Consider the following 141,908-nt stretch of genomic DNA (forward strand, 5'->3'; position numbering starts at 1 on the left):
CCTTTAACCTTGCTGGGTGTGGTGTGATGTGTTCACCCGGTGTGGCCCAGCACCCACAGCGTTGTAGAAACGTGACCTCCTGGCCCTGGACCTACTGGTCAGAGCTGTTTTGTAGGGCAATCCCACCTGGGGAAGCTTCCGGGGACTAGCCTGTGTCTTTGCAGCTCGGGGGAGGCTGGGACGGGCAGGGCCAGCCTCCTGAGCACTGGGGTCCCAGACACGGACTCCCACTTACATCCTCGAGCTGCCCTCTGCCTCCCTCCTAGGTAAGTGTGCCCCTGGTGGAGGGCACAGGGGGCAGGGGACATGTGGGCCATGGACCATGTCCTCCAAAGACACTGCAGGCTCTGCACTTGTTTGGGGATGAAGGTTTTTCAATGCTGTGGTGGGAGAAACAAAGCCAGGGCAGCGGGTGGGACCTGAGCCTAACAGACCCTACAAGTCAGATGATGAGCCAGCACAAGGGGCCCATGCCTGATTTAGACACAACCCCCAGGACCGGGATGCAGCCATCCCTGCTCTTCCCAATCCCTTCTGTCCCTGGCCCTCTGGACAACAGCACCCGGAGACCGAGGGAGGGCCTGACCCACCCTGAGGGCCTGCTGGACCCCTGATGCCCCCACTGCAAACCCTGAGCAGGGATGCCCTGGCTGAATTTTGCTGCCATTCGGCCTGTGGGTTTGAGTGGGAGGGGGTGGAGGGTGCACTTCACCCCTCATGAACTCTGCAGACATGTGGGGCTCACTGCTCCAGCTAGACTCTCCCGGGGACTTTGAAAACAAGGGCTCAGCCTGCACTCTGACACTCAGGAGTTGGCGCCCCTCCTCTGGGTGAGGGCCTCAAGCTGGGGTCCCCTCTGCAGCCCATGGAGCCCCTCATTGGACACCAGTCCACGTGTGGCCCCAGATGGCAAGGCATCAGGAGGCCTGCCGTCCTGGGGCCCTGCAGCGAGGTGCAGGTGGGACTCAGGTCAGATGGCCCTCCTTGGCTGCTGGCTAAGTGCACATGAGGCTGTCTTGGGGCCCTGCAGCAAGGTGCAGGTGGGACTTAGGTCAGAAATCATTCCTGGGCTACAGGCTGTGCAGCAGTGGCTTGGACTTGGTCCTGAGTCTGGCTCTGGCCCCAGGCTGAGGAAACAGAGGAGGGAGGCACACAGGCTCTGACTGAGGGCTTGATGGGGCAGCCCATGGCCTCCCTAGTCTCCCTGTGTCTGCCCTGCTCCCTCCACACAGCCTCCCTGGGCACTTGAGTGACGTCAGGGCCGGTTTGGAGGATACCCACAGCCCTTCTCTGGGTGTATAAAAACCAAACCTTTCCAGTAGTGTGAGTCCTTCAATCTCATCTCCCCTAACCCTGTGACAACCCCCCCCCAGCCCTCCTGCCTCAAGCTGACCCTACTGGTGCTGGACAAGCCCATCCAGTCTCAGGATATTTGCAACAGCTGTTCCTGCCCCTGGATGCTGCCCCACACCCCAGCTGGCCGAGCCCTCCTCCCCCTCCCCCCCGTGCTCTCCTTGCCACCCCACCCCCTGCTGGGCAGACCCTGGTGGCGCCCCCTCCACCCCCCACCCCCGTCCATTGCTGCTCCAGGATGAGGAGAGTGTGGTGTGTGGGTAGCTGATTCCTGGGGGTGGGGGTGGGGGGAACTAGTTGCTGCAAACCCTCTCACCCCATTGTCAAGATAGAGCCTGGTATCTGCAGGGCCACTGCTGTCCTCTAGGTCAGAAGGGAGCTGGCATCTGCAGGGGCTCCACAGAGGGGGTAGGGAGAGGTGTCAGGCCAGGGACCACGTGGGGCTGTGAGTGGTCTGTTGGCAGGCTGAGGGCTGTGCTCATGGTGGGCTGGCATTGGGAGTCGCAGGCACCTGAGCAGAGGTGGTGTTCAGACCTGCTCTGTGGGGACTCATGCATCTGGAGCCAAGTGAGAAAGAGAAGGGGCCCAAGGTGGGTCCTACAAGCACCAGGTGTGTGCGAATGGGGGTGTATGCCGCAGCTCCTACTGTCCCTGCCCTGCCCAACCTGTCCTAGCCCTACTCCACAGAGGGGCCCCAGGAGGAGACTGGTGAGTGCCAATGCCCCTCAGGCCCACAGCCACCACTCCTCCCAGAGCCTTTAGAGGGGGTCTTCCACCTGGATGCTTCTGCCCTCGGCTGGGACACCAGGGCCAGCCATACCCTTTCTGGCCTCAGTTTCCCCACTTGGAAAGGGTCAGGCTGTCACCCTCCAGCTTGGTCCCTCTTGGCCTCAAGCCTTACCAGTTCAGAGTTCCCTGTGAGTCCAGAGCTGTCCAACTGTCCCTGTCCTGACCAACTCTGCCCAGGTTCAGCTGGGGCACCCCCTCTCCTCCAGACCCTGAGGCTACAGGGATGCCAGTGCTCAGCTCCACCCTACCCACCCCTGGGTGGTCCTGAAGTGACAGCGACTATCTGGTGAACTCCCCTAAAGGAGGCCACACTGCTGGGTGACTGAGATCACCCCCACATCATGTCCTCATTATGTAAGTCCTGGACATAGAACTAGCTTTAAATTGTAGTGAAAAGATCTGTTGACATAAACGTGGCCACTTGAACCTTTTAAAGTGTCCATTAAGTGACATAAGTTCCATCCACCATGAGATGCCCTTGTCTCTATCCACCTCCAACCCCAGTCCTCACCCCACACCCCCTGTAGCTGAAATGCCTGCCCCTTCCCCGGCCCCTCCCCTGGACTGCCCTCAGGACAGATTTACCGAACCAGGCCAGGAAGTATGTGTCCTTCGGTGGGGGGGAGGCCTTGGGGCTGGTGAGGCACAGGGCTGATGGTTCAAACTCATTGGTTGCCCTGAGATGTGTCCAGGTCCCACTGGCAGATCAGTGGGAATAACCACCTACTCTAGTGACCTCTAGTGGACACTCCCTGAATCCACTGGCCCAGATCCCACTGACAACACAAAAGCCCATCCTGTGACACTCCATGGCCACATCTGATCCCTGGGTTTTTGCTGGCTGATGCTCATAATCAGGTCACCAGGCCTTTCTTCCTAGTCTTAGTGAAGAAAGTGCTCCCCTGGAGTGGCTGCACTCACAGGGGCTCTCCCTACTTTAGGGGTCCCCAAGGAGTACAAACTGCAGGGCCAAGTCCAGCCCAGTGCTGTGGCCAATTCCACACCTTGTCCATGGGTAAGCCCAGTGCTATGGGGCCTCTGCACCCTCCACACAAGGGCACAACCAACCCCCTGTGGCTAAGCTGCTGCCAGGCTCCAGAGCGCCAGGCCTAGCACCCCCTCCCCCCACACTGACTCCTGGGCCAGAGGATTCACCCTGGTTTCAGGGGAGCCCCGAGCTTGGGAGGGAGGCAAATCCTTACCCTCAGAATCCCCTGTGAGCCCCCAAACCAAAAGGGTCACATGGGTGGGATGGGGTGGGGCTGAGCTCCTCCACTGCTGCAGCTGATGGGAGCCATGGGGCTCAGAGGAGGCAAATCATAGAAGACCCCTTCTGAGTGGATACTGGGATACCCAGCCCCTGCCTCCCTTCAGTGACCCGAGCTTGAACCTGGGTGCTGGCCCATGGCCTCTGGATGTCCAGAGCACAGCTGGGAGGAGCTGGGGCTGCCAGACCCACACTCAGACTTGCACCCAGACCTGGACCCAGATTCACACTCAGACCCAGACCTGGACCAAGACCCACACTCAGACCTGCATCCAGACCTGGATCCTGATTCACACTCAGACCCAGACCTGGGCCAAGACCTACACTCAGACCTGCATCCAGACCTGGATCCTGATTCACACTCAGACCCGCACCCAGACCTGGATCCTGATTCACACTCAGATCCAGACCTGGACCAAGACCCACACTCAGACCTAGACCTGAGACCCACACCCAGACCTGGACCCAGATTCACACTCAGACCTGCACCCAGTCTTGGACCCACATTCACACTCAGACCAAGACCCAGACTTGGGCTCCAGACCCACAGTCAGACCCACACCCAGACCTGTATACAGATTCACACTCAGACCCGCACCCAGTCCTGGACCCCAGACCCAGACCCAGAGGTCTACAGCCAGGTTATGATTCTAAACACTTACCATGACTCTCCCTCTCACCCCATCATGGAGGCTTCCTCTCTGGCCTGGACCCAGTCCTCTCCTTTACTGAAGCAGAAACAAGGGAGGCTTGGGCTGGCCAACAGTGACTCAGCATGTCTGAACCAAGGGGTGCACAAGGAGAGCCCTGTGCAGTACCCTTCCCAAGCAGGTGGGGTTGAGAGAAGCCCATGTCTCTGGGGCACAGATGAGGTATGGAATGACCTTATGAGTCCTCCCCACCCACAAACATGGGAGACTCCTGACTGGCACAACCAGACAAGGACATAAGGGGGAGGAAGGGCTCTCTGTTAATGTGTCAACACAATGGTCCAGTTACCTTGAATGGGGGTTGGAGCTCTGTGCAGAGCCAGGGCCACCCAGGAGAAGGGGCTGTGCAGTGCTAGGACTTGGCAGCTCCAAGCCCTGTCAGTGGGGCCAGAGAAAATGACTCACACACGGGTCTGGTTCACTTACTTGCTGTGCCTCAGTCTCCCCACTTGTAAAATGAGGATATAATCATCTCTAGTGAAAAAAAGGAAGACCCTCAGCACAGGTGGTCCCAGTGCTGCACCAACACCTCAACAGAACAAGGGTCACCAGGGCAGTGCAGGACAGGGCAGGGCTTCCTTCTGTGAGTTGTACTGACTCAATACAACAGTTGTCTTCACCACGTGGGCTGCTAAACCCAACCCAACCCAAACTCAAGTCAATGCAACCCAAACCCAAACCTAACCAAACCCCAAAGAACCCAACCCAAATCAAACTTCAACCCAGCCCAAACCCAACCCCAAACAAACCCAATTTAAAACAAAACAAACCCAAACACAACCTAAATCCAACCAAACCCAAACCCAAACCTACATACAACCCAACCCAACACAACCCAAAACAAACCCAACTTAAATCAAAACCAACACAAACTCAACCCAAACCTAAACACAACCCAACCCAACCCAACCCATCCTAAACCCAGCCCAAACACAACCCAATTTAAACCCAAAACAACACAAACTCAACCCAAACCCACACATGACCCAACACAATACAACACAACACAAACCCAACACAACCCCCCCAAAACCCAACACAACCCAAACCCTGCCAAACCCAACTTAAACCAAAACCAACCCAAACTCAACCCAAACCCACACACAACATAACTGAACACAAAACCCAACTGAGGTAGTTTACTGTGCCAATTTGGCTGATAAACACATGTGGGGCTAATTGAAGGGTGGAGGGATAAATGACTCAGTGAGCCTGGCCTTTGTAGTTCTTGGGTCTCTTGCTTTCTGGTGGTTGGGCCAGGGTGCAGCTGCCTTAGCCAGTTCCCTGTTTTAGCTGGCAAGATTCACTTCCGGCAAGATTCACTTCCAGCAAGACATCCCTGAAGAAAAGCCACATGGACCTACCCCAATGCAGCCCTGGGCGCTGGAGCAGCTGCGTGGAAACATGCCAGCGCTGAGATGTTTACACATTCACTGACTCGGCTTTCCTTCTGCAGTCAGCATCATTGCGTCTGTTTTGTGAGATGGGGGAGGACTTTGTGGATTGGTGTTGGCCATATGGATTAATGTTGGACTTGCAGGTTTGGGAAGCACTGGGTTGGGATGTTTTCTTGATGCTCACTTAACCTTTATATAAAACTCTCTCTTATACAGATGAGTTTCTGTGGATTTGTTTCTTTAAAGTACCCAGACTAACATGCCAACCAAACACAAACCCAACCCAACCCAACCCAACCCAAAACAAACCCAAAGAAATCCAAACCCAGTCCAAACCCAACCCAAGCTCAAACCCAACCAAAATCAAGCCAACCCAACCCAACCCAACCCAAACCCAAACCCAAGCTCAGCCCAAGGCCAAGCCCAAACCCAAACCCAAACCCAAACCCAAATCCCTGCCCTCTAGTCGATGCAGACTCAGTGACCCTATAGGAGAGGGTAGAACCATCCCTGTGGGTTTCTGAGACTAACTCTTTACAGGAGTAGAAAGCCCATCTTTCTCTCACAGAGCAGCTGATGGTTTCAAACTGCTGACCTTGCAGTTAGCAGCCCGACTCATAACCACTCGGCCACCAAGGCTGCAGTGTGGGTTACAAATGCTCCCTGTGGTCTGTGGAGCCCAGACAGGCACCTGACAAGTCCTGAGTCAGCAGCAGGTGCACCAGTGTGGTGGCTCATGGTTTTAGACTTCTCCTCTGCACCAGCATGAATTTTTAGTAATGTTGTTACTACTTTTAATTATAGAATATGCAATACATATAGTTGTCAAATGCTTAAGTGTAATATTTCGTAGATCATATAAACACTAACAGTAAACCAGTTCTGTATACTCTTTCCATGTTGAATTATGACACTGATAGCTTACCCTCTGCTAGAAATTAAAGCAGTTTTATTGAAGGATCTGAAAACAAAAGACTTCAGGAAGTGGGAGACACACTGCCGGGCAGGGGCTGCTGAGTACATTCCAAACAGTGGGGCCTGAGAGCTTTGATCAAGTGACACAATAGATCTGTGTTTCCTATGGCAGGAGGGAGCAGGACAAAGTTACAGGGGCCTGTTAAAACACAGGCTGACACCTGTGACCAGCTGTTGCCACCTGGAGGTTTGTGTGTCAAGGGGATTCAGCCTGTGTTCCCCGCATGCCTCTCTCCTGCAGAGGCCACAGCATCAGAGCAGGACCCCAGGGGGGAGTCACTAGGGGATTCACGAAATTAGACTGAGTAGGTTAATTGGCGTTTGCTTCACCCTGTTGTAGCGCTATGGGACAGCTCTGGCTCCATCCTCACCTGATCCTTTACCTAGGCTGTCTGGACATTGTGAGCAAGCTGTTCTTTTTAGATCAAACTTCACCGACATCTTGAATGCACACACCCACAACAGCCCCTCAGTCAAGGCAGAGTGCTGACACTCTCTCTTCCTGAGTTCTCAGCCAACCACACTCACAGTGACCCCACAGGACAGGGTCCACCTGCCCTGGGGATTTCTGAGACTTGGCACGCTTTGGAGCAGAAAGCCTCTTCTGTCTCCCAAGGAGTGGCTGGTGGATTCGAGCAGCTGACTTTGCAGTTAGCAGCCCAACATGTAACCACTGTGCCACCAGGGCTCCTTCTGAAGTTATGAGTAATTGGAGCTGAAGATTTGTAGAAACACAATTTCTGTTTAACTCAGAGGGGAGTCGCCCCACTTCAGCTCAGTGGGTGCCCCGTTTCAAGGTCCATACATGCGGTCACAGCATTATCAGTAGCTGGGCTTAAAATTCTCCTTGTGTTATTATTGTTATTTTGTTATTGTTACTTCTCTGGTTCCTTCCATTCCCGCGTCATTGACATAGATTCGCAATTGCCCTGGTAGCGTGTGGCCACACGTTGGGCTGCTAACCCAAGCAGTGCGAAACCACCGACCGCTCCAAGGAGAAAGACAGGACCTTCTACTCCAGTAATGACTTACAGGCTCAGAAACTCACAGGGGCAGTTCTACCCTGTGCAACAGGTTGCTCTGGAGTCCACGTCGACTTGATGACAGTGAACAGAGACCACACTGTAGCTAAAGTACCAGGATGTTTGACTGACTCAGTGAGGATAAAAGCCCGCATCAGCTAAAACAGCGGCACAGCTGGATGCTCAGAAGTGTGGGCATGGTTGGGTAATGCCCACAGCTCTACTGGGAGCATTGAGCTCGACGGCATTGCAGCCCGCAGGTGCATCCGTACAGACCAGCTGGGCTGATGAAAAATATTGTAGTCAGTATAACTGACTGCAGGCACAGTTTAATCAAACAATCACAGATTTCAATTTTTATATGCAGTCATTTTGGCGCCACCGCTTCTGGCAGGCAGCATCACCTGGTATGCCAACACCCTGGCACCGCCCATGCAGGTCCTGTGAGGGTGATCTTCCTGCGCCTTCCCCCACTAAGTCTTTTTCCTGGAGGGAAGTTGAGGCCATGGGCTCCAATCTCACCACTCAGGCCTGGCCCAGGAGCACTGACCAGGCCCCTAGGCTAGGCTTGGAGCTGGGCCGGCCCAGTGAGACCTGGATCCCTCCCCTTGGAGCTGTGCCTATGGATGAAGCACAGGAAAGTGGTCACTGGAGTATCGGCTGCTGCTTGGACACGGGCGTCAGGTCGGGTTCCCTGAAAGTCTGCACACTCAGAATGGATGGTGGGGGAAATGGAAATGCAGCTTCTTCACTCTGCTTAGGCATTTCTAGGCCTCTCAGTACACTCAGGGGCCTTGCCAGCCTCCCAGGGTGAGGTGAGTGTGAGTGTGGGTAGGGATGAGTGTGAGTGTGGGTGGGGATGAGTATGAGGTGGGGGTGAGTATGTTATTGTGTGAGGGGTGGGGGTGCGTTTGAGTGTCTGGGTGAGTGTGATTGTGAGGGTGAATGTGAGTGAGTGTGTGTGGGGTGAATGTGAAGGTGGGTGTGGGGTGTGAGGGTGGGTGTGGGTGAGTGAGGGTGGTGGTGAATGTGAGGTTCTGGGTGAGTGTTTCTGAGTGTGGGTGTGGGGTGAGTGTGAGTGTGTGAGGGTGGGGGTGAGGGTGAGGGTGTGGGCCGGGGCAGCGGAGGGCAAGGCTCACTGACTGAGCATACCAGCTGGTGTGCCTCAAGACCCAGGTGGGCAGGTGACAAGAGGTCATGGTGGAGCTGGTACTAGGGCTTCTAAGGCTGGACAGAGAGCTCGGCCGACAGGGTGGTGTGAGCTCTGGCACCCCAGCAGGTACCCCAACCGCGGTTTCACCCTGCTGCTCAGACGACCATAATGCCAAGAACTCAGCTCTCTGGGGTGTACCAGGCTGCGGCCTTTAGAAGTAGATTGCCAGATTTCTCTTTTGCGGCTCTTCTGGGTCGACTTCCAACCTTTTGGTCAGCAGCCAAGGGCTTAGATGGGGCTGCCCAGGCTGGTGAGGACTCTGAGAGCAGAGGGAGGCCTGTCAGGACCACGGAGAGCGCCCGGAGTCCGTACACTTCACCCTGCCCCTAAGAGCAGTCTCCACCGTTGGAGAGATCTTGCTCTACGTTTAGCAGAGCAAGAATGCCTGCCGCCCAGAAGCTGTTCAGAGTGAGGTCAAGTGCAGAAGGGCCAGCTCCCCAGCCCCGCAGGCCTCAGCCAGGGAGTTCTTTCGTTTTTCAGTTGGGGAATGCTTAATTTATTTTGGTCATATTCTAGTCTAAAATCAAATGCAAGCCCGCAGCCACCCAGTCACAGGAGATGTCTGAGGCTGTGAACCTTCAGGGAGCCTCCTGCTTGGAGCGGAAGCCGGAGTGGCTGGGCTGGGGGGGGGGGGGTGTTTAACCGCTGACTGTGCAGTTAGCAACCCAGCGTTTGCCCCTACTTACAGTATGAATCACAATGAGACAGGCACTCACTCACTCGAGCTGGAAGCCTCTTCCAGAAGGAAAGCCCCCCCCCACATGCTCCTGCTCCCCAGAACCCCTGCGGCTGCTACCAGGGCACTGACCTCTGAGCTGCTTGTTCTGCAGACATTTGTGAGCGGGAGCGACGTCCATTAACTCTGCCCTGGGCACAGCTCACCCATGTGGAGCCCCGACAGAGCAGGGGTGCTACTGTAGGTACTCCTATAGAGTCTCCGTCTGGACAGGGCGCTACTGGGGGAACCCCTACACAGAGCCCCCATCAGAGCAGGGGTATTATTGCCCAAAATGATCAATTCAAGAGGAATGGGGTAACATTCATCATAAAAAAAGGACATTTCAACATCTATCTTGAAGTACAATGCTGTCCGCAACAGTAAAATGTCTATCCTCATATAAAGAAATCCAGTCAGTACAACTGTGATTCAATTTATGTACTGACCACTAAAGCTAGTGATGCAGAATGCTGACCCAGGACTCACCAGGTGCCTGTCCAGGCTCCACAGACCACAGGGAGCATTTGTGATTCACAGTGCATCCCTGGTGCTAACTGCAAGGACAACAGTTTGAAATCACCAGCTGCTCTCTGAGAGAATGATGGCCTTTCTACCCCTGTAAAGAGTTAGTCTCAGAAGCCCATAGGGATGATTCTACCCTGTCCTAGAGGGTCGCCGAGTCTGCATCAACTAGAGGGCAGGGATTTGGGTTTGGGTTGGGTTTGCTTTGGATTTAAGTTGGGTTTGGATTTATTTAGGGTTGGGTTTGGCTGGATTTGGGTTTAGGTTAACATACTCAATAGCACTTAATAGCAACAATATGAATTACAAAATAACAACAACAACAAAAATAATCTGTCTTGTAGGAGGTGCAGTTTTAATGCCCCTTAGAGGAGAGGAGAGGGAGGTTTTTTCACCTACTTTGCGTGTGTAACCAGGGTGGTCAGTCTCTGAGGAAGGGCGTCATGCTTGATCCAGTAGAAAGGTAGGGAAAGAAGAAGTCTCACAGCGAGGTGGATGAACACAGTGGCTGCAGCAGTGGGCTCAGCATGGGAACCATTGTGAGGATAGCGCAGCACCGGGCAGTGTATCTTCTGCTGTACAAAGGGTGACTATGAGCAGGAAATGACTCAAAGGCACAGCAGCAACAGCAAGACCAAGGAGGGGATCTAAACTAATGCCATCACCTCTGTGAGCAGCCAGCACCTGTGCTGGAGTGCAGCCCCTTGATCAGGTCAGTGCCTTGATGTAATTTGAAGAAAGATTCTGTGGGAGTGTGGCTTGCTCTTTTCGAAGCCAACTTTGTGGGAAAGCTTGTCCCTACTGTTGGGTTCTCAGATCTCCTGCCATATTGCCTGCCAATCCCAGCAGCTGTCAGTGGACTACCCACCTGGGATTCATCTGACTTTGCATCCACCAGCCTTGGGCATCTTGCTTCATCTGCCTGCTCCCTTGCTTTCATGTTCAACAACTTCCGATTTCCCTTGATTTACGTAAACAGACAGCTGAGTGTGGCTGAGACTCCAGGAGTGGTGACCCCTACACAAGTGTCCCCATACACAGGAGTGGTGTCCCCCTAGGCAGGAGATGAGACAGGGAGGCAAGGGGATAGAGAGACGGTACCACATACTGCTACAGCTCAGCCAAGGAAAGCCTGAAACCCTTAGCAGGCCAGGGTCTCCATTGGAGTCTCAGGAGGAATCCTTGGGTCTTCCTTGGAGGCCCCGCCTCCAGACTGATATGCAAAATCTCACTTGGGGGAACTTGGTTGTGCTCCTCCCCCTCTCCCCTGGGAGACCAAGGCAGCCAAGCTTCTGTTTCCAGATGCTCCTCGCCTCCTCACCCCAGCCTCCCTTCCTTGGTGGCTTGTCACTCACTTTGCACCGGAGTCACAAACCTGTGCCTCCTCCTAGGCTACCCTCATCCAGGCCATCCCAGGTCCTGCTGACCCCATCACCCAGGTCATCCTAGGTCCTGGGATCCACTTTGAGCTGAACATCACTGTGCCTCCGCAGTCCCGCCTCCTCCTCAACCCTACCCCATCCCCCAAGCTGCCTTCATCCTCTCTGTGTTCCAGTCCCTTGTTCTTGGGATATCGCCCACCTGTGTGAAGTCCAGCGTGGCTGCGAGCCTATCTAACATGTGACACGCATCTTCTGCAGGAGGGGGTTGCTGCGTAGGTGTGTCACTCGCGCGCTGCACTGTTAGCGCGCGGGGGAAGTGGAGGCTCAGAGATCGTGGATTCTGCGGGCAAGGGTGCGTGGGGTGTTCCTGCGCATCTCAGCTGACACTCCTTTGAGTTGTGGCTATGACAGGGTTCTACCAACCTCTTCCTTGGGGCGATGAGCCTGGGCGTCTCTAGATCTGGCTCCGAGGCTACAGCCAGGCTCTGCCCACGCCTCCTCCTCACCTGTCACTCCCACCTGCGCTCTGCACTTGAGACCCGCCCTGCAGCCCTGCTTTGCAACGCTTTCCTTACCTGCGGGCTGTGGCCCACACCTGAGCGCCATCTGCGCTACCCATGGCCACGGTCACGTGGGGCGCAGGGCTTGCGGTGGAACTGAGGCCCTGCAGCAGGCTTTGACCCCCGCCCCTCCTTCCCTGTCCCTCTCGCCGCGGCTGACGTCACATAGTCACCCAGTCTCGGGATGTGGCCAGTGCCCTTAGCTTGAGGGCCTCCTGGTTCGAATCTCGGTTCTGCCTACCAGTGCCGCACCTGAACCTCTGACCTCCGACCTCCGATTCGCTCCAGCAATCGGGAGTCGACAGCAGCCAGGGACCTGTCTCTTCTGACCACAATGGACTCAGATGGCCTGCCTCTCCACACTACCCCCATGGGACGCGAGTCCCCAGAGGGCAAGGATAGGCATCTCGGGCTCATCCAGGGGGGTGGTTCGGACCCTGAGCAGCGCGGGGGCGCGCGGCCGCCAGAATCCCCACCCCGAACCCTACCCCCCACGGGAACACTGCGCATGCCCAGCCTCCCTCCGGTCCGCTCCCGGCTCGGCCTTGGGCGGGGCGGAGGCGGGGCGAGTTACGGGCCCGCCCCTGATTGGCGGGAAATCGGACCCATCGGAAGGCACTCGGGAGGCGGGGGTGGGCGCGCCGGCCGGTCGCGGGAGCTGTACCAGCATCCTGCACCCGGTCAGCCCGCTCCCGGTTCCCCTCGCTCCCATGCCGGCGACCGCTCCTCCAGCTTGCCCCTTCTAAGGCGGCGGCGACTTGGGCGGGAGGGGTTGGCCGGAGGATGCGGCGCGGGGCTGCGCCCCCTACGCCTGCTGCTGCCGCCTGGCTTGGGCCTGAGCGCCGCGCAGGTGGGTACAGGTGCGCCGGGCGTGTGGGAGCGGGCCCGGGGCGAGGGCGCGACAGTTGGGCCACTCGCCCACCTCCTGCCCCCGCGATCCCCCAGCATCCCACCCTTTCCATCCCCAGCCCCCCATCAACGTCACCCAACCTCGAACTGCGCCGCCTCTCTCAACGCCCCCTCTTCATCCTCCTAGCCGCCCTCCTACCTCACGCCACCCCCAATGCTACGCCTCCCCCATTCGCTCAAAGCCAGAGGGGGAGGGGATCCACCCAGGGTCTCCGAAGATTGGCTCGGGGGGCGTGGCCGGCTGTCCTCAGGCGCGCTCCTAACGGGTGGGTCCTTGAATGCCTGCTGAGGATGGGTTGGGAGCACAGCCCACCCTGTCCCACCCCAGCTCTTACACGCTCGCGGCCCCTGCCACGCACGCCCCCGCTCGAGGACGCCCACGTGGGGGCCGGGAAGAGGCAGGGAACGTGGGGTGACAGAGTGGCACTCACTCTTGGCTATCGCCGCGCCCTGGGCACACTGGGCCCACCCAGGGCTCCTCTCCCTCCTGTGTCAGGACGCGCAAGCCTCGCCCTAGCTCCATCCCTCCAGCTTCCCTCTCCATTGGAAGAGATGCTGGCCTGGCCCTGCCCAGCCCCGCGGGCGCAGGGAGCTCCATCCCACTGCCTCTGCATCCTCCCTGTGACCCTGCCAGCTCTCCCATCCTGGCCCTCCCCAGCCCTCGCCTCGACCTCTTCCGCACACCCACACCCGTACCCACCGCCCTTGGCCTGTGTGCGTGCTGTTCCCATTCTGGGAAAAGCCTCCTCATCTAGCCAGCTGCCCCTCCTTCCACGCCAAGGTCAGGAGAAGCTTCTGGTCCCTCCTGAGCTGCGCAGAGCCCTCCCATTAGGCTGACACCCTCTGCTTGCCTCTGTCTCCTGCGGCGCGGCACCGGGTTGGGCGGGCTGGGTGGGCAAGACCACTTTTGCTTTAACTCGGCCCTCCAGGGCCAGGCTGTAGGGAGAGCTGGCGCTGGGCAGGTGGTAGTGGCCGGTTGGCCTCTTTGGGGAAGGAGGAAACAGTCCTGGCTCCTGCTCCGCCCTCCTGGGCATATCCCCAGCAGAGCGCCTGAGTCCAGACCTTTTCTGCCCTGTCAGCAAGAAGCCTGGTCAGTAGGGTCACAGTGGAGCCCAGACTAGGTTTCCACCAGCCGCCCCTTCAAGAGCCATCTATGACTCCCAATGCCCCTCCTCGCTGCCACCGCCCTTCCCCTCCTCCCACCTGGCACCTCAGTGTCTCCAACCTGTCTTCATGTGAAGTCCTTTTCCTGAGTGCTGCTGCCAGGGCGACTCCTGTTCACACTGCAAGCCCGCACTTAAGCCTCCTCCCTGGCCGCTCTTTCTGGCTCCACCAGAAAGTGCCCTCAAATGTCCTCAGCCCCTCCCATAACTTCTAGGGTAGTCTTTGTTCATGTGGCCAGTGCAGACCTGGACCAGGTGAGGTTTGTGAGCAGGCTGCCCTGAGGAGGGCTGCCCCCCTGGGGGAAGGTGTATGATGCAGAGTGACACCCACCAGAACGTAGAACCCACTCGCCACCCTTGTGGGAGGGGTGAGGGCGGGCTAGGGGTTCAGTGCATGGTGACTGAACCCCTGGGGGACAGCCCACAGGGAGCTTGGATGATCTCATGTTGAGCTGCAACCTGCTTTAACATTTCCGGTCTGACCTTTGGGGACAACTGTGGGGGTGGGGGTGGGTGTTCCTTGGCGAGATGGAGCACGTGATGTGTGCACGGTGCAGCTGACCTGTGGGCAGCCAAAGTGAAGCACACAGTGTCCAGTTTCTTATCATTGTGTGACCTTGCTCAGGAAAGGCTCTCCTTGAGCCCTGCTGCAAAGGGAGGGCAGGGGTCTCTATGGTTAGGGTGGGAGAGGTTGGCGGAGGACCTGGCTGTGGGGTCATTGGGGGACCTGGCTATGGGGCAGTGGTCCCTGTGAGGTTTGGTGGAGGACTGGGTTCTGGGGGTGTCACAAAGCAGAGGCCACAATGGTCTTTCCTTGCCTTGGTGGAAGTGGGAATTGTAATAGGTGATCCGGATAGTTGAGTGAGAGTGTGGACCAGGCTGGCCTTCCCAGACCCTCCCGGCTGTCTAGGGAGGGGCCTCCACAGACATTCTTACCCACTCCTGATAGAAAGTGTGGTTGTTCACCGTGTGTGAATGCGCGCCAGGGCTTCCTGGGAGTTGCTCAGAGCCCTGCTTCATGGCTGGGGCCAGTCCCTCAGCCTCTCTGTGCCTTAGTCTCACTCATCACAAGTGGTGGGGTTAAGGGACAGGGATCTACTTTCTCAAAGTCAGGGCCTCAGTCGTGCAAGTTCTTCCAGAATCTCTCTGGGAGTGAGGTCCTGGTGGTGGCTGGCGACTCTTGTGGTTCCTTGGTTCCCAGACCTTTCGTGTGTGTGTGTGTGTGTGTGTGTGTGTGTGTGTTCTGGTATTTTCACAGCACATAAGTGATGAGGTTTGGGGCTCATACCCCTCCCGAGTGGTATAGAAAGGAACTGATTTCTGTACTGGGTCACGTGCTCAGTAAGTGTTTCTGCAGATCTTGGATCTCGCACAGTTCAATCCAGGGCACCCCTCTTCTCCTTTCTGGGGTGTGGATATTATTCTCCTGAGGATCAGAGTCTGGCTGTTGTTGGTGAGCTCACACAGGATGGTGGGGATCAGAGAGGGTGGGGTGGGGGGTCCTTCCGGCCCAGGTAGCATGCCTACCCCTGAGCCAGAAAGACTTTCTTATGGGGCCTCAGACCTGAACCTCAGGGCTTCTGTGTCCCAGGGAATGCCTCCTTCTACAAGAGCCAATGGCACTGAAGGAAGAAGTCCCAGCTGCACTGAAGACATTATCCAAAAACAAGACTCCAGGAATGGATGGAGCACCCACTGAGATGTTCCAGCCAGCTGATGAAGCACTGAAAGCACTCACTCGTCTCTCCCAGGAAATGTGGAAGACAGCTACGCAGCCAACTGACTGGCAGAGATCCATATTTGTAGCCATTCCAAAGAAAGGTGACTCAACAGAAGGCTCAAACTAGAGGAGGTTATCATTGAAATCAGGAGCCTGGTGGCATAGTGGACTATGAATTGAGCTGCTAAATGCAAGGCCAGCAGTTTGAAACCACCAGCCTCTCCATGGCAGAAAGACTGGGCTTTCTACTCCCATAAAGAGTGACGGTCTTGTAAGCTTACAGGGACAACTATGCCTAGTCCTAGAGGGTGACTCTGAGCCAACATTAACTAGATAGCAGTGAGTTTGCTTGTTGTTGATATCGCCATTAATATCAAACTTTGTTGAAGATCATCTAACAACAGCTGTCGCAGTCCATAGACTGGGAGCTGCCAGAGGTTCATACTGGATTCAGAAGAGGAAGTGGACCAAGGAATATCATTACTGACATCAGATGGATCTTGGCTGAAAGCAGAGAACACCAGAAGGATGTTTATTTGTGATTCATTGACGATGCAAAGGCATTCGACTGTGTGGACCATAATAAACTGTGGATCACCTTGAGAAGAATGGGAATTTCAGAACACGTCCTTATGCTCATTCGGAACTCGTCTATGGGTCAAGAGTCATTGTACAAATAGAATAAGGGCATACTGCATGGTTTAAAAATCAGGAAAAGTGTGTGACAGCGTCATATCCTCTCTCTACTTATTTGTTCTGTATGCCGAGCAAATCATTATGCTTGGTCAAGTGGAGGGGCAGCAAAAAAGAGGAAGGCCCTCAATGACTTGGAAGGACACGGTGGCTGCAACAATGGGCTCAGGCATAAGAAAAATTGTGCGGGGGGGGAGGGGGGGTGCGGGAGCAGCCATGTCTCCTTGGTTTGTATGTCAGGTCACTGTGAATGAGCCCTGACTCATGGGGCCCAACCACAAGGGCAGCAGAAGCATGGGTTCTGCTACAAACGTTTTCAGTTGCCAGAGGGGTGCTGAGTAATTGGTTTCTGAAAAGGCGGTGAAAGGTCAACTAAGTTTGGGAGCCTGGCGTGGATGGTGCATAGATAGGTGGATGGATGGAGAGATGAGTGATTATATGGGAGGATGGGTATGTGGGTGGCCTCATGGGTAGATGGCAGATAGATGGATAGCTATATGGGTGGATGGTGGAATGGGTAGATGGATAGTTGTATGGGTGGATGAATGGTGCATAGATGAGTGTGTGAGTCTATTGGGTAGATGGATGAGGGGATAGACATGAATGAATGGGTATAAGTGGTGGATAGATTGATGGTTGTAGGGGTGACAGGTGATGATAGGTGGTGGATAGTGGATAGATGGGTGGATGGATGAGAGTATGGATAGATGGTGGATAGGTAGGTCATTATTGGGTGCATGGATGGATAGAGGATGATTGGATGGATGGGTGGATAGTGGATAGATGGGTGATTATCTGGGTGGGTGGATGAGAGGATAGTGTGGGTGGATATATAGGTGGTGGAGATGGTGGGAGGTGAGTGATTTTTGGGTGCATGGATGGATAGAGGGTGTTTGGATGCTTAGATAGACGGATGGTTGGGTGGATGGATGGATGCATAGATGGATGGATGGATGCATGCATGCATGGATGGATGGTTATGTGGAACTTCTGGTCTTCTCCTATCTCAGTCCTGTCCAGCTCTCCTCTGACCCCTACTTCTTTACCTGCATGTCTATATTCACGACCATGAGGCTCATTCTACCCTGCAGGACTCTCACAGTCCTGGTCTCCCTGATCTCACCCAGGCTTGTCACACATACCCCCACTCAGCTCGAGCTCCTCAAGGATGGGGTGGGCCACTGGGACATCCAGGCTAGTGCTTGAGGGACTCGGCAGACATCTGATTCCAACACCTGCTCACTTCTCCACTTTGGGTGGTGACCTGGTGGAGAGGAGGTGGGAACCTGCTGATGACTTGGTAAGAACTGGATAGTTATCTAATACTGGCTGGTAGTAACCTGACTTTGAGAAGCCTAGACGTTACCTGGGAGTAGTCACCTGGTGGTAAATTGGTGATTAACCTGCCTGCTGTAATCTGATGGGGAGCCGATCTTAGTCTGAGTCCCCCAGCCCTGTTAGTCTGGCCACTCTCAGAGCCACTGGCCTGTCCACCTTTTTCCTCTCTCACCTCTTGCCTCCTGCCCCCAGTTTGGAGCCCTCCTCCCCTACACCCCTCCCACTTCCCCATCTCTGAGTCTGATGAGGTCCCTGGGCCACTGAGACATTCTGTGCAGGTGCAGGTGTGGTTCAGGGAAAGGGTGGAAACCACCGGCAGGCAGGTGACTCACTTTAGTAAGGTGGGACAGACAGCAGAGGCTGGGTCCCCTGCAGCTTTCAAGCACCCTCACAGGTAGGTCCAGGTGGCAGGTTAGCTGAGCACAGTGGCTTTACCTTATGATGGGGACAGGTCGCTGTGGCTCCCTGTAAACTGAGGGCTGGGGGAATGACTCGAGGCCTGTGGGCTCTAGGGCTCTGCCAGACAATATCGGACACAGCCCAGGCTCACCTGGCCCCCTCTTGGTGGGCAGTATATGGCCGATTCACAGCTGTCCCGGCTCCAGGGCTGTCCTGTCCCTGGAAGCTCTGAGGCAGAGCGGGTAGGAGGTAGGGCTGCTGAGCCCACACCTGCACTGGGAGCGGGGGCCACCTTGGACAAGAGTCTCACCTCTGCCTACTTCTGCCCCTCCTCTCTGTAGCAGGGAGATGGGGAAGGTCTCCTGCATGGCGACATTGTGGGTGTGAGACCTCTGTGACCCCATTCAACTGGAGGGGCCCCTAGCTAGTGGGTGTGGGCGCTGGCTGGGGCCCTGCAGCAGAGGCACTGCCCCTTTTCCCCCAGCTCAGAGGGCCTGCCACACAGAGCTGCCGGAGAAGGCCACTAGCACAGGATGTTCCCAGGGTGCACGCTCAACACCCCGCCCCACCCGCCCCATCGGTGGGCGGAGCCGTGGGTGGGCGGGGACGGAAGAAGGCAGCCTCAGGTGCTGATGGATACTTTGTAGGACAGACACGTGGGCTCCCTGCTGGCAGCGTGCTCTTTTTTTCAGGGCACGGTGGACATGGGTCAGCAGGGGCCTTCTGGGTGGGCCTTCAGGGAACCTGGTGTGGGGCTGAGCCCAGACAGAGTGGATCTCCTGGACAGCAGGGAGGCCCTGAGCTCCGATGCTGCCTCCCACGCACACCGCACACCGTGTCTTCCTGTGCGGTTGTGGCTTTGCGATGTCATTGTTGCACTGTGGGGCCCGGAGGAGGAGGGTGGGGCCAGCCAGGTCTGCCCTCGAACTCCCCTTCCTGCCCTGGCTCCGCTGTGTGGGTGCTGCATCCGCAGGGACCAAGGCCTGGGAGCTTAGAGGACCCTCAGCACCGGGTAGGGGGTTGTCTCGCTGACCCTGAGTGCCTGGCTTTCGCCCTGTGTGCAGGTGGGTTTGGGGCTCGAGCCCACCTGGGACCTGGGGTTTTGGCTGTGGGGCTCCGCAAGTTCTGCTGCATGGGCCTGAAAAGCAGCCAGTAGATGTGTTTGAAAGGCCCCTGGGAGGCGCTTGTTCTGAGCAGTCATCTCTCCTGGGACTAGGCTCCTGTGTCTGTAGTGGACAGGGGGTGAGGGGGGATGGGTGGGTGGTGAGGTGGGAGGGGCGGCGAGTCAGCATTGGAGGTGACTCCATCCTGGTGCCCCATGGTAGACAGCGCTGTCCTGAGTGGGCAGCCTTGGGCCAGCTGCTTGGCCAGCATGGAGACAGCCATTTATACTCAGCAGCTCCTGGAGAGGCCTGGCTGGGGTGATGGTCACCTGGGTGTCAGCAGCCCTGGGTGACCACTTCAGAGGCGTTCTCTGGGAAGGGAGAGGACTGTATACCCTCCGTGGCCCTGTGGGTGGGCGTGGAGAGAGTGACCATGCTGTGCGGGGCGTGTGCTCAAGACCAGGGCAAGAGTTTGCATGGTGACCAGGGCCAGTTGGAAGCGTCACAGGACCAGACGCTTCCCCAGCCCTGGAACAAGCCATTCCCACCCGTGGAGCTAGCATCCAAGCCAGGCCTGTCTGCTGGTCCTTTGCCGGATCGAGTGCCCGTCAGCCCTGTGAGGGAGCTGTGTCACAGGGGGCGGCCCAGTCTGCCCTCAGGATGCACCTTGGCTAGATGTCCTGAGGTTCGACAGCCAGCACCCAGGACTTGTAACGATGCTCCCATTCTCCCACCCCATCTCAGGGGACCTCGACACTCAGTCCTGAGCCCATGCTGAAGCCCCCCAAGATGGTTTACTTTGGAAAGGACACAGTAGCCTTCCCTCTGTCAGCCCCCCAATAGCCCAGTGCCCTTAGATGGGGGACTTCTCTAAGACGTAAAAGCCAAGATGTCATTCTGAGGACTAACAAGCTTGAGTTTTTCCAATGTCATATCCATGTGAAATTGGAGATGGAAAGATAAAATGCAGAAGCAGAAATGATGGGTTCGAATGGTGCTGGTGAAGAATTCTGAATCTATCACGGATGACCCGAAGACTGACAATAGCATTCTTAGAATAAGTGCGCACCCAAATGCCCTTAGAAGAATGATGGCAAGGCTTTGCCTCACTGACTTTGGACCAGTCACTAGAACAAGTAGAGGATCAGACAACAATGGAGGCCCCTGATGCATCACTGAGATGAATCGACAATATCAACAACCATATCAAAGATCACCATGATGGTGCAGGACCAGGCCACGGGTCAGTCTGTTCTACGTCAGTGCACGGATCAGAGCTGGGTCAGGCAACTCGGAAGACAGTGCAAAGGACCCATGGTAAGTGGTGGTGATGGTAGTGGTGGTGGTGGTGGTGGTGATGATGGCAGTGTTAATGAGGGCGGTGGTAGTGGTGGTGATGGTGGTGGTAGTGCTAGTGGTGATGTGATGTGATGGTGGTGGTGGTGGTGGGGATGTTACTGATGATGGTGAGGTGGTGGTGGTGGCAGTAATGATTGTACCAATGGTGCTAGTAGTAGTGATGGTGTGGTGGTGATAGGAGTGGTAGTGGTGAGAATGATGGCCGTGATGGTGATATGGTTGTTGTTGTTGGTGATAGTGATAGTTATGGTGGTGGTGGGAGTTACGGTGGGATGATAAAGGTGACTGTGGTGGTAGTGGTGAGGGTGATGGTGGGCGATGGCAGTGATAGTGCCATAGGCGTGGTGCTGATGGTAATGGTTTTCAGCTGGTGGTGGTAGTAAGGATGGTATTGCTGGTAGCAGTGGTAGTGGTAGTCATGGTTGTAGTGGCAGTGGTGTAGTATAATAGTGGCGAGGGTGGTGATAGTGACAGTGGTGGTGGTGGTGCGTTGGTCTTGGTCATGGTGGGGATGTGAGTGGAGGTTGTGGTGATGGTGATAAGGGTGGTGGTGATGATAGCAGTGATGGTGACATGGCAGTGGCAGTGGTAGTGGTGGTGGTGATGGTGATGGCTGTTGAGTGACAGTCGTGATGGTGATAAGGGTTGTAGTGGTGGTAATAGGGGAGGAGGTCGGTGACTGTGGGTGGTAGACTGGGGTGGAGTCATGGACAGGCTTGGGTGTGGTAGAGGTGGTGGACAGTGGGTGAGGATACTGGGTGATTGATGGAGGTGATGGATGGGGTGGAGGTGGACAGGGGGTGAGGTGGTGGACAGAGGATAGGGTAGTGAACATGGGGTGGAGGTGGCGGACAGGGGGTGAGGTAGTGGACAGAGAATAGGGTAGTGAACAGGGGGTGGATATGGTGGCTAGGGGATGGGGTGGTGGACAGAGAATAGGGTGGCTGACAGGGGGTGGAGGTGAGTCAGGAGACTGTCCCCTCAGTGATGGCTGCAGAGACCTGCCTGTCAAGGTGCCCTGGGAAGACTGTGGACTCAGTCAGATCAGTGTCCGGTCTGGAGAGTATGCTTGGTGGATGCTGACCCTGGAGAGGCGGCTCACTCTCTGTGGGGAGGTTGGGTGGGTGGGGGGAGCTCAGCACAGACAGAGGGCCATGTGTCTATTCCTGGCTGCAGAAAACCCAGCTCAGCGAGCAAGCCACCTGTCTGCTGTCAGGCCCACTGGGGGTTATGACTGTGGGTGGGTGCTGGGACTGGGTGCTTCAGGCTGGGGGTAGGTGTTGGGGCTGGCGGTGGGTGCTGTGGGCAGGGGGTGCATTCTAGGGCTGGGGGAAATGCTGAGGATGGGACTGGGTGCTGGGGCTGGCATGCACAGTGGATCCCTCCTTGACCCTTTGTCTCTCTGAGTCTTTTTCCTGATCTCTGAAATGAGGCAAAGGTGGGGGGCTGCAGTCACACCTATCACTGAGTTCTGAAGGGGGTCACACAGCGTGCAGTGGGTGCCTACCACTGGGAGTAGTTCAAGGCGCCCCCTCCTAAGGATCTAGAACATTCTGTGCTGTAGTGCAGCAGGGGCAGTGCCTGGCACGCTCCTCTCACCCACGGCTGAGCACGCAGTAGTGAACCGTACTACAGCAACTTAAGGAGGGAGGACTTGGCCTAGAAGTTCTCCACTGGGAGACTCCAGGCTGGAGGCAGATGACTCCAGTCTGGCAGTTCATGGCCAGACTAGAGAGTCACCTTTCGAACCCCAAGGCCACCTCAGAGAGAAGGCCAGCCTGTCCCTCTGGAAACACAGCTGAACACATCTTGGGCCACAGTCCTGCACTGACTGAAGTGTGCTGCTCTGACCGTAAGGGTTGGTGGCTTGGTCTCCTGGCCTGGGATCCAGCCTGCCCCTGGCCCCCGGCCCCTCTCGGCAAGCCCAGATGAGAGACATGGGCATAGTTAGGACTTTGTGAGCAGCCAGGACCAGAGCCCCCAGCCTTGTTGGCACTGCGATGGTGAGCTGTGGCCCCCTCTCCAGAGCCCGAGGGGCTCCTGCTGTGGGGCAAATCACAGACCGCGGACTTGGACCTGGAGCCCCAGAGGTTGCCCCCTGCACCTCTCACCCCTGCCCTCTGCACACACTCAGGGCTCAAGGTCTTACAGCCATGGCTAGGTGGGCGGGGTGATGACAGAGCCCCAGCTGGAGCCCTGTACCCCAGAAGGCAGAAGACAGTGGCCTGGAAGGAAACCCAGTTCCATGGGCTTCGTTTTACTGGAGAGTTTTTCCTGCCAGTGAGTTTCCCAAACAAGGCGCCTGCACAGCTGCCCTGTAGAACGGGAGTGGGGACCTCCCCTCTCCACCCCATGTAGGTGGCCTGTGAGTGCCTTGTTCCTCCGTGGGAATGGCCTTTGTAAACACAATGTCTTCTGGTCACCACACCACTCAGCTTTCTGGGATGGAGAGTGAGCCACAGCAGCTCCTCTGGGGCTGGGATCAGGAGCAACTCCAGATACAGGGAGCCTGCCCCGGCCTCCCCCTGTGTGCTTGGTGACAGTGAGCCTTGGGGGACAAGGTGAGTGAGGGTCCAGGAGAGTACCCAGCGGAGCAGCCCCATGGGCATGAATGGACAAGACTCAGGAAACCATGGGGATTGCCGGGCCATCCAGTCAGTCCCATATCACGGTGACCTAACGCACAGTAGAAGGAGACACCGCCTGAGCCCATGGCTGCAGCCCCGGTATCCGTCCATGTCCATCTCGTTGAGGGCCTTCCTCTTCTTGCTCCCTCCTCTCTACTGAGTGTGATGTCCTTCTCCAGGGCCTGGTCTTTCCAGACAACATGTCCAAAAGTGCGCGAGACAAGGTCTTGTCAGCCCGGCTTCTTCCAGGACAGATGAGTTTCTTCTTTAGCACCTGCTGAATCAGGACGGAACACATCGGCAAGTGGCATCTTCCCTTTAAGGGAGATGATCGTTGGCCAAGCACTCACCACTGCGCTAAGTTCTAGGATCGGACCCTGCCCAAAGCACACTGCACACATTTTAACTCAGTTCATTCTGACAGGAACTCAGTTGAATGGTCAGTTCATTCTGACAGGGAGGGGTCTGCAGCCACCTTCTCTTTTGCTGAGAAAACAGAGAGGTGGGTGCCTGTCTGGGGCCACACAGCTAGTGCAGGCTGATCCTGGATTCCACTAGACCAACGTTCCTGCCGGGCCCCATGCACTTACCCACCCACCCCATACGGAGGCGCTCTGGCCCCATTTCTCAGTGAAGGAAGCTGAGATGCAGAGACCTTCAAAAGGGGTCACCTGCAGTCCCATTCCTGTGGCGCTTGAGCTCAGGGCCAGCTGCTCTGCCTGAACCCTGTGTCTCTGTGATTTTGTGCTGTTTCTTACGGCTTCTGACATCCTGGACTCCTGAATGAGCTGCTAAAACACACAAGAAATGCTCTCCCCCACGCTACCTACATAGCACAATGACTTTGTAGAGCCTCCCAGAATCCATCCTGCACTGCGTGAGCAAGCCCCCAGGTCCCTCCCAGACGGCACTGACAGTGGACTGAACAAGCAGGAGTGGAGGCTGGCCCTCAGTCAGCCTGTCTCTCACTTGGCACTCACAAAGTTGGCAAGTTGGTGGCTATAGGTCCAATCTGATCATACACAAGAGCTCGCTTTCAGAGGCAGTATGCATATATAATTTTCACTTGATTTCTAACATATTAAGTATAAAGATGGGGACATATCACAGAAAAGCCAGCTTCTGGCTTCTGTGTAAAAGTTAGGTCTTGACCTTGGGGGGGGGGTGCTCTTGACTGTCAGCTGGCCAAGTTCAAGTCACAGCCTGGACAGCCTCTGCCTGTTGTTACACTGTGTGTGTGTGATGGTAATAACAGGTGTGTGTGTGTGTGTGTGTGTGTGTGATAGTAACAGAGATGTGGGTGTATGATGGGAGTAACATGTGTATGTGTCTGTGTGTATGATAGAAATAGCTGTGTGTGTGTCTATGTGCAATGGTAGTAACAGGTGTATGTGTGTGATAGTAACAGAGGGATGTGGGTGTGTGATGGGAGTTACGTGTGTGTATTTGTGTGTATGATAGTGTTAACAGCTGTGTGTGTGATGGCAGTAACAGGTGTGTGTGTGTGTGTGTGTGATACAGAGGGATGTGGCTGTGTGATGAGAGTATCGTGTGTGTATGTGTCTGTGTGTATGATAGTAGTAACAGCTGTGTGTGTGTCTGTGTGCAGTGGTAGTAAAGGGAGTGTGTGTGTGTGTGTGTGTGTGTGTGTGTGTCCAGACCCTGGCCTAGTGAAGGAGCTACTATGGGTGCTGGCAGTGGGCAGCTTCTCCAATTCCTTGCTTCTTTGGCACAATTCTTGAGAATACGTGGGGTGTGGATAAGGAGCGAGAACTGACCCCAAACATCCATGTTCTCCTCAGCCTGTTTCTCCTTCCTCTTACTCAGCCAGCTTTTGATAGCCACCGGAGCACTTTCGGGTCAAACTGTCAGCATTTTGAGCAAACATTATGCCCAATGTGTTGAGTGGTGATGAGGGTGGTGATAATGGTGGGGTGATGATGATAATGATGGTGATAACCACAGTAGTGTTGGTGGTAATGAGGGTGGTTGGGGATGATGTTGACAATGACAGATACTTAGATCCTGGTAGTGGTGGTGATGACAATGATGGTAGGGATGCAGGTGATGTTGACATTGATGTTGGTGAGCATAGTGCTGATAGCAGTGATGATGGTGATGATGCTGGTGGTGGTGATAGGGGTGATGATGATGATGATGGTGGTGAGGATGATGATGGTGGTGAAAATGAAGGTGGCAGGATTGATGATGGTGACGATGGTGATGATGAAGCTGGTATTTGTCAAGTACTCCAGGAGCTAGACTGAACTTTCCAAACATTAAGTCACCTCTCCAGCAACTCTACAGAGTGTGTCAGGCTCATCCTCATCATCCCCACCATCGTGTTGGCCCTGGCCGTGTCCCAGCCAGCTCCCTAGGACTGAGGAAGGAGGAAATTGAACCACGAGGAGCAAGTGCATGGAAGCCCCTGTGGGCAGTGGGATGAAGTCGCCCTGGGACCTCACTGTGCTTCCTGGTGGCATGAATAGTGCACTGCAGTCCTGCTGCTGTGCTCTGAGTGCCCTTCCCCCAACATATGTGGACAATTCTGTCCCCATTCCTGGAGAGGGACCTGTCTGGGAAGAGGGCATTTCCTTATTATGCCAGTGAGACCATACCAGAGTTGGATGTGCCCTAAACCAAATCCCGTCTGAGTGCGAACAGGAGCAGGTGGACAGGTGTGTACATGATAGGCAGATGCCAAAGAATGTCCAGTATTTCTGACAAGGGAAGACCGCTCCCCTGCTCTCCGTCCCCATCCCACCGCACCCCCTCATCACTGGGCCTTTTGTTCAGCCCCCTGGCCCACAGAGCTGGGAGAAAATAAATTTCGGCTCTGAAGAGCTGCCCAGGTGTGGCAGGTCTGTTCACGGCACCAGGTAACCAGCCAGGTAGGACTCAAACAAAACTCTGACTGGGGGAGCGTGGCATTTCTCACAGGAAGGCGGCTCCCACCCTGCCCCACTGCTCAGAACTGCTCAGCCTGACCTCTTTGTTTCTTGACCCTTTGACACCCCCTTGCAAATTTCCAGGAGTTCTGGTGCAGTAGACGGCCCCAAGCTGGGAGACTAATTGCAAGGTTGTTGGTTCAAACCGACCTGCTGTTCTGCAGGCGGAAGATGAGGCTGTCTGCTCTGGTTTCCAGCCTCTGAAACCCACAGGGATGATTACTGTGTCCCGCAGAGTGGCTGAGTCAGAACTGGTCCCATGGAGTGGGTGCTTTGAGTTTTAGGTGGTGTCCAGGTTTCCATTGCCAGCAGTTATGGGGTCAGCATCTTTAAGTACAGCGTTCCCATGGACCTGTTTCCCTAGGATAAAGTTCCCAGGAGTGCTGTATGCACCAGGACTTGGAGGCCTCCCCAGCTTTGAAGTCAGCACGGTCTATTTGGAGTCAGAGTTTGACCAAAGGTGTGCACTTACTCAGAGGCCTACTTATGCAGCTGACACACAGCCAGTTGCCGTCAGGCCCCGCCCACTAGGCAGGTGGACTCGGAAGCTGGGCGGGGCCACGGGCGTGGGACACCCTGACTATGCTCCCTGCCGGGGTGGGGCTCTGCTGGCCTCTAGGAGCCGCGGTCCCCAGAACCCCTCAGGGTGATGGGAAATTCCCTGGTACATCACAGGCCCCTCTCGCTCTGCATGGGACCCAGGCTGACAGATGCCTGCATACCAGGAGGGTGGTGTGGGCTCCCCCTCTCAGTGCCGCCCCGCTGGAGCTCCAGGTGCTGCGGGTGCAGAGGTCCACAGCACACCGTGCTTCGTGACCCAGGCGGGTCACGTGGCCTGCCTTGCCAATGGCTCGCTTCCTTCCCAGGGTCCCAAGTGATGGGGGTCGAAATGGGGGCAGCAGCACCAGCGGAGGCCTGCGTCACTGGTTAGCAGCGGAGCTGTCCCCACACCAGCGCAGGACGTGGCCCCTCCCTGAGAGGAAGCATGTCGAAGAAAGGCCGGAGCAAGGGCGAGAGACCCGAGATGGAGCTGGACGTCACGCAGGCGTCCAGCGAGGAGCTGCGTGCCCGGCTGGCCAGCCTCCAGATGGAGTTCCAGCAGGAGAAGAGCAAGGTGCGGCCAGTGGGCTGGGCACCCTGGGCGCGGGGCTCGACCCACAAGCGGGGCTGGCTCTGAGGTTGGACCTGGTCAGCATGGCTGGGCCTCTGCTGACCCCTCCTTGAGATGAGCTGTCCTCACGGTTACAAAGACTGGCCAGTGTGGGTCTGCCGCATGTGTCCCCACACTCAGGACAGGTATACCAGGGTTTAGAGCAGGGGTTCTGCGGCCACCCTTCAGGCAGTGGACTCGGGTGGTCAATGCCACAGTGTCCAATTAGAGACAGCCCTACTCAGTGAGGCTGTCAGCACACCGTTGGTGTCCTAGTTGGTGCATGTCCCCTGGGGGTCTGTGGCAAGGCTGGGGACAGGGCTGGGGACCCAGCTGGGCTGGACAGGAGAGGGTGTGGGGCTTGGGTGTGCTTCTGGCAGTCCACACCGTTGGGGTCTGGCTGGTGTTGGGTTAGACTCCCAGAGGTGCCCCTGCAGGTGGTGCCCCCATCCCATTGGGAGCTGAGCCTCAGAACTTCCTCCCGCCCCCACCTTCACCCCCAGGGACAGTCAGGCATCTTTGTTGTGTGTTGAATCTGTTTCTTCATGTTTGTTCTGTTAGTGATGAACAAACCACATTACTTTCACTCAGTTAAGATAGCTGATGGATTTCTAGGAAACCTTAAGAATATAGTGGAGATTCTGGGTGTATACCGCCTGAGGGGCCCGGTCAGGGACAGGTCACCTCTGACCCCACCTTACCCTGACCCCAATAATGACCCCACCCCTAACCCCAGCCTTGCAAAGGACCTTGACGACCGGCCCCTCTCCCTCAGTCCCTACTTCACCTTTTCAGCTGACCAGGCCCCTAACCCTGTCCCCCCTCCCCCATGCTGCCCTGCCCCATGGTCCTGACTCAATGTGACTCTTGACCTCATCCAAGCCCCTAGCTCTGCCCTTGTGCCAGCCCCGAGATGCTGCCCTGCTCAGCCCTTATCCTCTGATCCACTCGGCCCCTCGACCTGGCACCCTGCTCTCACACCCGCCCCCTGAAGACCCCCCTGGTTCCCCACCTTCAGGTGGGGAAGCTGCGGGAGCGGCTGCAGGAGGCGCGGCTGGAGCGCGAGCAGGAGCAGCGGCGCCACACGGCCTTCCTGTCGGAACTGCGCGCCAAGCTGCACGAGGAGAAGACGCGGGAGCTGCAGGCGCTGCGCGAGGCGCTCATCAGGCAGCGCGAGCAGGAGACGGCGCGCGCCGCCAAGCTGCGCGAGGGCGAGCTGCAGCGGCTGCAGTCCACGCTAAGCCTGCTGCGGGACGGCGCGGCCGACAAGGTCAAGGCGGCGCTGCTGGCTGAGGCGCGCGAGGAGGCGCGCAGGGCCTTCGATGGTGAGCGCGTGCGGCTGCAGCAGGAGATCCTGGAGCTCAAGGCGGCGCGCCGCCAGGCCGAAGGCGCGCTCAGCACCTGCGTGCAGGCCGACAAGGCCAAGGCCGCCGACTTGCGCGCCGCCTACCAGGCTCACCAGGACGAGGTGCAGCGCACCAAGAGAGAGAGCGAGCGGGACATCCGCCGGCTGGTATGTGCGCCCTCAGTCTATTGGGATGTTGTCTACTAGGGTTTTATGATCACGACAGTGGCACGGACGTTGTCGGGGCCACTTTGTTTCGGAAGAAAGGCAAAAGGCTGAGGTCGGGGGGGGGGGGGTGGCTGTTTGGGGATTCCCAGTCCCTTCTCCGCTGACTGGTTGCTCACCTGGAAGCACAACTCTGAAAAAACGCGTAGTTGGCGCCTTCAGTCTGTGCATGTAATCCCCCCTTGTGGACCCACGTGGTGGCGCCGATGGCTTGCTGTGCTTCTCCACCCCTTCATCTCCCTGTGGTGCCTCAACCTTCCCTGGGAGCCATCGGTCCAGCGAAGGATGGTGAGCTGTGATCCACGCTGAAAGCGGGCTCTTTGCTCTTCACGGGAAATGCTTCCATTCCGTTTGGCTTTCAGCAAGCAAGGTTGTGTCACCTGCATGTTGCAGGTAATGATTGGGGTCTTCCTCCAGTCCTGATGCCCTGATGCCGTCGCCTTCTTCCTATAGTCCAGCTTCTGTGACTACTCTACAGTCAGATTGAATAAGTTTTGCAAAAGAACACAACCGTGGTTCACATTTTGCTGATTTTATTTTAGTTTTTTCCCTCAATTGATCGTATGCTGAATTGACAACTTTCCCCTCCTCCCTCCCTTTCCCGTCCCACAGCCTGATTGTGAACCCATGCAATGTCCTCTTGTTCTGCTCAACTGACTGCTCCTTGGTCTGTGGACAGGTCCCCTGGGAACACAATGACGTGTCTGAGTTCCCACTCTTCCTGATATTAACCATAGTTTGTTATGAACCACACAGCCAAATGCTTTTGCATAGACAATAAAGCATGAAGCCAAAAACCAAACTACTGTCCTTGAGTCCAACTGTAACTGTTCACGGGAGTAGAAAACCCAGTCTTTCTTCCTCAGAGCTGCTGGTGGTTTCAAACTGCCAATCATGCAGACCACAGCTCAGCTCATAAGCACCACACCCCCAGGCTCCTCAAGGTCTGGGTGTTCTCTGCTTTGTGCCAAGACTCATCTGCTGTCAGCAGGGATGCTTCTCCTGCCCCATGCTCTTCTGAATCGGCTCAGATTTTTGGCTGCTCCCTGTTGATGCCCTCTGGAAATGATTTTGAATTATCTTCAGCAAGGTTTTGCTTGTGCCTGATACTAATGATGTTGTTCAATAATTTCTACATTCTCCTGGGTCTCCTTTCTTGGGAATGGGCACAAATATGGATCTCTGCCAGCCAGTTTGCCACGTAACCGTCTTCCAAATTTGTTGGCACTGGCGAGTGAGTGCTTCTTGTGGTTCATCAGCTTGTTGACTATTTCAGTAGATATTACATCCATTCCTGGTGCCATCTTTTTGATTTTGCCAATACCTTCCGCGTAATCTCTCAGCTCATGCAGTTTGAACTTCTGCCTTCAGTACCATCAGTTCTTGCTTATATTCTGTCTCCTGAAATGGTTGCATGTCGACTCATTCCTTTTGGTGCAGTGTCTCTGTGTGTTTTTCCATCTTATTTTGATGCTTACTGCACCATTTAACATTTTCCCCATAGAACTTTTCATATTTCAATGAGAAATTTGAATTTTCTGCACTTCTTTCAACTTGAGATTTGCTGAGCATGTTCTAACTTTTTGTTTTTCTAACTGTGGGTCTTTGCAAATGTCATTACAATCCTTTGTCTTCTTGAGCTGCCCTTGGGCATCTTCAGCTCTTTCCATCAGTTCTCAAGAGCAAGTGTCAGCGTCTCTTCTGACATCTACTTTGACCGGTGCCTTCGTTCCTATCTCTTAATGGCCCTTTGATGCCCTCCCACAGCTAGTCTTCTGTTGTTAGTGGTCAATGCATCAAATCTATTTTTGAGAAGTTCTCAACATTCGGGTGGAACAGACCCAAGGTTGTGTTTTGGTTTTCATGGTTTTCTCCAGCTTCGACTTGAACTTGATATGGCAATTGGTGGTGTGTGCCCGTCAGCCTGGCCTTGTTTGGGCTTCTGGTATTGAGCTTCATCTCTTCCACAGATGGAGTTAGTTTGATGCTCATGTATTCATCTGGCAAGGTCCATGTGTCTAGTCACTGTTTATGTTATTTGAAAAAAGATATTTGCAATGAAGTCATTGGTCTTTCAAAACTTCTACCACACAATCTCCAGTTTTGTGTCCGTCACTGAGGAGGTATATTCCAACTACTGATCCTTCCTCTTTGTTTCCAACTGTTGCATTCCAATTGTTAATAATCATCAATGCATCTTGATTGCATGTTTGATCCATTTCAGAGTGAAGAAGCTGGCAGAATTCTCCCATTTCTTCATCACCAGCTTTAGTGGTTGGGGTGTAAATATGAACAAGTTGTACTGACTGGGTTTTCTTGTATGCAGATAGATATTATCGCATCACAGAGAGCACTGCACTCCAAGATAGGTGTCCCGCCAACACCATCAAACATGAACCACCTAATCAAAACGGCCAACACTAACCTGTGCAGCTCACTAATGCCTAGCATATCGATCTCCATGTGAGCCGTTTCATTTTTGGACAAGTTCCAATTTTCCTCAATTCAAACGTGGTCCATTCCCCGTTCTGATTATTGATGGATGTTGTGGCTGTGCCTTCTCATTTTGAGTGGTGACTCGTCAGCACAGGAAGATCCTAGAAGCTTCACTCCATCCATCGTCCCTGTGGCCCACTCTGCTTCCAGAAGGCAACTCTCCCTCTGTCCTATTTTGAGTGGCTTGTTTCTGGCATGCTGTCTTGGTGTTTCAGGGCTGTTTGTGAGGTTGGCTGTGGCCAATCCCTCAGACCTGGGCAACTGAGTCCATCTTCATAGTTGGTTCTTTGTTGGGGAGCTCCGCTGGAACCTGTTCACCTTGGGTGATCATTTCAATTACGGGCAGCATTGCTCCCACAGCATGACAAACTGACAGGCAAGTGGTGGGCTTACATGTTGGCCACGTGTCAACTCCTTCATAGGACTGTCCAGCCAAGCATTGGAGACGTGACTGGGCAAGGCAGTTGGATGGAGCTGTCAGTGAAAGTAGCCATCACACTGACATTGACATGGGTCAAAATACATGCAGGCGCCCCAGGCGTCCCTCCGAGGTACCTGAGCGTGCTGACGCCACAGCAGTGGCAGTGAGGCACACTCACATGGGTAACGTCCAGCTGTGGCTGGGAGGTACGGGAATGTGATGATGCCGCAGACATGGTGTGGGGGGAGCGAGGTATGAGAACAGGGGTGATTCTGTGGGCATGGTGGGCAGTGCCTGAGTGGGAATGGCGCTGCTAGGGTGGCAGAGCAGCACACTCATGTGGACGATGTCCCAGATGTGACTGGGAAGTACGTGTGTGAGGTGATGCCACACTCAATGTAGGTGCATCCACGGGGTCATCCATCTCAGTGAGGGTCTTCCTCTTTTACTCTGCCCCTCCACCATACCACACACGATAACCTCCTCCAGGAAGTGATCATTCCTGACAGCATGTTCAGAGTATGTGAGGCCAAGTGCCTCCTCCTCGTCTCTAAGGAGCACTCAGACTGTACTTATTCCAGTACAGATCTGTCTGTCCTTTTAGCAGTCCATGGTACTTCCAATATTCTTCTCCAGCACCACCATTCAAATGCACCAATTCTTCTACGGTCTTCCACATTCAATGTCCAACTGTCACTTGCATGCGAGGCAGCAGAGAGTCCTCAGAGGAACATCCTTGCTCTTCAGTGCGCTAAAGAGGTTGAGTGCAGCAGATTTAATGCAACGCATCTTGGGATCACTTGGCTGTGGCTTCCGTGAGCATTGATTGTGGGGCCAAGCAAGACGAAATCCTTGACAACTTCAATGTTTTCCCAGTGACCGTGATGTTCACCCATTGATCAAGTTGTGAGGATTTGGGTCTTTACATTGAGTTGTAATCCATGCTGAAGGCCTTGACTTTCATCCACAAGTACTTCACGGCCCCTCACTTTCAACAAGCAAGGTTCCATTCTGCAGGTGGTTCATAAATTCTCTTCCGATCTTGATGCCACACTCTTCTTTGTATTATTATCCACCCTCTCTGATGATTTGCTCAGCATACAGATTGGATAAATAATGGTGAGAGAATACAACCCTGACTCACATTTCCTGATTTTAAACCAGGCATTATTCCCTGTTCTGCTCACATGCTGACTCTTGATCCGTGTACAAGTTCTGCATGAACACAATGGAGTGTTCTGGAATTCCCATTCTTCTCAAGGTTGTCCACAGTCTGTTATGCCCCACACAGTCAAAGTCTTGGCAGTCAATAAAACACAAGTCAACATCTTTCTGGAATTCTCTGCTGTCAGCCAAGATCAGTCTGACGTCAGCAATGAGATCCTTGGTTCCACGTCCTCTTCTCACTTCGGCCTGAACCTCGGTCAATGTACTGCAACTACCACTGTTGGATGATCTTCAGCAACATTTTACTTGTGTGTGATATTAGTAATATTGCTCTATAATTTGAGCATTCCATTGGGTCACCTTTCTTTGGAATGGGCACAAATATGGATCTCTTCCAGTCAATTGGTCAAGTCGCTGTCTTCCACATTCCCTGGCAGTGATGAGGGAGTGCGTCCAGTGCTCCATCAGCTTGCTGGGTCATTTCCAGTAGTTCCTGGAGCCTTGTTTTGGCTGATGCTTTCAGTGCAGCTTAGACCTCTTCCTCCAACACTTCAGGTCTTGCTCATGTGCTCCCTCCTGAAATAGGGGACTGCTGGCCAGCTCTTTATCATACAGTGACTCTGTGTCTTCTTTCCAACTTTTTTTTTACATTAATGTAGCCACTTTCAGGGACCTTAATGATCTCAATTATCCTTAAGGCTCGTAACATGGCTTTATTGCTATTGCCAGCTTTTTCTAAATTTCTGCAGAAACACATACAAGTTAACAGAATCAATGGCTGGCTTCTTTCCAACTTTTTTTGGATGCTTCTTGCATCATTCAAGTTAGGGTTGGGGGTCATCAATTTGTCCGAGAAAGTGGAGGAGCCAGCCTGGGCGAGGAGTGGGGAATGGGAGACTGATGGAGCACAAGGAAGAGGTACAGAACAGGGGTGAGGGAAACAGAGCATGGGGCAGAGACAACATCTGCTGAAGGAAAGGACAGGGTCAGGATGGGAGGGGAGAGATGGAACAGGGGCAAGGCTGGGCATGGTCGAGAGAACCTTAGGAAGGCATTGAGGAAGAAGGGCAAACACGGACGAAGCCGTAGGCGGCACCTGGGAAGGGCAGCATGAGCCAAGGCTGGGCTTGGCCTTCCATAGAAGCCAGTGCAGGTGAGGCTCTCAGGAAGGGAGAGACAGAAGTCCTTGAGGTGACAGAGATCTCTGACATGAGTGGCTGGGATCCAGGGCAACAGGGACATGTGAGGTGAGCTTTGCCAGTGCTACTTGGTGTGGCTGGGGGCTGTGTCTGGGGGGTTGAGAGAGGGGAGCCAGAGAACCAACCGTGTGAGGGATTGGGGTCCGGCAGTCCCAGTTCCAGGGCTAGGTGCTGACGTTCTTTCTTGGAGGTGAGGTGATGGACAATGGTAGCCAGGTGTGAGGGACCTGAGGGGCACATTAGAAGGAAAAGACCTGGGGGGACCCAGAGTGCTCAGCTCGGTCCCAAGACCTTGTGCCGGTTGGGTGTGAGGGGGTTGTGCAGAGGTCAGTGGACCCAACCCTGGGGCGGCCTTCCTCTCTGCGGGCCATAAGCCCAGGTGACCTGCTCGTTCTCCCCCCCACCCCCCGCAGATGGAAGAGATCAAAGGGAAGGACCGCGTGATCCTGGCCCTGGAGAAGGAGCTGGGGGTGCAGACGGGCCAGGCTCAGAAGCTGCTGCTCCAGAAGGAGGCGCTGGGCGAGCAGCTGGTCCAGGTCAAGGAGGCTGAGCGGCATCACAGCAGCCCCAAGAAGGAGCTCCCACCAGGCATCGGGGACACAGCGGAGCTCATGGGGGGCCAGGTGGGGGCGGGGCCCCACCTCTGCCGCATCCTGCCCACCACCCTCCTGCTTCCTCCCCATCCCCGCTCCCTCCACCCTGTAGGCCTCGCTCCTCCCCTCCTCACCTGTCAGTCCTTCCCTCCCTTCCTCCATCACCCCACCCCGTCTGTCCATCCACCCACCAGTCCTCTTCCCCAGTTGACTGGCACTCACTCTGTCAGGCCTGAGCTAGGCTCTGACAATAGAGATGAGACATTGACTTGCTTTCGGGCGTCTCAGGACTAGGTTGGGAAGAAGGCGGTGAAGACACAGAATGGGAATCAGAGCCCAGGAAGAATGCAGTCACCAGTTCAGTGGCTTCAAGTCAGGGCTCACAGGACGAGCTGACCAGACAAAGGCAGGGCCATGGGGGCAAAGGTCAGAGGGACTGGGGCACCCTCCACTCAGTGTCCATTGTGGAGTCAGTAGACGCTCACGTGAGTGACTGCTCTGTGCAGACCATGTTGTGCACCAGCCTTTGTGTCGTGGGCCAGGTGGACATGGCCATGGCCCTCACGGAATATTCCAGCATGCCTTGGGTTTACAGGCGATGGGGCTGGGCAGGGCTCGACCACAGAGCTCCCATGGGCTGATGTGAGATGTTAGGGAGTCTGATGGGTGTGGCGTGCCAGCCACCAGAGCTCGGGGTGCCGGGGTGTGGGGTCCCTCCAGGAAGACCATGAGCCGTCACACGGCGTCCCTAAGGACCCCTGCGTGTTACGGATCCTCTGGGCGTCTGGTGGGCGGTACGCACCGGCTCCTCAAGTGTGGTGTCTGGCCTGCAGGACCAGCACACGGAGGAGCGGGACATGAGGAGGTTCCAGCTGAAGATCTCGGAGCTGAACGCGGTGATCCGGAAACTGGAAGACAGAAATGCCCTCCTGGCCGACGAGAGGGCCGAGCTGGTAAACCTGCCTGGGGAGGAGGGGGCCCACGTGGGAGGCAGTTCCAGGCTGCAGTCTTCTGCGCTGTCTTCCTGATGGCTTCCCCATTTAAAACTGGCCACAGCCCCTTCTGCCTGCGGGACCTTACCCCGCAGGAGCATGACCGGCTCAGTGGGGAGTGGAGAGGAGGCGGCCGGCAGGCCCCTGGGGAGAGTTGGCCAAGGACACCGGGCTGCTCTCCAGCTGAGGCTGACGGTGGAGGCCTGTGGACAACACCGATGGCCATGACTTGCAAGAAGACAGGCAAACGCTCTTCATCTGGATGCTGGGTGGCGTGCTTTTGGGGGTTCAGGCATGGGGGGTTCTTGGCTTCCGCTCATTTCCCCTTTCAGAGAACATGACCGCTGTTTACCTCTAAAGACCATGGGCCTGGGATTCTGTTAGAACAGAACTGTGGACAAAACTGCGGCCCTGGAATCTGATTCGGGACACAGGGCTGGCTCTCTGTGCACCGGGGCGTGCTGTGGCCCACAGCCTCTGCTTGTGCTGCAGCTGAAGCGGAACCGGGAGACGGAGGTCCAGGTGAAGCCCCTCGTGGAGAAGAACAAGCGGCTGAGCAAGAAGAATGAGGACCTGCAGCATAGCGTCCAGCGCCTGGAGGAGAGGATCCAGACCCTTACTCGGGAGAACGTGGAGATGGTGAGGACCGGGACCCCGTGGGATGGCCACAGCACCCCACTGGACACCTATTGCACCCCCTCATGGGGCCCCACAGGAGCCTGCAGGATGCCTGCTGAACCTCACAGCATGCCACAGACACCCAGGGGACCCCTTGGTACCCCTCAGAACCATTGCCGGACCTCACCACACACCACAGAACCCCACAGGAAGCCCGTGGGATGCCCACAGGGCCCCACAGGGTGACCACAGCGGGGGTGCATGTAGCTAGTTACTGCCTTAAGGGTCCTTCTGTCTCTCCAGTCTCGTCTCGGCTGTTCTGTCATCTTGTCTCCCAAATGCCCATCCATCCCCCGGCCTTGGGTTCAGGGTCTGCTTGAAGCCTCCATCCTCCCCTACCTTCACTCTTCCCACCCTGTCCCTGAGTCTACACCCAGGGTCCTGATCCCGAGCAGGCTGGCTGGACCCACAGGCAGTACTCCTGACACCCCTCCCCCACTACAGAAGGAGAAGCTGTCAGCCCAAGCCTCGCTGAAGCGCCACACATCCCTGAATGACCTCAGTCTGACTCGGGATGAGCAGGAGATTGAGTTTCTGCGGCTGCAGGTGCTGGAGCAGCAGCACGTCATCGATGACCTGTGTCTGGTGCGTGTGTGCTGATGGGCGAGGGGACCATGGTCTGAGCAAGGAGCTGGGACGGGCCATCAGAGGTCCCGCCCTCCAGGATTCCTTCCCCCATGCCAGCCACCCCCAGCCCTGCTTAGATGAGTTTTCATGTCCAGGCAAATGTCCTTTCATCTCCTACTCAGGGCCACGAAGAGGAGGTATCAGTGTTCACATGGGACTTGTGGCCTCCCCAGAGTGGCCATGGTTTGTACCTGAGACACCACGGTCTGGTAACTTAGTTGGTGTGGAGACAGCAAGCTTGAGCCTGACACCCTGAGTCTTGGGTTCCTAGGGCTTGTTAAGAAAGAGTGTGCACATCTGTGTGCGCATGTGTGCATCCATGTGTGTGCATGTTGTGTGTGCATCCGTGTGTGTATGGGCACGGACACTGGCACGGGCAGTGGATGTGGTTCTGCGGAGTGAGCACGCCTCATGAAGACCAGTCACCGCTCTCCATGGAGACCAGTCAGGGCCCCTGCCATGAGCTCTGAATTTGAATCTTCAAAGAAGAGTGTGTCTGCTCGTTCACGAAAGCACCATCCTTCTGTCTGTTCATCTGTCCACCACCCACCTACTCAGCCATCATCCATCCATCTACTCTCTCTTCAACATACATCATCCACCCACCCATCCATTTATGGACCCATCATCTGTTCATCCACCCACCCACCCAGTCACCCATGCTTCCATTCACATCACTATTCTCCATTCATCTGCAACCATCCATCCGCTCCATCATCATCCATCCCTCCCTCCCTCCCTCCCTCCCTCCCTCCCTCCCTCCATCCCTTCCTCCTCTCATCTGTTTCCATCTCTCTTCCCATTTATGCATCCGTTATCCAGCCATTCAACTCTCTATCCATCTGTCACACACCTATCAGCTACCCACCATCCATCCATTACCACACACTCATCCCCCCGTCATCATCTCTTCCTCCATTCATACATCCGTCTGTTTCCAACCACTGTCTCTCCAGCTAACACCCAGCTTCTCACTCTTCCTCCCTCCATCCCATCTTTATTTTTCCCTCTCTTTATCTGTTGCCCGTCGACCTGTCCATCCTTCATTCAGTCCATTCATCCACCCATCCACCTCTCTGTCTGTTTCTTCCTTCTTTCCTACCTGCCCCCCCACCCCACTCCCTCCCTGTCCACCCCATTTTTTTCTCAGTCGATCCACTGACGCCTCCTTGTACAAAAGACTTCATGCAGCTTAGGGTGAAAATTCCCCAACAAGATGGTGACACAGTAGAGGAGACAACAGTCTGGACCAGGAGGAATAAATGGGACCATGCAACTCTGGCCGGGCACAGAATCAGCTCTGTGGTTCCGGCTGCCAAGGGGAACAGGGAACCATGGTTGGGGAAGAGAACGTGGGCTGGTCTTACCCGGGTAGAGTGGACCTGCACCACAGGCCCCTGCTGATGGCTCACAGCAGCGCTGCAGGGCTGTTCCCCCTTCAGCACAGGGAGGAGCTGAGGGTCCAAGCGAGGCGTCTGTGCAGAGTGCACTGGTGGGGAGGGCTGTGCCACAGACTTCTTTGACCCAGGGCCCCTCCACCCCGCCTCCTGGCAGAGAGCAGCCTCCACCCGCTCAGTGGTTTGACGTCCTGGCCCCGGAGCACAGTCTTCTGGGGCTGCAGGCAGCAGAGCAGCCCCAAGAAGGAGCTGGCCTCCCCTACTGGGACCTCTAGGGTTAGGGTGGTGGAGGTCTGGGCGTCTGAGGGTGGGGTCTGGGTGTCTGAGGGTGGGGGTCCAGCATCTGAGTTAGGGGGTCCTGGGGGTCTGGAGGTGTTGGGGTTTGAGGTACTGGGAGTCTGGTGTTCTGGGGATCTGGGGCCTTGAGGGTGGGATCTGTGTATCTGGAGTTATGGGAATCTGAGGTGGGTGGTTTGGGGCCTGGGAATCTGAGGGTGGGGGTTTCTGAGGATGAGGGTCTGAGACCTGGGGGCCTGAGATGCTGGGGTTAGGGCATCTATAGGTGGTGGGTCTGGTGTGTTGAAAAGCGTGGATAGGGGAATGAGAGGCTTAAGGTTCTGGAGATATCGATGCCCAGAGGATTGGGGTCCTGCAGCCTGGGGGTTTACATCTGGGTGTTTGGGTCTGGGGGTGTGAGAACTGCGGGCTAGGTGCCTGGGCTCGGGACTGGAGCTCCAGGGGATGAAGAACAGGGTCTGGGTGTCTGGGGAGCAGGGACTGGAGGGGCTGGGGGCCTCTGGAGGGGTTGGGTCTGACAGGCTGCTGACCTGTGGGCAGCTGTGTTTCTTCCTAGGAACGAGAGCGGCTGCTTCGGTCCCGGCGACAGCGTGGGAGGAGCCTGAAGCCACCCAAGGTGAGGCTGTGGGGGTCAGTCAGGAGAGAGGGTCCCTGTGTGGCACACAGGGGTGCAGCTGGGGACACTCACAGGGTCTCAGCATCTGTCACCAAAGCTGAAATCACAGCTCAGATGTCAGGATACATCCACAGGGCTCTTGGGCAGGGCCCCGTTGTGCAGAACCAGAGTGGTAGAGTCAGGCCAGGGTGGGCGCCTGGCTGTCTGCTGGGAGTGGAGAGCAGAGGGATACAGCTGGAAATGCCACATGCAGGTTGGGGCAGGTGTGAGTATACAGGCTCTGTGTGCAGCCAGCAGGTAGTCATCATGGTCACGTAGAACCTTCTGTTCCTCAGACCCTGGTGACAGTGAGGTGGCTCTCCTTAGCAAGGGGGCCCAGCAGTGAAGGGTTTGGGCTGCTAACTGCAAGGTCAGCAGTTCAAACCCACCCGCTTGGACGGAGGCAGGCTACCTTGTGAGGGTCTTTTGCTGTGAGGTGCCGTCGGGCTGGTTCTGACCCATAGTGACCCCGTGCATGGCAGGATGAAACACTTTCCGAACTGTTCACACATTTGAGCCTGGGGCTGCAGCCACCGGGTCTATCCATCTCACTGAGGGTCATCCTTGTTTCTGCTGCCCCTGTACCTTATCAAGCGTGATGTCCTTTTCTAGGGACTGCTCTCTCCTGACACTTGTCCCAGTGTGTGAGATGAAACCTCAGTATCTTTGCCTCTAAGGAAAGGAGCGTGTTGGCTGTACTTCTTCCAAGACAGGTCCTTGGAGCAGTCCCGGGGGCTTTCAATACTCGCTGCCAGCACCACAGTTCAAAGGCATCCCGGCTTCTCTCAGGTCTCCTGTAGTCAATGTCCAACTTTCACATGCATACACCAGGGCTTGGACCAGGCGCCCCTTAGTCCTCAAAGCACCCTCCTTGCTTTCTGACACGTGTGTGTGGCTGGGATGCTCTGTGTCACTGGCATTTTTTAAACACCAGCAGGGTCCCCCAAAGTGAACAGGTTTCTGAAGATCTTCCAGCCTCAGAACAGATGAGGAAGAAGGAGTCAGCTGCCCACTTCAGAAGAGGATCCACTGAAAATCTTAGGCCCGGCTTGGGAACATTGTTAGGTACCAAAGGCCTAAGGAATGGGAGCGGAGCATTGCTGAGAGAGTGCAGAGGGCGGAACACACTCGGCACGCAGCTGCTGGTTTCTCAGAGTGGAGTTGACCGTGGTGACGTGGACGGAGTAGAGCCTGTGGGAGTGGTGCCGGCCAGATCTTTGTTTGAGATCAAACAGCGGCCGACACCTGGGAACTTGGAAGGTGAAAAGTATGAATCCAGGAAAACTGAAAGTCGTCAGAATGAAGTGGAATGCACAAAGACCAATATTCTAGACATCAGTGTGCTGCACTGGACTGGGACTGGCCATTTTGAATCAGAAAGCTGCATGGCTTTCAATGCCAGGAACAGCACAATCGAAGGAAAGGAGTTGCAGTCGTTGTCAACAAAGGTGTTTCAAGATCTCCCCTGGAGGACAATGCTGTCAGGGAAAGGGTTATCTGTACCCCCCTTCAGGGGGTACACAGATGTTACTCCCATGTATGCCCCCAAATACCAAAGCTAGTGATAAACTGAATAATTCTACCAACATCTTCAGTTGGAAATTGGTCGGACACACAAACGAGGCGCAGCGATGATTATGGGCAGTAGGAGCACAGAAGCTGGAAACAACGAGGGAGGCACGGTAGCTGGAGAAGAGGGTCTTGGCGACAGAGACGAGGGTGGAGATCACACGACAGAACTTTGCAAATGTATTTGTAGCAAACACCTTTTTTTCAACAACACAAACAGCAACTACACCTGTGGACTTCTCCTGAGGGAACACACAGAAATCCAATGACACCTGTGGGAAGCCACAACAGAGAAGCTCAATATCAGCAGAGAAAACCGGACCGGGGGCTGACTGTGGAACAGACCATCAATTGCTCATGTGAAAGTTCAGGTTGAAATAGAAGAAAATGGAAATAAGTCCATTAGAGCCAAAAGACAGCCTCGAGCCTCTCCCACCTGAATTTTAAGAACATCTCAAGAACAGACATGCGCCATTGAACACTCAGTAACATGAGCTGTGGAATGACGTCAGGAACATCATCATGAAGAAGGCAGTCATCAAAAAAACAGACAGAAAGATAAGATCAAATGGATGTCAGAAGAGACTAAACTTGTTCTTAATCATAGAGTAGCTAAGGAAAATGGAAGAAAGGATGAAGTAAAAGAATTGAATAGAGGGGGAGCGCACGATGTGCGCGCACCCTCTCCCTCCTCCACCACTGCCGCCTCCTTCTTCTGCTCCTGGAGCTGCCTGTGTGCTCGTTTGGTGCGGACCTGGTACCTCTTTTGTGAAGCGGCAGCTGAGGAGACTTCGGCGCTCGCCATGGCCGACAAGAAAACCAAGGAAGGAGTCAAGACTGAGAACAACGATCATATTAATTTGAAGGTGGCGGGGCAGGATGGTTCTGTGGGGCAGTTTAAGATTAAGAGGCATACGCCACTTAGCAAACTAATGAAAGCCTATTGTGAACGACAGGGTTTGTCAATGAGGCAGATCAGATTCCGATTTGATGGACAGCCAATCAATGAAACAGACACACCTGCACAGTTGGAAATGGAGGATGAAGATACAATTGATGTGTTCTAGCAGCAGACAGGAGGCATCTTCTAAAAGGGAGCCTGCTCCTTTCCTCCAGAACTCTCTTCCACAATTTGGTTGCACCACCTCCTGACGACTACAGTATAGTTTTCTCTTTTATTTCCCCTTCCCCGTTCCTTTATTGTACATAAAGTAACTGGTGCATGTGCACACGCATATTGCATTTTCCCCTTTGTTTATTTTGTTTTTTTACTAAATGGCCAATGGTATGTTTTGATCGACACCAAGTGGAGATGGGATGGGGAAACACTAGCTCTGTGAAAACCCCCCCTTCGCCATCAGCGGCATGCTCACTCAGCTCCTCTCTCTATATTCCAGTAAGTTATTTTGCTCTCACTGTTTAACAAAAACAAAAAACAACAACATAAAAAAATCCTTACATACCTTGTTGGATTGGAGAATTTTAATGTTTTTCATTTATCATTGTAAAACCAAGGACAATTTTATAACTTTTTTGTACGTAGCTGTTACATGTAGGGCAATCTGTCTTTAAGTAGGGGCAAATTACTCTCAAAGAAATGAAGCCTGGATAGTTTTCCCTTCAACTCAAGCGTCTTGTTGTTTAAGTAAACTTCTTGTTTAAAATTTAAAAAAAAAAAAGAAAAAAGAATTGAATAGAAAATTTCAAAGGGCAGCCAGGAAGACAAGATAAGATATGACTATGAAATATGCAAAGATCTAGAAATAGAAAACCCACAGGGAGGAACTCGCTCAGCAATGCCTGCTCCGCCTCCTCCTAGCAGAGCTGAAACAGAAAGAATGAGAGAAGAAACGCAAGTCCTGAGTTACAGTCTGAAAAGACTCTGGGCAAAACACTGAAAGGCACAGAGAGACTGGAAAGCATACGCAGAGTCCCTGGACTGAAAGATCTCGGCAGCCTCCCACCATTGCAGGAGGGAGCAGATGAGCAAGGACCGGTGGCTCCGAAGGAAGAAGTTCAAGCTGCACTGAAAGCATTAGCCAAAAATAGGGCTCCTGGAATCACTGGAACACCAATGGCAATGTTCAAAAGCTGATGGAGCCCTGGAAGCACTCACTCGGCTGTGGCAGGAAGTTTGGACGACAGTCCTCGGACAGCTGGCTGGAGGAGATCCATATCAGTGCCCATTCCCGATAGAACGCTGGGAGTAGCGAACAACAAACATCACCGATGTCAGATGCACGCAAACTGCTGCTGATCATCCAACAACGGCCATCGCAGGACATTGACAGGAGCTGCCAGAGGTTCAGGCTGGATTCAGAAGAGGATGGTGGAACCAGGGATAAGGTATTCGGCTGTGTGGGTCATAACACATTATGGATAGCCTTGGGAAGAATGGGAATTCCGCAACCCTTCATGTGCTCCTGTTGACATAATCCCTAACAAGGAAACTAGCTGTCAGGGTTGGTGCATAGATTTGAATAATAGTGATTTGATTGGATTTCCTTGGAGGCGGACAGACAAAATACGAATACAGACAGACCTCCAAGATCCTGAGATGTCTGTTTTGACGATTGTCGCAACTCCATTCCTCTCGACTGGATTGTTACTGGCAGATGCAGTAAATGAGATGTGGCTTTCTGGTACAGTCGGGCCAGTACCAGCCCATTTTCGCTCACGAATGCTTAGAACGTTGATAGTTATGTGTTCCATTTTTATATTTGATGGCTTTCAGTTTTCCAAGATCCATGCTTTGGACATTCCAGCTTCCAACTCTCAGTTGATGTTTGCAGCTGTTTCTTCCCATTTTGCCCACCGGCAAACCAGGATCCCGGAGGCTTTTCTCTTGAGGACTTTACCCCATTTGCAGCACTCCTGCTGGGCCAGCTCTTCCTCAGTCGAAGTTTGAGTGTGCCTGACCCGCGGGCTCGTCTCCTGGCACTGTCTCTAACAGTGCTCTGCCCCTGTCCACTGTGCTCGCAGTAACTGACAGTGTGCTGATGCGGTCATTGGGTGGTTCCTGGCTGACTCCTCTGAAGTGGACAGACAGTCCCTTCTTGGGGGGTCTGTCTGCTCTGAGTCTGGACGCCTCACTGAAACCTGTTCACTGTGGTGACCCTGCTGGCGTGTGAAATACTGGTGATATAGCTTCCAACATCACAGCGACACACCGTGTGACAGATGGCTGTTGGTGACAAGATACGCAGCCTGGGAAGCCCCAGGGAGTGGTTCTCCTTGGCCCTACATGGTCTCGTCCATAGCAGTGTTTGTGGTTGGACGCTGTGCGGGTGCCACACAGTCGCAGTCAGGGGCAGGAGGAGTGGCAGGTGCGGCCACTGGACTCAGATCCCTGATGTGAGGAGGGCAGCAGGGCCGTGGAGAGCCTGGTCATCATGCTCCGCCATGCCCAGCTATTGACGTGTTGGCTCCAAGGCTCATCCTACACCTTCTGGCCCAGTCCAGGCCCTGCCTTAGAGCTGGGAGGCTGCCCTGCATGAGGAAGTACTCACTGGAGGGCGTGGAAGGCAAGGGCTTTGCGCTGCACTTGCTCCACTGCCGCAGTGGAGGGCACCCCTGTGGAGCATGTGGGTAGGCCAACGTGTGGGAGGATTCAGACGCTTCGTGGGAAAATGGGGTTAACAGGCGATCCCATCCTCTTTCTGAAGGCCCTCGCGTGCCTATCGGTGTTGGGCTGCCAACCCGGTCCCTGCTGGAGGAGAGGAGGCTCTGGCGAGACTGGTGTCTGAGGATCTCTACCTCAGGCTGCCATGAGTTAGACCTCACGGCGCTGGACTTGGTTTTCGCTCCTCTGGTGGCACAGTGGTTACTCGTTGGGCTGTTCACTGCAAGGTTAGCAGTTTGAAACCACCAGCTGCTCCTTGGGAGAGAGCCAGGACTGTCCTGTGGGGTGGCTGTGAGCCAGCATTGACCCAGTGGGAGTGGGTTTGGTCTGGGTGGGTGGTTCCTTGGGGCGTGCTGGTGCGCAGCAGGTGGCATGTTGGCCTGCCCACTGCAGGGTCAGCAGTTCAACTTCACCGTGACTTTCTGGGAGGAGGAGGAGGCTGTCCTCCCTGTGCCTGGGCAGCTCTCAGGGGCAGTGCCGCCCCGTCCCATAGGCTGCCATGCATCCACTGGATGGGGCATAGGGTTGACTCTGTGGTTCCAGGAAGCACTTTCCCTGCATCCTCTGGTCCAGCAGTGAGGCGGGGGCCATGGCTGAGTCCCAGGGACCACCGACAGCCTGGGAAACCCACAGGGGCAGCCCCACTCTGCTCTGTGAGTGAGGACCGACTGACTACCTGGCAAGGAGTCTGCCTACAAAGTTATGTACGCCCTCCAGTTACAAGGACCACGTACATAAATCACAGCTGTCATTTCAGGGTCACTTGCTCCAGGCCAGGCAGCTGGGGACCCATACACAGGGCTCCAGTCACTTGTCTTGGTCTCTGCACGCTGGGGCATGGTGTCATTGCTGTCCGCCGGCACGGAGTCGGCAGGAGCCACAGTGACTGTGCACTACCCAGGCCTGCAGCCATCCCACGGTCAGCCACGGACCCCGTGCCAGACCCGAGGGAGCTGATTTCCAGGCTTATCTTCCTGGTCTCAGTCGGGAAGCTCTGCTGAAGCTGGTATAGTACCCCTGCCCCTCGCAGCCCCTGACTGACAGGTGGGTGGCCGGGAGTCCAACCCCGGCCTCCTGTGTTCGAGGTGGGGACTCCACCCCGACCCACATGGCTGGTGTGTCTGAGGCTTGGAGGTGCCTGGGTAGAGCATGACTATGTTTAAGTGCGCGTGCTGTATGAACACACCACCCGTCCATGTGTGTTGCTGCAAAGACTATGGGAAGATCCACGGACTGCTCAAAGAACAAGGGCGTCCATCTTGGGAGAAGTGTGACCAGAAGCCCCTTTAGGCCATGGATGGTGAGATTTGGTCTCATGTACCTTGGACACATGATCTGGAGAGGGACATCACGCTGGCAAAGTGGAGGGACAATGAGAGAGAGAAGACCCTTGGGGAGATGGGCGGACACTGGTGGCTGCAACAATGGGCTCAGACGCCAGAATCATTGTGAGGACGGCACAGGACCGGCGATACTTTGTTCTGTGGTCCACCAGGTGGCTGTGGGCCGGAACCCACTGGGCAGCACCCGACAGCACAGCAGCGGCAGACTACGCAAGGTCTGGTCTTGCTGCAGGGTGCTCAGTGCCCCACCTCGTGGTGGCACCTCTGCCCCTCACTGCGTCCCGCGGCTGTGCTGCCCCGTTGTGTGTGGCCGGCCTCAGTGTGGGGTCCCACAGTGAGCGTCATCTTCGCCCTGGTGCTGCCACACTGCTGTCAGTAGAGCCCACCTGCCAGGCATGGGAGGGCTGTGCCCTTGCCTCAGGGCAGTTCCCACCCTTCCTCTCCCGCTCAACTCCCTGTCTCAGGGGCCGGTGTCCATTGTTGGGGCTCCTCACGTACTGGCCAGGGTTCTGAGTACAGAGGTGCTGATCGGGGAGCAAGGACCCTGTGTTTTCTGGAGGTGTGTAGCTGCTGGGGGCATGGGGCAGCCTTCACCATGGGACCTGCATTAGGAAGCCAGAGGACCTGCGTTTGCCCATGGCCTCTTTACTGAGCCCTGACTGTGTGCGAGATGGAGACCCTCCTGGTCTCAGATGGCAGCACCTTCTGGGTAAACCGCTAGTTTTTCGGGTGGCCAGGGCTGTTCCACTGGCGGCGTGTGGTCCTGCTCCCACCCCCACCCCACCCCCGCCCTCCTGGAATCGGCTCATAAAGCTCTGTCACCCAGACACCAGCTATGCTGGTGGGGCCCCAGAGTAGGAAGCATCGCCTGAGGAGGGCAGCAGGAGGGGGCTCCCTCCATATGGCCCTCATGGGCACCCTATGTGGTGATCCAGGTCCTCACATTTGTGTGCCCATGGCCCCCAAGGAAGCCGGGGACTCTTGTGCTCACCTGCAGGTCTGGGAAGGACTGCGTTAGGGAATTGGCTTCTGTGGACAGCAGCCTCACTGGGCACTCCTTCCAGCCCCCGGCTACTCTCTGTGACTTTCCTCCTTCAAGTGGTTCTTTAAGGCTGCTGCCTCCCCCAGGGGTGCCAGGTCCAGGGCCTCCAGGTGTAACGAGGGGGCTGTGCTGTGGGCCCCCTCAGCAGTGGCCTGTGCAGGTTGGTGTACAGACACAGGCCCCTGATCTGGTGGCAGACATCGGTGTGTTTGGGGAGTGGGCTGCAGGCGCTGGGGGTTTGGGGAGTGGCAGAGACCCCCGCCCACCCCCAGCCACCTGGAGATGGCTCCTGACCCCTGTGCCGGGCCTGGAGGCAGCGGATCCCTCACAGTCACCATCACCGTTGCTACTCTTGCTCCTGGGGACTGAGGCTCAGGGGACGGTGTCGTTGACAACAGGTGCTTGGCTCCCGCAGACCTGGGACTGGAGGAGGTCCCTGAGCCCCTGGCTCACAAGCTGCCTTCGGTGAGCACTCAGCAGCCCCTCTCTGTGGCTGGTGTCACAGTGCCCAGCACCTGCCTGGAGCCAGCACCCTGAGCTCAGATCAGGGACTTCTCCAGGAGGTCGGGAACTGGGAGCCACAGTGACCGGTTGTGGGTGCTCGGGAGCCTGAGACACTGCCGGGCCCCCGAGGCCTGCATGCTGTGAGTGTGCCTGGGCGGCGGCGATGGAGTACCTGCTCTTTGTGCTGTACTTCTCCTTCTTCCTGTGCCTGTGCACCCTCGTCTGCCTCTACTTCTCCGGCTGCCAGGAGATGACATACAAGCACGAAGGTCAGCAGCTCCGGCCAGCCCAGGCCGCCAGGGGTCCCCTGGCCTGCTCTGCTGGGGCGGGGCATGGTTAAGGAGAGTGCCCACCAGGGCCAGCACAGGGGCCTATAGATCCTCTGCCCCATCCCTGTGTGGTCAGGGGCAGGGTTGAGGACACAGGGCAACGTGGGTCCGGAGGTCCTCTGTCCTGCTTGCTGGTGGTGGAGGACAGGGTCCAGAGGGCAGTGGGGCATGGTGGAGGACAGGACCGAGGAGGGGGGAGGGCAGCAGCTTGTGGTGGAGGACAGGGCTCGGGGCAGTGGGGCATGGTGGAGAATGGGGGGCAGCGGACGCGGTGGAGGACAAGGCTGGAGGATAGCAGGGCATGGTGGAGGACAGGGTCTGGAGGGCATCGGGTTGTGGTGGAAGATGGGGGTGGGGGGCACGGGGAGTGAGCGTGGTAGAGGACAGGGCCAGGGAGCAGTGGGCTGTGGTGGACAGGGCCAGGGTGGGGGGTAGTGGGTTGTGGTGGGGGACAGGCCCAGGAGCAGCAGGGCTCTGTGATGGATCCCGGCGTGGGGCTGAGGTCTGAGATGCAAGTGTGGAGGAGAAATGGTACCTGTAGCCATGAGGCCAAAGCTGTGCTTGCGGAACACGGAGCATTTATCATTTAGACTGCAGACCAGACCCTGCTTTACAGAATCGGCACGGGTGGGGATGTGTCCAGGTGCTCATCAATGCCCCCTGGGGGGAGGGGTTAGAAGCTGTGAGGCTCCGGCAGTGTGAGGGTCCTGTCATCTGGCTGTGTTGGAAGCCCCCCACTTTACGTCCTTCCCCCGCCCCCCCCCCCCCGGTGTTCTCATGCCCTGGTCGGCAGGCAGTGAGCTGTATCCTGAAGATACTGTGGCCATTTTCCACGGGTCCGCTTTCATCATGAGAACCTGGTCTTTAAAAGCAGTCCCAGGACCTGTGAGCCACCCCCTGCACTCCCCACCCCCTGCCCACCTCCTTGCCACCTTCTGCCAGGCTCCCTGATCTTGTATGTGCTGCAGTAGATGGGCGATGCGGGTCCGTTGTTACCAGCCATGCCGGCATTGACATCAGGCCTCTCTGCATTGTGCAGACCTTTGTGAAGTGTCTCTTCTGTCTTGTTCTATCAATAAGAGCATCAATAACTGTCGTACTTATGGGCTTCAAAGACACCAGCTGCTCTGAGGAGAGAGATAAGACTCTCCAAGAACACACAATGACAGGGACCCGGCTCCCCACTTCTGAGGCAGGAGCCGCTGAAGACCTTGGGCACAGCCTGCAAGGTTGTCAGACACAAAGAAAGGAGAACACGGAAGGGTCCTGCAGGTCCCAGGCCCTGACATTGACTGCAGAGGCGCTGTCTCTGGGAGGGGAGTGGCCACGAGGAAGGGAAGTGGGTCCAGCCTGTGGGAGGGGAGCCTTCCGGGCCTTCAGTTGCTGACAGGGCACTACTCAAGCGGGCGAGAAACAGCTGCAAAAATCCCCGAATGACTGGAACTTGTAATATGCGGAGGAAGAATTCAGGAACGTTGTAAATGGTCAGAAATGAAACGGAGCACATGAAGACCAGGCCCCGTGGTGTCAGTGACCTGAATGGACTGGTGTTGGCCATTTGAATCAGGCGGCCACATGGTATACTGTTGGGGGGAATGATGTGGCGTGCATTGTCAGAGAGGATCGGATTATATATACCCTCCAAGGGAATCCAATCAATACAACTGTTATGTAAATTTATGTTTAAATTCAAAAGCTAGCAATGAAGAAATTAAAGAATTCTACCAAAGACTTCAGTCTGAAACTGATTAAGCATGCAATCAAGATGCATTGATAGTTATTGGTGACTGGAGCACAAAAGTTATAAACAAAGAGGAAGGAACAGTAGATGGAAAATATGGTCTTGGTGACAGATGAAGCTGGAGGATCGCATGATGGAATTTTGCAAGACCAACAATTTGTTCATAGCAAATACCTTTTCAACAACACAAAAGGTGACTACACATGGACGTCTCCAGAGGGAATCCACAGACATCAAATGGACGACATCTGGGGAGAGGGAGGATGGGGACGCTCACTATCAGCAGCTGAAACCAGGCAGGGGCCGCCTGTGGGACAGAGCACAGTTGCTCATATGTAAGTCCAGGGTGCAGCTGAAGAAAATGGAGACCAGTCCACAGGAGCCAAAATACAACCTCGAGCCTCTGCCACCTGGATTTTGAGAACAGATTTGCTGCACTGAACACGCACGGCGGAGGCCTGAGGAGCTGTGGGAAGATGTCAGGAGCATCATTCACAAAGAAGGCAAAAGGTCACTAAAATGACAGGAAAAGAGCAATGTGGATGTCCGAAGAGACTCTGAAACTTGCTCTTAATCGTAGAGTATCTAAAGCAAATGGGAGAGAGGATGAAGTCAAGGAGCTGAGTAGACTATTCCAAAGGGCAGCTTGAGAAGACAAAGCCAAATATAATACTGAAATGTGCAAGGACCTCGAATTTAAGGAAAAATTGAGTAGGAGGACATGCTCAGCATATCTGAACTGGAAAGAGCTCAAGAAAAAAATTCAAACCTAAAATTTCAATTTTGAAAGATTCTATAGGCAAAATATTGAATGATTCAGGAAGCATCCAGAGAGGATGGAAGGAAGACACAGAGTTGGTGCACCGTAAAGAACTGGCGGAAGGAAGAAGTCCGAGCCGCTCTGAACAAGCTAGCCAGAAACAAGGCTCCCGGCACTGACGGAACACCCACTGAAATGTTTCAGCAGCTGAAGACGCGCCGGAAGCACTCACTCTGTGAAGACATCTACCTGGCCAACTGACAGGAAGAGATCTATATTTGTGCCCATTCCAAATAAAAGTGACTTAACAGTTCAAACTATAGAACATCATTGATATCGTGCCTAAGTAAAATTTTTCTTAAGATCATTCAACAATGGTTACAACAGCATATTGGCAAGGAACTGTCAGAAGATCCAGAAGAGGACGTGGAACAAGGGACAGCATTACCTATGTCAAATGGATCTTCGCTGAAGCAGAGAATTCCAGAGAGACGTTGACTTGTGTCTCCTTGGCTGTGTGAAGGCATCCGACTGTGTGGACCGGAATAAACTGTGGATCGCCTTGAGAAGAAGGGGCATTCCGGAACCCCGCACTGTGCTGGTGCAGAACGTACGTGTGCCTGGGGCAAGAGGCGGCGTGAGAACAGAACGAGGGCGCCCTGCAGGGTTGAAGACCAGGGAAGAGGTGGGCCAGGGTTGTGTCCTCCCCCATATTGTCCACTCTGTGGGCTGAGCACATCATCAGCGGAGCTGGGTTATAGGAACCAGAGTGGGCATCAGGATCGGAGGAAGGCTCATGAACAACCTGCGCTGTGCAGATGACAGAACCCTGCCTGCTGACGGTGAGGAGGACTTGGAGCCTGTGCTGATGAAGCTCAAGGACTGCGGCCCCCAGTGTGGAGGACGGCTCAGTGGGAGGAAGAGCCCGATCCTCACCAATGGACCAACAGGTCACAGCATGATCAGTGGACCAAAGGTTGAAGTTGTCAAGGATTTTGTCTTACTTGGATCCACAAACAATGCTCATGGTACCAGCAGGTAAGAGGTCAAACGATGTGTTGCATTAGGTCAATCTGCTGCACAAGACCTCTTCAGAGTATTGAGGAGCAACGATGCTCCTTTGAGGACTAAGGTGCGCCTGACCAAAGCCATAGTGTTCTCCACCGCCTCATGTGCACTTGATGATTAGACACTGAATAAGGAAGGCCATAGAAGATGGATGCATTTGAATTGTGATGCTGGAGAGGAATGTTGAAAGTACTGTAGACTGCTAAAAGGACAAACAGACTATATTGGAAGAGGTAAGGCCAGAGTGCTCCTTAGAGGCAAGGATGGCAAGACTTGGTCTTTAACACGTGGCACATGTGGTCAGGAGAGACCAGTCCCTGGAGAAGGACATGTGCTTGGTCAAGTGGAGGGTGGTGCAGAAGAAGAAGGCCTTCGACGAGATGGATGGACACTGGGACTGCATCAGTGGGCTCAGGCATAGTAACCGTTGTGAGCACAGTGCAGGACCGGGCTGTGTTTCGTTCTGTTGTGCACGGGTCGCTGTGGGTTGGAGCTGATTTGATGGCATCTCACAAAAGCACCAACATCAGCTTCTCACTTGACAAAGACACAACAACAACAGATTGGCCAGCCAGGGCGGATGTCCTGAGAGGGGTGGTGTCCGGGAAGTTGGGTGGATGGTGCTGCTGGGTTGGGCTGACGTCAGCATCTGAGGCCTCTGGTTTGCTTCCTTCCCCCCCATGGCCTGCTTCTCAGGAGCTGGGTCCCTGGGGCAGCGGCAGTGTTACCATCTGGGGCTCCCCTGGTTCCCAGGCACTTGTTTACAATGCTAACAGCTTGACTTTAAGCATGCGGGCATCAGGCTGTAAGGAGGACCTGGCAGGCAGTCCCAGAGGTTACAGAGGACTGTCACTGGCCAGATCGTCAGCACAGGTGGTCTGTGCTGAAGGGGCAGCAAGTCTGTGAAGGGCAGTTAGCTCTATGAGGTTCAGGGGAGCAGCAAGGTTGGGAGTGTGCAGAGGACAGGCACAACAGGTGTGTGTGCATGTGTGTGTGTGTGTGTAGTGAGGGGGTATGGGGTCTAGGGTTGTGCGTACGTATGTATGTGTGTGGAATGTGAAATGTAGGGGGTGTCAGTGTAGGGGTGTGTGGAATGTGTGCATGGGGGTGGAGTACAGGGGTGTATGGTCTATGGGTGCCTGCAGAGTCCAGGAACACGTGCTGTCTGTGGGTGGGTGGGGTGCAGAGTCCAGGAACACGTGCTGTTTGTGGGTGGGTGGGGTACAGTTGTCAAGGATTCCATCTTGCTTGGACCCCCCAATCAATGGTCGTGGAGGCAGCAGAGAGGTGAAATGACGCACTGCACACAACCTCTTTAAAGCATTGACAGGCCAGGAGGTTACTTTGGGAACCAAGTCACCAGTGCATGTGAAAGCTGGACCTCAAGTGAGGAAGCCCGAGGAAGAATGGATACATCTGAATCACCCACGGGGCTGGAGAAGAACATTGAAAGAACAAATAGACCTGTTCTGGAAGAAGTGCGGCCAGAGTGCTCCTGAAAAGCAAAGATGACAAGACTTGGCCTCACGGACTTTGGACACATTGTTAGGAGGGAGCAGCCCCTGGGGAAGGACATCGTACTTGGTCAAGTAGAGGGCCCTCAAGGAGATGGACGGACACAACAGCGGGAGCAATGGGCTCAGGCATGAGCACGATCGTAGGAGGACAAAGACCAGGCAGTGTCTCATGTACACTGTTGTGTACAGTGGCTGTGAGTCAGAACCAGCCTGGTGGCACCCGACAACAGCCATAACCACCACAGCGAGCGCGTCAAGAGATCAACAGGACACTGCGCACCCCTGAGCAACAAGATGAAGCCACAAGACACCTGGCATACCCGGAGAATGTTATGTCGCGTGAAATTAGTCACCCACAGAAGGATGAATATGGGGGTTTAATAAGCAGTTTAAATTGTGGAATACAAAATTGGTGACCTGAAATGCAAACCCCCATCTAATACACAATTTATAAACGTTTTTCTTTTTTTAATTGGTTGGTGTTCGGCCATATCAAGAGGTAGAAGCAGCATGTGGTCAGGAACCAATCAGATTGAAAGAAGTCCACGCTGCACGGGAGGCATGAGGACAAGCAAAGCCCTGAAGTGCTCCCAATACTGCTGATCCAAGCCGAGATATCCAGAGATGGCCGTCCCACGGGAGGAGACCCAGATCTGTGCCCATCCCAAAGGAAGGCGGCCAAGGAAATGATGGGACAATATCTGTAGTAGCACAACACAGCGTTCACGGGAGGACGTGAGACAGAAGGTGTCATTGCTGGTGTCAGATGGTCCTTGGCTGAAGGCAGAGAGCACCAGAAAGAGGTTTGTTGTGTGTCTGACTGCGTGGCCCAAGAATGGGCATCCCAGGACACCTGACTGTGCTCGTGCAGAACCTATACCCAAAGTAAGAGGCAGTTATTGGAACCGATCAAGGGCCGTGTGGTTTGAAACCCAGAAGGTGGGCCTCCGGGTTGTGCCCTTCACCACTCTTAGGCGACCTGTGTACTGAGCAAGTACTCTGAGAAGAACTCAACTTCAGCAGAGCAGCCTACCCTGTGCAGACAGCACAACCTGCTTGCTGAAAGGGAGGAGCTCTTGAAGCACTTATGGACAACGATCATCAGAGAACAAAAGTCCTCACGACTGCACCAACAGACAGCGAACGTCATGATAAATGGAGAAAGTACTTGTTTCCGACGATTCCATTTCACTTGGGTCCACAGTCAATGCCATCGAAGTAGGAGTGAAGAAGTTAAATGGTGCAATGTATCAGGCAAGCCAGTTGCAAAAGACTTCTTGCAAGTTTCAAAAACAAAGATTTTACCTGGAGGGTTTAGGTGCACCTGATGAGGGTATTTCCAGCCACCTTACAGGTATGCGAAGGACCCTCGAGCTGGCCTCTCCCGGCACGGTCAGCAGTCTCCCCTCCCTCCCCCCTCTGCTGGCCTGAGGAGAGAGACGAGGGTCTCTCCTCCGGAAAGAGCCTCGGAACCCACAGGGCGGTCCTGCCCTGCCCCGTTGCGTTGCTCTGAGCCAGCATCGACAGGACGGCGGTGAGTGTGGCTTGACCCACACGTGAAAGCTGGGCAAACAGCAGGGAAGACCAAAGAAGAACCGAGGTCTTTGCCTTATGGTGACGACAAAGAACGTGGAATATACCGGGCACGGCCAAAAGGACGCACAAGTCTGCTTGGAAGCAGGGCAGCCAGGATGCTCCTGAGAAGTGAGGACACAAGACTGTTTCATGTTCTTTGGGCACGCTGTCAGGGGCCAGTCCCTGGAGTCCAGGATCCTGCCTGGACAGTTATGCGTCCTGGAATCTCATCCCGATGTGTCCTGGCATTCTTTTCTGATATGTCCTGGAATCCCCACTCTTCCCAGTGCTTGTAATAGCAGACAGGCAGCACAGAGGAGGCTGCTCGGTCACATGGCTTGGCCCCGAGGTGGCTCGCGGGCTGGACCCAGGAGGGAGCTGCAGGACCAGGAAGTCTCTGATGCTCCGGTGGATGCACAACTGACTTGAGGGTGTCTAACAGCAGCTGCAGGGGCTGCAGCTGCGGCTCAGATGTCACAGGGATTAGGAGGATGGTGCAGGGCTGTGCGGGGTTGGGTCGGAACAGACTCGATGGCACTGAACAACAACAAAACTATTCATGTTATCTTCTTTCCTCAGCTGGCAGCCCTCTCTCAGCCCCCCCAGGATCCAGCTTCTGGCAGGTTGTAGGCTTGGGGCCCAGTGGTATAGGCAGGCTGCAAGTTCGGGGCCCAGTGGTGCAGGCAGGCTGCAGGCTCAGAGCCCGTGGTGCAGGCAGGTGCAGGCTGAGTCCAGTGGTGCAGGCAGGTGCAGGCTCAGAGCCCAGTGGTGCAGGCAGGTGCAGGCAGACTGCAGGCTCAGAGCCCAGTGGTGCAGGCAAGTGCAGGCTCAGAACCCAGTGGTGCAGGCAGACTTCAGGCTCAGAGCCCAGTGATACAGGCAGACTGCAGGCTCAGAGCCCAGTGGTGCAGGCAGGCTGCAGACTCAGAGCCCATGATGCAGGCAGACTGCAGGCTCAGAGCCCAGTGATGCATGCAGGCTCAGAGCCCGTGGTGCAGGCAGGTGCAGGCTCAGAGCCCAGTGGTGCAGGCAGACTGCAGGCTCAGAGCCCAGTGGTGCAGGCACACTGCAGGCTCAGAGCCCAGTGGTGCAGGCACACTGCAGGCTCAGAGCCCAGTGGTGCAGGCACACTGCAGGCTCAGAGCCCAGTGGTGCAGGCACACTGCAGGCTCAGAGCCCAGTGATGCAGGCACGTGCAGGCTCAGAGCCGATGATGCAGGCAGGTGCAGGCTCAGAGCCCAGTGGTGCAGGCAGGTGCAGGCAGACTGCAGGCTCAGAGCCCAGTGGTGCAGGCAGGCTGCAGACTCAGAGCCCATGATGCAGGCAGACTGCAGGCTCAGAGCCCAGTAATGCATGCAGGCTCAGAGCCCGTGGTGCAGGCAGGTGCAGGCTCAGAGCCCAGTGGTGCAGGCAGGCTGCAGGCTCAGAGCCCAGTGATGCAGGCAGGTGCAGGCTCAGAGCCCAGTGGTGCAGGCAGGTGCAGGCTCAGAGCCCAGTGGTGCAGGCACACTGCAGGCTCAGAGCCCAGTGGTGCAGGCAGGTGCAGGCTCAGAGCCCAGTGGTGCAGGCAGGTGCAGGCTCAGAGCCCAGTGGTGCAGGCACACTGCAGGCTCAGAGCCCAGTGATGCAGGCACGTGCAGGCTCAGAGCCGATGATGCAGGCAGGCTCAGAGCCCAGTAGTGCAGGCAGGTGCAGTCTCACAACCCAGTGGTGCAGGCAGACTGCAGGCTCAGAGCCTGTGGTGTAGGCAGGTGCAGGCTCAGAGCTCATGGTGTAGGCAGGTGCAGGCAGTCCTGTGTTGGGTGTAGAGGTGCTGTGACTTGAGGGCCAGGTGATGATGAGCTCACAGACAGCCACCTTCTACCTTGACCCTCTATACCACCTCTGCACTGCGCTCATAGCCCCCCAGGGACTCATGGGGCTGCCCTCTGACCATGTACCCGGCGGGTGGGGCTGGGGTCCTGTCAGCCGGGAGACTCCCGGCTGTCTGCCTGGTGGGGGAAGAGGCCTGGGACGCTGTCAGCCCGGCCCCCGACGTGTGCACTTGTTTCTCACAGAAGCATGTTGTGGAGACATTTTTTGGATTTGACGAGGAGTCTGTGGACTCAGAAACGCTGTCCGAGACGTCCTACAACACGGACAGGACAGACCGGACGCCGGCCACTCCTGAGGAGGACATGGAGGAGGTGGGCTGCCCTGCTGTAGCCCCCGTGCCCCCGAGGGGGTTCTCATTCCAGGCCCCCACTGTTCTGCCCTCTGGGTGCTCTTTCAGACGGTCTCCCCTCAGCCCTCTGCTGTCCCTCCTGAGTGGTCTCTCAGGGTGCCTCCCCCTCAGGTTTTTGCCCTCCCCCCCACCGAATCCCAAATGGTCTTTCCAGGGGCCTCTCCCTCAGACCCTGGCTGTCAACCCTTGAAGGGGTCTTTCAGGGGTCTCCTAGGCTGGCCACCCCCCAGGGTCCAGGTGGCCACTGGAAAATGCAGCCTCAGTGTGGCTTGTCATCTTTGCTACCCTATGGGGACCCCAGGGACACATGTCAGGTTCTCATAGGGGCTTAAGGATCCCTTTCACACAAGGTCGTAAGGGAGGGGCTCCAGTCCCACTCTCAGCCAGGCCCAGCCCCACTTGGTCGGGCTGTGGTTCTAGGGACGCCTTAGGGTGGTGACTGAGTCCCCTGGGGCAACCAGATGACCACAGGGCACCTTGTTATAGCATTATGTCACATGATACTTCATCATGCCACTTCACACGTGTCACCTCACTCCACATACATCGCATGTCACCTCACTTCATCACACCTGTCACACATCACATCACATCTTCTGTCACAGCACCCTGTGTCACACCCCATCACTCAGGTCACACCATACCATGTCACCCTGCACATCACACAGGTGGGGCCATCGTGCCGCATCACACCTGTCATCACACGTGTCGGGCCCTGCCACACGTGACGTCACACTGCATCACACACCACGTCGCGTCACAGGCCCCTGTCGTCCCTCACGCCCAGACCACAACACGGGAGGAGTCGGACCTGCGGTTCTGCCAGCTGACCAGAGAGTACCAGGCGCTGCAGCGGGCCTATGCCCTGCTCCAGGAGCAGGTTGGCGGGACGCTGGATGCTGAGAGAGAGGCCCGGGTGAGCAGGGGGACTGGGTCCAGTAGTTGGGGTCTTTGTAGTCCTGGGGGTGGGCAAGGGCAGGAACTCACATCCGAAGGGGCCCCACCTCCTGCTGGTGGGACGGCTCCCCAGACAGACGGATGGCTGGCTGATGACAGCACAGGCTGAGCCTGACTCGGACACTCCCCCTTGTCTTGAGACCCATCAGGCCCCTCAGGGATTCAGCTCCCAGTCCCTCTGCTCCTCTCCCTTTGTCCCCCCTCAATGTCTCCAGGCAGTATCTGTGCCCCACTCCAAGGCTGGAGAAGCTTTCAAAAAAGCCAGTCCCAGGACCAGCTTGCTGCTGGCCCTGCACTGAGGCTGCTTTTATTTAAATTCCACCTTAATGGCCAAGACTTACAGCTGAGAGGTTTCACCTAAATTCCAGAATCCTGGCACTCTGAGAAGTCCGGGGCTGTCAGCATAGCCTCCCCATTATGCTGAATGGACACAGGCTTGGCCTCCAGTTGTCATATCCCTGGCCTATCCTGTCACCCCCCCTCATCACCCCCTCTGCTCCCTGTGACCCCCTCATGACCCCTCTGCTCCCTGAGACCCCCTCATCACCCCTTCTGCTCCCTGAAACCCCCTCATCACTCCCTCTGCTCCCTGAGACCCCCTGATCACCCCCTCTGCTCCCTGTCACCCCCCTCATCACCCCTTCTGCTCCCAATCACCCATACCCAGTGGCCCTGCCCATGGTTCTGTTTCCTCATTTGTGAAACCGAGGTCCAACAAATTGCCTCCCTCCGAGGCCTTTTCAGCCTAGAACTTCCTATCTGTGCCCGAGGGGGAGGGGTGACCTTTCACAGCAGGTGGCTCTGCCAGGCCTGCCTCCCTGGGCCTCTGCACTGTCCTGCTGACCCTGCCTCGCCCTCGCACTGCCCCGCCCAGACTCGGGAGCAGCTTCAAGCAGACCTGCTGCGGTGCCAGGCCAAAATCGAGGACCTGGAGAAGCTCCTGGGGGAGAAGGGCCAGGTGAGTCGCAGCCTCTCACAAGGGTGACCTTGATGCCGCGGGGGTGGGGGGGGATGGGGGGTGGAGGGGTGGGGGGTGGTGGAGGGGAGGGGGGGGTGGGGGGGAGGTGAGGGGTGGCCTTGATGCTGGGGGGCTGGAGGTGGCTTGGGGCGTGCTGGGAGCATGGGGGGCTTTGGGGGAAGAACTGGCAGAGCCGACAAAATCCCCTCTGCTGCCCTGCCTGTCTGTCCCGCGATCTGGTCAGCCTCACACAGAGCTGAATTCTAATGTGGCCTTTTCTCCGACCGCGGCCAAGGAAGCCTCATGGGTTCTTCCGGAAGCCCTTGGCCCCAAATGTCTTTCAGACTCGCTGGCTCCCATGGGGGTTGGGCTGCAGGGACCTCACTCAGGAGGCTCCACCCATGGACAGGCACTCAGAGGAGGGGTGCCTGGTCCCGATGCTCTTTCCTGAGGCTGTGTCTGCTGACTGTGCGAGTCAGATTGGGATAGATGCCACGCCCCCCCCCCCCCCCCCCCCGACATCAGGGCCCTAGACTGTGTGGGAGTGCCACACAGAGCAGGGTGGGGGCCGAGGCACCGGCTCTAATAGCCACACACTAGTATCATCTCGGCCTGCCCCAGGGCTTGGGAGGTCTCACCCTTTGCCGTGTCTCCTTTAGGACTCCAGGTGGGTGGAAGAGAAACAGCTGCTGATCAGAACGAACCAGGACCTGTTGGAGAAGGTGCCAGCAGCCCCGCCCCCAGGAGCCCCGCCCCTGGAGCCCCGCCCCCGGGAGCCCCGCCCTGTTCAGAGCCCTACCGTCATGGCCAGCACCCTGGCCCTCACCAAGGATGCATACCCCATGGCCCTGACATCCAGTCCTCAGTGGGCACCATAGGGTGGGCAGGGTCAGAGGCAGAGCCAGGGTCGTCAGCCCGGCTCCTAGCATGCCCTGTGCCCTGTGGGTTTCCTGGGTAGGTGGCTGTCCCCATCACCACGTTTTCCCCTAGAACACCCCCACCCCACGAAGACCCTCTGTTCTCACCCTGGTTGTCCACGCAGGAGGGCCTGACAGGCCTTCAGGGGTCAGCACCAGCACAGTTGCTTACCTCAGGGGTCCTACCCATCAGCTCTGAGGCCTGGGGGTGTGGGGGGTATCCTGCCTGCTGGGTGTGAGGCCTGGGGGGTTGTTGGGCTGTCAGCTCAGGCCTGAGGTGGTGGGGTCCCACCCTTCACCTCTGAGGCCTGGCGCAGGCAGGGGGAGGTTCTGCCAGTGGTAGGAGGCCGACAGTGCTGTGGCCTGTCAGTGCGGAGGCCGGGGTGGGAGGGTCTTGCCCCGTGGCTCTGAGGCCTATTGGAGCTGAGGGCCACCTCCATTGGGCCACTGTCTGCTGGCTCTCTCCTTTCCTGAGCTTTCCTGGGGGTAGGAAGGTCACTGCACTGCTGAGGGGGCATCTGTGCTCCCGTCCCTTTGGTGTGTTTCCCCACCCCACCCCCAGTGCCAGTGACAAGCAGAAGACGGTCCCCACGGCCCTGATGGCACCACCTGAGACCCCCTGCCCTCCCTCGGAAGTCGGGGTTACAGGGCCTGCAGTCTCTGTGCTGACATGGGCCCTCGCTCACCCCCTCTGCCCCAGATCTGCAGGCTGGAGGTGGAGGAGAGCCAGCTGAAGGATGAGATGCAGGAGGCCAAGGACCAGAATGAGCTGCTGGAGTTCCGGGTGCTGGAGCTGGAGGTCCGAGACCCCCCCTGCTGTAAGCTCCCCAACGGGGGGGCGGACATGCTCTTTGAGCCCAAACTGAAGTTCATGTGAGGCCCAGGGGTGTCCGAGTGTGTGCAGGGACAGTTTCTCTGAGCGACCTCACTGCCTTACCCTGGAGAAGCGCCGGGTGCACGGCCGCGGAGCTGCATCCCCCACTGGCCCACTGCCCACCGCCCGTTTTGCACTTAATAAAGGGGTTTGTTTTTGCAACGTGTCGCGATGTCTCTCCTGTGTCACCTGGGGTTTCTGTGAGTAACCTTGTGACCATGCACAGCCTGCTCATCCTCTGAAGTGGTAGGAGGCCGAAGCTAGCTGTCACCTGACCCAGCCTGTGGTCAGCACTCTGGCCAGTCCCTGCACCGGGACATTCTTTCTTGGCCAAGACCTGTGAGAGAGGCCAGGAGGCAGGTGGGCAGAGGCTGGCCTCTGGCCAATACTGCCACCTCGTGGCCACTTCATAGCAGCAAAATTAAACGGAAAACTCAGCCCTCCAGTGGACGCCAGTTCAGTGACCCCATAGGACAGGGTAGAACTGCCCCTGTAGGTCTCTGAGACTGTCACTCTTGATGGGAGTAGACAGCCTCATCTTTCTCCCTCTGAGTAGCTAGTGGTTCTGAACTGCTGACCTTGCGGTGTGTAATCAGTACACCTCCAGGGGTAAATCAGCTTATCACCCAGATCCTTCCTGGGTCCTGACCCCCTGAGTCTCCTCTGCTCCTCCCCAGTGCCTGCTCACTGCTGGGCACAGAGCACCTGCCTATTAGCCTTGTGGCTGTTGGGCACTGGCCCCTTGGGTCTGACTCTGACCCTCAGGTCAGGGTAGAGCTGCCCAGGTAATGTTATGGGAGCAGGTGGCCAGATCTGGCTCCTGCAGAGTGCCCCATGAGTGAGAACCACCGCTGAGGGTGGCTGAGGATGCTTCTTGGTGCTGTGACACTGGGCGGTGCTGGTGCAGCTGTCTTTGTGGGAAGATGAACAGCTTGTCCGTTGGAGTCTGGATTTGAACTCAGGCCGTCTTGCCCATGCCCACTGTCTGCACCTGAGGCCAGTTCCTGCACATCTCCCCAACACTCACCCTAGGGGCTTGATGCTGAAGTCCTGCCCGGCCTCCTCCCTGCCCAGCCCCTAATCTGGGTCCTGAACCTACCGTCCATGTGTCCCAGGTCTGCCACCCATGATGGTCTCTTTCCCTTCTCTGTCCTGGCTCTGCCAGGGGCTGTGATCCTTTAGACCCTGCCCCCATGAACCCCCGGATCCCCTCTCCCTGCTGTAACTCCTCTGTCCCCTAGACCTCTCAGCTTGGAGCCCCCACCTCTAGGTCCCCCAGGGTGGACTTTCTCTTGTCCCAGCACCTGCTCCAGCACCTGCCAGGGGGCCCCTCAGGCTGGCCTGTTCCAGTCTTGGGGACCGGGTGTGGCTGGGGCTGGGGCCACTTGCCTGGGGCCTTCGCCCCTGTGCCTGGCTGAGGGGTGGCCTTGGGCCAGGTGGACCCCCTCCCTACAGGGTGAAATGTACATTTGCCTGTAAGGTGGCCCCCGTGGAAACCTTGCTCCACCTGGGAGATCACCAGGCTTCTGGACTGCCGGCAGAGGAGAAACTGGAGCCCTCATCCATACTGCATGGGCTGAAACCCAAGCACCTCTTAGGACAAACCCCGATCACATCTCGGCCACGTGGGCACCAGCTGGAAGCCTCCGGGCCACCACCTGGGACCAGAACTCCAGGCTGAATCCACCAGCCGTCCCCCTGCTACGCCTGGCTTGGGAGCCGCCTGCACGATGGACACGCAAGGTCCCACTGAGAAGAGCTTCCGCTATGTGGTTCAAGTGCCCAGCAGTGAGGGGCTGGACATGGTGCACGTGGACCTGAAGGTCAACACGGCCTGGCTGTTTCAGGATTCGGACGGTGGGGGCGCGGAGCACGGGCTCCTTCTGGAAAGAGTGGCCAGTGGTCCCAGCATGGACACAGGGGTGTTCAGGGAACAATTGGTCTCCTCTGAGCAGGAGCTGCTGGCAGCCATGGACAAGCGCGTGGTGTCCGAGTCTGGACTGAGGAGCAGGTGAGCTTGGCTCCAACTTTCCTTGCACATCCCTGACCAGCCGATGCCTTCTATCTGACAACCCCCACCACCCCACAACCCTCTACCCAGCAATGAGGACCTTCCAGGCATCTGCCATCTGGCTCCCCACCCAGCACATGATATCTTATTCTCTGGGCACCCTGGTATCTGACCCCCAGCACATGGTCTCCCCTCTACCTGGGTATACTACTATCCCACCTCCCACCCACCACATAATGGTCCTCCCTCCCCAAGCATCTAAGAAACCTCTGTCCCAGGACCTGACCATCCCCCTTCCTGGGCATCCCCCACATCTTTCCCCAGCACCTGAAGGCCTCCTCCCCAGGCATCCCAGCATCCCGCCATGCCTGATGGGCTCCCTGGTTGTGAGAGGGCATGGTCACGTGATGCTGGCCTGAGTTGAGGTTGGCACTGGCTGTGCCTTCTCACCTTCCCTAGTGTCTTGGGCCTGTAGTCTCAGGTCACAGCCTAGGAGGCAGCAGAGGCTCCCAGGCCCAGAAGCCAAGGGCTTGCTCCCCCTGCCCTGCTGCCCACCTGGACTTTGGCTGTGTATATCCTGGCCCAGCTTCTGCGTGGCCTGCCTCTGTCCATCACCTCTGGTGCCCACATGTGTGTCCCTCCAGTCCTGGGCCCCAGGCTGCCCTCCTCCTTGCCAGCCTCGGGCTGCTTTTTCTTTGGTGTCATGGGGGACCTGGGCTTGGTTTGCCCAGCAGGCTGACTTGGCCCCACAGGCACCCTTAACCCTGGCCTTTCCTGATGACACCTCACACCCAGGTAGGCAGGGGGGCTGCTCCTGCTGCCGCTGCCGGGACAGGTCCAATGGATCAGTAGGGGTTCTCATGCCCACAGGCCAGCACTTGGTTCTGAGGGTCGGTTGGAGATTCTGAGAGGCAGCATCTGGCTCTGATAGGTTAGCAGGGCAGTTCTGATAATTAACATGGGACACAGGTCCAGGTGGACCTGGTAAGCTGCTGGGCTGGTTCTGACACATCCCTAGGGGAGTCCTGATGGGGCACAGGGTGGTTCTGATGGGGTTCTAGGCTGGTTCTGTTGTGATTAGAGAACAAAACACTGCTCAGGTGGGCGTCCTCTCACAACTATTCTGTTTGAGCCCGTTGTTGCGGCCGCGGTGTCCGCCCTTCTCTTCTTTTCTGCCGCTCCTCCACTTCTCCGAGTGTGGTGGCCTTCTCTGGAGACCAGTCTCTCCTGACAGCATGTCCACAGTACGTGAGACACAGTCGCTGTGTACTAGCTCCTCTTACATGAAGGCAGCGTCTGCCCTCCCAGCACTGGCTTGTTTTGCTCAGCGGGCTGTTTCCGTGGTCCACATGTGAGCTGGCAGTGTGGAGCCCAGCTCTACTTCTCGCTGCGGCACAGGACCGGCTGATGCTTGTCTTGAACACGCACACTCACGTGCTAAATCCTGGTGAGGCTGCTGCCCATTAGGCAGCCTTAAGGCCTCCTGTTGCTGGGCCATTCCCTCACAGCGGCCAGGCTGGTGGCTGGGATGGAGCCAGAAGCCCAGCCAGACCCCCCATAGCTCCCGGCAAGCAACTCCAGACGGAGCTGCAGCGCGTGGGTCAGCGGCTTCCACAGAGCATCACTAGGACTCCTCTGCAGTTTATTCAGCGACCAAGGCGCCTGCTGCCCCACTTCCAGTGTGAGGGCGTGTCCGTTTCTGGTGCTGTCACAGCTTGGCAGGCCCTTCCCCCCTCGCTCAGTCGGGAAGCCAGGGCCAGGGTGCAGCCACCTCCTCCCTTTCTTTCCCCTTTGGAGGAGTCTCTAGGACAGGTGCCTGGTCTTCCAGCTTGTGGCGCTGTGTCCTCAGCGCGTGCCCCTCCCTCACCCTGCGTGGGTCTTCACATGGGCATCTCCTGTGGTCATGAGCGCTCTAGTGGCACTGAGGGCTGGGATGGTGAACCTTGGACACCCCGAGGTACTGCCATCTGAAAGGAGTGACTTCAGTCCTGAACTGAAGCTCGTTTAAATTAAACTCAGGTTTTTCTTTCTAATATTCTTTTAAAAAGCAGTCAGCCATTTGTGGAAATTGTACTGTTTGGAAAACAAAGAAGGCAAACAGTGGGCTCTCTAACCTGGATGAAGAGCTGTTTGGGGCCTGGGAAGAATGTTTGTGCCGGTGACCCCAGAAAAGGGGCCTTGGTCTGCAGGGGCTCAGCAATAGGACTGTCGCTGTGAATGCAGAGTTCGAAACCCACTGCCGCGCAATGCCTTCCGGCTCCTGGGGACACCGGCTGACAGAGCGGCGGGCCCACGGGTTTCCAAGGCTGACAGACAGCCTGCCTCAACTGTGCCCCGCCCTGCCCCTGCGGAGAGGCTGTTGGGCCTCACCCAGCGAACCACCAGGCCCCCCTTCAACAAGCTTGGAGCCAAGAATGCCTTGGCAGCTGAGACAGGTTGGTGTCATAAAGTCTTGGTTCATATCCTGACTCCCAACAGGAACTTCTCCAGGGATTCCTGCAGCTTCCATTCTCAAACCAAACCACACCAAAGCCACTGCTTTGGGCTGGAAATCAGAGTGACCCCGGTAGGTCCCCACGCTGCACAACCGTAGGAGGAGCAGCCTCGCCTTCTTCCCGAAGGGTAGCTTGGGGTTTGAACTGCCTACCTTGTGGAGAGCAGCCCAGCATACCCGGGACCGCACTGCCAGGGCTCCTTGGATTTCTACTTGCCCTCTGCCAATCATTTGTGACGAAGGTAGAGAGGTAGAGAGACGGGACAGAGAATGTGACAGTAAAGTAGCTGCCATTAGGGGTCCTCTCCCCGGGCTCAGGATACAGCAACCTCCCAGGGCAGCACTGCTTGCTGACAGTGCTTCAGCTTGCAGTTCCACAGCCCTTTGCAACATTGGCCTGCCTCTTCCCACCCCTGCCCACCAGTGAGGCTGAGCCTGGGTGTCCTCTCCCCCTTCCCAAGCTGGCTCTTCCCTGCCATTGGGAGCAGTGTCTGTGCCCACTTTGAGATGGTTCTACGGCCTCCATCACGTGTTGGCTTGGTGTCATTCCAGAGCGTCTGTTTGAAGATTGCTTTCCCCAGACCATTTCCTACTGGGTGACCCTGCATCCTCCCAGCCTCCCCCAGAGTCACACCCTGGGGATGCCGGGCCCAGAGCCTGGCCGTCCTGCCTTCAGTGTAAGCACAGGGGCAACATCAGGGGGCTGGATCCTGACTCACAGTTAATTTAATTGGCAGGCTGGTGCCACCGGGCTTCACGGGCAGTGCTCTGGCTCACTTTGGGAGTAGTTGATGACTGCCCCCACAGGGCACCTCCCGCTGCACTTTTGAGAGAGGAGGACATGTTGGGCCTTGGTCTCGACAAGAATATGCCACTGTGCTTGTGCCTCAGCAGGACCCACTGTCTCTGTGGCTGCCCCCCCCCCAGACGCCCACCCAGAGGGGCTGTACAGGACAGAGGGGTTTTCTCACGGCTTGGAAGACTGAGGGCAGACTGACTGGGGTCACAGGCCCTGCTCCTCTGTGGTCCTGGGGGACGTTCCTTCCACTTGTCTTTCAGTCTCTAGTCCAAGCATTCCTGGGTGTTCCTGGATGCTCATTACTAGGTGCTTGTTCCTGGGCTCTCCTGGGTCCCCACTCCTTGCTTATAGATGGCACCTCACATGCTGCTTCCCTGTGTGCGATTGTTCCCGTGTCTGCTGTGCTCTTTTGTACAATATCACCCTGGAGGGATGAGGGTTTGAACCCCTGCTCCAGGGTGGTCTCTGTGTTCGTCTGGGTAGACAAGAGAAACAAAGTCATAGACACTCATATGTGTATAATAAAGAGCTTTATCTATAAGAGCAGTTGAATATTGAGAAGACATCCCAGCCCAGTCCACATCAAGTCCATAAGTCTGATATTAGCCCATGTGTTCAATACCAGTCTATAAATTTCTCTTTCAGATTCATGCAACACATGCAATGACACCAAGTGCAGGAAGATCACAGGCCAGTGGGTGGAAAGTCTTGTGGATCCAATGGCAGTGGAAGCAACTCAGCACTGGCAGGGGTCTCCATGTGGCTCCTCCAGCTCAGGGCACTAGCGCAGCTCCATGTGTCTTGTCAGCTACAATGTCACCCAGGGAGTGAGCATGTGTCCCACCTCCAATGAGTTATTTATCTCCTTTGCACCTCCAAATGAGGTCATCAAGCTGTGACCTGATTGTCAGGGTAAACTCCACCCCTGCACTCTAATACTCTCAAATTGACAACAGATTATGTAACTACCACAGCCTCGCTAGTGTAAAAGACACCATCTGCAGAGAAACCCAATTTCCTAAAGGAGCCCTCCCAGCCTCAGCGCAGAAGCCAAGATGCCTGTGTGCCTGCTGAGGGCACTGGCTCTGTAACTCTCTGACTGGGAGTAATGACCCCACTGTCCATTGAGGAAACAGAGGGTCATGGTGGGCCCCAGCCCGTCCTGGGACAGGCTGCCTGGGACACAGCTTCCACCTCTCCCCAGGTGGGTCAGGCACCCTGGTTGTCAGAAAATCAGCTCAGGAACCAGCTCTCTCTGGAGGAGGTCCCCCCTCCACAACGGCCCAAGGCCGACTGCCCGAGGCAGAGCTCAGACAGGCCTCCATGCTCTCCCCTCCTCCTGGGCACAGGGATGCTATGGGTCAGAACCGACCCAATAGCAGCTGACCGCAACAACACCAGGAAGTCAGTGGCGGGCTTGTGAATGCAGCAGAGCTTGAGTACACTGTGCTGCTGGTATCCCGTGCCCTTGACTCAGGTCAGACTCACAGCAGCCTGCATGACAGCAGGACACACTGTCTGATCCCGTGCCACCCTCACAATTGTTATCATGGTCGAGCCCACTGATGCAGCCACTGTGTCCATCCGTCTTGTCGAGGGACGTCCTCTCTTTTGTTGCCCTTCCCCTTTACCAACATGATGGCCTTCTCCAGGGACTGGTCAATGTGTGCCAAGTAGGTGAGGCCGAGTCTCGCCATCTGGGCTTTTGAGGAGCCCTCTGGCTGACCTTCCTCCAGGGCAGGTCGGTTTGTCCTTTTTGGAGGAATTGTGCAGTTTCTGATACGCATTAGGGTGGGGCTGTGATTCTTGATGAAGAAATGGCTGGCAGGCTCCCTCAATTTCAGCTGACTCAGATGTCAGCCTGGTAACGTTTCTGGTGATTTTTGGCTCCTTGGCCAGTGTGTGTTTTCTCTGGGGTGACCTGGAGTTTGTGACTGTCTTTTCTGTGCATGATCAACAGGCTGATGCCAGGTCACATGCCAGAACCCTGCAATTGCATCCTCAGCGCAGGCCACAGGGCAAGTTGTGCAGTTCACAGCAGGACCAGGCACAGCTGCTGGCGCAAGCTCTCATCTACAGACTGAGGAGGGGTTTCCGTCACCTCCTTGGAAGGCCTCCTGAGAGCGAGGTGGCACTGGGTGACAGGACACAGGTTGAGGGCAGGAGCCACCAGCTCTGGCCGCTTGCCCAACCATCTGACCCTGCTTCCTGGTATGTGAGGCTGCCACACTGATGGAATCCACAGGACAAATGTTTCACTGGCCTCTGGGCTGGGCATGGGCATTCTGCTGTCTCTGGAATGTGGAGCTCCTGGCTTTGGTCAAAAGAAGCCTGTGACCTAGCTTAGCCCACGCTGAAATAAAGGCACACATAGTGTACAAAGTGTTACTTTGAATGCTGGGTGAGGAAATGTTGTCTGCAGTGCTCTGGCCCCTCGGGCACCTCTCACACCTGAGTGACAGCCTTCCTGCCCTGCCTGCCACAGGATTCGGGAGCTGGAGCTGTCCGAGCAGAGACTGCTACGGAAGGTGGACCGGCTGAGCACCTGGGCAGCCCAGGAGAGGAGCGCCTCCTTGCAGGCTCAGAGGCAGCTGGAGGTGCTGCAGGATGAGCTTGCCAACCAGGTACCCTTCCCCAGTGTGTCCCCCTCCCATGTGAGTCTGCTCTCCCCAGGAAAGCCACCAGATGCAGCAACCATACACTAATGATGGGCCAGCCTGGGAGCAATGGCAAGGTGGTGAGGTGGTGGGGTGGGCCCCATCTTGCTGGTCTGCAAAAGGGCCCACTAGGCCACCCTGCCTACCCCATGGATCTCCTGTGGGGCCCTGGAGGTTCTGGGGTGGTTTGAGTCTGTCCCCTGGTTGGGGAGGGAGCTGAGAGCAGGGAGTGGTCTGTGAGGACCTGACAGTGCCCAGAGCATCTGATAGGCCTGCAGCAGGCTCTGCGCCAGCCAGGGATCAGGTGGGGGTCAGCTGTGGGTGGGGCTACCTAGGGCCAGAGGGTGCTGAAACCAGGTTCTGGAGTCTGGGAGATGGGCAGGCACGTGGGGTGGGAGTTAGGGAGTCGGGGAGTGGACTAAGGTGGCAATGGTGGGCAAGGCCAGGTGGTACTGGGAACAACAGGGGGCAGGGAGGTGCTGGAGGGTCCTGCCTGCTATCCCCAAGGCCTGGGCGGAATGGATGGCAGTGGGAGCCAGTGTAAGGGCAGGCTTGGGACAACTGGCCATTTGCGTATCACTTAATCGTAGTGCTGGTCTCATGGAGGCAGCGATTCTTGGGTCTGAGCCCTGTGCAGGGCAAAGTGACCTCAGGCTAGCACCATGCCAGGCAGTGTGATCTGGGTCTAACCACTATGTTGGACAGAGTGACCTCAGTCTGAGCGCTATGCCAGTGCCGTAGCCCCTGTGGGCCTCAGTTTCCCCTCTGTGAGATGGTAGTGGCATTGGGACAGCTGTCTGTGGCTGTCAGACAGTTGTTCTTGAAGTGGTCCAAGGCAGGTGGCAAGGGCTAGAGAGTGGCAGACAGTGCCTCACGGCTGCGCACTCAGGGCCCTGCGGGCTGCCAGCACTGGGGCTGGTTGAAGGCCCTGCAGGCAAGCACTTGCTGGTCACAGCAGTCTGGGAAGCTAGCCAGGTGGGCAAAAGGAGGTAGGAAGTCGCTTCCGGAGATGTCGACCCCATGTGCATGCATGTGAGTGTGTGCACGTGTGCGTGTTTTGTGGACATAACGCCCTACTTCACAATACTATGAGTTTGTATCCACTTGAGGGCATTGAGTGTGGTTTTGGTTCGGTGGTCTACTGAGTGTACCAAAGTGGGGTGGGAAGGTTTGAAATCCCGCAAGAATGACCAGGTTGTGGGGACACACCCACCTCGGGAGCCCAGGCTGTTGGGGAAAGTGCCCTTCACGCGCTCCGCATCCCCTGCAGGGCAGGCCCACCAGAGCTCACCAAACCGAGGCTGCCTGTAATCCGTCAGTGCACAGTCTACGGGGTCCCTAACCCAGCAATCGAGATAAACAGTCTTAAACGAATGGCAAAACCCACGATGACCCGACTGGGCGTGTGAGCACGGCGGGAGCAGCTGTGCCACGTGTCCCTTGGGGCTCTGACGCCCTGCCGCCTGTTGCAGGTGCAGGAGCAGGAGCGTGTGGCCCGGCGGCTGCGGGCGCGGCTGCGGCGCAGGGAGGAGGCGCTGGGCTGGCAGGCAGCGGCCCTGGAGCGCGGGCGGCGGACGCAGAGGCGCCAGCTGGGCCTGGCGCGCGAGCAGGAGCGCGAGCTGCGTGCTCAGGTGCGGCGGCTGGAGCGCGACGTGCGGCGCCTGTGTCGCGCCGCAGGTCGACTGCTGGCAGAGCTGGACGCGTCGCGTGCGCAGGGCCAGGACGCTGCGGCGGCGGCGCGAGGGCGGCAGGAGGAGCGAGCCACTGAGGGCCGCCTCTGGGCGCAGCTGGAGGAACTTCGCTGCTGTGTATTCGAGCTGCAGCTGTCTGAGATCGGCCTGCAGGGCCAGGTGGAGGACCTCACGCAGCAAAATGAGAGCCTGCGAGAGAAGCTGGGTGCGGAGCCCCCAGGGGAGAAAGCGTGGGGCACAGCCCCTGCTGGTCACTGCGCTCTGGTAAGTGGCCCGAGTCCAGGGCCAGAGTGATGGGCAGTGCCCCTCTTCCGCTATAGCCACTCCCAGGTCAAGTCATGGGCTGCACTCTCCAGCCTTCCGCTCATCACCAGCTTCACCCATCCGTCCTCCATCCACACATTTACCCACCCACCTGCCTACAGGTTCCTGCGCCCACCATTCGCCCACCGCACCACCTCCCACACCCCTCCTGACTAGCTCCACACCCACCCAACTGCCCATCCTTCCACACCCAACCACTCTCTTCCCCACCTTTGCCTGCCAGCTGTCAACATGATCGCACACCTTCCAGCTCCACATCCACTCACCCTCACCCTCATCCACCATCATCTCCCCATCCACTCCCTCCCATCTCCCCCAACCACTCACAGGCATCCAGCCCACTCCCCGTGGTCTCCATCCCCTCCTGACGTCCATTTGTCTTGGCTGTGCCAGGCAAGGCCCCGGGTGTGCTTCTGCGTCCCCCTACATGTGCATGACACTCACAGGCAGACCAGTGTGTATTGGCTCTGTGTGAGCGTCTCCCTCCCCTTTGTAGATGGTGGGCTCCTCCAGGGGCAGGGTAGCTTGGCTGGCCCCTAGCGTCCTCAGGCCGACACCAGCACCCTGCAGTCGGAAGGACGCCTGGGTGTCCCCACCATAGGCCTTGACAGAGAGCAGTGCTACAGGCACGGTTACATTGTTGTGGTTGTCAGATGCCATCCAGTCAGCTCCACCCCATGGCTACACCCTCCCCGCCCCACACAGCAGAAGGCAGCACCGCCCGGTCCACGCAGTCCTCCCAATGGTGCTACCCCTGAGCCCATTGTTGCAGCCACTGTGTCTGTCCATCTCGTGAGGGCCCTCATCTTGTTCTCTGTCCCTCCACAATACAAGGCATGATGACACACCCTGACCCATCCCTCCTCGTGAGCATGGCAGAGACAGCCCATTCCCAAATGGTCATGGGGGGGGATTACATATTGGGAAGGGGCCATCATTCAGCCTATTGTCCTGGGTCCCCTTGAGCTATGCTCAGGAGCATGGTGGGTTAGGGCATGTCCCAGGCCCATCTCTCCTATGGGGGGGTGGTGTCACTAACGACCCAGGAAGCACAGAGGCCAGGCCTCCAGGCCTCGCTTCAGAGCCATACTGAGGGAACGCCTCCCCAGAGCTGCACCCTGAGTGAGGACCACCAGCCTCCTGGATAGTGAGGGAATAGAGTTCTGCTGGCAGCACCGCTACCCCTGCTGCTCGGTCAGCCGCTACCGCCCTGGGAAACGTCGAGGCTGGGTCTTGTCCTGTATGCTCTCCGCTGACCGAAAAGCCCCCTGCCATTGAACCAGTTCCGACTCACAGCCACCCTGTGCAGGGTCTCCAAGGCTTTGCCAATCAACACAGGAGCAGACAGCCTCGTCCCCCCTCCTGTGGCTGATGGGTTTGAACCGACAGTTGGTGCTTGGAGAAGGGAAGCATCCATCAGCTATGCCCCAGCACACGTCTGGAACTCTCAGGTGTTCGGGGACGTCTACTATTGGAAGCTCTTGAACATGCGAGGCTGGTCCTTGGCATCCATCCCTGCTGAACACTCAAGGAAAGGGGGGATCTGAGATGCACCCTGCCCACTTGTTGGCATAACCAGTGGGGGACCAAGTTCACAAGAGCCTGAGCACATTGCTTCACTGGAGCCAGGCTGCCTCCTGGAACACAAAGGGTTAACACAGCTCCCCCACACCCCACCCCCAAGCCACCCAGAGTTTCCTCACTGCCAGTCTGTGCACTGAAGGAAAACCCATCAGTGGGCACCCTTTGTCCAGTGGGGCTGCTCATTACAGATAACGCAGTCGACAGGACAGTGGTTGTAACGGCGACTTTATCTGTGGTCACTTGTGCTGCCGCTCCTGTCTTTCTTCTGCAGGCCCTCTGCCCTCTCCCCAACTGTGTTCGCCGACAGCAAGGAGCAGAGTCAATGGGTAACCCCGTCACCTTGTCCTCTTGCAATATAAAGTGTGTTTAGCTGAAGTTGTAACTTTGAATTCTTGGTCCTTCTCCTGGATGCAAGACTGAAGTCCTCGTCCGCCTGATTTCTTACTGCATGCACATTGCTCTTCGCTGCGTCTCCAGAATGCCGCCCTGGGAGCCGCATGAGCAAAAGCTGTGGGGAGGCATTAGTGCTCCGGGTTCCCTCCCAACAGCCAGGGGCTGAGGGTGTGGCCCTCCGATAGACGTGGAGAAACTGAAGCCCAAGGACCAGTGTCACCAAGATCACGTGTCAGGGCCAGCAGTGGGCACGGCCTGCTTGGCTCAGAGGAGATGTGGCCTGTCCTTCTAACTGCCGGCTCCTGATGCTGGAGATGGGGTGGGTGTGGGACTGAGTCCCGGGCACCATCACTCTGTACACCCCTTGCCATGTGCCTGTGTGACCTGCTCAGCACTCGGGTATCCTGCACACAGGAATCCCACACTTGGGGGTCACACCACACGCAGGGCCCATGCTGCCCAGAGTTTGCTTCCAGCTGCTGTGCTCACAATCTCTTGACGAGTTCCCGATTCCTCCCCCCGCCCCCGGACAGGCACCCAGCACTGGAAGAGGCAGTCTCTCTCATCTGAGCTGCAAAAAAGACACAGAACCATGGAGGGGCGAGTGGGGCAGAGGTGACTGTCTTAGACATCCAGCTGTGCACAGGGTGTGAAAGAGCCATGCCTCAAGGGAAACCAGGAGCCCAGGTGGACAGAGGCCACAGGATCCTAGTGTCACCCTGCTTTTGACCAGTGTGATGCCTTTGCTGAAGCTCTCTGTACCTCCATGTCCCCAAGGGCGAGATGGGAAAAATACTAGGACTGACTCCTGTGCATTGCTATGAAGACTGACTGAGCAAGAGCATGTGCATCTCTTAGGGCGGCGCCCAGTGTAGTGAATGGTCTATAAAACACAGCTTCTATATCCACCTATACCACCATCCTCATTCCCACCAGCATTTCCCAGCATCACGGTGGTCATTACATTATCTGTGTCAATTTGAGACTTATGAGTGAAGTGGTGGGGTTTAGCCTGTTGGTCAGGTTGCAGCTTGATAACCTCATTTGGAGGAACTAAGGAGAAAAAGATCTCACTGGAGGCTGGATACAGGCTCACTCCCTGTGAGACATTCTTGTTGAGAAGCCACATGGAGAGAGGTGGACCCACAGCAGCGCTGAGATGATTCCACCACCACTGGATCCAGAGACTTTCCATCCACTGGCCTGTGATCTTTCTTCCTGCATTCAGTGTCATTGCATGTGTTTTGTGAGTCTGAAGAGGAATTTATAGATTGGTATCAGACATATGGCTAATATCTGACTTTTGAACTTGATCTGGGCTGGACTGGGATGTTTTCTGAATATTCAACTGCTCTTGTATCTAAAGCTTTCTCATACACACATGCGTGTCTATGGATTTGTTTCTCTAGTCCACCTGGACAACACAGTCATTGTACCTTTCTAATCACCGCCTTCATGTCTACATGGCTGTCCTCTTCCCCCTCTCCTCCTCCATCACAACCACCACTGTTCCACCTTGGTCACCTCCTCCTGGTTCTCGCAGCATCATTATTTCATCACGACGCCATTACCGTGGTCGCCACCTTTGTTTCCATTATGACTTCCCCCCTCCATCACCATGGCCATTACCATCACCCTGGCATCTTCCTCCCCACCATCCGTATCATTGTCATCAGCCCCACCCACTGCAGCAGTGCCTCTTCCTGGATTTCCTGGCATGCACCTCAGGTGCCAAGCATCACCATGCTTGCTGCTCTCACCCTGTCTCTGTTCAGTGCTGGCCTGCTTCTCCCAAGGGCTCACCCTTCGGTGGAGGAGGAGGCATGTGCACTCGAGGAGAGTATAATCTGGTGGGAGCCTAGTCCGCTGGGCCCTGAAATTGATGGGTGTGAGGTCTCGGGAACCATTCCCCCAGCATGGCCTTGGGCAGGCCTGGTATGGGGTGAGGACCCCCTTGCTGAGAGCTGACACCCTCTATGTGGCTGGGAAGGTCGCCTGCAAGACTGGGGTAGGAGGGAGGTCCCCCAGCCAGTGGGAGACCTGAGTTGGGAGCTAGGACACAGACAGGGCTAGGCCTCATTATGGTGCCCAGTACTGCTCAGTCACCAGGCACTGGGCAGATCTTGCCTGTCCCAAGAGTGCTTGGCCCAAGGCCACACACCAAATGGAGTCAGAGCTGGAACTCAGCCCCCAATCATCTGCCTTGCCACACCCCATCCTACATCTGAGTCTGCCCTTCCAGGGAGCAGGTACCCCAGTCCCCAGTTGAATGACTGCTGATGCAGTGGGCATGGGGCTGGGGGCAGGGTGAGACAGAGTGGGACACCTGTGACAGTGGGAACAGCCCCAGATGGCCACAGGCCCAGAAGTCAGACTATAGCATACCAGCTGGTGGCTCAGCCAGGCCACTCTAGGTTCACAGGCCTGGGCAGCCAGGCCACTTCAGGCCACAGACTGACCACTGACAGGCCAGGTGGGAGGTAGTATGGTCACCTTCTCCAGGATTCCCTCCCTGCCCTGCCCCCCTGAGCTCCCCACACGGTCCTGCACCCCCTCCTCATCACCTCCCTGTGGTGTTTGCTGGGTGGTCACCAGGCAGAGGCTGTCAAGAGGAGACCATCCTGGCCATCTTAATCACCGATCCTCAGAGCCCTAAGGGTGGGGAAAGACAAAGCACTGAGCAATGAGGGCACCCCAGGCAGGGACACACTGCAAATACAGTGACCCCACCTCTTAGCAGAGTAGTCCCCGTTCCTCAGTGCCCACCCCCCGCACTGGTCACTGCAGATGAAGTCCACCTCACGCAATGCCTGTGCTGCCCACCCACACATACCTGAGCCTCCCAAGTCAGGGCTGTCTGTTCTGTGCATGAGGCTCCCGGGTTCCCACGGGGAACTCCATTGTTTACCCAGAAAGGGGGCGTTGTGGGGGGCGGCCTCCATCTGAGAGGATCCTGCCCTTCAAGGTCATGAGACAACCATTGGGTCCTCAGAAGAAAACGCACTTCCTCATCAAAGAGATGGTCAGTAGCATGGCCACCTGGGGTCAGAAGAATGGGGTTGGGGGCGGGGGGGTTTCTGATCCGGGTTAGAGGAAGGAGCTCGCGCTCACCAGTTTAGTTCTGGATGCTCCAGGCTCCTTCATGATGCGATGTCCGCTGTGCTAAAACGCAGGCCTGGACTCTGCATCTGCAAGGAGACATGCACTGTCCACGGTGCTGGAACGCAGCGTCTGGCTGGGCGAGGTGTGCGCTGTCCGCCGTGCTGAAGCCCGGGCCTGGACCTTGCTGAAACGGTGTGCTCTGTCCATGGTTCTGGGAAACCAGCGGCGACTCTGACTCTCTCTCTCTCTCTCTCTCTCTCTCTCTCTCTCTCTCTCTCTCTCTCTCTCTCTCTCTCTCTCTCTCTCTCTCTCTCTCTCTCTCTCTCTCTCTCTCTCTCTCTCTCTCTCTCTCAATATAAATCATTTTATTGGGGGCTCTTAGAGTTCTTATAAAAATCCACACATCCATTGTATCAAGCATATTTGTACATATGCTGCCATAATTTTCAAAACATTTTCTTTCTACTTGAATCCTTGCTATTAGCTCCTCTTTTCCCCCCTCCTCCCCCACCCTCATGAAACCTTGATAAATTACTATTATTTTCACATCTTACCCTGTCCGCTGTCTCCCTTACCCACATTTCTGTTGTTCGGCCCCCCTGAGGGGGGACGATGTTATACGTTGATCATTGTGATCAGTTCCACCCTCCCTCTTCTCCCCCCACCTTCCCCCTACCCTTCTGTTATGGTTATTCCAATTATTGTTCCTGAGGGGTTTATCCGTCCTGGATTCCAGGAGCTCTTACGTGTACCAGTGTACATGCTCTGGTTTAGCTGGGATTGTAAAGTACAACTGGGGTCATGATAGTCGGGGGGAGGAAGCATTAAAGAACTAGAGGGATGTTGTGTGCTCCGTTGGTGCTGAGCTGCACCCTGGCTGGTCGTCCCTTCCTTGTGATCCTTCTGTGAGGTGATGTCCAATTGTCTACGGATGGACTTTGGGTCTCCACTCCGGCCCCCTCATTTGCATCGATATGATTGTTTGTTTTGGGTCTTCCAATCCTTTCGACGCCTCGTAATTATATAGGCTGGTATGATTCTTCCATGTGGATTTTGTTGTGTCCCTGCTACATGCCGCTTCTTTGACTTTAAGCTGTTAAGATCCCAGATGCTTATAGCTGGGTACCATCAGCTTTCATCACATTTTTTTATACACCCGCTTTGTCTTCAGTGATCATGCTGGGAAGATGAGCATCATGGAATGCCAGGTTAATAGAACAAAGTGCTCTTATTTTGAGAGAGTACTTGTTAGAGACCCAATGTCCATCTGCTACCTTAATATTTAACATATAAATTTATGTCTATAGACATATACCCTTATCATTATATATTAATATATTTACATATGTACATACCTGTATTTGTAGCTCTATAAATGTCATTTGCTTCCTAGTTCTTCCCTCTCTTTCCTTTTACTTTCCTCCTGTCACACTATCAGTTTCGACCTTCATTCAGTTCTCAGTAATTCCTCTCAGCTACATTGTTCTTGATCAAATCTCACCAGACATTCTATGCCATCCTTACCATTGATTTTAGATCACTTGTTTTTCCCTTGTCCTTGGGTTTGTTGTATACTTCTTCCCTTACCCCCACCTCCTCATCCCCTATGCTCCCACCAGAACCATCGGCTCCATTGTTTTCTCCTTGGGATTGTAAACAATCCTGCCTATCTTATATAGATAGATATGAAAGGGAGGAGGGGGAGGAGGAGGAAAAGGAGAAGGAGAAGAAAAGTCTATAAATAGTTCCAGGTCTGTCTGCTGACCTTTAAGAATGCTTACAAATCGGGTCTGATAGGTGCCAAGCCCTGACCCCCAAATCAGAAGTCTGTTTTCTGGATTCCTTGGGAACTTCTTTGCTGTGCTCCCCTGCTGCTCTTGATGCTGAAACCCCAGGACCACGCATGTCTCCCCACCTTGTGTATTTGCCATCCATGGTGCAGAAACCCTGGGACCGCCCTCAGCAATGTGCTGGCCATGTTACTGAAACCCCAGGGCAGCTGGGGCCTATGTGTGGTGTGGTGCGCTCTGTCCCTGGGGCTGGGTCTCCAGAACCTGGACCCTCTTGCCCAATGCAGTGCCTGTCCTTGATGTGGAAACATTGGGGTGCACGCTGTCCTTTGTGCTGAAACTTTAGACACTTCAGGGACAGAGGACAGCCAGTAGTGTCCCCTCTCCCTGAAGGAGAATAAGTCTTGGTTAATGAGAATCTTCCTTCTTCCACTACATCCAGGTTGCCCTGTTCACTGCCTGCCCACCTCCTCCCTGTTTCTCCCTTTCTTGCAATGCCAGGCCTATTAGTCCTGGTTGACTAGAGAAACAAATTCATAGACACTCTTATGTGTGTAAGAGAGAGTTTTATCTCAAAGAGCAACTGCATAGTGAGAAAACATCCCAGCCCAGTCCAGATCAAGTCCAGAAGTTCAATATTTGACCATATGTCCAGTACTAGTCTCCAAATTCCTCTTCAGACTCATGCAGCACATGCAATGAGCTGAATGCAGGAAGATCACGTGGTTCCTCTATCTCTCTGAGTGTCTCAAACGCAGGAAAGTAAAGTAGAGAGAGGTGCAGCCCACCTCCAGGGAGAAAGAGGAAATTCCCAGAATCCTCAGGAAACGAACACGCCCACAAGACGACATCATTCTCAGGCTGTGACCTGATTGACAGGCTAGACTCCACCCCTTCATTCTTTTATCAAGTTGACATGAGATTGTGTGACCACCACAGACCACCCCTGTCAACTTGACACCTCCACACAACTCTTTACCATACATAACTTTTAAACGTAATTTTAAAACAATAATAAAGTCATATCTGTGCCTAAAAGGATAAAACTAAAATTCATACAACTCAAAATGTGTCAGCCTCATTTAAACATAATACTCTATAAGCGACAAAAGTATGCTATGCTTGACAATTGCAGTTATGTGAACACCTATACTATCATCTGTTCATTCCAGAAACATCTTCCAAGTTCTCTAGTCAGCCCTGACTAGCACACCAGTCTTCCTCCCCTGATTCCCCACCTGGTGGCGCTGTGGGTCAGGCGCTGGACTGCTATCCACACGGTTGGCAGTTCAAACCCACCAGCTGCTCTGAGGAAGAAAGATGAGGCTGTCTGTTCTCATACAGAACTGGTCTCCGAAACCCCGTGTAATAGAATTGCTTAGTTAGACTCCAGAGAGTCCTGGTGGTGTCATGGTTACACATTGGACTACGATTCACATAGTCTGCAGTTCAAAACCAGCAGCAGCTCTGCAGGAGAAAGTCTGGGCTTTCTACTCCCATAAACAATTACAGTCTCTGAGTCAGTGTGTTCTCCCTGGAAGTGAGCTTGGCGTGGAGTTGGGAGTCAGTCTTGAGGGGACATGGTGGGGTTGCTCTTGGTTTTCCTTCCTTTCCATGCCTCTTATTTCCTCTCCCTTCTCCTAGCCAGTGTCTCTCTGTCTGTCTGTCTCTTCCAATCTTTCTCTACCTCTCCCCATCTGTTTCTCTGTCTCTCTGTCTCTCTTCCTCTCCTCTGTAACTATCCCATTCTCTTGCTTTCAGCTCCCCCCAGTGGTGGTGTTAAACCCCATCCCACTTACTTAATTGTTGTGGGCTTTCACTGTGGTGCCTATAGAAGCTTCTAGATGCTAGGGTGTGGCTGGGGTGGGCGCAGCCCCCATGCAAATGAGTGGAGGGTCATGACCTGAGTGGGTTGGAGCTGGGCCTGTAGGGATTGCTTAACCTGTGGGCCAAGGAAGAGGCCTCAGGTCGTTACCCAGCTGTAAGGGAGCAGTTAGGTGGGAGGGGGTGGGGAAAGTTTCATGTCCTGAAGGTGCAAAGCCCTTGAGGCAGGATGGGCCAGGGCAGAGATTGGGGCAGGTTAGGGGGCAGCCAGCCTTTCAGGACTGTAACAGGAGCAGCCTGGCCTGTTGCCACTCAGTGAGGTGGCCCCATTGTCTGGTGGGGGTGGGGTGGGGTCAGTGGGTAGAAAGACCACTCCCCAGGAGAGAACCCCAGAGGGGGGCAAGTACAGCCAGGCTGGGGTGAGGGGCCATGGCTAGGTCCCTCAGATGGCAGGAACCAGCCAGATTGTGGCAGGGATCGCAAATGAACTTTAGCCCCCTGTTTCAGTGCCTGAGTAGGTACGTTTCAGTGTGTGTGGGATCTCCCTGGTGCTGCAGGAGAGATAGGGGGAGCAGGAGGACAAGTGTGGAGCTTGAGGAGGGGCTGGAAGGAGGGAGGGGGTCTGGAATGTCTATTCATTTCTGTCCCCTTCCCTAGAACAGTGCCCAGAACATGGTGGGCTAATTTGGGCTAACAGCGCCCGGAACATGGTGGGATTGCTGAGTAGGTGCCTTAATAATGAGTCTGAAACACGTGTCTGTCTGAAAGCCCTGTTGTCTGTCCATACACCCAACCACCCATCCATCCATCTATACATTCATCCATCAATCATCCATCCATCCATCTATGTAGTCCTACCCCTCCATCTATCCATCCATCCATCCCATCATATACCCATGTTTCCATCTACCCATCCACCCATCCATTTGCCTATCCATCCATCCAACCATCCATCCACCCTCCCACCCACCCACTTATCCATCTGGCCATTCATCCATCACCCACCCACTCTGCTACCCATCCACCCATTTATCCACCCATTCACAAACCCAACAACTGCTGGGAGCTACAGGATAAAGTGAGGGCACAAGTAAACATGAAACTAGCTGCCTCCCAAAGGGTCTCACAGTCTGGGAGAGACGGGGGTGTGGTCTCTGGAGGAGACCAGTGCCTGCACTGGGGAGACACCTTTGTGGACATTGTCACAACACTTGAGAGAGTAAGCAGCTTGACCACCTGGCTGGACAGAAGGAGGGGAGGGCAACTTGCACCTTTGTTGAACAAGTGGTCTTTCTGTGAGCGAGGGATGTCCCTGTGGGATGGTGAGTGGACCCAGGGTTGGTGGATACATCTGCCTGGCTGGCAGTGGGGCATCCTGGCCACACACTAGGCCATCCCCTCCTCTCAAACTTTGACTGGTTCTCTGGAGGTCTGGAGGGCTCAGTGGGCCAGCACTCACCTCATCTTGGGTTTGGTTCCTCCCCCCAGAATTCCCTGGGCAGCACTCAGGATGAGTTTCTGCCCCCGATGAAGGAGGACTCCCTAGATTCCAGCCAAGGCCAATGCTGGCCACCACCTCTGTGGCTGGATAAAGCCAGTGGATGCAGAACCTCTGCAGGTGTGTGATGCCAAGGAGCTTAGAGGGCAGGGGGGAGGGAGGGGGTCAGGTCTGTGGGCACAAAGGCCTTGGGGCAGAGGGGAAAATCAGACACCATATGGGGAGGGGTCAGATGGGCATGAGGCCAGGTGGGGCGCCCACTCAGAGGGGTCTACTCAGTGACCGTGCTGATCTGGCAACATGGGGCATCTCCCAAGACTTGCAGAGAAAGTGTCAAAATCTGTGTCACCCAGACACAGAGGACAGAGCTGGGTCAGGGTCAACAGCAGGCTGGATAAGGTCAGTGTGAGTGCACTCATCTCTGCTCACTAGGCCTGGTCCAGGAGCTGAATATGGATTGGGGCTGTGACTGGACTGGGCTGGGCTGGGCTGGACTGGGGCTAGGGCTGGGGCTGGGCTGGACAGGGGCTGGGCTGGACTGGTCTAGGGCTGGGCTGGGATAGACTGGGACTGGACTGGGTTGGGGCTGGGCTGAGCTGGGCTGGGCTGGACTGGGGCTGGGCTGGGCTGGACTTGGCTAGGGCTGGACTGGGCTGGGCTGGGGTTGGGCTAGACTGGACTGGGCTGGACTGGGCTGGGCTGGGGCTAGGCTGGACTGGGCTGGATGCACAGGCCTTGAATTTATTCTCCACAGAGCTCTGTTCCTTGCCAGGACAACACATGGAGCCATGCTGTCCCTGGGGTATCACTGGGGCTGAGGATGAACCATCCACTAGGATGCCAGGCCTGGAGAGCATGGGCATTCTCCTGGGAGACCTCATGGGGGCTGATCATGAGCAGGTGAGACCAGTGCTCCTTCTGGGTAACTGGGTCTGACCCCATCTGTGTGCTGACCATGTGGGGGGTGTGACTGTCCATGTGCTGATTATGTGGGGGATCTGACCCCATCCATGTGCTGATATTGTAGGGGGGGGTTGACTCTGTCCATGTACTGAGCATGTGGGGGGTCACCTTTCTCCTTTTTTTCCATCAACAGCCGGCTTTGACTGTGCACCCCCCGAATGATGAGATCCTCGTCTTGGTCTGCAGACACCCCCATGGGCCATGTGGGCAGTTCCCATTGCTGCCTGTGTCTCTGGTCCAGCACTCAGAGCTGAGCCCAGCGGTCACCTCAGTCCTAGGGTCCCTCCTCTTGGTTCCAACATCCTGCCTGTCTCTCCAGGGACCCAGTGGGGAAGTATCCCCACTGCTACTGCTCCCTCAAATCCAAGAGGAGCTGGGGGCCAGGCCTCCGCTTGCTCCTGATGCCAGGGGACACCCCCGTGGGGATTGCCACCTGGCTCTGGGTCACAGTATCCTCTACCAGAAGTCTCCTTGCATTCCAAGTCCCCCGGTTCCAGGCAAAGAACTGGAGGGTCAAGTGGAGACTTTCGCTGGGTCAGGAGGAGGATCAGGGTGGGCCACAGAGCTGTGGGTGTTGGGAGGGGCTCCGGGCAGCCCTACAGGGCAGGGTCTGGGTTGTCAGGAGGCCCCTGAAATCCCGGCCTCAGTGCATGGTCCTCTGCAGGAGGTGACCTTGGGGCCAGAAGAGAGCCCTATGTTGCCCTGTGAGAGGGGAGGGGGCCGAGGACAGAGCGGGGACCTCCCTGGAGGGCTCTGGCCAGAAGGGGTGGAGGTGGTCCCCCCAGTCACTCTCTCTGTGATTCTTCCAGGTGGTCAGCTCTGGACAGAGGAAGGCAGAGGTGGTGGGGGAGGAGCCGGGCGGCTACAGCAGCAGGAGGAGGCAGAGGAAGGGGGGCTGAGTGGAGCAGCGCCCAGCCCAGGCCCCAGGGCTGCCCTAGCAGCCCATGAGGATGAGGAGAGGCAGGAGCAGCGCTGGTCTCCGTCGTCCACAGGGGAGCCCCAGCCAGCGGAGGGGCATGGGCCTGCCAGTGGTCCCTGGGCACCAGGCACCGCCAGCAGCCTGCACACACTCATGATGGCTGCCTTCCAGGAGGAGGGGGCCGCGGGCCTGCAGCAGCTCCCTGCCCTGTGCCAGGGGAATGCGGGCCCCCTGGGGGAGACGTCCACACTGGCTGGAGAACACAGGACCTTTGACTGCAGGCCGCCCAGCCGGGAGGGTGGGGCTCTCATTGTGGTCAGCCATGCCCCGGATGTCTGGCCAGAGGTGGAAGAGGAGGTGGTGCCGGGGAATCCTGGGGGCCCGGGTCAGAATCAGGGCTGGGCAACCCTGGGCCCAGGAAGCACAGGGGCCTTCCAGCTGGGGGAGGAGAGGACAGAGGCCCTGCAGGACTCGGCCACGCTCCGTGGCGATCAGGAGGGGCTCCACAGGAAGGTAGGAGCTCTCGAGCGGGACCGGGAGAGGCTGGAGCGGAGGGTCTCTGAGCTGCAGCGGGACAACGACAGGCTGTGGGTGGCCACGTCCCACCTGCAGACGGAGGCGGCCCAGTACAGGCAACTCCTCTCTGACCTGGAGGACTGCAACCACCAGAGCTACGAGCGGCTGCTGGTGCTGGACGAGGAGAAGCGGGCCCTCCAGGGTGCGCTGGCTCAGGCTGGGCGCGCCGCCCGGGAGAACATGGAGCTCTGGGTGCTGGTGTCTGAGCTGGGCGCCGGCTACCAGGGCCTGGTCCAGGATGTGGTGCTGGGCATGGATGCCGTCCTTGCCGGCCTCCGGGTGGAGAACGACAGGCTGCTCCGCAGGGTCCAAGAGCTAGAGCAGGGGCTATCCTTGGAGAGCAGGGGGCAGGAGGCTCGGCTGAGAGCTGTGGACAAGGCTGTCCAGGCAGCTCAGCTGTCGGGGCACCAGCTTGCCCGGGCCTCACCACTGTCCTGGGAGGAGGCCAGGGGCCAGGGCAGTGGGCAGAGCCATCCTCTGTTGTGTGCAGAGGAGCCCGGGATCTGTGTGGACTTTCCTGCTCTGTCATCCACCTGGGGCAGCAACCTGACATCCCGAGTCCAGGAGGCCACCAGTGGAGCAGGAGCAGGTCCAACGGGGGTGGATACAGAGGAGAGCAGGCCACGGTGCTCTGGGGACCAAGGTCGAGAGGTAGGTGACTCTGTGCAGCTGCTCTGTGAGCACAGACACCCGTCCAGGCTGGTCCTGTGCATGGCACTTCCTGCAGCTGCTGCTGCCGTCGCAGCCTGTGTTGCTCTAGCTGTTCCCATCCCTCTTATCATCGTCAGGGGCCATCGGGTTGGCCCCCAGCACAACAGAGGGAAACACTGCCCTGTCCTGCCCCGTCCTCACACTGGTTCCTGGGCCGGGACCCATGGCAGCAGCCGCTGTGTCCATCCATCTCGTAGAGGACTGTCCTCTCCTTCACTGCCCTCCCCTTTCTGCCCGTCTCCAGGCACTGGTCTCTCCTGATGGTAGGTCCACAGTATGTGAGGCCACGTCCCTCCGTCCTGGCCTCTAAGGAGCACTGGCTGCACTTCTCCCCAAACAGATCAGTTTGTCCTTCTGGCAGTCCATGGCACTTCCAATATTCTCCCCCAGCACCACGGTTCAGGCAAGCCCATAGCTGTCACTGTGCTTGTAACTGCCACTGCTGGTGGTGGCTGCCGAGCCAGCTCTGCCATGGCTCCCTCCCATTGAGAGGGAAACGCCGGCCGGTCCTGCGCCGTCTTCTCGGCCCTTGGGTTGCAGTCCGCTGTTTCAGTGGGTGCTGATGTACGAGGGTCCAGGAGCACAGGCAAAGGCACACCGCATGTCAGGAGGTGCCCCTCCCCTCCCAGGACACCTCTTCCTCCCACTCCCGTCACCCTGCTCAGCTTTGCCTGCTCCTGCCCCTGCCCCTCCCTCAGGGAGTCACACCCAGTGCACTCTTGGGGGCTGGTTTCTTGTACTCAGCGAGCCCTGTTTGAGGCTGAGTCTCCACAGGGGAGCGGTGGTCTGTGCTTGGTGCAGATTTACAGCCGGTCCCTAACGGGAAGGGCTGCTCTGTCCCATAGGGCCGGGTCTGGTGCCCGCTGTGCTCAGGCCCCGGAGGTGGAGTCGTGGCAGAGGCCCTCAGGCTGCGGGTGGGGCAGCTCCACCACCAGCTGGTGACACTGATGTGCCGGCTCCGAGACCAGGGTACCCTGCACCGGGAACTGCACGCGTCCCAAGAGGAGGCCGCCAGGCTCCGGGAGGGGCTTCAAGACCAGGTAGGTGGTCCCCGCTCTACCGCCTCCAGCATTTACTGGATGTTCAAATGCTCAGCAGCCTTGGACAGCTCAGATGCACCAACGTGCACGCAGCTTCTTAGAAAGTCACGGTTTCACTGTGCCAGTCTGGGGTGGGGGGAGGGGAGAGGGGGGAAAGGCAGCAGGAGGGGTGCGGACTGTGGTGCATGCAAACCTGCATCAGTGGTGACAGCAAATCGGGGCCACCCTCAGTGAGGCCCGGGGGCTGCGTCCGCCAGTGCCTGGCTGCGTGTGACATGAAGGTTTTGCAAATAAAGTGACGGGCAGCCGCTAGGGATGTCTACATTCACACACACACCAGTGTCTCCCGGCCTCGTTGATTTTGCCACCCCACTGCTGCCCCCTGTGTATTGCCCCTTTTCATGAGGGGGAGCATGTGTCCCCCTCCTAGCCAGTGTCCCCACTCCTGTCCCTCCCAGCTCACAGCTGTGTCTTTCCAGGGGCGCCTGTCTCTGGCTTTCCATGTTCGGGTCTCTCACAGTAGCTGTCCTCTGATGGACACCTCTCAGCACGTCCTCGGTGCCGTGAGGCGTTGGCAGCCTCCTTGCCGTTCTTTGATGGCAGCTGTGCTCCGTCGTGTGCACGTATCAAAGGGACGTACCCACTGGGCTGCGTCATGGCTTGTTGCAGTGGACAGCGCTGCGATGCCCTGGGTGTGCGTTAGCCTGTGCCCACCACCTTTCTGCTGTTCCCAGGAGATACCCCTGGAGCCCAGTGCTTATAGCTGAGCTGCACTCCGCCACAAGGTCAGCAGTTTGAAACCACCCCTGCTCTGTAGGAGGGAGGGAGTGTGGTCGGTCGCTGTTAGTTGGCTTTAGCTCCTCACAGTGAGGAGTGCTGGGCCCTGGTCCTGCCATTCCCTGAGTTCTGAGGACACACTGTTTCCCACTGTGGGGGCACCGTCTTGCAGTTTTGCCAGCAGTCTCTGCACACCCTCGCCAACATTTGCTGTTTCTGTGTGTGTGTGTGTGTGTGTGTGTGTGTGTTTCATACTCTTTCCAAAACGACCCGAAGGTCTAGAGTCATCTTAAGAGTGCACTAGTGAACAAATCTCTCCTCTCATTTCCAAGCTCTTCTGACCTGTGGAACTTTCTTCCAGTCCTACTTACCCATGACCAGACTGTGTGCATGTGTGTGTGTGCACAAGCCTGAGATTACACCATACAATGTCTTCTGCATCTTACTTTTGCCCTTTAATAAAAAGCCCTTGTAAGACTTCCATATCAACACATACAGACGAAGACCTCATCCTTTTAAAACCTTATGTATTATTTTGCCACGAGGTCAAAACATATTTTATCTGACCAATGCTTTGTTAAAGGAGAGTTATACCACCTGGGTTCCTGGGTTTGCAAACAAGCTCCAGGGACATCCCTTTACATCCATATAGGCACAAAGCGGACCAAGCACTCACTGCCACTGAGTGTGTTCCAACCTGCAGTGACTCTGTGGGACAGGGCGGACCTGCCCTGCGGTGCTCAAGACCCATCACCCTTCTCCTTCAGCGTGTCTACCAGTTTAAACTGCTAACCTTGGGGTTAGCAGCCTGCCTCGTGACTCATGACCCCTCAGGGCTCCTTACCCTGGCCTGGGTTTCTGGATATATGCAGACGGAAACATCCTAGCAGAGCAATCACAGGATCAAAGGCCACGTTCACCATTCACTTTGATAGATGGTGCTGTCACCCTTCCAGACAGCTGAATCACCTAAACGGCCCCCAAGAGTGTGTGACCCCCCAATCTTATTAAACTGAAAATGGTTGACAAGCTGGTGGATGGACGGTGCACCCCAGCATGTCAACACAGCCCCAGGCAGCCCGGGGATCGTGAAGTCGCACTGTCCAGCGTTGGACAGCTGCGTGGTGTCCATTCTGGATTGCTAGCTCTTTCCACTGATGCGGATGCACTGTTTAGAGTGCACACTGTCGAGAACCAGGACTACTGGGTGGAAGAATATGTTTGATTCTGAGCACCTGTCACTCAGCTGTCTCCTGAGTAGTGGCCAAACCACAAACCAGAGGCCACTTCCAAAGTCCCCAGGGACAAATGAAGATAGTTCTTTTGACGTCCCATCAACCAGGGTCGATGTGTGTCCTTATCGTTGTCAGTACCTACCACCGACCCTCAGAGACACCCCTCCAATTATACGAGTGCTGGGCCTTTTCGTCGTCATATGCCAGGTGCTTTTAAATCTCTTATAAACAACCCCTTTCCTTCTCTTTGCGTCAGTGTGGCTCTGTCCTGGTCATCAATTCCCCAGATAAATAATGCTCAGGCCCCCTCGTTGTCTCGAGACCGGTTGTTTTGGTTCTTGATTCAGTTAGCACAGTTTCTAGCCCTAGAATTTCTGTTCATCAACGTTTGGTTTGGCCGTGATCCAGAGATGTGACAAATGGGGCTGTTTTAGACTGAGCCGCACCCCTTGTGCTCCTTACTGTACCCCGATCCCCATCGCCTGCGCCCAGGTCCGGCGTCGCCCTGCGCAGAAACCCAGCGTCCCCTCAGTAATGGCCCCCCTGCCTCGTAGCCACCCTGGAGAGTGGGCCTGCACACACTTGTCTAGTGTGTATATTGCACGCCAGGGGGATCACCCAGTAACTGCTCTTCCGTCGCTGACTTATTTCACCCAGCACAATGCAGAATTTCCATTAGATTCTTTTATTGTTTTTTACACAGCCTAGCGGTACAATCATGGCCATTTGAATCACCATGCCTTTGAGTCAGCCTCTGAGCACCCCCCGGGGGGGGGGGGGGGCTGGGGACTGGCTTCACTGGTCTTTTGTTTGTCGTCATCTGCCTTTGTTAATGCCTAGTCTCTGTTTTAGACATTGATCCCTTTTGAGCTCTGTGAGAAAACTTGAGGCGCTGTGCGGTGGCAGTGCCTTTCTAAGCAAATGGTCATCACCAGAGGGAAGCTCTGGCGGGCACGAGGGCAACTGACTCAGCTGGGCCCCGAGCTCTGGGAGGATGGGCTTAGCATCTGATTCGCACCCCACTCCACCCCCAACTGCAAGAGCTCCGAGTAGAAAGCCTGGGGCCCGTGTCTGGTAAATGCCACCACGCCTGCCCAGACCCCCAAGGCCACGGAGACATTGCAGAGAAACCCTGCTGGGCAGAGCTCACCTCTCTGAGGTGCCTGCTCCCTGCCATCCCCCACATCCCACTGTCTGAGTGGCACCTGACACCGAGAGAGAGAGAGAGAGAGGGAGAGAAAGAGAGAGAGAGACCCAGCTCATGAAGGTCAAGCTGTATTACTATTACAAGTTGTTTTTTAAATTCTTTCAGGATTTGGGGAGACTGGGGACCCCTGCAGGTGGTAGCTGGCTGCTCTCTCTGGGGAGCCCTCTGCACAGAGGGTTGCTGTCAGCTCCTGGTGCTGGAGAGGAGGACATAGGACAGGACAGGGGCAAGGGCTGGTGCTGAGGGTACACCTGAGCTGGGGTTCATGAAGCATTTGTCGTCAGGTGATCTGAGCCACCCTATGTGACAGGTGCTTGGTTTCTGTAAAGGGAAACGAGATTTACTTGTTTGGGGGTACCCAACCGAGGCCTGCCCGCTCCAAGGGCAGTGCTAGCGGGGAATGGGAGTGTTGGGGGGCTGCCTCGAGCTTCACTTCCCCGGACACAGCGCCCTTTCACCACTTTATCAGGGTGGTTCTGTACCCATCCGCTGAGCCCATCCCTTTAAAGCTCAATACCAACAGTTCACTTATGCGACATGCGCAGGGAACCATGCTGAGCACATGTGTAGAGCTGTGACCTATCACAGAAATTCACCACAGAGCCTCCCCTCCACCCCACATGCGCTGTCCATTAGCAGCCCCGGGAAGCCTCGGGTCCACTTTCCATCTCCACAGCGTGTTCTCTGTGCACGTCTGAGAATGAACTCACACCCGGGGGCCACACGGAAAGTCGAGTGGCTAGGTCTGCTGGGGGGGCAGTTCAAAGCCACCAGCTGCTCCTCGCGGGAAAGATGGGGCCGCCTGCTCCCGTAAAGACCTGTGGCCGCGTACAAAAGGCTGGGGCCAGTTGGGGTCTTTGCCATCTGAGCAAACTGCCTGTGACGTATCACATTCTGGCTTGGTGCTTCTTCCACACCAACACCGTCTTCTCTCTCTTCTACTTTTGTGGAAAGGTTCTGGGCAATAGAGAGACATTACTGCCCAGAAACCCACCACTGGGACTCTCTGAGTCAGAATGGAGTGGCCAGCAGTGAGTGAGTCTGGGTCAGACTGGAGTAGAAAGCGGTGAATGAGTCTGAGACAGAATGGCGTGGACATCAGTGAGTGAGTTCAGGTCAGCATGGAGTGAACAACAGTGAATAAGTCTGAGTTAGCATGGAGTGGCCAGCAGTGAGTGAGTCTGGGTCAGAATGGAGTAGACAGCAGTGAGTGAGTCTGGATCAGAATAGAGCATACAAAGTGAGTGAATCTGAGTCAGAATGGAGTTGACAGCAGTGAGTGGGTCTGGGTCAGAGTGGAGTGGACAGCAGTGTGTGGGTCTGGGTTAGGATGGAGTGGACGGCCATGACCTTTGAGTGGCGGCAGTGGTGTGGTGTGCAGGACGATGAGTCCATCGGGAACCCCTGGGAACCTGCCCACAGCAAAAGCACATCTGAGCCACGAGCAGTGGATGGGGCTCAGTGTCCACCCATCACCAGTCCTATGGCCACCCATGGGGAGTGGCACCTTACTGTGCCTGGGCTGGATCTCCCTGATGACTGATGATGATGAGAGCTTTTCTGTGTGCCTATTGGCCATTCGGGTTTCTTTGTTGTGGGGAACATGTCCCTTTAAATTTTTTTACCCGGTTTGAAAATCGGGCTATTTGAGTGTTTTAACTCCTGAGCTGTATGAGCTCTCTGTGTCTTCTTCACCCAGATCACACACAGTTTCTCCCAGATGTGGGCTGTTTCCCCTCCCACCTCGCCACGTTTTAACGCGAGTATGCTGAGCCTTCTGGTAGAGCTGGTGGGGAGCTCTGCCCCCTGGGAGCCAGCGGTGAGTCTGAGTCAGGTGGCGAGGCCGTTCCTGGGAGCTGGCGCCGGCCTTGAGGACGTCCATCGGTATGTCCAGTCAGATCCAAGGGTGCCCAGGCAGCCAAGTGAAGAGCACAAAGAAGCCATTGAAAAGCCCCCACCCCAAAGCCACCGGGGACACCTCTGGTCTGGCTTCCCGAGGGAGAGCAGGCATAGCTGTGAAGAATGAGGGCAGGTCTTAAATGTGCCACGGGTGCAAAGCACTGAGTGTGCATCATTTCACACGTGTGTGCACACGCACGCACACACGTGCACACACTCACCCTGATTGCAGGATAGAATAAAGGGTTAGAGGTCAGATGAGATTAACCAGTTTCCACGAGTCGACTCTGACACATGGTAACCCCACGCGTGTCAGAGAGGGCTGGACCCACGCGTGTCACCGTGGGTTGGACTCACGTGTGTCATAGATGGCTGGATCCATGCATGTCAGGGTGGGATGGACCCACGCGTGTCTTAGAGGGATGACCTTACATGTGTCAGAGAGGGATTGACTCATGGGTGTCAGAGAGGGCTGGACCCATGAGTGTCAGCGAGGGATGGACTCACACGTCAGAGAGGGATGGACTCACACATGTCAGAGAGGGATGGACTCATACATGTCAGAGCGGGCTATACTCATGTGTGTCAGAGAGGGCTGGACCCACACGTGTCAGAGAGGGATGGACTCGCATGTCAGAGAGGGATGGACACACATGTGTCAGAGCAGGCTGGATCCACGTGTGTCAGAGCAGGCTGAGCTTGCATGTGTCAGAGAGGGCTGGACTCATGTGCCAGAAAGGGATGGACTCACATGTGTCAGAGTGGGGCTGGACTTACAATCTGATGCATGTCAAAGCTGGCTGAGCTCATGTGTGTTAGAGTGGGCTGAGATCACATGTGTGTCAGAGAAGTCTGATCCCACATGTGTCAGAGTGGGCTGAGCTCATGTGTGTGTCAGAGGAGTGGGCTGAGCTCGCGGGCGCTGCAGCTGGAATCCCGTGTTACCAGGCCTTTCTTCCGAGATGCCTTTTGACAAGCCTCGGCTCCAGGAGTGGCCAGAGGAAAGAAAGGATCTCATTGGGGACACTTTTGCTGACTTCAGTGGAGCAGGGCACTGATTTGGCTTTGCGTTCGTTCTCGTGGGCCCAGAGCCCTGGGACCAGTTAGCAGCATGCTCCCTGAGGTCAGAGGGCAGTCTCAGTGCTCAGCCTTTCTGCAAACCCTGCTTCTGTTTCAGCGCCGGGACTCCCAGGAGAAGCTGCGCCAGGCGGGCTTGGTCGTGAGCCCTCTGAAGGTCAGGTGGGGACCCTGCTGCGGCTCTTTCTCAACAAGGACAAGGGCTTGTGGTCCCATGTCACATGCAGATGCCCCGCCCTGCATGCCCCCCACCCTGCGTGCCCCCAGCCCGCATGCCCCTTCTCTGAGGGAGTTCTGTTCAAGCCTGGTGCCCCCTTCCCTGCTCCTCACTCTGCCCCCTCCTGAGCCGCCCCCCCCCCCCGCCTCTTCCTCACTCCCTCAGGCCAAGGTGTCCTCACTGGTGCAAAAGTGCCAGGAGAGGAATGGGCTGATCACCTGCCTGCTGCAGGAACTCCAGCAACTGGGAGCGGCCAGCCAGCTGCTGACCACGAGTGCCCAGCGCATGGTGGACGATGCCGCACTGGCCGAATACACGGCCACCTTCCTGACCACAGGTGCTCCAGAGGTGGGTTCCCCATTCTCCAGCCCCACAATCCACCCGACCACCCACATGGGAGCAGAGAAGGGAAGCTGCACATGGTGTCCTCCCAGTGGTCACAGCGTGGGCAATGCACACACACACACACACACACACACACTGTCGGTCACATAGTCGCACACAGTCACAGTCACACATACAACCATACACACACAGTCATAGTCACACACAGTCACATAGTTGTGCACAGTCACAATCACACACAATCATACACACACATGGTCACACACAGTCACAGTCACACACACAATCATACACACAATCACAGCCACACACACAATTACAGCCACACACATAGACACATGCAGTCTCAGACACACAGTCACATACACACAATCAGTCACTTACATAGTCACATAAACAGACTCATACAGACACACACATGAACATACAGGGTCACACACAGTCACACATTGTCACATACAGCCACACACACAGGTCACACACACATGCATGAGCGCATATACATTCGTGCAGACCACGCCCATTCACACACCATACCCATACAGTCATAAACTTTCACGCTGACACATCAGTCACACATGTACACACACTCATGTGTTCACACTCAGTCACACAGTCACAAGCCTCACACATGCTCACACAATAACACCTATGTTCAAAACTCACTCATTTGCCTGTGCACACTCACACCGCCACACACTGTGATTCACACGCACCAATACACAGTGACACACTCATTCGCACACACCCACACTGCCACACACTGTGACTCACATGCACCAATAACGTAACACATTCACACTGCCAGACACTGTGACTCACACGCACCACCACACAGAGACACCCTTATATGCACACACTCACACTACCACACACTGTGACTCATGAACACACACACTCACACCGTCACACACTGTGACTCACATGCACCAATGCCCAGTGACACACACACACACACACACTCACACTGCCACACACTGACTAACATGCACTAATACCCAGTGACACACTCATACTCACAACACACTGCGGTACACTCACATACACTAATATAGTGACAGACTCACACTCATACACACTTACACTGCCACACACCATGACTCACATGCATGAATACAGTGACACACTCTGACATTCCACACACTCAGATTCCAAAGCACTTGTACATTCACACACTCACTTGTGCACAAACACATACACATGATCACCATGGCCTGGCCATGGGGTGTTGTGTCCATGGGAACACTGCCCTGCTCAGCCTCTAGATGGAAATTGTCCAGCTAGTGGCCCCCACCCTCCTCAAGATCTGTCCAGGTGGCCTCCCCTGGAGTCACAAGCTGTCTGAGGGCGCCGTCTCAGGTTCTGAAGGGCGGAGGGCTGGGTAGGGGCCCAGGTCTCGGGTGGGAGTTCTACGCACACACGCACTATGAGCCTGGGAATTCATCAGCAGCGGCCGGCAGGCTGCCTCGGGCTTTGTGGTGTGGGGCGAGAACAGCCCCTTGTGTCCACCCCGGCTCCCACCTTCCCTCCCTCCCTCCCTCCAGGTGGTCCCGCCATCAGGCCTGGCCTTTGCCCCCCCTCCTCCCCCAGCCCACACGGGTGGCTATCCTGGGCCCAGATCATGCCAGCTCGCTTAGAGCTGCAATTTGACTGCAGACCCCAGGCTCGGTTTGTCCGGGGGCTCCCACCCTCGGAGCGGGGGCTCAGTGAGGAGAGGATCCCAGTCTCACTGAAGGGCCCCAGGGCCAGACTGCCTGGAGGCTGGTGTGTGAGAGAGGCAGGTGGAGAGGCAAGGCTTCAGCAGGCATGGGGGGGGGCGGCAGGATGCTGTGTCCGAGGGCCTGGCTGCCGCACAGCCTCGCCTGCTGAGGGCTCCCCTGTCTGCGGACCAGGTTGATGTACAAACCCAGATTGGTTCGTCTCCCAGGGCAAATGCAACTGCTGTGTGCGTTGTGGGAGGAGGATGGGAGCCGCCAGGGCAAATCTAGCCTGTCCTCTGAGTCAGCATCGTGCAGTCTGAGCGGGAAGGCCTGACTAGCATCAGCATGCTCTTGGCAAAGGGTCTGGGAAAGGGGTTTCCTTCACAGTTCCTTCATCAGCGGTAGCTTCAGGCCCGGCTTATCGTGCAGACCTGGACACAACTGTCCCCGGTCTCTCAGGGGCTTCCAGGGGCTGAGCCCTTGTGCCCTGAGCACCTTCAGCCAGAATGCTGCAGCCCTGGGGCCTGGTCTCCTCTCTGGTCTCTCCTGCTCCCTCCTGCTCAGGCTATTGGGTAGCCTGCCACTGCCCGGGGTAAATACCAACCCAGCTCTGGGGAGGCTGTCACCTTAAACCCCGAGGTGCACTCTGTGTCAGTGACTTTGGGACACAGATGCCGTGTCCTGTCAGAAAGGTTTCCATGGGCCTGGTCGGCTCTCCTGGCTTTCATGCAGAGAAAGGTGCGCTTCACACGGGGACATGCACCACGCTGTGCTGCCATGACCCACACACACGCTGACTTCAGGCAGGTTGGGGATGGGTCGGTGCCATCGGAGATGGCCTGTGCCCTGAATTTGGCCCTCAGAGGACAGCACGGACACACAGTCTGCCCCTTGTCCCGGAAATGCCTGCTGGACCAGGTGTGGGCCTGCCCAGAGGAGGTTGGGCAGGCAGACCAGGCAGGGCAGGAGAGGCTTGCTGGCCAGATGCCTGCCCACTCGATTTTCTCCTCCATGACACAGGAGTAAGAAGCCAACCTGGAGCAACTGACCAGGGTGGGCAGCAGGCAGGGGCACTGGAATCAGAGGTCCAGAGGTCAGGGGAGCCTGGGCATTGGTTCTCACACTGCCTCTGCCTGGCTCTGTGACTTTGTGAAGCTGACTGACCACATCATTCTGTGCGGGGCCCAGTCCTGAGGGCTGTGGGCCAATTAGCATGTGTGGGAGGGTCTGGGGCCACTCCATTTTTCAGACTGGAAAATGGAGGCTCACAGGTGCAGAAGCACAAAGTCGCTTGGCTGGGGGTATGCCCTCCATTGGCCTTTTCTGTCTCCGGTGACCTGACCTGCTGGAGTGAGTAGCCATGTGGTTTGTGGCACAGGATCCGCCCACAACTGCTGCCCTTGCCACTTGGTGGTCACTGCTGCGCAGTGTGAGGCCGTGTACTGACCAGGGAGGCAGCCAGAGCCGGGCAGCTCATGGGAGGCAGTGGGCGGCGTCACTGCCTGGGCTCTCCCATTCTGAGCAGCTGCTAGACTGGGCGCTCAGAGCACCATTGGGTGGGACGAGGGGCTCAGCCAAGCCTGTGGCTGGACCAGACTGAGGGTCCCACTGGGCCAGTGGACAAATGCCCCCCTTTGAGTCCTCACCAAGTGAGTCCTAGGCTCCTGGTAGCACTGTGGGGGCCGGCCTCAGAACTGTTCCAGGGATACAGATGGGACCCCAGATGGCACCTGTGGGTGCTGCTAGGAGCTAGTGGGGAAGGGGACTGCCTGCACGCTGGCGAGGGGCTGCCTGCAAGCCGGAGATGGAGGGGCTGCCTGCAGGGAAAGAGGACTGGGAGCTGGGTGTGAGGGTCCCAGAGCACAGAGACCAGAAGATCCAACCCCGGGAATGTCCCTGCCAGGCCACTGTCCCCAGGAGCTCTGTGGTTTAGGGACTCACACTGACCCAGGTATCTGGATGGACAGTGGGAGGCTCTGGCCACCACACACTTCCATTCACTTGTTCATCCATTCACATGTTTATCTGTTCATTACTTGTTCACTCATGCATCTGACCATCATTCACTCACGTGTTCATTCATTAACCCATTCACATGTTCATCTGTTCATTACTTTATTCACATGTTATTCTGTTCATTATTTGTGCAGTCATTAATTCACCAGATCATCATTCACTCACATGTCCATCATTCACTTACATGTTCATTCACTCATCCATTCACATGTTCATCTGTTCATTACTTGTGTATTCAGTCATTCACCTGTTCATTCATTCTTGCATGCACTCACCATGTGCTCATTCTGTCACTCATCCTCTCAGCCATTTGTCTGTTTGTCCACTCACCAGATCACTCTTCATTCTGACATGTGGTTAGTTGTTCATATGGGTGTTTGTTCCCTGGTTTTCCCATTGGAGTGGCTTGTGGGCCCTTCCCTCGGGGGCACAGTGCCCCTGGTAGCCCACACTTCTGGAAGGAGGACTGGGGCCAGGATGATCTCCTTGGCTCCCCATGAAGGCAGAGGCTCAGATGGGGCAGGGAGGATGCCTGGCAGCCAGGAACCAAGAACTATCAGTGCCTGTCCTGGATTCTTCCTGTGCTCCAGGTCAGCACCCTCCCCCTGCCCCAGCCCACCCTGTCCTCTGTGCTAGTGGCCCCCACCCCCTGCGCTCAGGATAACTGCAGTGTGCTCCTTCAGGCCAGTCACCCCCTGGATGTCAAACCTGAGAGGACAGTGGTCACCAGAGGTCAGTGGCCATCCAGTGGGGAGGGCAACCTTTGGGGCAGTGCATGAGGCCAGGTTTAGACATGATCCTTCTCATTTCTTCTCCCTCAAAGCAAAATGAGAAACACTCGCTGCTGTCAGCAGGTCCTCACTCACAGTGACCCCTCAGAGTGGAGCAGGCCCCCCAGGGTTTCTGAGCCTGAAGACCCTCATGGGACCATGCAGCCTCCCATGTAGGAGCTGGTGGTTTTGAACTGCCGGCCTTGTGCTAAGCAGCCCAGTGCTTAACCCGCTGGTCCACCAGGGCATCTCCTTCCTTCCCTCCAAGCACCTGCTTCCCTGAGGACGGAGACCCCACTGGGTTGACATCCCACAGAAGTGTCTTTTCTCTCCTCCTGGAGGGCCCCTCCTGGGGTTCAAGGGTCTCTTCTCTGTGGGCACAGCCCCCGGCAGGTGCACACAGGATGGTGTGAGGGTGTAGGGAATGTTCACCAACCATCCAGGTAGTGTCACGGGTCTCTGAGTCAGCCTGACAGCTCAGGGGATTTCACTGTCCCCAAGGGTTTCCTAACTACCCCGCCCACTCAGAGGGCTGACAGTGGGGGTGGGGAAAGATGGGGTGTCAGATCCACAACCATCCTCATGGGGAAGCAGCAGCAGGAGACCAACCTATGCTGCATTGCACAAACACCAAGCCACCCTGACTCAGTGACTCCGGTGCTAGTGTGAGACCCAAGGTGCGCCTGACCCTCAGTCTCCTCGTCTGGTGATTACAGAACCGAAAGGGCTTCCATGCCTTTGAAGGCAGGCCTGGAGAAGGACATCGCATTCGGGAAAGTTGAGGGGCAGCAAAACAGAGGAAGCCCCTTGAAGAGATGGACTGACACAGTGGCCGCCTCGGTGGGCTTGGACATAAGAAGCATGGTGAGGCTGGCACAGGGGCACCATGGTCTGACAGAAATGCTGACTGCAGCAGGTCTCTGGCGTCCAGACAGAGAGAGCAGCATTATGAAGACCTGGTGGGGGGAGGGGGGTGCCCCTGTGTGCAGCTGCTGTGCTGAATATCGCTCAGCACATAGAGTCAGGAGATGGCGATGAGATGGATGGACGAACACAGGGGCTACCACCATGGACAGGTTGTGATGATGGCCCAGGGCAGCCTCTGTGCATCAGAATGGGCTGATGGCACCTCGAGGGCACAGGCCAGGGTCAAAGTAAGCAGTGGGCTGCATTGCGATCCATGCGGTGACCACCGTGCATGGGCGGAGATGCCGAATGTGCTGCAGGACTCGCGGAGAAGCTGGAGCCCGAGCCCTACCAGAGGGGGCTGGAGGAGAGGCCTAGTGGTCTGTTGCTACAAAAGCTGCCCCCGACCCTCGGGGTCAGGAGAAGCAGCACAGTGAGCGTGGACACCTGGGAGCTAGTCCCAAGAGGTGGCTCTGTCGGTTCAGGGGGATGAGCTGTGGCCTGTCAACTGCAAGAATAGCTCAAATCCACCTGCGGCTTTAATGGGAGATAAGACGCTTCCATGTCCGGGTCAACTGCTAGACCTTGATAAGGAGCAGTGCTCCGTGCCCCAAGCTCCTTGGGAAGGAAACAGATGCACCCCTGGGGGAGAGGGATTCAGTGCAGGTAACTCTCAGTGTGGGGGCAGCATGGGGGAGGCAGCAGGGGAGGCTTAAGTGCAGGTAACTCTCAGTGTGGGCCAGTGGGGGGACAGCAGAGGTCTGCGTAGTCACCTTAGACTGTCCTCACTGCTCACTAGTTGTGCTAGTTGTTCTGTTCTGAGGGCCAAAGGGATGGGTCTCAGCCTGTCCCTCTGCTACCCTGCTGCTCTCTGCCACCCCAAACCCTACCCCCGGCTCCTTGCTGCCTCTAGGAGTGTCCTTGCCTCTCCAGGGCGGAAGAGGCTGGGCCGAGGGGCCATCCACCTCCAGCCTGTGCGGCACCATGCCCAGCTGGTGCTGGGAGAGCAGGGGCCCCTGTGTCCATGGCTGTGCGTGGTAAGCAGCGTGAAGACACCCTGAGACCACAGCAGGACATTGGGGCTTGGGGCGGTGAGGGAGGGAAAGCCATCCCAGGATCCGAGCTGAGCATGTCTGAGATGCTGCTGCACTGAGCAGGACGGGCCATGTTCTCCTTGAGTTTAGGGGGGCTGTCAGAACCCCGAGGAGGGACACCTCCTGACAAGCCCACAAGCTCAGGGTTCTGGCCGGTCCCGAGGCTGATGGCCCCCATGGTCAGCTCCAGTGAAGGGGAGAGGCTGGTGGCGGTGCTGCCCAGTTGTTTAAACCAATGCTTGACCCAGAGTGGAAGCAAGGAAGAAAATGCAGGGCACAGAGGGGTGGCTCCACACGCCAGCCCCCACCCCCAGGCCACCATCAGTCCCACAAGCAGTGGGAGCTGTGCCCAACCCAAGCACTGCCCTTGTCCCAGTTATGGGTGTCCTCCGATTTCTAACACCCTGTGGTGGTCATAGGTACCACCGAGACTGCGCCAGCTCACAGGCCTTACACGGAACCGAAGGGCACACTGCCTGGTGCTGCGTTGGCCTCGCATCACCGTGGCCACGTGCCCACCCATCTCTGGGGTGCCCTTGCTGTCGATCAACCCCCGCTAACCAAGCACGGGGCTTGCTTCCCATAGTGGGTCCTTCTGGTTTTGTGTCTGAAGACAAAGTCTCGCCTTGCTGTCTGTGCTTCGAAGGAACGTTATGGTTTCATTTATAATGGTGGGTAATCATGTTCAGCCATGAAACATGGCCCAGCAGTGACTAACAAGCACCCACACAGACTGGGGTGGATGGGGAAAGAGCCACAGGGAGCACCACATGCCCTTCTGCCCATCTCTGGCCTCCTGGGAGCTCTGTGGCTCAGCCCTGGGCTCTGAGGACCGCCGGTCAGGTCTGAGGGGCAGTGGTTCTGTCATGGCTGTGACTAGGACTGAGGCATGAGGTGTCCCAAATGCTGCTGCTAGGGACCATGTGCTTCTTGCTCCATTTGGTGACTGCCCGCCTGCGTCTGTGGCCCTTGCGTTCCACGTCCTCTGAGACACCTGCCCTGGTGCAGCGAGGTGTGTCTGCAGGAGTACCACGTCTGGGTCCTCGAAGAGCAAGGGTCACCTATAAGGGACAGGTATCAGCAGAGCTTTCCGATGAAGAACACACTAGAGAAAAGGAATTGGCTGACTAACTTTGAGGCATTAGCCTCTGAAAACCTTATGAAAAGATGTGGGGCCTGGTGGGACGTCGTGCCAGAAGATGAGAGTCTGAGCTTGGAAAGCACTTAAGATACAACTGGGGAAGAGCTGCCTCCTCAAGTGGAGTTGAGCTCAATGGTGTACGTGGAACAAGGATTCAAGGACTGCCATTTGCTGACGGGGCACAATAGGAAATGAAGAAAAACAACTGAAAATATCCATTAACATCAGAATGTGCAATGCAGAACATGCCGACCTGGAAAAAATAATTGAAAAATGAAATGGAGTAAAGCATAAAGATCAAGATGAGCTGAAGGGTCTGCTATTGGCCATTTGAGCAGAACCATCTATAGCTCATGATGCCCAGATGAGCAGGGCCTGAAAAATGGCCGCACATTCCGTGTCAAGAAGCATGATGCTGTCCCTGGTAGGAAAATGTCTATCTGCCCACAAGGAAGTCCAGTTAATACCATTGCTATTCATATTCATGCACCAGCCACTGACGTGCTGGAACTCAGCCTCTCTGCCATGCAGCTGACCAACGCACAGTGACCTGCACTCTGCCTCTGGGGGCTTCTGAGACTATGGCTGGTTATGGGGGTAGAAAGCCACCTCTTTGTCCTGCGGAGCGGCTGGTGGACTCAAACTGATGGTCTTGTGGTTGGCAGCCCAATGCATAACCCATGCACTAGCAGGACTCCTACCACCCCTAAAGCTCATCGTGAAGAAATTGAGTAGTTCTCCCAAATTCTTAGGTTTTAAATGGATCATCCATGCAATCAGGAACCATTGATAATTATCAGCGATAGGAATGTGAAGGTGCCATGGGAAGGTAAAGAAGAAGGATCAGTCATTGGAAAACATGACCTTGGTGATAGAAATGAAGCTGAAAATCACATGATGGGGTTTAACAAGACCCATGACTTCTTCTTTGCAAATGCCTCTTTTCTTTTTTTTTTTTGGGGGGGGGGATGCCTCTTTTCAACAGCATAAATACAGCACAAACAGTGGCTACTCACGTGGACCTCACCAGAGGGAAGATACAGAAATCAAGCTGATTATCTGTGTTTGGGAATCGTCAACAGAGAAGCTCAATAACAGCAGCCCAGGGGCCAACTGTGGAATAGACCATCAATTGCTCATATGTAATTTCAGGTTGAAGCTAAAAAAAATGACACCAATTCCATGAAAGTCAAGACGCAACCACAAGTCCACCCCACCTGAACCTCGACAAGGTCTCAAACAGATTTGACTGGTTGAACCCAAATGACCTAAAACACATGAGCTGTGTGTGTGTGTGGGGGGGTGTATCTGGAACACACATCAAGGAAGCAAGGGGTCATGAGAAAGACAAGGAAGACAGAAAGGACCAAGCAGACACCACAAGAGACTCTGAAACTTGCTCAAACCCAAACCAAACTCACTGCCATCGAGTCAATGCTGACTCATAGACATCTCTCCCTGCTGCCCCCAGCCCCGTGGGTCTCCAAGACTGTACCTGTTCCCTGGAGTCCCTCAGCGCTGTGTGGATTTGAATTGCTGACCATGCCAATGACAGGCCAACTGCTATCCACACCACTAGGGCCCCTTGAAGGCAGGCAGCTAAAGCATATGGAAGAGACGATGAAGCAAGAGCGGGACAGAAACTCTCACAGGGCAGCTTGAGAAGACAAAGCATCGGATTGACAAAGCCAAGAGGAGGCGTTCAGTGGGCTCAGCTCAGGGCTTGAGAACCCGCGAATCGCCGTCGTGGAACGGCTCTGCCACAATTTCAGGTAGCATATGAACAAGGACCAATGGTGTTGAAGGAAGAAGCCCAAACTGCACTGAAGGCATCAGCCCAGACCAGGCGCCGGGGATTGAAAGAGCACCAGCTGAGAGGTTTCCACAGCTGATGCACACGGGAAGCACACACTCAACGAGGCCAGGACACTTGGGAGACCTGGCCACCTGACTGGAAGAGGTCCATGCTTGGGCTCCTTCGAAAGGAAGGCGACCCAACAGAATGCATAAATTACCAACCAGCATCATTAATATTACGTGGAAGTAAACTTTTGTTGAAGATAATTAAAGCACAGTCGCAGCATACCAGAAATGTGTGCGTGGGTCTCATTGACTACACTGCACCATTGGTCCACGTGGAGCAGAACAAACCACGGATAGCACTGAAACGGAGGGTTCCGGACACAGTGCTGATGTACATGCTGCCTGTGCATAACCCGGGGCTTAGTCAGTCAGAGGAACCAGGGAGCGCTGCAAGGTCCAACATCAGAGAAGGCGCCGCCGGAGTGGTCTCCACTCTCCATGTTTATTTGTCTGCGCGCTGAGCAAGCAATCTGAGCGTCACAGCCCTGTGAAGAACTGGGCGTCAGGACGGAAGGAGAGCTCATTCACAGCCTAAAATGCAGTGGACACCACTGACCTTATCGAAAGTGGGGAGGCATTTGCCGATGAAGTCCAAAGATGCGGTCTTCAGCGTGGATTGAAATTGAATGTAGAGCAAACAAAAATCCTCAAAACCGGACCGATAAATAACATGATAAACAGAAAAGAGGCTGAAGTTGTCAAATGTTTCATTTCAATCGAATCCACCACAATCAGTGTGGAGGAAGCAGCAGTCAGGTGATCAAAAGACGTGTGGTCCTGGGCCCATCAGCCGCACAGGCCTCTTTCGAGAGCTGAAGAGCAGGGACGTCACTTTGAGGACGGAGGAGCGCTTGGCCCATGCCGCGGTGTTCTCCGTGTGGCAGTGAGAAGGGAGACCTCAGAAAACGGATGCATTTAGATGACAGTGCAGGCAGCAAACTCCCAGAGGAGCAGACCAGCCAGAGTCTCAGCTCCTCACAAGCAGGGACGGCGAGGCTTCACCTCATGTGCTTGGACATGCCATGGGGTGGGGGGGTGGGGGACGAGTTGTGAGAGAGGAAGGCCCTGGGGGAGACGGATGACACTGTGGCTGCAGCCATGGGCTTAGCCAGGACCGCTGTGAGGGCGTGCAGACAAGGAAGGGCTTCCCTGTTGTTGGTAATGTGAGTCAGAGCCGACCCTGTAGCACCCAGCACCCACCAGGATCTGCAACCATGTCTCCTTTCTCAAGCCTGATTTTGGTTATTGGTACTTTTCTTTTGCCTTCAATTTTGGTGTGGTTCTTGGCAATTGTTAAAGGGATTTAAATGATTAAACACTATCTTTCATCTGTTTCATTATAGCCCTACTTCACAGATCTCTGTTCTTATCTTATTGATCCTTTTCTTTTATTGTCCTGCTCTTTCTAACCCAGGTAATTAGCCTGCGGGCTTCCTTTCTTTTGTGCTTCTAATGTTGCCTTTAAGGCTATATGTTACTTTTTCTCTCATAAAGGTTTTAACGGGGTCAATGCATTCTGACAAGTCATATTTTCATCGCCTTTCAGATCAAAATACTTTCTGGTTTCCACTGGGATTTCTGTTCTGACCACTGGCTCCTGAGATATGAGTCTGGGAAATCTTCTCATTACTGTTTTATCATCCCTTTCAGCTCAATTCAGCTGCAGCCAGAACCCCTCCGCTATCTGGTCTCATTCCTGGGATGTGCTCTCTGCTCCGCCCCTGACGCTGTTTGCGCAGCGTCCCACACGCTGTGTGAGTGCACATTGGAGGCAGGGTGCTGTACCTAAGTCAATTAGGTCAAGGTGGTTCGTCAGGCCAGGCAATCCCGGAGCTCCTCACTGATGAGGCTGACTCATTCTGTCTCATTGTACCCATTCTAGTAACTTGTCCCCCATCAGCTCCTGAGAGGCACATCATAGAGCCTCCACTGTGGTCGTATGCACTTTGGGTGCTGTTCATTTGTGGTTCTGATTTGACTCGTGTAAGAGGACAAACATCTGTCTTGGAAGAAGTACAGCCAGAGTGGCTTAGAGGCAAGCACGGCGAGACTGCACCTCACAGCATGCTGGTAAAGTGGAAGGGTGGCACGAGAGAGGAAGGCCCTTAGGGATGGGCTCAAACATAGGAACAGTTGTGAGCCCGGTGCGGGGCCGGGCCGTGATCCATGCTGGTGTGCGTGGGTCCCTGTGAACCGACTCAGAGACCTATAGTAACAGCAATGGTTCCAATGTAGTATTCTGCAGAATCGTCACCACCAATACGGCAGAGATGGTTTCTAACCCTCCTGTGTGGCAACAGTCCGAGTCCGAGGGGCATGTTTGTTGCTGGTCTGTGTTGGTCCCATGTTTCACACGGTGCCGGGTCCCCAGGAGGCCCTCAGAAGGCACGGGCCGGGGAATAGCTCATGAGGGCCCCGGAGACATTCCTCTGCTGGCCTCCAGCGCAGACGGCCACAGGTCCCTCCTGCACCCTCGCTTCGCCCCGAGAATACAGCTACAGGTACAGGTCTGGGCTGGCTCTGGGTCGTAGCTCCCTGTGGTGTTGGAAATGGCTCTTTAAATAGCTGCCTCGGGGGATGAGAGTCCTACAAGCAGAATTAGGTCATGGGTCTTGAAGGGCAGTAACGAGAGCTGTCACGTGTCACCTTGCACTCCTTCATGGTTTCACTGGGGCACCTAAGACAATAACAGAAATCGGCAAGGACTGGTGAGCTTCTGTTCAGCAAGCAGTCGGTGACAGAGAAGGCCCTCAGCCTGAGGGCCCCCAGCCCCGGCTCGTCACCGGCTGTGTGTCATCAGAGGCCTGGCGGTGGTGGTGGTGGTGGTGGTGGTGGTGGTGGTGGTGGTGGTGGCGGTGACGGTGCGGCAGCCTCTGGCTTCACAGTCTGGCTCTGCCAACCAGCTATACAGTCTCAGGTAAGATGCTTGGCCTCTCTGCTCCTGCTTCTTTACCTGTACATCGGAATGGTGGTAGCATCTACCTCCTTGGGTGGCTGTAAAGACTCAGTAAATGAATGCATCTAAGTGCTTAGGACTGAACAGGGTCTGGCCCCTTCCAGAGCTCAAAAAACAACAAACCAAACTCACTGCCCATGGAGTCGATGCTGACTCACAGCACCCCTGTGAGTTTCCGAGGCTGTCACAGTTGACGGGAGTAGAAAGTCCCATCCTCCCAAGGAGCTGCTGGTGGCTTTGAAGTGCCAACCCTATAGATCACAGCTCCACCCGTAACCACGACACCGTACGGGTTAGCTGCCAGGCCGTTGTTGTTAGGGGTCAAGTCGGTTCCTGCTCACAGCAAGCGCAGGCATGACCGAATGAAACTGCCCGCCATCCGCACAATTACTGTCATATTTGACCCATGTTGCAGCCACGGTGGCAGTCCACGTTGCCCAGGTCTTCCTCCATTTCACTGACCTGCAGTGGTTGCGTCAGCCTGCGATCTGCAGGGTTGGCAGTTTGAAACCACCAGCAGCTCCTCAGGAGAAAGGCTGGGCTCTCTACTCCCACTAGCCATTACAGCCTCCACAATGCCCAGGGGTTGCTGGGAGCCAACAGGACTCCACATCAGAGCTTGGCTTGGGTTTTAGACCAAGCAGGACATCCTTCTCCAGGACCGATCTCTCCTGGGACAGGTCCCAACTGCACAAGACACGGTCTCACCGTCTCTACTTCAAGGGAGCACTCAGACATACTTCCTTCAAGACAGATCAGTTTGTTCCCGGGCAGTCCGTGGTTCTTCACCAGCACCATTGTTCAAATGCGTCCATTTACCAGTGGTCCTCCTTGTTCATCGTCCAACTGTCACACGCAGGTGGGACTATTCGAAAACACGGTGACTCGGATCAGGTGTGCTTTGGACCTCCTTGCCCTTCAAGGCGTTCAAGCGGTGTGGGCAGCAGCTGTAGCCAATGCAAGGCATTGTTTGTCCTCTAGACCGCTGCTTCCTTGAGCTTCAATCGTGGACCCTGCAAGACGAGACCCCAGACAACTTCCAGCTTTTCTCCATGGATGGTGATTTTGTCTGTTGGCCCAGGCTGGCAGATTTTGATTTTCTTTACAGCGATTTGTCATTCATATCAAATGGCAGTCCTTCATCTTCATCAGCAAGTGCTTCAAGTGACCACCCAAACCTTTGCTCTTGCATTTTGAGGCTTGACTTTTTTCTTCAGTTATTTCAGCTTGCAATTTGCCAAGGACATGCTTTCCTTTGAACTATTTGGCTCTGGCTCTTGGCATATCTCACTCGGAGGCGGTCTTCTTGGGCTGCTCTTTGGTGTGTTCTGACCCGCTCTTTGAAGTCATCTTTTCTCCCATTTGCTCCAGCTGCCCTGTGTTCACCAGCAACATAAGCTTCTTCGACACCCAGTTCCATCTCTTCTGTCCTGTCTTTTTAGCGACTTTCTGCTTTCTCCACAGCGACGTCCTTGTTAGTGCCGGGGTGCGCAATCTGGTTTTGAGATGTTCTCGAAATGTAGCGGTCACCAAGAGAGGTGTATGAGATTGCTAATGCCACACAGTGGCTGTTTCCCACGTGTTCAGTCACGCTGTCGAAGCAGGATCTAGTGCAGACTCTGCCTAGGATTCCTTGGTTCTCAGCACTTACCCAGACCCCGCTCCTTCTGCATGCAGCCTCACACCACCGCCGCTGGCTGCTCCCTCCTGAGGCCCCACGGGGACCTGCACAGGCCTCTCTTCCAGCTTGAAGTCTGCATCCCCACCCATGTTTGTTTGCCTACTCTCCATGGGCACCTTGAGGGCAGGCACTGGGCCATGCTGGGCACCAGGGAGAGCCCAGCGACCACCACCCCCTTTTTCCGCAGCCGCAGTTCACTGAGAGACCAGGTGCACGCAGCATGTACAATAGCCCTCCTGGCCTCTGCCTCCTGGGTCTGGAGGTGCTTGCTTCTCTAGCCATCAGGCCAGGCATACCCGTCACGGTCCCAAGCAGCCATGGATGGCATGAGCAGCACTGGCAAAAAGCTGTGCTTTCAGGCTTTCCCTGTCACTGGGGCAAGTTACTGTGAGGTATTGGTGAGGAAGGAGTGCATGATGCTGGCTGTGAAGGGCTCGGGTGTGCATGACAGGGGCTCAGAAAAGTCATGAAAAAATAGAATGAAAAGATAATGGAATTTTCCCATGGGTTTTTTTTTAAGCTGCCCATATAATGCTGGCTGGTGCTGGTCATGAAGGGCCCACAAGGGCATACTCCTGACTGATGTTTCTCATGAAGGACTCACACGGGTGTGATACTGGCTGGTGCTGGTCATGAAGGGCCCACAGGTGCATACTCCTGACTGATGTTTCTCATGAAGGACTCACACGGGCGTAGTATTGGCTGGTGCTTGCCACAGAGGGTCACAGGTGTACAGTAACAGTTGATGGTGAAAGGCTGATGGGTACAGTATTGACAGGTGCTGCTTGTGAGGCTCTCACAGGTGTGTGATACTGCCGGGTGGTGAAGGGCCCACATGGGGGTAATTCCGACCAATGCTTTCACAGGCGTTGTCGTGGCTGGTGCCGGTCCAGGAGGGCCCACGCGTGGCTCATGCTGGCTGAGGGCGGTTGTTGAGGACTCTCGCTCGTGTGCAATAGTGGCAGCAGATAGTCACAGAGAACTGGCTGGGGAAGGAGAGAAAGGAAGTCGTGAAATGCCATGGTCTTGGGTTTGAGCCCTGAGCCAGTCACTTCCGAGCTGCATGCCCTGGCTCGTTAGTGACCATCAAGCCCACCTCGATGCCCTGTCTGGCCCTGGGCCAGTCTCTCAAGTCCACGGCTGCAGCAACTGTGCACCCGTGCATCCTGCTGCCATCCAGAGGGCGGTGGCTTTACCTGGAAGCCAGTCAACAGGCCGTTCTTCCCTATGGATCCTAAGCCAACGCCCGGTGGAACCGTATTCACCAGCAGCCCTGCTGGGGCCCAAGTGTCTGTAGCACGTCTCTCAGCGTCGCCACCCAGCAACCTGGCAGACAAGCTGCCAGCTCGAGGGTCCCTAGTGCCTGGAACTGTCATCACCATGTGGTCCTGGCGGTTGTGAGGCGGCCCTGGAGCTGGTGGGTGGCAGGTCTACTGAGAGGATGCTGCACTGCACTGTGGGAAGGGAGGCCCTGTGGCCATGGCTTCCTTCCAGGGTGGAGCAGGAAAGAGATGCTCCCCCATAGAGACACTGCCAACTGCTGTGCCCGCTGGGTGACGCAGGCTCGGGGCCAACCCGCACAGCCTCCGTGGTGACCAGAACACCACAGCCTGCTCAGTGAGCCCGCACTGCCTGGGCGCCTGCCCCCTCCCCGGGGGTGCGGGAAGGGCAGGGATGGGGGAGCTGTGGGAACAAGTAGGACTGGTCCGCCTGTGGCAGAGACATGTTCGTCTGTTTTCTCTCCCCAGCTCCCTCTGCCTCCAGGACAGACGTGGGATCCTGAGGGTGCCGAGGACCCAGGCAACTGCCACGCTGACAGCTGCCCCACCACCTGCGAGCTCCTGAGCCCAGCTCGGATCCTGGCTTTGCACCAAGAGCTCCGGGGGAGCATCAGCAGCCACCCCCGGGCCCTGCCATCAGCCCTGGACATGCACATCTAGATAGACAACTCCTTCTGACTCCGTGAAATCGAACCTTGGGATGGGAAGGCTGCTGGTGGGGGGGGGGGGGGGCGGCAGTTTTTAGGAAGCTGGGTTCAGCCCACAGCAGGTGCCTTTGGTTTGGGGGTTGTGTGGGCTCTGAACCTCCTAGAGGCGCTTCCCCCGGGACACCCCACTGGGCAGTTTGGAGCCAAAGTTGGCAGGGTCTGCAGGCATTGTAGGTGTCACAGCTGGAGTGGGGGGTCAGGGATGCTGCTACCCAATAGCCGTAGGGAAGGTACCAGCCCCACAGGCCATCAGTGCAGAAGGAGGGGCCATCACCACCAGCCGGGGCCCTCCCAGGCCCTCCTACATATTAAACACAATGTCTGATTTAAGAATGTCTTACATCTTCAACCATTAAAACCAGTCTGTGCTTTCTGATCCATCCATTTGTTCACATACAATTGCCTGTACCCACCCCCACCGCAGCAGAACAATCTCTGTGCTGTGGGGGTGGGGGTGTCAGGGTGCCAGCTCTCCCTGCCTGGGGCAAGGAGCTCAGCCTCAAGAGAATGACTGGGCAGGCTCTGGGACAATAGGGGCTCTCCGGGAGGGGCAGCCTCCACTCCCTGTCTGAGGCGTCTGCATCAACAGGGGAATCCTGGGTGGCCATGTAGATGGCCCTCCTCCCTGGGGCCCGCCCTTTGAAGGAGACTGGCCCCTGGGGTCCTGCCAGCACCTCCCTCAGCTCCAGCACCTCTTCTGCTCCAGCCGTGCCCGGTGCCCCTGGTGCCCCTGTGCGTGCAGCCCCCCTGAGCGCAGGTGAATGCAGACGCCCACTCCCGCCCCCTGTGCTCAGCAGGGCCCCTTGTCCTCTGGTAACCAGAGCCCACAATAAGCATGGAGGGAAGGTGAGCGGCTGCCCAGTCAGCTGTTGCCACCTCTCCTCCTGAGAAGGCCCAGCAGCTGGTCTTCCACCAACAAGCCCCTGTGGGGGTGTCTCCATGGGCCCCTTTTCCTCAGGCATCTCCCTCCCACACTCAGGACACAGAGACAATGCACACATTCAGAGAATGCACACTCATGCGACAACACACACTCAGTGTTACCCATAGACAATGCACACACCAGACAATATGCCCATACGTATTACACTCAGACATCATGCACACCCACAGATGGTGCGCACATTCAGAGAATGCACACATGCAGACAAAAGGTCAGTGGGTCAAACCACCCACAGGCTCCTTGGGTGCAAGGCTTGGCCATCTGCTCAGGGAGAGTTGGCCACTGAGACGTGTGTGTGTGTGTGTGTGTGTGTGTGTGTGTGTGCAGCTCTGCTCTGCCCAGTGGCACCGGACCCTGAGAGGCAGAGCCAACTGGAAGCGTCTGGTGGGTCTATTGGAAGAACCCGGTTCCGGCCCCACCTCAGCCTTCGGAACAATGCTGCCTTGCTGAATGCCTGTTTGCTTTGCCTGGAGCTGTCCTGAAAGCCGACCCCTTCCCTCAACCCCCCAGGCTCCCTTGGACTGCTAAGCCTGAGACTATGTTTCCATGCCCTGGTCGGACCTGGATGGGGGGGGGATGCTAAGCGGGCTCTGCTCCTGAGAACCGGAGCTCCCAGCCCTGCTACACATGCACAACTCTGGTCTGCTGTATCCAGGGCTGCACTCACTGTGCATACCTCCCAGCTGAGCCTCGCCTCCCAGCTCCTCCAAACTCAACAGTGCTCTGTGTCACCCGGCCTTTCTTCTTCCTCTCGCTCTGCCTCCTCTCCTGGCTGGCCCATCTCAGGGGAGCTGAGGCCAACCTTGCTACATAGAGCCCCCTCCCTGCCTTCCGTGGACAGGATTCTGTCTCAGACCACTGGCAGGGCCATCTCCTGCCTGCCTGGCTGGCCTTTGTGCCCAGAACTCTTCAGTAGGGAGGGGAGCTGTGGAAAGCGGGTTTATGGGAGGGGGCTTCAGGGAGGGGGGTGTAGAGAGGGGACACTCACTAAAGAGACTGAGGAGTGAAGGCTCAGTGGGTGAGGCGCTCTCAGGACCATGTGCGGGGTGAGCGCCGAACCCCACAGAGGGACCCAGGAAGGACCCTGTGCTCCTCCACGTGACCCTGGTCTCACGTGCTGGATCCCTGGCACCAACATAGAGAAGCTTGCTGTTGTGAGGTGCTGCAAAGCAACACTCAGCCTGGGGGCCCTGCCATCTGACGTGCCCCTGGGGGTCTGCCTCCCCCCTGACAGTCCCCCTGGGGTTCCACCTCCCCCTGCTGCTCATGGGGGTGGGCCCCATTCAGGAGGAGGGCAGGTGGAGTCCGTGGCCCTGGGAGCTGCCAGCAGGGCCAGCCACGCGGTGGGGAGGAGCTTGTGGTCCAGTGTGGACAAAGGCGGGGCAGGGGGGTGATTGGGGTCACTTCCGAGGCGGAAGCTGAGTGGAGAGGACCTGGGGGACTGGTGGGGCCGCGGACAGTGGTAGGGAGAGTGATTGATGGTCCCAAGTTGTCAATAAATCAATGCTGCAGACCTGCGAGCCATCTGTCAGTGGCAAAGGCAGGATGCGGAGGGCGTGCTCAGGCAGAGGGGTGGGGGTGGGGCAGCGTTTGTGTGATCTTGTGTCAGGAAGGGGCTTGGCAGGCAGGTTTTATGAGAGAAGTTTGTCTTGATTGGTGGGCTATTAGGCTGAATTAAAGCCAGAGATGGATTGTAATTAAGTTAAAAATATAAACAGGTCACCTTGACTTGCGGGGGGAACCAGCCTAACTGTCTCTTCTGGGGAAACCGAGGTCCAGGATGAAAAGTGCTGGTTCCAGGTGCCAGGTATGTTCGTTTTAACCCCTTGGGAGCTGCAGGGCCCTGGAAGCACCTGGGTGTGCATAGACCTGCTCCCTGAAAAGTCCTCAGCTGGACCCACCTCTGCTCTACTGGAGGAAGCCGAGGGGCTGCTGCAGACTTACAGCCTTGGACCCCCAGGGGCAACTCCACTCCATCCTGCAGGCCACTCTGTCAGCACTCCCTCAGTGGCAGGTGGGTCTGAAGATCTGGTGCAATCCTGCCCATATGAACTGCTTGGGACCCATGTGCCCAAGCCCTGGGCCCCCTGGGAGAGGGCCCTCCACACAGATGGTCCCTCCCTTTGTCACCTGCTTCCCCGCAGCAATCCCCTGCCGACTAGTTAGCCAGCAGTATACTTTAAACTCTAAAAGTTTGGTCATTATTTACATTGCTGTTCCCGTTATTCATTTCCCTTCGTAACTTTACCCCATTGCCGTTGACGAGAGACCCTGTCATGCCCACCCCTCACGCCTGGGTGCCCCTGTACTCCAGCCCATGTGGCCTCGTGAGGTTGGAAATGACATGCATTGTCACGTTTGGTTTCCCCAGGAGCCTGCAGGGGATCTGGCTGGCAGTGCTTCCTTGGGGGGGGGGGGGCATCTGTCAACATCCCTCCAGCAGTGTCCACGGCCCTCCCCACAGCGCCCTGCCCCCAGACTGCCCCTCTGGCCCCTTCGTCAAGCTTTTCCACAGAATTCAACGCCAAGAGCCTGGGTCCAGCTCATGTTGGGCCCGGGAGGCAGCTCTTCCTAAAGACAGACGCAGAACAACTTGCAAAAATATAGGTGATCACTGAGAAGAAAAGTGGCAGACCGTGGTGAGGGGGTAGATCTGCAGGGTATCCAGAGCCAGGGCTGCTGGAGCCACGCTCAGCCGTTTACTCTTCACTGCTGTCCTGGCGGGCTGTAATTTTGTCACCTCTTCTCATAAGGAGGGACCGAGGCCAGGGGCTCTGCAAACTGTCCAGGCTCATTAGGGTGGGGCTGGTCTCCTCTCCAGCACCCCTGATGTTCCTCTCTGCTCCCCCTCCCTCCCAACCCCCTCTCTTTCTCTTCCTGCCCCTCCTCCCTCTGCCTCCTGCCCTTCTTTCTGCCCCCTCGCCACCACAGCCTGACTCCTGTCTCTGGGTTGTGTGTGTGCCACTGAGAGATTGAGGCCCTGCAGGGACAATGCTGTGCTTGGTCGGGTCCCGAGGGCACCTTCTGGCAGAGGCTCCCAGGGGCATCCGGGCTGTGCCAAAGAAGGAGACAAGGGGACAGCCCATCAGAGGTGACTGATAGCACAGGATGTTTGTGGAGGGGCGAAGGGGAGCTAGGAAGTGATGTTAGAGCAGGCACTCCAGGCTGGGAAAGCCACAGTGCTCCCACTGAGACACATGAATGAGTCTGCACATGAGGACCCCAGACCTGAGCCTGGAGCCAGGCTGTGTCTGAGCAGGGGAGAACAGTGTCAGCCCTCCACAGGCATGAGGGGGAGAAGTGTGTAAGCCACTTCCACAAACGTGAAGGAGACAGTGTGCAAGACCCTCCACAGACATGAAGGAGAGAACCGTGAGGTCCCCCTCCCCCACGTCCACTGTCTGTGGAGGGCCCAGAAAGGCCCAGGCTCTGGGAAGGGCATGCTAAGGTGGCCATAGAGGCTGTGGGACAGTGGTTCCCTCATGACTGTGGGCAAGAGGTTGGTGACTGGAGCCCACGGCACAGCCAGTGTAAGACAGGACTTTGTGCTGCTGCGTCACGTTCACCTTGAAGTCTGCCCGCAGCAGGGCTTTGGGGGGCCTGGCTCACGCCACGGCTTGGTTTGGCTGTCACACAGCTGTCAGTGGGGTCTCCAACCCACACTTTTTCTTCCTTAGAGGGTGGCAGAGCTGGCCCCCTGCTGGGCACCTGGGCGTTAGCTCTGCCACGTTCATGGCAGACAGAAGTGGGGACATCCCTGGGACCCTCTGAGGTGGTCAGGGCAGCTGGCCGCCTGTGGCGGTGTCCTACACGCTTGATGTACAGTCTAGCTCTGGGTCTCCGGGCCCTTTGCTGAGGGTGAGAACCGAGTGTTTCCTGTGCTGTGACTGCTGAGACGCACTGTTTTGCAAACACGCTTGTCCTGAGCAAGAAGCTCTGTCTTTCTCCCAAAGGGCGGCTGATGGTTACGAACTACCTACCTCAGGGATTGCAGCCCAGTTAGTCACCACTGCGCCACACCACCAGGGATTCTGGAGAGTCACAGAGCCTCCTTAAGTGAGCAAGAGGAGGCAAAGAAAGGTCTGTGTCAGACTGGGAAATGTGAAATGAGGGAGTCTCTGATCTACTGTGAACTTAGAAGATGGAGGTGGGGCTGCGAGCTCAGGGCCGCAGGCAGCCTCAGAGCCCAAAAGGGCCTGGCACAGATTCTTCCCAGAGACTCCAGAGGGACCGGTCCTGCCCACCAGCACTGGACCTGCAGGACTGTAAGAGAAGCTGCTCAAAGCCACCCAGGCTTCGCCACTTGTCACGGCAGCCCAGGGAGACAGCAGCCAGGCAGCGGCCGGCCACCTTCCTCCTGTGCGCAGAGAATGTTTCCACTTCCAATTCCATGACATCTACCAGAGTGACCTTGCCTGAGGCCGGCACTGCTGGGTTGCTCATGTTCCACAGGGGGCGAGTGCCAGGCACCCAGGCAGCCCCAGGGAGAGGGGTTGCTGCCCTTGTCCTTGCTGGTTGTGAATGTTTGTCTGTCTTCTTGATTCGGGGAGTTAGCATGTACCCGGGCACCATCTGGAGTCAGGGAGCAAGTTGGAAGATTATAACATTGTCATGATACAGAGCTGAAGGCATCCTTTCCAGGGTGGTAAGGGTTAGATGTTGGAGCGAAATTCTGAGTCATTTCTGCATCGTCTTGGGACAATATTCCACCTGTCTGCTGACACAGCAACGTCAACTGAGCACAAACTGCTATGCCTGTCATTGCCTGGTGTGTGTCATGCAGGGACAGAGTAAACACCGATCCGTTGGCCCAGCTCCACCTGCTCCAGACGCTCGGGCCCAGGCATCATGGAGGCAGCAGGAGGGTGTGGGTTACAGTAGCACCCCCGCCGGGGGTATGAAGGAAAGCCCCAACCCAGAAAGCAAACCATGTGTCACATCAGGCAAATCTTCGGCAGAAGACCCCACTTGGATGATGAAGGAGCTCGTGGCCGTGGCCTTTCTAACCATGTCACCTGCGTGGCACAGCTGTGCGAAGAGCAAAGAAGTTTCGGCCCATTTGAATGATGGTGAAAAGCAAGTGTGACAGTCACATGATCTGTCAACTTGTGAAGGAGCAGAGTCTCACCTGTCAGTCAGGACATAGCCAACGAGGCCTTGGTGTGGGCATGGCTTTCTGAGGATTTTGAGAACTCCTGTCTTCCTCCCTAGAGGTACGACACACACTCTCCAAACTACACATTCCTGTTGACGAGCCACATGGAGCTATGCCGATGGAGCCAGAGCCCTGGAGCTGGAGGAGCCACGTGGAGACTCACACCAGCGCTGAGATGCTTCCACAGCCCTGGGCCACCTGAACAGTGAGCAAACTGGTCTGGAGACCCAGCCTGCAGACCTGAGGTGCCAGGAGGACGCCCTGCCCTGTAAGGTCAAGGGCAGGCACCTCAGGGAGAGGGGTTTACACAGTGGCCCTGACAGCGGGCTCAGACACAGCAGTGAGCCTGGGTGATCGTGAAGATGGCACAGGAAGGGACAGTTTGTCTGTGAGACACCAGGCCACTAGGAATCACACCACCGTGATGGCCCCACCAAAGACAGCAAAGGTGACTGGCATGAGAGTGATGTCCAAATGGGCCGAGGATTCACGCCAGGCTCAGAGCTTACCTGGCTGACTCGCTCTCAGACCCACCGAGTCAGTTCTGACTCGGTGACCTGGAAGGACAGAGTACAGCTGCCCCTGTAGGTTTCCAAGAACTATGAACCTTCATGGGAGCAGAGAGCCTCTTATTTCTCCCAAGGAGGGGCTGGTGGTTTTGAACTGCTGACCTCACTATTTGAAACCCAATGAGAAATGCACTATACCACCCACATCACCCCCACCACCGCCACCTTCACCATCATCATCATCAGTGTTCCTGCTACTGGGCGGAACCGAGATGGAAGTCCGCTCCTGGAGTCTGAGTTTCTCCTCTATAGCCTGGGAATTACAAACTCCCTCACACAATTGCTGTGATACTTTAGCAAGCACCAGCCACAGGAGGTGTGTGTGAAACAGGGCCCTTGTCCTCTTGGCAGGGACGCCCTGGCTGGTCAGTGAAGTTGACAGGACATGCCTTCTGACAGAGAGCTGCTGGGCAAGCCCAGGGAGAGGAAGTGTGGAGTGTAGTTTGTAATTGATGCAGCGCCATAAGATGGTCATAACAGCCACTGCTCACTAGAATCTGAGGTCTCCAGGAGAGAGTCCCTGGGGCGAGAAGTATTAGAGTCCTCGGGGGCAGGCGAGATCCAGGGACTCGTGTCACTCAGAACACAGGTGAGGATGAGCTGTGCCAGTGAACTTCCAGGCCTGCCCACTCAAGCTCCTTGTCAGTCCTCCCTCCATCTGCCCTGTTCTGGCAAGGCCAGGACCATGAAGCTGGGGGAGGCAGGAAGCAGTGCCACCCTTGCCCCGAGCTCTCAGCCCAGTGGGCGAGGTCGTTAAAGAAGCAAGGAATGAGTGAGAGTCCCTTCCTTCAGACAATCACTGGCCCATGGGATGCCAGCCTCTGTGTGGGTTCACCAACGCCGCCCCCCCCCTCCAACCCTCCGGGCACATGCCCCTGAAGTCAAAGAAGCCAGACGGCACTGGAGATGGGAGCTGGCCCCAAGAAGTATCAGGTGACCGAGGCCCAGATTGCTTTTTCCAGATGCAGCTGGCTCTGAGCAGCGAGACCCGGCAGCGAGTCACCAGCCCTAAGCCTCGTTGTCTGTGGGTGGCAGGGAGTGAGGGGCGTCACAGCCTGGGGTCTGTGAAGAGGTCACCTCAGAGCACCTGGCTGAGATGTGACAGGCCCTGCAGCTGCCATCTGAAACTACAAGCAGGAGCAACCAGGCCTCCAGCTCCAAAGTGCCAGCCCGCTGGGCCAGATACAGCCAACAGGCATGCCCCACATGGCCCTCCTACAAACACTCATCCCTGGGAAGAACTGTGGTATTTTCTTTGAAAGGTAGCAGGGTGGGGCAATTAGGAGCCTCGTCCAGGACCACCACCCAAATCTAACCTGAGCAGTACCTCTTTCCAGGTGTTGGACCTCGGCTGTGGCTCTCGGCAACCAACTGTGACTCACGTCCCTCTCTGAGCAAGGGCAGTGAGGTGGCACTGTACCCTGGGTGCTTATGGGAATGCACTGAGAACAGCAGCTGGCACTGTGCACAATCCATCTTAACACACCCATCGGTGTTGGCCTTGATGACAGTGGGGTGCCAGTGAGGATGGCGATGAGCACAAGGATGGGATGGTGGTGAAATTAAGATGTATCGATGAGGAGGCTGATGGTGATTATAATGTTGCTGGTGGGAGTGAGGATGGTGCTGATGATGGTGAGGGTCCTGGTGGCGATGGTGATAATGATAATGAGGATAATGGTAACGAGGATGAGGAAGACATCAATGATACTGGCCATGATGAAGATGAGGATGATGGGTAGGGATGTGATGGTGATGGTGGAGGTGACAGTGAGGGTGAGGATGATGGTGATGGTGAGGTGACAGGGATAATGATGGTGAGGGTGAAGATGATGGTGATGGTCATGGTGGAGGTGACAGGCATGATGGTGAGGATGATGGTGATGGTGGAGGTGACAGTGATGATGATGGTGATGGTGGAGGTGACAGGGATGATGGTGAGATGAGGGTGATGAGATAACAGGGATGATGGTGAGGGTGAGGATGATGGTGATGGTCATGGTGGAAGTGACAGGGATGATGGTGATGGTGGAGATGGCAATGATGATGATGAGGAGGTGGATGGTGATGGTGATGGCGGAGGTGACAGGGATAATGGTGAGGGTGAGGATGATGGTGAGATGAGGGTGATGAGGTGACAGGGATGATGGTGAGGGTGAGGATGATAGTGATGGTGAAGGTGACAGGCATGATGGTGAGGATGATGGTGATGGTGGAAGTGACAGGGATGATGGTGAGGGTGAGGATGATGGTGATGGTAGAGATGGCGATGATGATGAGTAGGGGGATGGTGATGGCGGAGGTGACAGTGATGGTGATGAGGGTGAGGATGATAGAAACAGTGGAGGTGACAGTGATGACATGGATGAGGAAGGCATGATGGGGATGATGTCACTTATTAGAGAAGAGAGGGACATGGTGTCCATTGTCAGTAGAAGGTACACAATTTGTTTCTGCTTTGCTTGGGTTTTGGTTCTTTATTTCCTTGGGTAAAAATGTGGTCACACATTTGAACCCAGATATGAATGGAAAATGGAGAATTTGTGTGAAAGTCTTCAATCCCAGGATGGCATCTTATCTGTCTAAGAAAAGTGTCACCAACTTTTGTTTCTCAAGCGCAAACTGACCACCTCTGAGTGTCATGTGCCACCCTGCCTTCAGGGCCCCACGGAACCCCCCAGACAGCAAAGCCTGATGGTGGCCACATGTTTGTGTGGCAGAGATGCCCTGCCCGATGAGGGCGGAGGGTGAGAGCACCCAGCAGTGGACTCTCCACAGGACTCTCAGAGGAGATGACTGGCACTCAGCTGTGAGGGGAGCAGAGATGGTCTGTGTGGCAGGAAGAGCATCCTGGGAGCAGGAGCAGCAGATACACAATCTCCCGAACAGGGAGTGTGTGGCTCCACATGGGACAGTGAAGAAGCCAGGGACCCTGGCCAGTCTCTAGCAGGGGGCAGAACACTGGGGTAGGGGAGTTAAAGGGGCAGCCGGAGGGATGTGCCAGAGCTGGGCATCTGCATTTTCCCTACATGCAGTGAGAAACCAGCCCAGCGTTCTGGGACAGGGACGTGGCCCTGCCATCTGTCCACGCCAGCTGCGACGTGAACAACTGGTGTGGCCCACTTCACGTGGACGTGGAGAAGGGAAGCACCAGCTGGTGGTCTCCCGGGTCCGCCACACGAGCACCATAGCCACACGCTCTCTGCCCTGGCAGTTGTCGCCGTTGAGCGTGTGTTGATCCGACGCGCAGGGACGGTCCGGAAGAAGGAGACGCTGCTCTCTGTTCTCACCATCACTGCCATTGCCTGTAGTGGTGGCCTGTCTCCTGGAGGGCCTTCCTTCTGGTCACCGCTCCTCCACTGTACCCAGAGCGACGTCCTTCTCCAGGGGCTGCTCCCTGCTGACCACCTGTCCACCACATACTGACAAAGTGTCACCATTCTCACTTCTAAGGAGCTTTCGGCTTGTACTTCTTTCGAGATGGATTTGTCTGTTCTGGCAGCCCATGCATGTTAATCAGTCTCCGCTAACACCCGGATGCAACGGGATTGTTTCTTCTGAGTCTTTGTCCAGCCCATGCGCATCTCAGGGTGGGAACCCCCTGGCTCAGGCCAGAGTGCTGAGTCCATGAGTGGGACCGTGGGCCGAGTGAAGGGGTGGCTTCTCCGTTCACCACCCTTGGTCTGTCGGGCCAGCTCCGAGGACGGTTGAGTGTAACCAGCTGGAAGATCATTCTCGAAACCCACCTCCAGTGCTCTTACTTTCCACGAGCCAGGTTGTGAGTCTTCCTCCGAGCCTGGCGCCGCCTTCCTCTTCAGACAGCCTGCCCTCGTGAGTTTGTCCACCCGCAGACCGAGTGAGTACGCGAGGAGACAGAACCCTGGCGCGCACCTTTCCTGACCTTCAACCGACAGTCACCCTAATTCTGGTTAAACCCCGTGTCTCGGTCAGTGTACAGTGTGGACAAGCAGCGTCCGGGGACTCCCGTTCTTTGCGAGGCTTGTCATGGGTCACAGTGTCTCTCATGGTCCTGCCTGTGTCCAGCCAGCACCACACGCACAAACCCTCCTCTGGCACGCTCTGTGTCCAGCACGCTCCGTCTGACTGCACAAGTGGTAGCCCTGCTCCACACCCTCGGCTGAATCCAGCGCAGTTTCCCAGCAATGCTCTGACACTGTCCTTCCACACTCATGTCCCTTCCAAAGGAAGGGGACCCAACGGGGTGCAGAAGTCACCGACTCCCAGAGAGTCGCTGGAGAGAATTCAGGCTCAGCTGGGTTGTGCGGGACCGGATCCACCATGCCCTGGAGGGAAGATCCTGGCTCTGTGCTATGTCTATCACCTCCGGAGGCTCCTTCCTGGTGCCCTCCAGCTCCTGGTGGCCCGGGCATCCCTGGGCTGGGGGACCACTGCAGTCTCTGTGCCTGCCTCGACCTGGCTTTCCTGCCTCTCTCCTGAGTCTCTCCTTGTCTTTCACAGGAAACCACTCAGATTGGCCGAGGCCCCACCCTACTCTGTCATGACCCCATGGAGCTGGTCTTCAGAGACTGGTGCCATAGGCCACACTGCCAGGGACAGGCACCATCCCCCCTAACACCAGGGTGCCGAGAGGTCCAATCACAGCTGCCCTATAGGATTGGGGGCAGCGGCAGGAGATGGTGCAGGAGCAGTGAATGCCATGTCTGTCTACGTGCCTCAGCTGAATTTTCATACAGGATATGAAACAGGATTCTAACCCTAACCCGAGAACAACCAGGTCCACAGGGGCGTGCTGTCAGGGAGCTGCTCCTGCTGGGTGGGGTTCCAGGGTCTGTGGTACTCTGTCTGAGGGCTTCTCCCGGTGTTTCCTGAAAACAAGACCACAGTAAAGTTTCCTCCCAGTTTGACACTACCACCACCACCCCCGGCGCCCCCCTCCCCTGGGCCGCAGCCGCTTAGCTCAGCAGCCCTGGGCTCCTGATGGATGGATGGCACCCTCCCCCCCCCCCCACCGGCACTCACGCCATCCACCGCCTCACTTCCAGGATGATTTATGGGCCCAGGTGGTGGGCAACTCCCAGAGACCTCTGCAGACCAGGGGCAGTGGGCACAGCTGGCCACTGGAGCGATGGGTAATTAATGTCGTTGGCCCCCAGGACCCAGCAGGCGGCAGCTTTCAGAGAGCCATGGGGCATGGCAGCCCAGGGGAGGCCTGGGGGAGGGCTGGGGGAGGTCCAGATGCAGATCTTTCTGAGGCAGTCATTCAGAATGCTTCACCTGCAGCCCTGCCAGGCTGGCGGGCTGGGGTTGGCTGAGCTCACAGAGGCAGTCGCTGGCGTGCTCCATATGCTCTTCCTGGGTCAAAGGTTCCCCAGGAGCTGGTCTGACCCTAGGGCTGGCTCGGCCCTGTCCAGGGGCCGGGGGCTGGGGCCTCAAGCCCGTTCCCTCGTGTAACACGACCGTGGAGGACACAACACGGCAGGAGGAGGGCTCATGGACTGGGGGAGCCCAGACAGCCTGGCACAACCTGCTGTTAGCTGCTGTCTGGGGGACCCCTCGTAAAGGGACACAGCTTCCCAGCCCCGCGGCAGCCTCCCCAGGGGCTGGGACTCAGACATCACTGGCTGGTCTGGGGGTGTAGTGCCAGGCACATCTTCCTCTGTGTCACTGCCAGACCCCCAGCAACAGGGAGACACAGCCCCAACCCCCAGCCCCAGCAGGTGGTGGTGTGGTGCGTGAGGAGCACTGGCCAGGACTGACCTTCATGTCTCCACAGCCAGGGCAGACTCTGCAAAGCTGGGGTGCCTGAGCCTTCGGCCAATCTGTGATGTTCCGCCAGGGCCTGGTCTCCTGAAAGGGCAGCTTGGTGAGTGGGACACTGTGCAGCCAGTGCTGGTTCTCAGCCCTGGGGAGCTTAGAATGGGCAGACTCTTCTCTGCGCTTTGAGGGCTCTGTGGCCAAGCAGCCGGTGCCCCGGGCCTCCCGTGAGTCCCGGGTGTGTGCACCTGAGGGGGCGGATGCCATCAGAGAGCTCGTCACCCTCTTCCTGCAGGCTCTCTTCGCTGTGGTGTCCCTCCTGGTGATGGTTACCTCTGTGGATCAGAGGGAGGGGTCAGCAAGCCCCTGCCAGGCAGCGGGCCCCTCACAGAGCCCACGACACAGCAGCACAGCCAAGAGCCACTTCCTCCAGGACCTCTCGGCAGGAGGTGACCAGGAGAGAGAGAACTGGGGTGCTGTGAATGGTTGTACATCGTGCTTCCCACCCACCCCCCAGCAGCAGCAGTGTGGTGGTAGGTGCTGTGTCTGGGAAGGTGGACTTGGGTGTGTTTGTGCCTAAGAACCGTGAGCTGGTGTGAAGGAGGACCATCAAGTCTCCTAAGGTGGGGGGGCGGGCAGGAGCAGAAGCAGTGGGGCATTGCCACACCCACCCATGCAAGCCAAAGGGCGGCACCACGGGGGCTCATGTGATTTACTCACTGGATCAGGGAAGTGGCCAGACAGACAGCCAGGATTAACCTTGCTGCAGGGGATGAGGCTCCCAGGAGGCCCCTCTGGGGTCTCTGTTGACAGGCACAGCTTTTCCTGGTACCCTGGCTTAATTTTTCAAAGCAATTTTAGGTTTGTAGCAGAATTCTCAAAATAACATTTTCTTACATCCTCCTCCCTTCCCTCCCCCACACCACCACCCGGTGCTCTAATCACACGCATCCTGCACTCTCATTGTGCTGTTTCAGCTGATGAACTGGACGGGCCATCTTTACGACTTGGTCTGTCCTTGACATCAGTCTTGCGAGGTCCTGTGGGCTTGCACATAATTAATGTGTCTCCGTGGCACTCAATGGTATGTGCCACGTTCCCATCCTGTCCTGTCTGGGAGGCATTTATTTCCCAGTGGGAACATCCCTCTGTGTGGCCATGCAATGACCCCTGGGTGTGGCTGCTTTCTGGCTCGACAGTCACAGTGCATCAATCGTCTTCACGTCTCCGCTGCTTCTGTAGGGCTGGTCCTCAGAACTGGGACTGCTGTCTTAGAGGAAGCCACCTCACTGATACCCAATTGCTGCTCTGGAAATTCACACCTGTGACCCTCTTGTTGAAGACAGAGGACCCCGCCTTCACCTTACCAGTCAGCAGGTTTGGTCCTCAGGCCTGTGGAAGGTGATCACTTCACCTCTCACCAGCACCCAGGGATGAGGTTTCCCAGAGCCCCAGCCCCGAACAAATCCGTCAATCAGACCTGAGCGTTAGGAGCAGGGAACAGGACATGGCCGGGAGGACACTGATGCTGAACTCTGATGCTGACATTTCGAGAAGAAAGCATTTTGCCTTTGTCTGTGTTTCCTGTGTCCAATCAGATGAAGACGCTCCTGGAGACTGGGCAGGGCTGCTCTTCCTGTGCCTCACTCAGCCCCACAGCCCACAGCTCTCACACGGGCTGTTCTCCAAGACCTGGCGTGCCATGTCTCCTGTGCCCGGGGAGTGTCCCAGGCTTGGGGATGAGGCCCTGGTCCCCAGGAGTGACCTCCTGACACCTGCACCATTTCTTTCCCAGGTCCCAGCGCCTGCTCCATCTGTCCATCAATGGGCAGGAGGAGGTGGGTAGCCGCCTGAGGCCTCTGAGTGCAATGTGGCCACACTAGCCCCTCAAGGCGGGCGCCCCCATGCTCCCTGACAGACAGGGAAACTGAGGAAGGGAGAGCCTGGTACCCCACAGTCGCACCGACACTGCAGGACTTCTCCCCAAGACAAGCCGATCCTGTGAGAACATCTGGAGTTGCAGGTCAACACCTCTTGCTGGACCCAGCTGCGATGGAGACGATGGCGGCACGCTCCTCTTGGCGCAGTTCTCTGTCCCCACAGCGTGGCCAGGTGTCCGTCTCCTCCCCTGCACTCACTCATGTGTTTACTGTGGGTGCCACCGTCAGTTCACATGCGTGGAAACCCCCATCTCCAACACAACATGGCCCCCTCAGTTCCTTCCCAGCTCTGTGCTACTTGAGCCCCTGGTTTGGCTGGTGTGCACTCTCTCCCTTGGGCAATGTTTTGAGTGACCCCTGGGCTTTCCAAAGCCTGCTTTCCAGACTGGCTGCCACGCTTCTCTTCCTTGTCTGTCTTAGTCTGGAAGCTCAAGTGCGATTCTGCCCGTGTTTAAAAAATCCAACAGCAGAGCTTCTAGCTTTGCAGCCACTCACAGCCACCACAGGCCAGCCCAGTGACAGATGGGCACTGACATGTCCCAGTACTCCTCCCCCAGTGTCCACACTGGTGATGAGCTGGAGCTGAGTCATCCTGACTGAGAGTCAGCTGTAGGTCCCTCTTGCTATGCCTCCAGGCGCCGTGCGGGAAATCAGCCTCAGACACTGACAGCTGCCATTAGGGAAGCATCCACTCCTGGAGCACCGTGATGGCCTCCCTCTCAGTGCTCTTAGGAGAGCAGCACGCACCCGTGGTGCCATGGGTGGAGAACGAGGACACAGAACAGGGCTGCTCTACATGCCAGGGGACCAGAGCAGCTCTGCACATCTGGGAGGACCCTCCTCTGCGGCTGTTTGTTTTCCTGTGCAGTTTTGTTGTTGTTGCACAGACACAGCAGCAAACAGCATGCACATAGAGAAGCACACAGCATGTGCACGCACAGCATGCACACACAGCAGCGCACACACAGCATGCATACACATGGTACGCACACACACGGCATGCACACACAGCATGCACATACAGCATGTGCATGAACAGCATGCACACACAGCAGCGCACACATAGAATGTGCACAAAGCATTCTATGATGCGCATGTGTACACAGCAGCTCACACGGCATGCACACACTCAGCGGTACACACACAGCAGCACATCCAGCATGCACACACACAGCATGCGCCCACAGCAGCACATACAGCATTTACACATACAGCAGCACACCCAGCATGCACACACACAGCATGCGCACACACAGCATGCCCACACACAGCATGCACACACACAGCATGCGCACACACAGCATGCCCACACACAGCATGCGCACACACAGCATGCCCACACACAGCAGCACACACAGCATGCCTACACAGCATGCGCACACACGGCATGCCCACACCCAGCATGTGCACACACATCATGCCCACACACATCATGCCCACACAGCCTGCCCACACCCAGCATGCCCACACACATCATGTACACACACAGTATCCCCAAACAGCATGCCCACACACAGGATGCCCACACACAGCATGCGCACACACAGCATGCGCACCATAGCGTGAGCACACAGCATGCGTACACACAGCATGCGCACACAGCATGCACACACACAGCATGCGCACACACAGCATGCCAACACAGCATGCGCACACAGCATGCACACACACAGCATGTGCACACACAGCATGTGCACACAGCATGCGCACCATAGCGTGAGCACACAGCAAGCGCACACACAACATGCCCACACACAGCCTGCCAACACACAGCATGCGCACACAGCATGCGCACACACGGCATGCCCACACCCAGCATGTGCACACACATCATGCCCACACACATCATGCCCACACAGCCTGCCCACACCCAGCATGCCCACACACATCATGTACACACACAGCATCCCCAAACAGCATGCCCACACACAGGATGCCCACACACAGCATGCGCACACACAGCATGCGCACCATAGCGTGAGCACACAGCATGCGCACACACAGCATGCGCACACAGCATGCACACACACAGCATGCGCACACACAGCATGCCAACACAGCATGCACACACACAGCATGTGCACACACAGCATGTGCACACAGCATGTGCACACAGCATGCGCACCATAGCGTGAGCACACAGCAAGCGCACACACAACATGCCCACACACAGCCTGCCAACACACAGCATGCGCACACAGCATGCACACACACAGCATGCGCACACAGCATGTGCACACAGCATGTGCACCATAGCGTGAGCACACAGCATGCGCACACACAGCATGCCCACACAGCATGCCCACACACAGCATGCCCAAACACAGCATGCCCAAACACAGCATGCCCACACACAGCATGCCCACACACAGCATGCCCACACACAGCATGCCAACACAGCATGCTCACAGAGCATGCGCACACCCAGCATGCCCACACACAGCATGCGCACACACAGCATGCGGACACACATCATGCCCACACACAGCGTGCACACACCCAGCATGCCACACCCAGCATGCCCACACCCAGCATACCCACACAGCATGTCCACACACAGCATGCCCACACACAGCATGTCCACACACAGCATGCCCACACACAGCATGGCCAAAAACAGCATGCGCACACAGCATGCACATACACAGCATGCGCACACACAGCATGCGCACACAGCATGCGCACACACAGCATGCGCACACACAGATGCACACACAGCATGCGCACACCCAGCATGCCCACACACAGCATACCCACACAACATGCGCACACACAGCATGCCCACACACAGCATGCCCACACACAGCATGCCCACACACAGCATGCCCACACACAGCATGCCCAAACACAGCATGCGCACACACAGCATGCAAACACAGCATGCGCACACACAGCATGCACACACACAGCATACCCACACACGGCATGTGCACTCAGCATGTGCACACAGCATGCGCACCATAGCGTGCGCACACAGCATGCGCACACACAGCATGCCCACACACAGTCTGCCCACACACAGCATGCGCGCACACAGCATGCCCACACAGCATGCCCACACAGCATACCCACACACAGCATGCCCACACAGCATACCCACACCCAGCATGCGCACACACAGCGTGCGCACACCCAGCATGCCCACACACAGCATGCACACACACAGCATGCGCATACACAGCATGCGGACACACATCATACCCACACACAGCATGCACACACACAGCATGCGCACACACAGCATGCGCACACACCATGCGCACACATAGCATGCGCACTCAGCATGCGCACACACAACATGCCCACACACACCATGAACACACACAGCATGCGCACACACAGATGCGCACACAGCATGCGCACACCCAGCATGCCCACACACAGCATACCCACACAACATGCGCACACACAGCATGCCCACACACAGCATGCCCACACACAGCATGCCCAAACACAGCATGCGCACACACAGCATGCAAACACAGCATGCGCACACACAGCATGCACACACACAGCATACCCACACACGGCATGTGCATTCAGCATGTGCACACAGCATGTGCACCATAGCGTGCGCACACAGCATGTGCACACACAGCATGCCCACACACAGTCTGCCCACACACAGCATGCACGCACACAACATGCCCACACAGCATGCCCACACAGCATACCCACACACAGCATGCCCACACAGCATACCCACACCCAGCATGCGCACACACAGCGTGCGCACACCCAGCATGCCCACACACAGCATGCACACCCACAGCATACACACACCCAGCATGCCCACATAGCATGTCCACACACAGCATGCACACACAGCATGCCCACACACAGCATGCGCACGCACGGCATGCGCACACACGGCATGCCCACACACAGCATGCTCACACACTGCATGCCCACACACAGCATGCGCACACACAGTATGCGCACACCCAGCATGCGCACACCCAGCATGCCCACACCCAGCATGCCCACACCCAGCATGCCCACACACAGCATGCGCACTCACAGCATGCGCACACACAGCATGCACAAACACTGCAGCACACACACAGCAGCGCATGCCCACTCAGCAATTTCTACATGTACTGTTTAGAGACTTCCTTCAAGTGTGCAACCATCTCACCCACCTTTCCTCAGCCGGTGTTGCCCCTCCTCGTTAAAGTCAAGTGCTCAAGTTGCTGCTGGCAATAAGATCCCATTGAGACGGTTCTTAAAGAGTATCTTGCCCAAGGAAGCTGTTCCTACCAGTGACGCTAAACTACCATTTGGCTTTAAGATGACTGCAAGAGATATTCTTGGTTCAAGTATGGAATACAACATGCGGGCAATCGCTGTACAGGTTTACCCAACCTCCGTAGCTCCAGAAAGTCTAGACTCCATAAGAATGTAAATCCTGAGTGTGGCGGGATCCGATCGAGTGCAATTCCCTCACTGTGTCTCAGGTCTTGTCCCCTGTAGGGCTATGGGTCAATGAGGGACGTCATGCCTCATAGTAGGGCCGGTCATGTGGTCCTCTCTGTAGACTGGCTGCTCTGATTGGGAACATCGATGTGCTCCACTCTCTCCTCCTCCCCCTTCATCTGCTATCGTGTGCTCTGATCAGATATGTCCCTCTTCTGGAGCTGTAGATTCAGTGCCGTCCTTTGAAATAAATTCTTCTGAGGGGAGGGGTAGGTGTCCACTTAGTAGTTGGGGTTGGGGCCAGTCCCCGAGACCTCTCCACTGGCTCCCTACCTCATGCCAGCATGTTGCATTCACATCTTTGAGTACATGGTTGAAGTCTGGTCCCTCTTTCCCTGTGGAGACACAAACAATACCCTCCCCTTGGGTGGGTTAGTGCCCTGTGTGCCCGCTACCTTTTCTCTTTTGTTATTATTTTTTTCCTTTCCCCAACTCCTTTTTAGTTGTCTACCACGTGTATCCCTGTATTTTGTCTGGTCCCTGCCATATTACCTGGTCCTCACCCCAGGAATATACTGTAATTTTTTTTCCCTATGCCCCATTTGCCTTTTTTTTTTAAAGCTTACCTCAGCAGCCTTTCAAGTCTTTCTATATTTAAGTTGACAGACCTCCACTCAAGTACTCCCTCGATGCAAGAATACCTTCATCTATTAAACTGGCATTCTATGATGCTCACCTTTCCGACACAAATGCTGAAGACAAAGTGGGTGAACAACTAAATGTGGTGAAGAAAGCTGATGGTGCCAGGCTATCAAAAGAGATAGTATCTGGGGTCTTAAAGGCTTGAAGGTAAACAAGCGGCCATTGGGCTCAGAAGCAATAAAGCCCTCATGGAAGAAGCACACCAGCCTGTGCGATCATGAGGTGCTGAAGGCATCAGTTATCAGGCATCAAAGAACAAAAAAATCATATCATTTTGTGCTCACCTCCCTGATATGACCACTGAAGACAAATGGGTGCATAAGCAAATGTGACAAAGAAAGCTGATGGTGCCTGGCTATCAAAAGATATAGCGTCTGGGGTCTTAAAGGCTTGAAGGTAAACAAGAGGCCATCTAGCTCAGAAGCAACAAAGCCCACATGGAAGAAGCACACCAGCCTGTGCGATCACAAGGTGTCAAGGAATCAGGTATCAAGCATCATCAGAAAAAAAAAAATCTTACCATAGTGAATGAGCCAGAGAGTGCTGAGTAGAGACCCGAGGCCCATTTGTAGGCCACTGGACATCCCCTTACAGAAGGGTCTTGGGGAGGAGACGAGACAGTCAGGGTGCAATGTATAACGGTGAAAAATACAACTTTCCTCTAGTTCCTAAATGCTTCCTCCTCTCCCTCCCACTGTCATGATCCAAATCCTACCTTGCAAGTGTGACTAGTCCAGAGGATGTACACTGGTACAGATGGGAACTGGAAACACAGGGAATCCAGGGCGAATGATCCCCTCAGGACCAGTGGTGAGAGTGGCGATACTGGGAGGGCCTAGGGAGGGTGGGTTGGAAAGGGGGAACCTATTTCAAGGATCTGCATGTGACCTCTTCCCTGGGGGACAGACAACCGAAAAGTGGGGAAGGGAGACATGGGACAGAGCAAGATATGACAAAATAATAATTTATAAATTATCAAGGGCTCATGAGGGAGGGGGAGGGGAGTAGGGAGGGAGGGGAAAAATGAGGACGTGATGCCAGGGGCTTGGTTGGAGAGCAAATGTTTTGAGAATGATGAGGGCAATGAATGTACAAAATGTGCTCTACACAATTGATATATGTATGGATTTTGATAGGAGTTGTATGAGCCCCTAATAAAATGATTTTTTTTTAAATGAGGAGCTGACACCAAGGGCTCAAGTAGAAAGCAAATGTCTTGAGAATGATGATGACAACAAATGTACAAATGTGCTTGATACGTGGATGTATATATAGATTGTGATAAGAGTTGTACGAGCCCCCAATAAAATGATTGGGGAAAAAATAATGTAAATCCTGCTTGACACTTTCTCTCTTTTGATCAGGATTCTTCTACAGAATCTTTGACCAATAGTTAGGAATGTCATCTGGACACCATCCAGGATGCCATCTTCTGGTCTCCTGACAGAGGCAATTGCTCATGGCCACATACTCCACTTCCTTTACCTCTTCCTGACTCTTCTGTTCCCTCTGCCTGCTCCTGAGGCCAATAGTGACCAAGGGTTGTGCCTCAGATGGCCACCTGCCAGTTTTTAAGGCCCCACATACTGCACAGCAGCAGAATAGAGGCAGAACAAAAACACTGGATGAGATCGCCCACGGATTAGTGGCCTTTAACTTTCTGCCAAGGATCTGAGTCCCCGAGCTGTGGTTGCGCACCAGCAACCTGAGCAGCCACTCCTTTCTGTGGTTGTTGTGACGTGTCTTTTGTGACAGCACACTGTCCTCAAGCTCCATCCACATCATAACTGACTCAAGACTTCATTCCGTATGGCGTTGCTGACGGCACGATGTCACACATGCACCAACCAATTCCTTCTGGGGTCTACTTCCAGGTGGCATCCCAGAAAAGCTGACTTCCCAGCACAGACAGCGGCCCCATCCCAGGAAGGATACAGCAGTGTCCCAAAGGAAGCTCCGGTCTTGGGAAGGACCAGAAGACCCCATGAGCTCCAAGGGCTTGAAGGGCAGAGACCCTCAGCTCTGGTGAAATGGCTGTTAGAGAAGCAGGGGCATGGAACAACTCCCTGGTCAACAAAGCAAAGGAGAAGAGAACCTGCTGCTGCCACATTGACTTCCACTCCTGGTGCCCAGGTGGGTTGCAGAGGTGAGGTCTGGTTGGTGTTGTGTTCTTGTCGGGTGGGTTGCAGAGGTGAGGTCTGGTTTGGTGTTGTGCTCTTGTCGGGTGAGTTGCAGAGGTGAGGTCTGGTTGGTGTTGTGTTCTTGTCAGGTGGGTTGCAGAGGTGAGGTCTGGTTGGTGGTGTGTTCTTGTCAGGTGGGTTGCAGAGGTGAGGTCTGGGTGGTGTTGTGTTCTTGTCAGGTAGGTTGGAAAGGTGAGGTCCATAGGTTTTTTTCAGTGGCTGGGTTTTCAAAAGAAGATTGCCAGGCCTTTCTCTCAAGGCACTTCTTGGGGATTTTGGCCAGTTACATCATTTCTTGTCAACTTGAAGATATTAAAGTGTAGGGGTGGAGTCTAGTCTGTCAATCAGGTCACAGCCTGATGGTGCCTCCTTGTGGGCGTGGCCTCCTCATGAAGAGGGTCCTTGGGACTTCCCTCTCTCTCCCTTCGCCGTCCTGTTGAGGAGCCACAGAGAATCCTGTGTGAGCCCTCGAGATGTGTCCACCACCATGGGGTTCACAGGACTTTGCACCCCTGGGCCGGTGAGCTTCCTGCATTCTGTATCATTGCAGGTGGCGTCATGAGTCTGAAAAGGGACTGGTGGACTAGTATTGGACTTGTGGACTTCAGTTGGACTGGGCTGGGATGTTTTATTGATGCATAATTACTATTTGATAGAAAGCTCTCTCTTACACATCTATGCGTGTCCTTGGATTTATTTCTCTAGTCCACTCAGCCCAACACCTCCAGGGCTCAGACCTCCATGTCTGGTGAACAGTGAGCATGTTAACCACTTATGTTCCGGTGAGGTGCTGTGCAGCCACTTTCTACCCAGAGTGACCATATGTGCAGCTAAAGGAAACGCCGCCCAGTCCTGCCGTTCCCACAATTGTTCCTCTGTTTGTGCCTATTGTTGCAGCCACTGTGTCCGTCCATCTCCTCGAGGGCCTTCCTCTTTTCTACTGCCCGATCCCTTGACCAAACATGACGCCCTTCTCCAGAGACTGGTCTCTCCTGACAACATGCTCAAAGTTCTTGAGATGATGTCTCCCCATTCCTGCCTCTAAGGAGCACTCTGGCTGTACACAGGTTTGTTTGTCTTTTTAGCAGTTCCTGCTACTTTCAGTATTCTTCTCCAGAACTGTGATTCAAATGCATAGATTTTTCTTCAGTCTTCCATATTCAAATGTGAAACTTTCGAATGCATATGAGGCATTTGAAAATATCATGGCTTGGGTCAGGCACACCTTAGTCTTCAAAGTAACGCCCTTGCTTTTCAATACTCTAAAGAGGTCTTGTGCACATTTACCCACTTGTGTTAGGGTTCTCTAGACAGACAAAACCAAATTGCTAATAATTATATATATTTATATATTTGTACAAATAGATATATAACACAAGAAATGAACAGTTAAATTATATACAGATAGATATATAATACAAGAAATGAACAGTTAAATTATAAAGCAGTACAAATGGCTCAGTGCAACTCACTCCCGTGAGAGGGTTGTGAGACACTGGCAATCCTTCAAGTCTTGAGGGCAGCCAGGTGGTCCTCTGCAGAGAGAATTTTGGCTATCTGAGCACAGGCAGCAAACAGCAAGGCAAGTCACCAACAGTCAGCCAGGTCACCAACAGTCAGTCCCCACCTCAAGAGATGTAAATTCCAATTGTGTGGTGAAGCAGGTCTTGATGGAACCTCAAATTACAGCGACACAGTCCATGGGTCAGGTGTCCCACAGGTAGTGTAGCTTGCAAATAGAGGCACAGAATAAGCAAGGCAGCTGCACACTGGTCTGATGATCAAAGAGCAAGAGACAAGAGAGGCGATGCTCGCCGAGCCATTTATCTCTCCGCCCTTCAACTAATCCCACGTGTGTTTATCACCCAGGCTGGCACAATAAACTAACTACCTCACCACTGTAGTATGTCTGCTGGTCTCTGGACTGTTGATCCTGACAACTTCTACCTTCTCTCCACGATATGTTCCGTGTGGGTCCAGAGGTGAGGACTGGGGTTTTCTTCACACGGAATTGTCATCCACACTGGGGGCTGCAGTCCTTGATCTTCATCACTGTCAGCGAGCAAGGCGCAGTCATCTGCGTATCTCAGGTTGTTAACAAGCCTTCCTCCAATCCTGGTGTCACACTTTTCATATAGTCCTGCTTCTCTGATGACTTGCTCCGCATGCAGATTGAATTAAGCTGGATACTGAGTAAAGACTACTGAGGAAGGACAGTGGTGCTGGAGAAGACTATTGAAAGTATTATGAACTGCTAAAAAGACAAGCCCAACTGTCTTGTGAGAACTACAACCAGAGTGCTCTTTAGAAGCAAGGTGGCCAAACTCCATCTTGCATACATGTTGTCAGAAGAACCCAGTCCCCGGAGAAGGACATCATGCCTGGTAAAGTGGAGGGTCAGGGAAAAGGGGGGAGACTCTCAATGACATGGATGGACACTGGGGCTGCAACAATGGGTTCAGGCAGAAGAATCACTGTGAGGATGGTGCAGGACCGAACAGTGTTTCATTTTTCTGCATAAGAAAGCTATGGGTCAGAACCAGCTCGATGGCACCGAAGAACAGATTAAATAAGCATGATGAAAGGATACAACTCTGATGCACACCTTGCCTGAGTTTAAACCCTGCAGTGTTCCTGTGTTCTGTTCTCACACTGACTTTTGATCCCTGTACAAGTTCTGCACAAGCACAACAGAGTGCTTTGGGATTTCCATTCTTCTCCATAGTTTGGTATGACCCACACAGTCGAAGTCTTGACATAGTCAAGAAAACACAAGCCAACATCTTTCTGATATGTTCTACATTCAGCCAAGATCCATCTGAATCTACAAGGATACTCCTTGCTCCCTGTCCTCTTCTGAATCTGGGCTGAGCCTCTGGCAGTGCCTGCTACAACTAATGTTGGATGCTCATCTAACCTTTCTTTGAAATATGGATTTCTTCCAGTCAGTTGGCCAAATAGTCGTCTTCCAGATTTCTTAGCAGAGATCCCTGAGGGCTCCCAGTGCTTCATCAGCTTGTGGAAACATTTCAATTGCGATTCCATCAATTCCTGGAGCCTAGTTTTGGTGAATGCTTCAGTGCAACTTGGGAACTTCTTTCAGTACCGTTAGTTCTTGCTTATATGCTACCTCTTGAAATAGTTGAATGTCAACTAATTCTTTTTCATACAATGACTCTATGTATTCTTGAAACCTTCGTTTGATGCTTCCTACACCATTCAATATTTTACCCCTTTAAAAAAATACTTTACTGCCATAGAGTCAATACCAACTCATAGCGACCCTATAGGACAGGGTGGGACTTCCCCTGTGGGCTTCCCAGACTACAACTCATTGCAGGATTACAAAGGCCCATGTTTCTCCCACAGAGTGGGTTGCTTTTGAACTGCCGACCTTGGGGATCTGAGCCCAGTGTATAAGCACTATGCCATCTGGGTTCCTAGCAATCTTTCAACTCAAGACTTGAATTTTTTCTTGAGTTCTTTCCGTTTAAGATATGCTGGGCATGTTCTTCTCTTTTGGTTTTCCAATACTAGGTGTTCAGACATTTCATTATAATATTTTACTTTGTCTTCTTGAGCTACCCTTTGAGATTTTCTGCTCGGTTCTTTGACTTCATCCTTTCTTCCATTTGCCTTAGCTACTCTACAATTAAGAGCAAGCTTCAGGGTCTCTTCTGACACCCATCTGATCTTTTCTTCTTGTTGTCTTTTCAGTGACCTTTTGCTTTCATTGTGCATGATGGTCTTGATGTCCTCCCACAGCTCATCAGGTCATCTGTCATTAGTGTTAAATTATTTAAATCTTTCTTGGGATTCTCAAAATTCGGTGGGATAGACTCAAGATCATATTTTGGCTCTCATGGAGTTATTTTCGTTTTCTTCAACTCTAGCCTGATCTGACATATGGTAAAAATTCCATCACGTGATCTCCAGCGTGATTTCCAGTAGTTGGAAACTACACCAGGGTCTTATTTTCCAACTACTGTTACTTCCTCTTTGACTCCAACATTTGCATTCCAGTTGGCAATAAGGATCAGTGCATCTTGATTGCATGTTTGATCAACTTCCGATGGAAGTTCATTGGTAGAATTCTTCAATTTCTTCATTACTAGCTTTCATGGTTGGTGCATAAATGTGAATAGTAGTTGTATTGATTGGATTTCCTTGTATGCAGATAGATATTATCCTATCTCAGATAGCGTCGTATGTCACAATAGATCTTCAAAGGTCTGTTTTGATGATGGCTGCAACACTGTTCTCCTATACACTCTCACTCGTGGCTCAGTGAGCTACGTGATGACAAGAGTCAAAATGGCAACCCAAGGCCATCTTGGCTCACTGAGGTGTAAGGCAATGACCCTGTGTGTTCTGTTTTATTTTCGATGACTTCCAGTTTTCCGGGATTCATACTTCATACAGTCTGAGTTCCAAGGATTAGCAGATGTTGCAGCTTTTCTCATTTTGAGTCCTGAAGGTCTCAAAGGCTTTAGTTCATTCTCGTCACTTTGCCTGACTCCACTTTGAGGAGACAGCTCTTCCTCGGTGACCTCTGACTGCCTTCCGACTCTCTTCCGGCACTGTCTCTGGCAGCGTTCCGCTGCTCTCACCAAGTTCTCAGTGGCTAACATTCCTCCCTCATCGCCTGCTCCTCACCTAGAAGCACTGCTGAAACTTGCTGACTTGGGGTGACCCAAAATGACAGACAACCAGTGGGTGACTCGATTAAGATCTATTCTCCCTACAACTGCTTGGCTGCTTCAAATAAGATCTTATCATGGAATTGTTCTCACAGTGTTACATCATAGCATGGGATAATACTGCCCACCCAAGTTGACATAAAACCTAATTATTACACATTCACAAAGACATGACCAAGCACACACACACACACACACACACACACAAACATCAATACCACATACATACACACAAACGACAGAAATACACAAATCGACATTCAAGCATACATACACAAAGACACACATAAACACATATACACAAACACACATCCACATATCCAAGCACGCACATACACAAACACAAATAACACACACAAACAGCACAGATACACACTAGCAAGCCCACTCACATGCTCACACAAGCACACAGACACACACACAGAAACACATCATGCACACGAGCATGCATACGCCATGCACAGGCACAAACACCCTGGTGCACGCACCACAGACACCTCGGTGTGCGCTGGTGAGGAGGGAGGATGTGGTCGTAGGCTGGGGAATCAGCACTGTGGACCCACTTTCCCTCCGGGCCTGTCTCCCCAGCTCATGATGAGAGGCCTTATTCTACATGACTTCTGAGGACGAGCTCATAAGCTCATTAAAACACCGTGAGTCACACCAAACCTGCTTACAACATAATGCAGCTCACAAACACAGACATCATTCACAAAAGGTGGGTGGCTGGATGGAGCAGGTTGGGTATTCTTAAATTTTGAAGCTCTCTGTTGGGAAAGAAAATCACTAGGGGTTTTAAAAAAGTATTTATGTTTTAATCACTTTATTGGGGCTCATACAACTCTTATCACAATCCATCCACCCAACCATGGTGTCAAGCACATTTGTTCATTTGTTGTCATCATCATTTTCCAAAACATTTTCTTTCTACTTGAGCCCTTGGTGTCAGCTTCTCATTTTTCCCTCCCTCCCCTCCCTCATGAACCTTGGATAATTTATTTTTAAATTTTTCATGTCTTACACTAACTGATGCCTCCCTTTACCCACTTTTTTGTTGTCCGTCCCCCTGGGAGGGGGTCATATGTTGATCACTGTGATCAGTTTCCCCCTTTCTCCCCCCACCTTCCCCTTCCCCTCCTGGTATGGCTACTCTCAATATTGGTCCTGAGGGGTTTATCTGTCCTGGATTCCCTGTGTTTCCAGCTCTAATCGGTACCTGTGAACAAGTCTAGCCAGACTTGTAAGGTAGAATTGGGGTCATAACATTTGGGGAAAGGAAGCATTAAAGAAGTAGAGGAAAGTTGTATGTTTCATCAGTGCTATAGCACCCTGACTGGCTCGTCTCCTCCCCGAGACCCTTCTGTAAGGGGGTGTCCAGTTGCCTACAGATGGACTTTGGGTCTCCACTCTGCACTCCCCTCATTCACAATGATATGCTTTTTTGTTATGGGTCTTTGATGCCTGATCCCTGACCCTATCAACACCTCATGATCACGTAGGCTGGTGTGTGCTTCCTCCATGTGGGCTTTGTTGCTTCTCAGCTAGATGGCTGCTTGTTTACCTTCAAGCCTTTGAGACCCAAGACACTATGTCTTTTGATAGCTGGTCACCATCTACTTTCTTCACCACATTTGCTTATGCACCACATTTGCTTATGCATTATGTCTTCAGCATGTCAGAAAGGTGAGCATCATGGAATGCCAGGTTAATAGAACAAACTGTTCTTGCATTTAAGGGAGTACTTGAGTAGAGGCTCAATGTCCATCTGCTACCTTAGTTCTAAACCTATAAATACATGTACATAGATCTATTTCCCCATCATCATATATGAATATATCTACATATGTACATGCCTGTAGTTAGACCTGTACAAATGCCCTTTGCCTCCTAGCTCTTTCCTCTATTTCCTTTAACATTCCACTTGTCCCACTACCATGTTCAGCCTTCATTTAGGTTTCAGTAATTCCTCTCAGTTAGAGTTCCCTTGATCAAGAAAATCACTAGTTTTACAGTTAGCCCCTATACCTGCAAGAACATGTTGAGCTTTCCCTGAGGGAACATGCTGGAAGCAGCACTACACCTGATAAAACTCACATCACAAGGTTCCGACCCCACCTCCCCTCCTCAGTGGGGAGCCAGTTCCTGTATGTTCTTCAGGGTCTGAGGCCTCCTCCTGCCCCTGTGCCCACCCTGCCCAGGCTACATCATTCTTACTCATTCATGGGAATCAGTGGACACATGGGATGGGGGCTGTTCTCCTGGGGGGCCAGCACAGGAGGCTCTTTAGATTACCACACCTTGTTCTGAATGACCACACCTTGTCCTGGATGCTGGATGACCACACCTTGTCCTCTAGCCACACCTTGTCCTGGATGGCCACACCTTGCCCTGGATGACCATGTCTTGTGCTGTATGACCACACCTTGTCCTGGATGACCAGGTCTTGTGCTGGATGACCACACCTTGTGCTGGATGGCCACACTTCCCTCCCATTGATCTCCTATATCTCCCTCGGGCTTACTCCAGCCAGATGTCCCTACACATCCCACTGCTCACTGTGGGAAGATTCAGGTGTCATCCCTGAGGGCACAGGGGCTGCCTAGCTAGCCCAGCACTCAGTCAGGGTCAGTCTGTTGGGCGGTCTGGGTACCGCTTCACTGTCTGAGCTGGGTATCACAAGTAGGGGCCACCAGGGAGTTACCCTGAAGAAGCGCTAATGGGAAAGGACACCCTGACCCCACTGCCAAGGGAAGCCAAAGAGAGGATTCAGAGGAGCCTGCCCCTCCCAGAACTGCCTCCTCTCTTCACTGCCCCACTGGCCACCCAGCACAGAACTTCCCCCAGTGGTCCACTGCCCCAGCACTGACCCTGGGTCAGAGGTGGTCATGACAGAAGAGAAGCTGGCTCTTCAGACCCAGCAGGACCCTGACCCTGGCAAGGGAACTTGCATGATGAGAAAAGCGAAGGACACGCAGTAGACTGCAGCAGCCATGTGGCCATGTGGCTGCTGTGTGGAGAGCGGGCTAGAACCAGGCTAGATCAGGGGCCAGGCTAGGAAGCTGTCCAGCCATGAGACCCAGGCAAGTAGTGGCCCAGGACTCTAACCTGGAGAGCAGGGAAGATACGGAAAAAACCCTCAAAATTGTGAGAAAAAAAAAGACCATTTGTACTGGTCTGATACAGACTGTTGCAACCCAAGACTGTGACTCTGAGCCCCCAATGGCTCTAAGCCAGAACAGAACCCATCTGGGCACCACCTTTCAGACAAACAACAGGCGGGCCTGTCCAGTGGACAGGGAGAAACACCGTCCTCAGACTACCAACCAAACGGGACCAGAAGGGCATCCCAGGCATCAGGCAGGATGGGAGAGATGGCTAATGGGAGCAGGGAGCCAAGGGAGATGTGGGAGAGGGGACTGCACCTGAGGCCATGGAACAAAATGTGTGTGGCTCATTGGATGGGACTGACAGTGCAATGTTCCCCACAGAAGGTGGTGGTCTAGGGAAGAGGCTCCCCAGGAGGGAGGCAGGGCGATGACCCTCTGCAGGTGTCTGTAATCTGAGATCAGAGTGAGGGGGTCACAAGGGTCACCAGTAAGACCTTCCCACCTCCCCCTGTGCCCCCAAAGGTGGTGTTATCTTAGGAGAGGTGAGGAGATGAGGCAGGACACTGTTCTTCTGTACCAGAGATGCCCCCACTGTCCACTGTCCCAGATCACCCAGCACAGAGGGGGTATGCTTTTCTCTCCCACAGTCGCACCACTGTCCACTGTCCCCCCAGGACACCCAGCACAATGCTGTTCTCTCTCAGAGCTGCCCCTACTGTCCACTGTCTCCTGTCCACTGACCCCAGGTCACCCAGCACAGAGGAGGTATGCTGTTCTTTGCCAGAGCTGCCTCCACTCTCCACTGTCCCCCCAAGTCACCCAGCACAATACTGTTCTCTCCCAGAGCTCCCCCCACTGTTCAGTGCCCCCCCCCAGGTCACCTATCACAGAGAGGGTATGCTATTCTCTGATGCCAGAGCTTGCTCTCATCCTCACAAGGCTCTGGGACTAAGTAGGGCATGGACCAATGTCCCCAATTCTGCCCTAATTTCTGGTCCCTGAAGGCACCATCACGTGGTTGTCTCCCTGCCTGGGATCCTGCTATCATCTGCTTCCACACTTGCTCGCCCCCTGCCCCTCCCCGCACTCTGCAAGCTGTGCAGCAGCTGTGCTCTTAGAATGGAGCATCCCAGGACCAGAAGGTCCTGTAGTCACTAGTTAAATGCTCCTCCTAATGCAGGTGCCTTCTCAAGTCCCACATAGACCATGACCATGAGCTCCTGGAGCCTTCCAAGTCCACCTGATGTCCCCTTCCTCACACACCCCACAGCAGCTAGTGTTGTATTCTACTTGGTATTACAGGTTCCCAAACTTACTTGGTCTACCACCCTCATTTCAGGGAATATATATATATATTGGTGTCCTGCTGGCATTTAGAACCTTTATACTGTAGCCTGATGCCCAGGACAAAGGGTGCTGTCATTAGGTTCCACTCCACAGTGACTGGCTGCACACCAGAGCACCAACCTCCTAATTGCCCCTGTGCTTGAGCCCGTTGTTGCAACCACCATGTCCATCCGTGTACTCGAGGGCCTTCCTCTCCTCTCCTGCCCCTCCACTTTACCCAGCATGACATCCTTCTGCAGGGACTGCTCTCTCCTGACAACCTACCCAAAGGACGTGAGATGAAGTCTCTCCACCCTGGCCTCTAAGGAGCCCTCTGGCTGTACTTCTTCCAAGACAGACCAGTTTTTCCTTTTGTCAGCCAACACCATTGTTCAAATGCATCTATTTTTTCTTCCATCTTCATTATTCGTTGCATATGAGGTGATTAAAAATACCTTGACTTGGGCCAGTGGCACCTTAGTCGTCAAACCTCCTTGCTCTTTATTACTCTAAAGAGGTCTTGGGCAGCAGATTGACCCAATGCAACTCGTCTTTTCTACTCTTGCCTGCTGCTTCCATGGGCATTGATTGTGGAGTCAAGTAGGACAAAATCCTTGACAACTTCAACCTTTCCTCTGTTTATCAGAATGTTACCTATTGGTCCAGTTGTGAAGATTTAGATCTTCTCTACATTGAGTTGTCATCCATACTGAAGGCTACATTCCTTGATCTTCATCAGTAGGGGCTTCAAGTCCTACTCACTGTCAATGAGCAAGGTAGTGTCACCTGCCTAGTGCAGGTTGTTCCTGAACCTTTCTCTGATCCTGCTGCCACACTCTTCTTCATATAAGCCAGCTTCTCTGATAATCTGCTCAGCATGCGGATTGAATAAGTATGGGGAGAGGACACAACCCTGTTGCTCACCGGGCCTGATTTTAAACACTGCAGTATTCCTTGGTTCTGTTCACACAACCCATCTCTTGATCCACGTACAAGTTCCTCAGGAGCACAAGTCAGTGTTCTGGAATCCCGTTCTTCTCAAGGCCACCGTAGTTTTTACAATCCACACTGTCGGCTGGCTTGGCAAAGGCAATAGAACACAAGTCAACTTCTTTCTGCTTGCAGCCAAGATCCAAGTGAATCAGCAAGGATGTCCTTTGTTCCACATCCTCTTCTGAATCTGGCCTGAACTTCTGGCAGCTCCCTGTCAATGCACTGTTGCAACTGTTGTTGGATGATCTTCAGCAAAATTCAACTTGCATGTGATGTTAATGATATTGCTCTGTAACTTATAGAACAATTGTCAGCCTCCCTGGATCTTTCCAGTCCCCCACGGCCACTGTTGCCCACTTTGGGAAACACTGGTATACCTATTAGTTTCACTCATAAACTGTGAGGCCCTTGAGGGAGACGTTGTCTGCTTGACTCATCTCAACATCCCCCAGAGCCTTGAGCATAGTGTCTGGCATCTCGTGGGCACTCAACAAAGAATAAACAAGTGAGTGAATGAGTGGGTTGATGGGTGGGTGAGTGAGTGAATAATTTAATGAGCAATTGAATGGGTGAGTGAGTGAGTGAATGAGTGAGTGAGTAATTGAGTAGTGAGTGAATGAGTAATTTAGTAATGGAATGAGGAAATGAGTAATTGAGTTAGTGAGTGGGTTATTGAGTGAATTAGTGTTGTAGTTAGATGCCATAGAGTCCACTCTGACGTATAGCAACCCCGTGCACAACTCCACGCTGTACCATCCGCACCACGGTTCCTGTGCCAGAGACTGCTGATGCAGCCACCGTGTCGTTCCATCTCATGGAGGGCCTTCCTCTGGGCCACTGCCCCTCCACTGTACCTGAGTGATGTCCTTCTCCAGGGACTGATCTCTATCGACAATATGTCCAAAGTGTGTAAGGCAAAGCTCTGCCATCCTTGCCCCTGAGGAGTACTCTGGCCTTACGGCTCCCAATGCAGACCCGTTTGTCCTTTTAGCTTTACAAGGTACTTTCTTTTCTTTCTTTTTTTTTAACATGGTACTTTCAACATTCTTCTCTGGCTCCCTTATTCAAATGCATGGATACTTCTATGATCTTCCTTATTCTGTGTCCAACTTTCACAAGCATGTGATGCAATGGAAAATACCATGGCACACATTAGTCCTCAAGGTAGCATATTCAATACTCTAAAGAGGTCTTGTGGAGCAGATTGACCCAATCTGCAATACATCTTTTAATTTCTTGACTGCTGCTTCCATGAGTATTGACTGTGAATCCAAGCAGCATGAGATCCTTGATGAATCCAATCTTTTCTCCATTAAACATGATGTTAACTATTGGTCCAGTTGTGAGGACTTTGTTCTTCCATACAGTAAGTTGTAATCCACACTGAAGCTACAATCCTTGATCTTCATTAGCAAGTGCTTCAAGTCCTGCTCACTTTCAGCAAGCAAAGTTATGTCATCTGCATACTGCAGGTTTTTTATAAACTGTGTTAGTCTTTGTACTTTAGAGAAACAAATCCACAGAAACTCATGTATAAGAGAAAGTTTTATATAAAGGTTAAATGTGCATTCAGAAAATATCTCAACCCTGTGCTGCCCAAGCCCACAAGTTCAACATTAACCCATATGTCCAACACCAATCCACAAAGTCCTTCTTCAGTTCACAAAACAGACGCAATGACGCCAACTGCAGGAGGAAAGCCGAGTCAATGAACGTGTAAGCCTCTCAGGGCTGGCAGCGGTCTCCACATGGGTGCTCCAGCACCCAGGTCTGCATCGGGGTAGGTCCATGTGGCTTCTCCTCAGGGATGTCTTGCTGGAAGTGAGCCTTGCCAGATAAAGCAGGGAACTGGCTAAGGCAACTGCACCCTAGTCCGACCATCAGAAAGCAAGAGACCCGAGAACTAGAAAGGCGAGGCTCACCGAGCCATTTATCTCTCTGCTCTTCAATACATGCTCCCCACATGTATTTATTGGCCAGGTTGGCACAATAAACTACCTTAATCCACCTACCCCTTGCCAACCTGGCACCTGTACATAATTCTTTAGCTTCATGATTGAAATTAAGTAACACCTACACCTTAACCTATAATCCTGTGAATATGTTCCCCCACTAATGAAAATTTGTAAGCCAACCACTTCATGCCTTTATCCCCCCAATTTTGGGTATCCAATTTATATACTGCCCACTTAAATCAACCCAGTGCCCTGAGAAGTCAATCATATTTTTTGACATGAAGAATCTTCATTCCAGTTGGAACCTTGTGAAGTCCACATCCATAAGCAAAGTCAAATCTGGACAGGGCATCCATTAAGTCAGCAACAATATGCACCAGTTCACAGGTTCAAAAATCTCCAGCTGGTAGGGTTCTGGTCAACTCAATGGGGGATGCCTCCCTCAGCCTCTGCAGGGTGCCCATTGGTGGCCTTGCCTTTAGACCATGGGCTCTCACCAATACTCAACAAGCCTAGCCCCCTAGTGCTAG

The 141,908-nt window shown here is 55.3% G+C and overlaps 3 protein-coding genes and 1 non-coding gene across 5 annotated transcripts; 3 read left to right on the plus strand and 1 right to left on the minus strand.

Moving 5' to 3' along the window:
- Nucleotides 1-27,152: 27,152 nt before the first annotated feature.
- On the plus strand, nucleotides 27,153-60,412 carry JAKMIP1 (janus kinase and microtubule interacting protein 1). Of its 2 annotated transcripts, XM_075545049.1 has the most exons (12): nucleotides 27,153-27,281; nucleotides 28,336-28,830; nucleotides 34,584-34,793; nucleotides 35,597-35,716; nucleotides 36,248-36,394; nucleotides 36,878-37,018; nucleotides 39,311-39,370; nucleotides 56,537-56,665; nucleotides 57,491-57,619; nucleotides 58,535-58,618; nucleotides 59,278-59,340; nucleotides 60,236-60,412. In XM_075545049.1, the coding sequence occupies exons 1-12, from the start codon at nucleotides 27,153-27,155 to the stop codon at nucleotides 60,410-60,412; spliced, it is 1,884 nt and encodes a 627-aa protein (XP_075401164.1). The 2 variants fall into 2 exon arrangements, with proteins under 2 accessions (XP_075401164.1, XP_075401165.1); XM_075545050.1 differs by lacking the exon at nucleotides 28,336-28,830.
- On the minus strand, nucleotides 33,623-33,756 carry LOC142444198 (small nucleolar RNA SNORA33). The gene has a single exon (XR_012783852.1). It is a non-coding gene; the product is annotated as a small nucleolar RNA SNORA33 (small nucleolar RNA).
- LOC142443768 (small ubiquitin-related modifier 2-like) lies at nucleotides 41,713-42,052 on the plus strand. The gene has a single exon (XM_075545048.1). It carries the CDS (start codon nucleotides 41,782-41,784, stop codon nucleotides 42,043-42,045), a length of 264 nt encoding a protein of 87 aa, XP_075401163.1. The 5' UTR covers nucleotides 41,713-41,781; the 3' UTR covers nucleotides 42,046-42,052.
- Nucleotides 60,413-62,139: 1,727 nt separating the features above from the next.
- On the plus strand, nucleotides 62,140-107,609 carry C3H4orf50 (chromosome 3 C4orf50 homolog). The gene is made up of 9 exons (XM_075543616.1): nucleotides 62,140-62,420; nucleotides 68,199-68,367; nucleotides 69,852-70,325; nucleotides 80,567-80,696; nucleotides 82,349-83,685; nucleotides 84,591-84,785; nucleotides 91,081-91,137; nucleotides 91,363-91,545; nucleotides 107,418-107,609. The coding sequence occupies exons 1-9, from the start codon at nucleotides 62,140-62,142 to the stop codon at nucleotides 107,607-107,609; spliced, it is 3,018 nt and encodes a 1,005-aa protein (XP_075399731.1).
- The last annotated feature ends 34,299 nt before the right edge of the window (nucleotides 107,610-141,908 follow it).

Source organism: Tenrec ecaudatus, chromosome 3, assembly GCF_050624435.1.
Source record: "Tenrec ecaudatus isolate mTenEca1 chromosome 3, mTenEca1.hap1, whole genome shotgun sequence".
In the NCBI taxonomy this organism is placed as follows: Eukaryota; Metazoa; Chordata; class Mammalia; order Afrosoricida; family Tenrecidae; genus Tenrec; species Tenrec ecaudatus.

What these genes read in the sequence shown, in the direction of transcription:
- JAKMIP1 (XM_075545049.1), top strand. Translation starts at nt 27,153, where the DNA reads ATGTCGAAGAAAGGCCGGAGCAAGGGCGAGAGACCCGAGATGGAGCTG. An exon ending in AGCGGGACATCCGCCGGCTG is followed by an intron (nt 28,831 to 34,583) that starts GTATGTGCGCCC and finishes CACCCCCCGCAG; the next exon opens with ATGGAAGAGATCAAAGGGAA. An exon ending in GGAGCCTGAAGCCACCCAAG is followed by an intron (nt 39,371 to 56,536) that starts GTGAGGCTGTGG and finishes TGTTTCTCACAG; the next exon opens with AAGCATGTTGTGGAGACATT.
- LOC142443768 (XM_075545048.1), top strand. Translation starts at nt 41,782, where the DNA reads ATGGCCGACAAGAAAACCAAGGAAGGAGTCAAGACTGAGAACAACGAT.
- C3H4orf50 (XM_075543616.1), top strand. Translation starts at nt 62,140, where the DNA reads ATGGACACGCAAGGTCCCACTGAGAAGAGCTTCCGCTATGTGGTTCAA. An exon ending in TGGATGCAGAACCTCTGCAG is followed by an intron (nt 80,697 to 82,348) that starts GTGTGTGATGCC and finishes TGATTCTTCCAG; the next exon opens with GTGGTCAGCTCTGGACAGAG. An exon ending in TGGTCGTGAGCCCTCTGAAG is followed by an intron (nt 91,138 to 91,362) that starts GTCAGGTGGGGA and finishes TCACTCCCTCAG; the next exon opens with GCCAAGGTGTCCTCACTGGT.